This window comes from Hylobates moloch, unplaced genomic scaffold (genome assembly GCF_009828535.3).
Source record: "Hylobates moloch isolate HMO894 unplaced genomic scaffold, HMol_V3 SCAFFOLD_1, whole genome shotgun sequence".
NCBI classification, from domain to species: domain Eukaryota; kingdom Metazoa; phylum Chordata; class Mammalia; order Primates; family Hylobatidae; genus Hylobates; species Hylobates moloch.
In genome coordinates, this window is record NW_026652276.1 from 127,300,596 (window position 1) to 127,416,984 (window position 116,389).

Here is a 116,389-nt window from a genome sequence, read left to right on the forward strand (position 1 = left end):
AAAATTACAAATTTTGCACACACCATTTCACCCTGCATTTACTTCTAGGAAATTATCCCACAGATAAAGTCATTCATTAATGGACTGACATATGCACAAGGCTATTCACTGAAGCACTGTTTGAGTAGCAAAAGATTGTATACAATGAAAATACTTATAAATAGGCCTTGTTAAAGAAACCTTTGGACATTCACACAGTGGAATCATATTATGCAGCTATAAAAGAGAATAAGGACATCTTTATGTAACAGTGTTTTTGTTCTTTTGGGCTGCTATAAAAAAGTACCATAGACTGGGTTGCTTATTAGCAACAGAAATTTATTTCTCACAGTTCTGAAGACTGGGAAGTCCAAGGTCAACTTGCCGGCAGATTCAGTGTCTTCCTGGTTCAAGAAGCCTTTTAGCTGTGTCTTCATATGGTAGAAGAGGGAAGGGTCTCTCTGGGGCCTCTTTTATAAAGGCATAATTCCAATTCATGAGGGCTTCTCCCCATGGCCTCCTCACCTCCCAAAGTCACTTACGCCAAATACCATTATCTTGGGGGTTAGGATTTCAATATATGAATTTTAGAGAGACACATTTGGACCACAGCAGTCAGTATAAAAATATCTTCAAGAAACATTCTTAAATGGAAACAGCACAGTGTAGAATTTGGTGTAAATATGCTACCATTTGTGAAATAAAAGGGGAACATATGTATAAGCATTTGCTTGTACGTGTCTCTTAAAGGATATGCAAAAACAATTAATGTTGGGTGTTTATGGGAAGGAAACTGGGTGTTTGGGCACAGAGACAGGAAACATTTATTGCATACTCATTCATCCATTTGGAATTTTGAACCATGTGAATTATCAACTCCAAAAGTTAAATACAAATACATTAAATATTCTTTAAAATGCACCTCCTCTTACTCCTCTCTCCAATAAAATAATATAAAATAAAATAGACCATTAGCTTGTTACCCTTCAAGATATTTTCAATGTAGCCTTGGGCTTCATTTTCACTCCCTGGTCATGTTTACACCCATTGCATCTTATTTCTCCAGTTCTTTTGCTAGGTCCTGAGAGGAGAGTCCATATTTCCCCTTCCTTCTCATTTCCCCAGAGTCAGAATTCAAGCCCTCACTGGGCCTTCTGGCCTTTTGGCCTCCTCCCCATTTGTTTTCCTTCATACACACACAGAAGGCTTTCTTCTTGCACTTGGGAAGGGGTAAGGACCAATGCTGTGAGCAGGCTGGGGCCAGAGGAGAATGAGAACAGCTTGCTTCCTGGCCATGCCTGGTCATTGTGGGGAGAGGGAAACTTAGAAGCTGATAGAGCTGCTTTCAAAGCACATTTTGTGAGGCTTTGGGAGTAAGCATCACCTCTCCGGACTAAGATGATAAAGAGAAGGCCACTCTCCCACTCTTGAACCCACCCCTGAGCTGTTGCCCCAGGAGCCAGCTGGAAGCTACTTCAGGCAGCCTGGAGTCTGCAGGGGCCAGGAGACCACTGCATGAAGCAGCAGCAGATGGCCTGGAGGGGGCACGTCAGAGGTGTCCCTCAGGGTCTCCAGGGGTAACAGGGGGCACTAGCCACAAGAGAAGCTTCCCACTGAGAGCCGGGCTGTGTGTTGTGGGTGGTGAGGCTGTTAGGACGGAGGAAGACTCTGAGCCATCCGAATTTGAACATGAATTTTGATCTGATCCACGTTTAAATCTAGTGACCAGGTGAACTTTGGGTTATTAGTTCACATTTGTTGAAATAATTTTTAACCAAAATATCTGTGAGAATTAGAGATATTTTGAAAGCAAAATTGTCCTGTTTGGAAAGACGCTGTTCTTAAATTAGAGAGGCCTGTCCGATCCAGCCGGCCTTCAGTGTGCAGTGGTCGCCCCCGCAATTATCTGCAGCCTCCCAACTCCTTCTCAGCTTTCTTGCCGCTGTGCGTATGCACACGGCTTCCCTCTTCCTGGAAACCCCACTCCGCCCACCCTCTGACCTGGAAAATTCCTATTCATATTTTAAGACTAAAACTAATTCCTTTTAAAAACACTTCTTGCCCTTTCCTGTACACAGATGGAGTTTTCATTTCTTCCCTGTGCGCCCAAAATATAGTGTCTACTTCTGGATAGCACTCATTGGGTAGCATTGTAAGTCCAAGCTCATGCGACACTCCACGGTGGGCTTTTAGAGGTAAGAGTCAGGTTTTCCTGGGTTGTACTCTTAGCCCTGAGCACAATGCGGAGTACCCAGGAGCACTGCACGAAGGGGGCATACATGATGGGTTCTTTCTACATAGGATGCAAGGGTAGTGGCACTGAGTGAATGAGATGAAGTTCTCATCTTATGTGTATGCATCTAACAGGAACTTTTTGGAAGTGAAAGGGAGGACAAAGTCAGAGCAAAGGGTGCAGAAGGGCAGCAAGACACACAAGGGTATGGGAGGTTCTGGAGCCTCTGCCACCTCCATCCCAGTTGAAAATGTCTAACAGACGACACATTATTGTATGTGCTGTTCACTAATAAAATGGCATTTGAAAAATTCTATACTTTGGATTTTCTTGCAGCTAGTCTCAATTTACGAGGTTTTGGTAATTTGAATCTGATAATTACTGAGCAGGTAATTTCTCAGCACTACTGAAACAAGCCTTAGTAAGAGAAAGGAAACAGGAAAGCAGATGCTCTCTTTCTTCTTCCATCTATTAGCACCCTTTCAGTAGCATGATAAAAACAGATCCACAGAAGCAGAAGAGGCTGGAGCCATCAGTGGCCATGGTCACAGAAACCCCATAGCTTTGAGCTGAGCCACGTGGACAGTGTGTACTGAAGCTGAAGGCGGCCTGCCCTTCCCTTGTCTAGGATTAACCACAAGAACAACAGCTCACAGTCAACTCGGCTTCATCCTTTCTAATGCATTTCATACTGGAGCTAATGCTATGGGTGTCCAGCCAAGATCCCCTGAACTGACCAGTGTGCCTGTGTCCCAGCTGCTGTAGCTCAGGCTGTCCCTGTCTCTGCAGCTGCTGGAAGCCTCCTGACCTGAAGCTGTTCCTCTCTCTTTCCTTCCCACCCTCAAGTGTGTCTGACCCGCAGGGATCCTCCCTCATGCTCCCATTCTTGTTACTTCAGTCTCATTTTTCCATTCACCCTCTTTTTTTTTTTTTTTTGTCCAACAATCATAAAACACAGAAAGGGCAGTGATTCCAGCTGTGTGTTAACGTTGCGTGGGAAGTTGTTTCCAGTACACATTCCCAGGCCCCACCCAGAACTCCTGGACCAGTGAATCCCCTGGTGGGCTCTGATGCAGACGGCCTTGCCTTGATCTGCGCATGTTCACCTGGCATCTGCTGTCCTGGGCATGAGTACCCATTCCTGCTGCTCCCCCTGGGTGACCTCGGTTGAGTTGCCTAATTTCCCTATGCTGCCATTTTCCCATCTATAAAATGGATGCCACCCACCTAACAATATGGTTGTGAGGATTAAGTCCAGTAACCATGAAAGCATGAGATCTGGTTAGAAAGTTTACTAGGTAGGAATGATAAGTCAGATTATGAGAGAGACCAGACAGCAGCCAATTAAATAAGAAGAAAGTTAATTTCCATCTCCGGACAGAGAAGGTAGACACATCAGATCTGGGATGTCATCCGTGACCTCAGCTCATTGTAACTCTCTGGTCTGATATTCCCAACATTACTTCATAGTCCCCAATAGCTTCTAGAACTCCAGCAATCACATTCAGGCTCCAAATAGGAAGAAGGAGAAGAAAAAGAAGGGACACCACCTCCTTGTCAAGGAAATGTCCTGAAGTTCCCATATCACTCTGCCACTCATATGGCAGAGAGCAGAGCTTATTCATATAGACATATCCAGCTATCAAGGGGGCTGAGAAACGTCTTTTACTCTAAGAGGCAATATTCTGGAGGAAAATGGGTGTTCTATCACTAAGGAAGGAGAGAATAGTTATAGGGACAACTATCAGTGTCTACCACAGAAAAGGAGCTTTGATGCTAGCCTTCTTGGATTCAAATCCCAGCTCCACCAGCTACTAGCTTTGGGAAAGTTACTCAACAATCTTGCCTCAGTTTTCTTATCTGTAAGTAGTAAGAATAATGCTACAAGCCTCAGAAGGTTATTATAATGATTAGATACTCCAATATAAAGTGTTTGGTGTACAGTGGGTGCTCAATAAGTGTAAGCCATTGCTATCACCGTTTTGAATTTCCATCTCCATTGTGTGCCATATCCATTGCTAATATCTGAGAATCCAAAGAAAATAAGACAGTCTCAAGACAATTTCGCCCCCATTTGAATCTAGTGCCACAATCCTCCCTGTTGCACTTGAGGTTCCCTCCGTCTGAGTCACTTCAGTGCTTTTTGCCCAGATGATGGGACATGACCTTCAGAAGGCCGCTAGTCATTCCTGAGTCCCTTGAGGGCTTCAAGTGTTCTAGCTAATAAATACTTAAGTCACTCAATGTTTGCTGACTGAGTGCAGAGGAGCCTGGCTCCGGTGGAATCGGGAGATGGGAGTGGAAGGGTGTGAAGCCCAGCTGAAATGGGCTCAGTGGGACCATGTGATAATGAAGTGCGTCCCACGCCAGGGCAGAGGGGGACTGTGAGAGGAAGAGGCACTGAAACACAGGGCTTGGGGTGGCTTTCTTTGCTGGGTTTGCTCTCTTGCTTGTGGCAGCCCCTAGACGACTGATTAGAACAGGAAGGAGGTGTTGCTGGTTAGCTGATTGATAGATGGTTTTTTTTCTTCTGTAGGCCGATTGTGTGTGCTGACATGCATCAGGCATGAAGGGCCCTGTTCTAGCCAGGAGAGGGCCATGCTTTGCAGCTGTGATCCTCAACACCCCACCCATTCTGGGTTGGTGGTGTATGTCTGGTCTACAGGGAGCCCTCATGTCTTAGGGGGCAGACGATGGCCCATGCACACAAGTGGAACAGAGAGCTCATCATCCGGTTGCGTTCCACCTGGAAAAACACTTTCATTTTCTGTCTCTGTCTAAGAGTAAACTACTGAACACAGCAGGAGAAGTTTTTCATAAGGTAGCTTCTTGCATTTGGAGTCTAAACTTTCAGGTTTAGGAAGGAGAGCTGGAACTGCTCACTTGGCCCCTGTCTGGTCATGAGACATTTGGAGTGGCTTATGATTTTTGCTCAGTTTTTCATTTATGAAAAGAGAGTAACAACATATTCTGTTGGCTTTGCACTTTTTTTTTTAAGGGAAAAAAACCTGAAAAGTAGAAGAGAAACCTTAGGAGAGAGGATTAGTTACATTTCCAGAAGTTAGTGCTGTGGGTTTTCTTGGTTTAGCTACTTGTAAGGGCAAGCGAACAATAGTACTTGTATGTTTAATGACTTCCTACATCCTTGATATCAAATCAACCTTTCCCTGCCTCTCACAGATTTTCCCCTCCTTCGTCAATGCTCAGGGGAGTCACCCCATCCATCAGAAGCCCCAGTATTCAAAATGGGGATAGCTGAGAACTTGGCACGTCTATTCTATTCTGAGTATGAAATATGTGGCAAATTGTGTTTGTGTAGATAAATTTCTGGATATGGATGTTGTGGCACAGAGAAGATAATAAATGATGTGACCTTTACCCAAAAATAGTTTAGAAAATAGTCAGAGAGACAAGACACACATCCATAGAGAACCCTAACAGAAAGAAGGACCTGTCAAGAGAGTGGGGTATTTAACTATCAAGAAAGAGTAGTCAGGTCTTCCCACCTCTCTGGACTGATTGAGAGGATCACATGAAGATCAAGAAGTTGTGTATATGAGGCACTTTGTAAACTGTAAAGTCCTATGCCCATATTGTAATTTATTCTTGGTTAAGGAAGGCTTCACAAAGGAGGTTGGGGGTGGGTCCAAGCCTGACTTCGAAGCACAGGTTGATAAAACACCAGGAAGGGCATGGTCAGGAGAGATGTAGGCTCTGCTCACATTACATTTGGGAGTTTGGTATCTGTGGCTCCATTTTACAGATAAAGACACTGGGAATTCAAGTGTGAGCAGTTTGTCAAAAGATACAGTGAGAGACAGAGCAGGTCTACAGCGCTTTCCATGTAGTTTGTGAGAACCTAATGTGAGGTTCAAGCTCAAAATCACAGACCTAGGTCAACCAGCTCCAAGTCTAAAATTTATCTTCTGAAATTGCTTCCTTCAGTGCAGGGTTAGCAAAGGGAAAGTATAAAGAAATGAGGCCAGGAAGACTGATCTCAAAGGGCTCTACAGAAGGCTTTGGGGTAGGTGGGGAGCCTGGGGGCTAGCGGACTACACTGATTAACTGCGTGGCTGATTTCCAGCCTTGTTGCTAAAAAGATTTTAGAGAAGCACAAAGGACCCAAAGCAGCAAGATAAAATTAAGTTAAAAGAAGTGAAGAAATAAGGCAAAGAGAAGATAAAAATAGGAGTGAAAGATGAATCCAGAAGTGAGGCTATTGCATAAAATGCATAATGTAATTTCCTGTGCATTTGTTGGAGATGGACCACACATTTGGCTCTGCACAGCATGAACAGGGAAACAAAATCAGTCCTACGATCTGCGGCATCCATAAGGGGAAGAAAGAACCCTGGAGAAGATTCCCCTCTTAGAGTAGAGCTGGATTGAGAGCGTTTCTGTCTCTTGAAGTGAAAAAACCCCTGATAAAGACCTGGATTTGGCCACAGGAAGGGCAGGGGAAGGAGTCTATTATCCTGCTGTTATGACAGCATTTTCCAGGCTGCTTAATGGCGGGGATGGGTTGAGGGGTGAAACAGGAGCTGTGGCAGCACCTCAGAGACCGCAGGTGGCCTACAGAGTCAGTGAACCCAAGCAGAGGAGCCACCAGATAATTAACAAGCTGCCTAGTTCTCCAGGCTGGAGACAGACAGCTGGCCAGGGCTGCAGGAGAATCTCAGTGCCCCTGGAGGGGTCATTCCCGGCAGGGCCCGGCAGGGGCTAGTCCAGCTTGCAGCCCCATGTGGGAGCCTTCCGGGCTCTGCTCTCAGAAACTGCCCCATCCTGGAGGGCCCAGAGCCAAGGGGCCGCCTGCTCTGCAATACTCATTCCTGGGTAGTTAGTTGTTCATGGAGACACGTTGCATGAGAGGAGGCTTTGCCAAGGAGCCGGAGCCAGGGAAAATGGGGGCCCTACCCAGAAGCTAAGGCAAACAAATCAGGAGCAATTTAGGACCTGCACCTGCAAAATATGAACTGTTAAAGTGTTTTGTGATCAGAAAAACATGATTTTACTGCCTGCCTTTAATTCCATCTTGGAAGCTCTCTGAATGTAATGCTGAGATTTAATGTAGAAGACAAAGAGGAGGAAATAATTATTCTCTTCTCTCTACTGTTTTCCTACTTTCTATGTTGTATGCACAGACACACAGACACAGACACCACACACACACACACACACACACACACACATTTTAAGTGGTAATAGTGTCCTCTGGAAGCAGCCTAGGGTGCAAGGGTTCATAGAAAGCACCCCCGAGAAAATCCCCACTGCTGTGTTTGAGGGTCCCTGGGGAAGTTGAATGTGCGTCTTCCCAAGGAGCTGTAGCTTCTTCTCATTCTTCCCCTGTGTCGGCAGCTTCCCCTCAGCCATTGCCAAAAGCACTTAGCCCCTGACAGCGCCTGCCGGGGTTTCACACGATCTGAGTCATCCTTTACGAGCCTGCATGCACTCAGTGGTCTCAAAGCCCTGGTTAAATTTGATCCTGGGGATTCTGAAAGCATAATGCAGGTTTCAGGGCATGACGCTCCCTGTTCTGTGGTGGGCCAGGAGCCAGGAGGAAGCCACAGAGGCTGGGTTCTGGAATTCTCCTTCTTGTCATTGGAAGCTTGCAGTGCTGTGCTGGGGCCATTTGACCTATTCGTGCTGCAGGTGATGGGATTTTTATTCCAGATCTTCAGCCACACACTGGGAAGGACCTGGTTGTGCTCAGGGAGCCATTGTTGGTCAAAAGAAGGTAGCAGGATCTTGTATGTTTTAAAATATTTTTGCACAATATATATGTCTCCAGCTGAATAAATTCTCAGCAAAAGCAAAAGCTGAAGATTTGGGGCAAGAGTTAATTTCCATTTAGCAAGTGGAGATTTAGGGCCTGGTATGTCGTCATAGGCCTGATTATTCTCAGGCCAAAGGAGATTAGGTCGTCCAGCCTATCTCCAGTTTCCTGGAGCAGGAAGGAAAAGTGAGAAGAGAGAGATAAACAGGGATGAAGGAGGGACGTCTGGATGGCTCTCCCCTGCCATCACACAGAGATCCCTAACTCAACAAACGCAAAGTGCATTTACTATCTTTATCCCCCAAATTGCTTCTTCTTTATGACTCCTTCTTCCAGTCCCCAAGCCCATAAGCCAGTCATCTGTTCTGGCCAAACCCACCCACATCTGCAATTACTGCCACCTAGCAGGTGTTCTGGCCTCCATCTCCCTCCCCTTTCCCAACCTTCCCCTCACCCTCAGCCACAGTCATATTTGGCTGGGATCTTAGAGAAAGCCATAGTCGTCTTTGACTGTGATCCTTTCAGTGTTTTCTTCTCACCCCAAAGCCTTAACAGGCCCTCACAGGCTGCAGAAGGAGAGCTGGCACTGCTCACTCCCAGACCTGTCTCTGCCCTCAAGCTGGGACCCTCAAAGCCTCAGGTTTAGCAGGTTCCCTCCAGTTTCTCACTCTCTCTCACCTCTGAATCTTTGCACACACAATTCCTTCTGCCTGAATCATCTTCCTCTTTCTTATTTGGCTAACTCAAGTTCACTCTCCAGGTTTCAACTTAAATATCTACTAGTCCTCCCACTATCAATGAGTTGGCCCGCTTCCCTGCTTCTCCAGGAGCTTCTACTCTGGCTGCATCTTGGAAGTGCAAGTTTTCTTGGCAGTCATGCCTGAGCTCTGTGAGGGCAGCGGCCATGTTTATACTGTTCTGGTGGATTTCTAGAATTTAGTACAGAACCAAGGACAAAAGAGGTACTTTATAAATATTTCCAGAATGAATGAGGGAGTGGATTAAACATAGTGTTGTTAAGTCTCTGCCAATCATGGTAACATCCAGGTGTTAGGAAAAGAACATGAGCCCCGGAATCAGACCAAATTTTACTTGAATCCTGGGTCCAGTAGTGGCAGGGTGTGTTAGAATTCTCCAGAGAAACAGAACCAATAGGAGAGATAGACAGATAATAGAGAGATAGATGGATAGATAGATGGAAGATAGAAAAAAAGAAATAGGATATATACAGAGATCTGTTTATCTATTGATGATAGATAGATAGATAGATAGATAGATAGATGATAGATAGATAGATAGATAGATCAGTTGATTGACAGAGGCTGAGATTGACATTTATTTCAAGGAATTGGCTCACACATGATTGAGGGCTGGTAATTCCAAAATCCACAGGCCAGGCCCAGCATGTTGGAGACCCAGGGAAGGGCTGGGGTTGCAGCTGGAGGCCAAACATGATCTGCCACAGAATCCCCTCTTCCTCTGGGGCTTCTGTGTTTTGTTCTATTCAAGTTTTCCACTGATTGGATGAGGGCCAATCACATTACGGAGGGACACCTGCATTACTTGAAATCTATTCATTTCAGTGTTACTTGCATCTCAAAAGTACCTTCCCAGAAACGCCTAGACTAGTGTTTTACCAAGTCTGGGTACCGTGGCCTAGCCAACTTAATACATGGAATTAGCCCTCACGTGAAGTGATCTAGGTAAGTTATTTAAGGTCTCCTAGCCTCTGTTCATTTCACATTGATGCGATAATGCCCACCTCACGGGGCTGTGACAAGGATTAAAGCAGACATCATGTCTGATAAACAGCTGTGACATTTCTGGCTCATGGTAGACAGTCTCACTTTCTTACCTTGCTCTCATTCCAACCATGCTCCTCCCCAGAAGGAGGGCCACGTGGTAGCAGAGCTTCGGAGTGTGGGACATTTTCTGCTCCTTCTACACCCTTCTTAGTGGAGGGGATACTCCTGAAGGAGAAGGACCCTCTTTTCCCTGTTCCTAGAGGCTGGCTGCATGCAGCCCATTCATTCTATTTCCACAGTCATGGAAAAGAGGGTTCGAGGAATGAAAATCTGCTGAGGTCAACGCCACATATAGACTACTGGATAGAAGTAGGGGTAAAACCCAGACCGGAATTAAATTCTGTGTTCCTTGGAAATTTTATATCCCCTGCACCCTGCCCAGTCTCTGGGTTCCACAGGAGCTCTGGAATCAGAGAAAGTCAGCAAACAAGACTCTATTTCTACCAAGGATCCACTGAGCTCCTTCTCCCTGTCCACAGACATTGCAAGTGGATGTGCATACAGACCTCCCTGTTTGGCTTTCGTTCTAATTTCCCTGAAATAGTTAGAGATGATTTTGTGTGATTAACAAAGTTTATTTCTTTGGTAAAGGCAAGACCCATAGACCTCCTTCTATTTTAAGCAAAATTAGCTTTCTTTCTTTGTAAAAAAGAAAGATAAAATATTGCCTATCATGTGTGTGGCCTGAACACAACCTTCAAAGCATCTTAAAGGTTATCCATCAAGTTTCTTAAAAGGAAATATATTGGTCTTAATTATTCTTATCTTATTATATAATATGCTGTGGATTTATTTTTTAACCTATAATCTTATGCCAAAAGAGGCCATTTAGGCTTATTTTTATTTGTAGAGTGAAACAGTAACAAAATATACGGGACTATGTTTGCTATTTTAAATTCTACTCTCTATTACTTTTCCTTTCAACTTGGAAAGGAATTTTGCGCTACAGATCAACATTTGGCCCAGGGTCAGCGGTGCTCCCTGCAGGCCGGTGGGGATGGCCTGAGAGAATTCTGGGCCAGCAGGCGGCCATATATTTCTTCCATAATCCTGTGTGCGCGGGCGAAGTATCAGGCAAAGGTATAAATAAAACGTTCTGACTCCACATATGGTATTTTGGGTTTACAAATCCTTCATAAACTTTTTCCATTCCTATCAGCAGTTTTATTCATTATGGGACATCCAGCAACTCTCCTTTCAGGATTATTTGAGAAGCAGTAAAGGCTTCCTGTGAAAGGAGCACGTTAACTGTAAGATTTGTGCAAAGATTGAGTGCCTGGCGAGGAGTAATCCCTAGACTGCGGATCTCAAATGTTTGGTGGGGTTTCCCCTACTGCTGGCTTTCATGTCCTCAGGGCATCACTGCTGCAGTGGTGCAGCCATAATGATGGTAAAGTGCCTGCTTTCTCTTTTCCCCCAGGGTCCCAGAGTCAAGTCATGTCTATGGGCTGGCAGACATGTTTTCTCCTTTCTCTTTCCTGTCTGCATTCACCTTGTGATTTTACTGATTTGGGGGTTCAGAGTGGGAAATCAGGCCAAAAATATATACATTCGAGATTTAAAAACTGAGTTATACCCAGCTTCCCCTTGCAATTTGAAATTATGCTCCTCTTTCCATCTCTGTGTAAGTATGGATTTTGACCAGTTTATGGAAAAAGTATATATTGGATCAAAAAGAGGCAATAGTTGGGTGTGACCTGGGAGCCAAAATATCTAGACACATCTTAATGGGTGGCCTGATTCATAAGAACAAAGAGAAAGATCCCTTGCTGACTGAGTAGAGGAGAAACAGACATCCTCCAGGGCTGAGGCTGGCAGGGGATGCTACAGTGAGCCGGCCAGTATGAGTTCACAGCCCAGGTCACACACCCTCCCCTCTGCTTGGCAGCAAGCACTATGCCTGGCACAAGTTATTAAGTGTTGTTCAATGTTTTGGATAGATTAAGAGGGGCAAGTGCCAGACTAGATGGTGCCACATTTTTTACTCTGTCCTCTTCCAAACTATAATCATCCTGGTTCCACCTGCTAATTACCATTCGAATGTATCCCTTCCACTACAATGGCACTGCCTCGCCTCTGATCCTTGGCTTCTACAGCTATTTACTATTACTCCATATTGGGGTCCTCAGCTGCAGCCAGACCACCAGATAGATCTGTGAATCCTCAGAGAAAGATCTACCTGTTAGCTGATAAACTAATAAACTTCAGCTCAGGGCCTCACTTGCACGGTCCCTTCTAAGAGCTGGGGGGAGACCTTGCAATGTGTTCACATGGTCATATATTTTTGTAAAATGTATTAAAAGTGAGCTATATTTAGCCATAATTGGTTAAGACTGCTTCCCCTTTCTGTTTCAACTTCCCCTCCGTGCACCTACTGTTAGGGTGTCATCATCGTCACCAGCACTTTGGGGCACCAGCTAAAGGGAAGTTGAGTTGCGAATATATTTAGTTTGGGTTCAGTAGGGGATATTTTTGTGGTTGGTAGTTGTTTCTGAATGCAGTTAAGTTATTACTAGTCATCCCGGTGTAGGAACGGCTTCTAGGAATACTCCTACGGCCCCCTGCACTGACGCACCCAGCCTCGTGACAGGAAGTGGAGGGTCAAACGTCATCTGGTGATATGAATTTGTCCTGCAGCATCTGACACCAGACGTTTATGCAGAATCAAGGAGAAGCAAAGTTTGAAATATACAAAGCAGGAAGCTGGTCTCTGGAAAATTCTTCCAAAGTCAGATATGTAAAATCGTAAGCAGAAGACTTTGTTTTCAATGACAGCTAGTCAAAACAGAAGTTGTCTCCTTTCAGGAATATAGCACGCCATGCTGTGTATACAATTATACAGGCCTCATACATTTGTCTTTCCTCCTTGATGAGAATTCTGCAAAAGAGATTTATTGGAATTCTCATGTTTTAACCTATGGTTGTGGTATTTATCATCATTCTAAAGTTTCTATTTTTTTTTGAGGTTTATCTTCTCATTCTAAATAAGTGTTCAGTTTTATACCTAATTATATATTCTTGGTTTTGAATTTTTTTGCTTAAGAGCTTCTCAAATTGTATAATATCAGGATCCAGAAGATCTGTGTAAGCCACTGACTGTCCCTGGGGTTGTAGTCAGACTGGTCTTCTTTTTTTTTAAATTGAGATGGAGTTTCACTCTTGTTGCCCAGGCTAGAGTGCAGTGGCTCCATCTCGGCTCACTGTAACCTCTGCCTCCTGGGTTCAAGTGATTCTCCTGCCTCAGCCTTCCAGGTAGCTGGGATTACAGGGATCAACCATCACACCTGCTAATTTTTTGTATTTTTAGTAGAGACAGGGTTTCACCATGTTGGCCAGGCTGGTCTCAAACTCCTGACCTCAGGTGATCCACCTGCCTTGGCCTTCCAAAGTGCTGGGATTACAGGCATGAACCACCACACCCGGCTAGGCTGGTCTTCTTAAAGCAGAAGGCTAGTAGGAGACGGTCCCCTAACTGGAATCCTTTGACAACCTTCACCCTCATAAACTGACACCCACTGCCCTCCTCCTACATTTCTCATGCTATAGACCAGCCATGTGCACACTGATAGCTCCTGGGACACACAGCTTCATTGTTTGCCCCTCACCTCCTTTGACCATGTGGTTCCCTGTAATCCCAATGACTACTTCAGTATTTGTTCAATAATCTTCTGTTTGTCTTTCAAAATACAGCGAAGGCAGAAAATAATGCAGGTGAGGTGAAAACCTGCCAGCATTACAGTTGGCATAGGGTGGCCTGCAGGGCCATAAGTGTTCACAGCTTGCCTACTTGAACCAGCCTTTGTGGGCTTACAGGGCCTGGAGCTCAACCATCAGTGGGAAATCTGGCATATACCCCTGGTGCCTGGCCCCTTACTTGATACAGAGTGAGTGCCAAATCCGTGTTGTGAAAGGCATCCATGAGACATCCCACTGCGGGTCCACCACCTAAAGCTCTGCCGCAGGAAGGATGTTGGTCTGGACTCTGTCCAGGACTCTGGACTTGGCTTCTCCCTTCCCCCGACCTTCTGGTTTCTCCCCAGTCTATGTCACACGGTGCTCTGCAGTGGCTGTCTGGTCTGGTTATGGAATATCTCCAGCCACCTCCATTCTCATGCCTGCAATTCCTGACATTCCTGCTTTGCCCCATCTTTCAAGGCCAGAGCTCTGGGAATACCCTGGAGAGAACCATTTGTTTCTCCTTCATTCTTCGTTTATCAAAATTGTCTCATTATCTTTCTCATTCTTAATTAGTGTCTGAAAAAGGAAAGGTGTCTGTCAATAGACTTCATCTTATATTTGTGACTAACGAGTCCAAATCACATGTGGCAAAACAGAGCAGTAACTGGAGTTGTAGATATTCTTTGATTACATATCTGGTATTATTGGCAGGGACATTTACGACAATAAAGAAAAGGCCAGTTATTGTTGACAATATTTACTGAAAGCCGTTTCAAGCAAGCACTTTTTCATTATTTAATATGTGCGTTATTAAATCACGAGACTGTTATACTAAATTAAGTCAGAGTTTTATTAAAATTTATAGATGATTGTCCCCTCTTTATTTCCCTTCCCATCGTCTTCTCTGTGTGAGTGTATCATACAATCTTTCGTTTCAGTTAGGGATTTACATGTAAGGAAGATGGTACCAAGTTACAGTCCTCCCTTGCCTCCCTTAGAATGCACATTATGTATCAAGAAAAGATATAAGGAGACTGGGAAACGTCCAGGCCAAAGAAAGCAAACGTTAAATCTATCATTCTCGAAGCATGCCCTTGGCCAACTTCACAGAGCTCTCCTGTGATTAGCTTTTTGGGGAATCATGAAAACAGTTTCATTTGCATCCCCAAAGTTATGAACTTTATTTCTTCTTCCACATATCCAACTGGCCAGTGTGAAAGTCCACCAGTTTCTCTGGCTGGAGAGGGATACAAATGCGGCTCCACGCCTGAATCCCAGAAGCTGCAAATCTGCAGAGATAAATCAGCTCTTCACGTTTGCCATCTCTAGGGTGAGCAAGGGGAGGGGTCCTCAGGACAGAACGTGTATGTACCTGTTCTCAAAGCAGAAGCTCACCATTGTCCTGTTAACTTGACCACAAGGAGTGACTCAGGCAGGACAGCCCATCTCCCAGCCTTTCCTCTCCAGGCCCAGAGCTTTACAGATGAGATCAGCTTGAAAGGTCGTTTATCTGAAGTGTACTGTACTCAGTGGGGGCTGAAAGTCCCCAAGGACTCCAGAGCTTCCTTTAATTGCCTACCAGATGAAGGGGGCTTTGGTGCCACTTGAAGACTGGCATCAGATAGATGATAATTTCCCAGATGTAATTTCATCCAGCTGGACTTGATACCAAATGCCAAATACCAGAGAATCATAATAAACCAGACAGTCTGCATGAGTGAGACACATTCAAGGACGTTGACTGTTATTGCAACAAAACTACAGTCCAATTCCCAGCTCCACGAAATTCTGATCTTGCTTTCATCTTTTGCAAATATTAAGGGTTACAGTAGGATCAAGAGCGCGGGCTGGGAGTACAAGATAAATGACAACTCACCACGCCTTCTTGATAATACCAAAAGGAGACTATTTATTTTATGCAAAAATAGTTATAATTCTTATGTGTGCTCGGATCTATTTTACCCCAAAAGATAAGTAGCCTTTTTTTCTTTCTGGCAGATAATTAATAGTTTCTTATCTACATTTCCCTTGTCCAAACTAAGCTGCTAGGCAGGGTAGAAGAAAAACATGGGCATGTTCAATATGTTAATTATAAGGTTATGACATTATAAAACGTAACCTAAATACAGTGGCCTTAAAGATTCTGAAATCTGTGCCAAAAACGAATCACATAAGTACAGAGGCACCACAAAATGTTTGAGAAATGACCAATTACATTTGTTTCTTCCATCATTTCTTTGAATAGAGCTTATGTTACTTTGTAACTTTTATTTGTCCAATATTCCTGTTGAATATTTCAAGTGTGAAGTGAAAGGGATTGAGGACACAGCTGTGACATGATATTGTCAGGCTAAGATGTGTTCAGTGCTTTAAAAAGGAAAAAAAAAAACAAAAAACACTTTGGGAGGCCAAGGTGGGCGGATCACGAGGTCAGGAGATGGAGACCATCCTGGCTAACACAGTGAAACCCCCTCTCTACTAAAAATACAAAAAATTAGCCAGGCATGGTGGTGGGCACCTGTGGTCCCAGCTATTCGGGAGGCTGAGGCAGGAGAATGGCGTGAACCCGGGAGGCCGAGCTTGCGGTGAGCCGAGATCGCGCCATTGCACTCCAGCCTGGGCAACAGAGCGAGACTCTGTCTCAAAAAAAAAAAAAAAAAAAGGAAAAAAATATGTTAGACAAATAAAAGTGCTTCTTAGCCTATGGTTCTGCTAGGTCCCCAAACACCTGCATGGCTTATTTAGTCAATATCCTGGACTCGAGGGACTGAGGGCCTATAACAAACTTACAAGGAGGTTGCTCAAGAGATGGAGGCAGGCCGGCCTTAGCTGGAGAATTTCCTGCTAATGTAGCTGTGTGGGAAAGGAAGGCCTGACAAAGAGGCAAAGGGAAATGTTTCATATTTCCAAATTTTGCAGTAACCTAGCTTGGACTTTAAGCCACATCCTCCTAGAGTTGGACTGGGCTCCTCCTCTTTTTCTTTCTCTGTAGCTAACTCCTTGGTGTCAACGTCTCCCAACAAATCTGACGGTTTCATCTGCCCAGCAAACCTCATTGCTTCCAACAAATGGCTTTATTTAACTTTGCAGAGAAGACTGAAAACAAAGCATTTTTCATAGTTTATATCTGATGTTCATGTTTTATATTCTTCTCTTTCGAATTGTATTCTTCTGCCTGCTTTCCAGGGGAGAAGTTTGCGTGTAATCCATTGCCCTATTCAAATCCCCTCTCATACTCAGTCACTGAACTTAAGCACATCTGGATGCTCAGCCCCACCTCTAGGTGCCAGTGCCCTTTTCAAAGAACAAGCTGACTCTTTCACATGCCTGGCAGGTGGAGGTGGGAGGAGCTAGGGTAGGAGTGAGGGAAGAGGGGGCTTCTACTCTCCAAATTCTTCCACAAAGTCAGCTGCCTGTGTTCCACGTCTATCTTTCTCCTCTGATACCCGCTCCGGTGCGTTTCCCTGCCCTACCTCACCTGCTCCGCCTCTTTTGTCCTTAGTCTTCCTTTTCATCTGGCAGCTTCATTCCAGAATCTCCACCACAGGCCCGGGCCTCACCTGTGGCTGCCACTCAACACTGGACTTCCACAGAGCATCCTCCTAGCTGACCTGGCTACACTTCAGGTGTGGCACATACTAGATATGATTATTCCACGTGGCTGGCTTTTGCCAAGCCCCAAATTGTATTTTGCCAATCATTATTTTTTTCTTTTATTTTTCAATCCCTTATGTATTTCAATAGGAAATGTAATCCATCTGTTTCTGGTTCATTTGCAATTACAATAACTCATTAGAACCTTGTGTTGTAAGACTCATTTAATGTTCAAGAAGCCTCCTGAACTTTTTCACAGGACTTTAGAAACACTCTTCCTAAAGGTAATCTTTGGCCAGTTATAAAGCAACTTCAACATGACACTGTGATTTCGGTTCAAGAAGTAGATTAGCTAAAAGGTGTTTTCTCATCCCTATTAAGAGATTGTTCAGACTATATCTTGGTCATTGCATTCCCACAGGACGATATTTAATTAAGAAAATTGCTTGTGCCTGGAGGGCAAAGCCTCACACAGTGCCCTTCATTACAGAGTGAGGGGGGTGTCCAAAGCCTCCAGAGGATGGAATCTTCCATTCCCTGGAGTTTAAACCCTTTACAGTAATTTCTCAACAGTTATGAACAGGAAGTACTAAAGATCCAACCATTGGCCGGGCACGGTGCCTCACACCTGTAATCCCAGCACTTTGGGAGGCTGAGGCAGGTGGATCACTTGAGGTCAGGAGTCCGAGACCAGCCCAGCCAACATGGCAAAACCCCGTCTCTACTAAAAATAAAAAAATTAGCCAGGTGTGGTTGTGCATGCTCATAATCTTAGCTACTTGGAAGCCTGAAGCAGGAAAATGGCTTGAACCCAGGAGGCAGAGGTTGCAGTGAGCTGAGATCGTGCCATTGCACTCCATCCTGGGTAACAGAGCAAGACTATGTCTAAAAAAAAAAAAAGATCTAACAGTCCCAATTCCTTCTGGGAAATGTTTAGATGCATGCATACACACCAGTGAAGACATCAGATAGAACAGATAGAATTGAATGGTGGCAAAAGTGGGGAATGTGCACAGAAGTAGGTCTCTGGGGATGGAAGTCACTGTAAGTGGAGCTACCTGTGGAAATGATGTGTAGACAACTGAAATGGGGGCTGGAGTTTCCATTCCGGGAAAGTGAGAAAGAGAGAAATGAGGAGAATAATTTTAACAGCTCTTGCTTTGCCGGGTAGGGGAAACTACATACAGAGTGAAGTAAACAGTGGATGTCAAGATATTTAGACTATCTCCAGGGCTGTGGGCAAGGCATGAGCTACAGGAGGGAGAGCTGGGGCAGCTTGTGTTCTTCTGCATGCTCTCTGGGGAAATCAGTCTCTAATGGTGCTGATTGGCAGAACATGGCCTCCCAGAAAAACAATACTAAATGCTCAGTCTTTGCAGAATCTGAGTGAAAAGTTGGTCTGGGCCGTGTCTGCCCTGACAGGTCGGACAGGTAGCTCATGTGTTTCAGTACTAGGTCCATGCTCACTGGTCATCACTCGGGTCGTGTCAGTGGCTAATTATTCTGTAGCCTTCTCTTTTGATTTACAGTTTGTAATCCCATCCCATGCACAAGCTAGTGAGAGCATAGTTGGGGCTCCCAAGGAGTCACATGCAGGGGGTGCTTTTGATGGGCTCCAGTAAAAACGTGTGTCCTCCACCAGAACAGTGTTATACAAAGTACATGGCAGACTCACACCAGGAGAGACAATGAGAGAAAAGCAGAGTCATAGAGAAGGGAGATCCAATTTTATCTGTTAGAAGCGCAGCTACAAGTCACCCTCAGACTTCCTCCATCCCTAATTCAACAAGTGTTGAGTTTTGCATCTTGTGTGGAGTCAGACATGAGCCTTCTCTTCAGGGAATGAAGGCTGCTTGATGTGGCCAACATGATAAAGAAAGGAGATGTTTGGAGAGTCGGGGGCTCCCTCCCAAAGGAACCAGTGATCAGCACAGCACCTGTCCTTGTCACTGGAATCCCTACTCCTTCCTCAACACACTTCCAAATCCTACGTGCCACTCCAAGTCCAGGTCAAGTCCCATTTTTCAATGAAGTCATCCTAGTCCCCTGTCTGGGTGGTGCCCTGTTCATCTCTGTGCCCTGTTTACTCACAATCCCTGAAGCTTTACTGATGTTCCCTTGCACTTGCATTCTCCTTTTTTCAGATGTGTGACTGGTCTCCTCCAATTACACGGTTATATCCTCCATGCTTAGGATTGCATCTGCGATGCTTGGTGTCTCCACAATGCCAGGTATAAAACCTTCATTAACTGACTTTTCAACAGGGCTCTGAGCCTCCTGAACCCTCATGTCACTCCATGTGGCCACACTGGATAGTTCTTGGGTGAATTTTTATCTGAGTAAGAAAATGTACTGCTGGGCTCTGGAGGCAGCAAAAAGGGGTAGATCAGGGATACAACAGAAAGGAGATCTTGAGAGGCATTCTTGAATTCTTGATGGGGAGAGGGGGTTGTTTGCGATGGTGGCTTCAGGGAAGGACTCTTATCTGTGTGCCCTGTGCATTCGGAGAACTCTAAGTCTGTAGCAGAACAAATCAAGCTGACCTTTTGGCTCTAGGTTCATTTGTCCAGACAACATGAGGCATCCTGGAATTTCCATCTTCCCTCCTGGGAGATTTCTTTTCCCCCATCTGCTGCATCTTACCCAAATGAGGCTGCAGATCAGCAACAGTTGATCATATCAGCATCAGTTGGTTTTAGACCACATCCTCCCTGCCCTCTTTCTCTCTCTTGTACAGACAAGAACCCAGGGTGTCCCAATGAGAGATGCTATTATTGAATATCACACCATAATTTAAATTAAACTCTACATAAAGTGTACATTTTTATGAAATGAGATTAGTCCATTGTCATGTCCTGGATCACTTTAGATCAGTGATCCCCATGATCTGTATACAATGTCACTGCATTTGAAATTTATTATTTTATGTAATTTTTATTGTACTTGTAACTCCACAGACTTTCAACATCAGGACTGTCCTGCCCAGCAATGTGTACCAAGAGGGAGTATGCTGTGAAAAGGAAGGGAGAGCAGAGAAGTCACGCAGGAAAGTGCAAGTAGCTGACTGTATTATTAACTGCCTTGAGTGCCACTGAGAGGTCAAATAAAATGGCCAAGAAAATAAATGTTGGATTTGGAGAATGGATGTAGTAGTCGGTCTGGACAAGGGCAGGATCAGAGATGTCTCTGGGGAGAAAACTAGACTGGAATTCTTTGAAGTGTGAATGAATTGGAGGGGAGAAAGTAGACATGTGCAGACGTCTCTCATGAAGTTGGCTCTGAAAGCTACATGGACTAGTAGGGATTTTGCCTTGCTTTGCACCCTTTTCTCCTAACCCAACTCTCCCACAATATTGCCAGACTTACTCACTTTCTTCTCCTCTCACTCAGGTCCTGGTCCATTTCTCCCCAGTATCTGGCTGTTCCTAATGCTGAGGATTTTTGTTCTTCAGATCACATCAGTCTCTGAGCTTCTCTATGTGTATTCTCTTCCAAACATGACCCCTATGCTCCATCCTGGCATTACACTCATCAGAGTGATCTGCTAAGCCAAAAAAGGCCCCATCCTTAAAAACAGGAAAATCCAGAGGAAGTTTCAAAATTAGCTATTTTTTCCTTTAAAATATTTCCAATCAAACGCAAACACTTTGTCAGGTCTACACCTCTATTTTTCTCCATAAGCAAGAGAAAAGAGCAGAGAATTTGATTCTCCTTCTATCTAGCAGATGCCCAAGGGCTGTATGTTTGTGTTTGTGAAGGAGAGAGGAAAAGAGAGAGAGAGAGAGAGAGAAAGAGAGAGACAGGAGGGAGAGGAGAAGAATGCAAATGCACAGGCTAGAAAGAGAGAAGAGAGAATCAGGCAAAGACACCTCCTCGTTACTCTGTCTGCATTTTCAACAGGCTTATGTGGAAGCATCTTGCATCTTCAAATTCCATTCTAGGCTTGAAAGATACTGGGCAGGATATAACAGCTATTGTGTGTTTTTTCTTACATGTTTGTTCTAATAGATTTTCCATGAATCTTAGGGTTTTCTGGATGTACAATCATAAATAATGGGATTTGTTTCTTCTTCCTTCCCAGAGTAATTACTGAACTTCCATTTATTGTATAATTTGCATAGCTAGGACTTCAGAACAATGTTAAATAAAATAAAAAAGAATGGACATCCTTCTCTTGATTCTGAATTCTCATATTTTAGCATGAATTATGACATTGGCTATTTAGTATCCATATTCTTTCTCATATTATAGAAACATTCACTTATTCTTAGTAGAGTTTTTGTTGCTTTTTTCAACGTGGAGAATGGGTGTTGCTTTTTCAGGACCTATTATAATGCTAATATACTTTTTTTCTTTGAACCTACTGTGATAAATTATGAATGGAATTTCTAACTCTAAATCAGTCTTGCATCCTCACAATAAATTGAACTTGCACACAAATATTTGCTTGTTGCTTGTTTGACTAATTGGGTTTTGTTTAAGAGCTTTAAAGCTTATGTAAGACATTTATTGTTCATGTTTACAAAAGACTGTTTATGTTTTCTTTCCTCTATTACATTGTCAAATTTTGATGTAACAGCTACACTAAAATGAAGTAGATTGCTTCTCATAATTTTCTAAGTACTGGATTATATTAGCTAGGTTAACACTACCTAGTTGCTATAACAAACAACCCCCAAATCTCGAAGGCTTAACCCAATATGTTTATTTTTAAATTATGACACAGTTATATGTGGGTTAGGGGCAGTGGTATGCTAGGGCTGGTTCATCCTGGATCATGAGAACTGATTATATGCATCCATTCCAAACTGTGTTCAGTGACATCACCTTGGTTGCCCAAAAGCAGCCATAGTGGGAGTATGCATTACAGAAATTAACAAATGTTACCAGTTAGAGCCTCCCCCCACACCTCAAATGGGTCACTAAATGTTTACCAGCACACCACCACTTTGGTGGCTCTTCTGCACATCTGTCCCCGAGGTGAGGACTCAGGGATCCTGGCTCATTCCATCACATGTCTCTGCCCTCTCAGGGTCCTTCACTGTGAGCTGTGAGGAAGAAGAGAGAGCATGAAAGATTCTACAGGACCTTTTATAGGTCAGCCTGAAAGCAGCATTCTTCATCCATTGGTGAGAACTTGTCACATGGGCTCCCTTAGATGCAAGAAACATGAAAAATGCCACCCTTCTTTGTATACATCTCTTTAGGATATTTTAATTCTGTCCCACTGCTCTATGTTGGCACCAGAACTAAATTTTCTCATTACAATACTTCATATTTTGCGGATCAATTTCTCCCTTCTTCATTCCCCCTCCAATATTTTATTTGCTATCTTTGCCTATTTGTTCTCCCAGATTGATTTTAGCATTCATTTGTCAAATTCAAGAAAAATATTCCATTTGTAGTTTATTTAAATTGCATTAAGTTTATAGATTTGGGAGATAAGATAGTCTAGCTGATCTATATATTACCCCAATAGGTTAATTCTAATATTAAATAACTCCTTAATTCCTGGAATTAAATATCTTAGATTATGTTGTATTATTCTTTTAATATACTGTTGAAATTGAATGGATATAATGTGATTTAGACTTTTTACATGTAATTGACAAATGCGTCTGGCTTCTAGTTTCAGTCTCTCTCTCTCTTCCCTTAACCCCTTTTATTTCATTGTCAGATTTTACTACTAGCTTAAGAAAATTAATTGAGAATTGACTCATCCTTTTCTATGCATTATAGGAACTCAGATGGCCTGAAAATTAAGTTCCTTTAAGCCATCTGACACTGTTTTCCAACTTTTAAAATGTATTGCATAGTTTTTGGCTTATTTCTTTTTCTTCTTTCTGAATCAATTCTTTTAGTAATCATAGTCTTAAAAATAATTTCTTCAATTGATATTTTCCAAATTATTAGCAGAAAATTGATGACAGAATTATGCCAGGGTAGAGGGTGGGAAATTGACTAGGAAGGGGACACTTTTAGTTTAAAAAAAAGTTTTTATTTTGATTGTGGTGGTGTTTATGTGGTGTATACATTTGTCAGAACTCACTGAAATTTGTACTTGAAATCAATGCATTTTATTGTAAACAAACTATCAATAAAGTTGATTTATTTAAAAAAGCCTTTTTAATATTTGGTTATTTTCAACGTGTTAGTCACATGTAAAATATAGTTGTGTGTTTTAGCCTTTTGTGGTCACAGTGAGAAGGCTTTCTTCTTTCATTTGATAAGAAATGGCTGTGACTAATTAGCTTTTCTCAACCACCAATTATATAATGTATATATGCAATTGATATATAGTCAACTAGGGTGACCAACTATCCTGGTTTACCAGGGATGGAGGGATTTCCCAGGATGGAGGACTTTCAGTGTTAAAACCAGAAAGGTCTTAGGCAAATGAGGAAAGTCCCAGACAATTCAGGATGAGTCGGTTACCCTAGGTATATAGCTGAACACACTTAGCATTTCTTGTAATATACAGTAAATGACGTATTATATAGCAAGAGGAAGTAAAGAGACCTAGCATGAACATAGTCTCCACAGCAGATAGAATTTACACATTAATTTTTAAATGGTGTAAGAAAGTTTTGATAAATGATCTAATTCTGGTACTAGTTATAGACCTTGAGAGCTAGGGTACCCACATTGCTAGTTTACCGTGGTAGTGACCCATCATCTCTCAGTGTCCTGAGACTATGTTGGAACCTGCAGAATCTTCCTGGCTCTGGTCTGCTGTTATCAGAAACTCCAAACACTTAACGAAAGTGCCAAGTCACTGGACCTACGGGGTTAGTTCCTTTTGAAAACGGAACTGGACTTTCTACCAAGAACCAGAAAAATGTTGAAAACATAAAACAACAAAAATCTGTGGTGTGTTTGTAAAAACCAAGCCTCTGACCCTGATCTAAACCAGACTGTTCTCCTCCTGGCTTCCTCCCTTCTTCCTTTAATTAAGCTAACTGGAAAGGCAAGGCTTTCATCAGACCAAGACGACAATCTTCCTACCCTAATCTCTAGGACAAAACAGAGAATCTGGTCTGGAATTGAATTTGAAATATTAAAGAAAAATGCCTACCAGCTTAATGTTGTCACTGTCCTGTGTTTATTTTTCTTCCTTTTATGTCTGATGTCAAGGAGAAAATAATGTCATCTGCTGGAAATTTCAGCATGTTTGCATTTTGAGATAATTAAAATTAATAATGGAGAGCCAAACTAGCACCAAACAATCCCTGTGATTCCCATGTGCGTAAAAACATTTTGTAATGACTTTCACTTAATCTGTGAGCCTGGCAGGCTGCCCCAAACCACCTAGATCCAAACTAGATTCAAGTAGCAAAGTTTGCTTTTCAAAAATAAAAATTTATATACTGGAAGTTAGAAATTAGGGCATCGGTAAAATAGTTAGGCTCTGCAAATTGCTTTATCCACTTGGGATTTCCCTCCATCTACGTTTCTTCCTTTTCCAGCTTGGATGGCAGGACTTCTAGTGCACATGGCAATAATGTTGCACCTCACAGCTATTGGAAAGGCAAGTCTTCCATAGGAAGGGGCAGAAATGAATTTTCCTTAAGGATCTGTAAACCCAGGAAACTCAGCTCTGAGAGATCATCTGTGAGATTCATTCAGTGAGGAAACTCAGACAAAATGGTCATTTGTTGTAGGGCAGGTAGTAGTTGACAGGATGTTCGACTTTTCAATAGACTGTTTTACCAACTGTATAACAGTCAATGTGATTCATCCATAAGAATCTCTTGCTTAATATCTTTTAGTAACCTCTCATCATCCACAGGGTAAACCCCAAACTCCTAAACCCCTTGGCATGAAGCCCAAGGCTTTTCTTAAACTGGGACATTTTTAGTTTTCTAGCTTCATTTTCCTACTGACCATCCCATATATCACAGGCCATAGCTATCAAACACCTTGTAGTTTTCTGAACATATGGTGCTGTTCTGGGTACATACTCTTCCCACTATTTAGGAAACTCCTAAATCACTTCATGAATAATCTAGCACTTTACATCTGGTAGATGCTCAGTATATTTGCTGAATAAATAAATTTTAGAGCTTAACTCAAAAAACGCTTTTTCTGACTCCCTACATGAAATAAGGACTCCATTTTCTGTCTTTCCAAAATTCCTTGGATGTGCTTTAGCATGGTGGTTCACAACCAGGTGAGATTTTGCCTCCCAGGAATATCTGACAACGTCCGGAGACATTTTTGGTTGTCACACTGAGAGGGTGCTACTGGCATTTAGTGGGTAGTGGCCAGGGATGCTGCTAAGCATCTTACAACGCACAGCATAGCCTCCACAAAAAGAAATATCCAGCCCTAAATATTAATAGTCCCAAGATTGAGAAACTCTGTTAGCAGAACTCATCTTTTTAGAATAGTCATCTTGGGGGACATCTGTCTCCTTTGTTAGACAGTAAACACCTTGATGTCAGGGTCTATATCCTAATTATCTTTCCATTCCCACTGCTTAGCATAATGGCTGACATGTGGAAGATGCTCAATGAGTGTTGAATTGAAGAAAAAATTAATGATGCACCATACAGCTGCTACATAGTGATAATTCTCTAAGAGATTATGAAACATAAAGATGGGGCTAGTTAACACATGTAACAATCTGAATTACAAACTCAAAGAATTTCCCAGTTTCAAGGAAATGGCATCTTTTCACTTTTTCCACTCCAAACGGATTTCTTTCCAATGGTTCCTCACTTTGCCAGCAGTACCATGTTGAGAGGTACCTTCCGCCTTGGGAGCAGTAGCTTCTACATCACTGCACTTTTTTCAGCCTTAAAAATCACACTAAAGGTTGACATTCTATTTTCATGCCAACTCTCAAAAGCATGGTCTCATTGTAATTGGTGTCAGCTACAGCATTTCAGAATGGCCCATAAATAGTCCCTATTTGGGAGCTTTTGGAAGTGCTATTTTGATACCTCCTTTATGTGTATTCACTTGGATTCCAGCCATTTGTCAGGGAAACCATTTGAAAAGGCAATTTGAAAGCCCACCCACATGATCCCAGCACCTCTTTCTTCTTGCTGATGGTATTAGACTAAAATTGGTCTGATTTTGACTTTACCCACCCCTCTGACTAAGTAACTAGATTATGTTTAGAGTAAGAACTCAAAGAAAAATGATCTAACAGAGAAGTTTGTGTTTCACAGGATCCTTAGCAAGAGCCTCCTCTTTTCGTTGCAATTCCCTCATAAAATTGTATTTTGCTTGGAAACACTGCAAGCAAATTATGGTCAGAGCTGATGTTTGTCATAATGAAAATGTGAGGGGTATGATTTTCATTTAAGGGTTGTACTTTCAGAAGTGTCCAGGACATTTAGGAAGAACCACCCTGCCTTGCTAAACATTTGAGGTGGGATTATTCTTACCAACCAAATAAAAGCATGCACAATTCTGTTTAGATTCCCATGAGAATTTCCACAAGGGTAAAATTTTGCCATCTTTCCCTGAGAGAATTTTGCCCAATAGTCTTCTTGAAATGTGAATTATTACATTGAAAATTACACATTTGACTTAATAACATAATTTACAAAGCTTAATGAATATGTTTCACAATAGCACTTTGCTTCATTAAAAAAATTAACAAACACAATTTGGGAGGCCGAGGCAGGCAGATCACAAGGTCAGGAGATCAAGACCATCCTGGCTACCACAGTGAAACCCTGTCTCTACCAAAAATACAAAAAATTAGCTGGATGTGGTGGCACATGCCTGTAATCCCAGCTACTTGGGAGGCTGAGGCAGGAGAATCGCTTGAAGCCCGGAGGTGGATGTTGCAGTGAGCTGAGGTCATGCCACTGCACTACAGCCTGACTGTCAGAGAGAGACTCCATCTCCAAAACAAAAAACAAAACAACAACAACAACAAATTAACAAACAATTTGCTGTGGTTTGAATGTTTATCTCCTCTAAAACATATATTGAGATTTAATTGATATGGGGTTTTTAAGAAGTGATTAGGTCATAAGGGCTCTGTCCTCATGAATGGATTAATGACATTATCAGAGAAGTGGGTTAGTTATTATAAAATTGAGTTTGTTATAAAAGTGAGTTTGGCCCTATTTCCTCTCTCTGTCTTGAGTGCTGGCTTCTTCTGCCTTTCACCCTTCTGCCACAAAATGACCCTCACTAGGTGCTCATACCATGCTATTGCACTTTCCAGACTTAAGAGCCATGAGAAACAAATTTCTTTATGAATTACCCAATGTGTGGTATTCTGTTACAGCAGCAAAATTAACTAAGGTATAAAATTGGTACCATTAAGTGGGGTTGTTGTTGTAACAAATACCTGAAAATGTGGAAGCAGGTTTGGAATTGGGTAATAGAGGCTAAAAGAGTCTGGAGGAACAGGCTAGAAAAAACTTGTTTTGCTGTAAGTGGAAAGTTAAAGATGATTCTGGCGAGGCTCTGAAGAAGCGAATACTAGGGAAAGTCAGAATTTTCTTAGAGATTACTTAAGGGTTGTGACGAAAATGTTGATAAAAATATGAACAGTAAAGGTGATTCTGAAGAGGTCTCAGGTGTAACTGAAGAAGAAGGTATTGGAAACTAGAGCCAAGACAATCTCTGTTATAAAACAGCAAAGAGATTGGATAAACTATATCCATGTCTAAGGATTTTATGGAAGATTGAGTTTAAGAGTGACAAACTAGGATATATGATAGAAGAACTATCTGACCAGCAAAGCCTTTAGGCTGCTGCCTGGCTACTTTTAACCACTTATAATAAGATGCTAGAGGAAATGAATAATGTAGAGGCATAATTTATAGTTGAAGGGGAAGTAGAAAAGAAAAATTTGAAAAATTTGCAGCCTGGCCATGTAAAGAACAAAAAAGCATTCAAGGGTGTGTCCACACAATCATTTGCTAAACAGATTTCCAAGAACAGAAGGAGGCAGGGTGCTATTCATCATGACCATTGGAGAAAGACTCTGAAGGTATTTCAGAATTCTTTGAGGCTGCCCCTCCCATCCCAGGCTCAGAGCTCTAAGAAGGCAGAGGTTTTAGGAGACAGGCTCAGGGTGCCCTCCATGCATTTACTGCCCAGAAGCACCTCAAGTCTCTGCTTTCTGTATCCCAATGTAGTGCTCCTTGGCTGCCCCAGATAGTGGCAAGAAGCAGTCAAATGCCTAGGCAGATAGGGTCAGTTGCCTGGTGAAACCCAACCTTCAAGCTGAAGACAGTTTAAAGCCTGAAAACCAAACTACAAGTCTTGGATAAATCCACAGACTGGATTGAGAACCTCTCATCCTATTTGGCATGCTTTCCTCTGATTGATCCCCACCCTTCACCTGTGTTACATATACCTACCCTTCCCTAATTGGATTTTTGCACTGTCATGTCCATCTTTGAGGAGTGCCTTTTTTTAGCCCTTTTTCCATACTCACAAACCAATCAGCACACACTTCCCCATTCTGAGCCCGTAAAAGACTGGTACTCAGCCATACTTGGGGACTACCTGCCTTCAGGTTGAGGGGACTACCAAACTCCAGGAAAGGTGCTGCCATCTTTGGGTTTCCTCTCCACAGAGAGCTGTCACTCAATGAAACTATCCACCCTGCTTGCCCTCTGGTTGTCAGCATAACCTCATTCTTCTTGGATGTGGGACAAGAACTTGGGACCCTCTGTACATGGGCGTGAGAAAGGCTATAACACTGTAGCCCTCTGCCCTCCCCTGGGTGGCCACTCCAAGTGACAGGAAGTAGTGGTGGGGCTGGGCATGCCCAGGAGCCACGGGCCTGAGTGAAGTGATGGGACTGAAAGAGCTGTTAACACGCCTCTATCCACTGAGCTATAGACAGGGGGAATAACATGCCCTTTGGGGCTCTGGGATCACTGATATCTGTGAATTTTTTGGGCACCACCACATTCCCCTAATCCAGATGCCAGCACTCAAAGCAGAAGCAGGTCATGGCATGCCCAGCTCAGCCGCATGCCTGGCCCATGCCTGGCCTCACCAGACCATGCCAATCCAGGCCAAAGCGCAAGCCAAGAGCAGCCTGCTGGGCCCAGTGGGCGGGCTACCTCCTGCAACAAGCCTGGAGCCTAGTGAGGCCCTGGGCAGGGGTGTCGCTAGCTCCAGAGGTCTTCACCTGGTGAAGCAGCACCAAAAAAATCCTGCATCACTGTCATTCCAGAAAATGCAAGTGGTAAGCCTTGGTGGCACCTAATTCTGTAGGGACACAGAATACAAGAGCTGTGGGGGCATGGCTTTCTCTAGCTAGGTTTCAAAGAATGTTGCAAATAGCTTAGGTATCTAGGCCAAAACTTTCCACAGGCACAGAGTAAAGCCATCACAGAGAGTTTCCACTAAGGCAGTGCCTAGTGGAGCCATAGACACAGCACCACCCCTGAGGCCACAGAACTGTAGAGCTGCCAGCATGCAATGCCACCCTGGGAGAGATAAAGGCACAAGACTCCAATTCTAGAAAGCTGAAGTGTGAGCTGAGCCCAGCAAAGCCATGGGAACAGGGCTGCCCAAGACCTTGGGGGCCCAGTGTATTCACGATTTGGAACATGCAGTCAGTGAAGATTATTCTCCAGCCTTGAGACTTAATGTTGTTTTCTCTGTTGGGTTTTGGACTTCCTTGGGATCATTTACTCCTTTTTTCTCGTCTATTTCTTTTATTTTTGGAATGGGAATGTCTATCCTATGCCTATACCACCATTTTATTTTGGAAGCACAGAACTTGTTTTGATTTCATAGGCTCACAACTGGAGGAAATTTGCCTTAGGGTAAATCATGTCTTCAATCTCACCCGTATTGGATTTAGAGGAAACTTTGGACTTTGAACTTTTGAGTTAGTGATGAAACAAGTTAAGATTTTGGAGGCTATTGGGATGGAATGAATGTATCTTGTATGTGGGAAAAACATGAGTTTTGGACGGCCAAGGGTGGAATGCTATGGTTTGAATGTTTGTTGTCTCCAAAACTCATATGGTGATTTAACTGATGTGGAGCTTTTTAAGAGGTGATGAAGTAATGAAGGATCTGCCCTCATAAATGGATTAATGCCATTATTTCAGGAGTGAGTTAGTTATCATAAGACCAGGTTTGTTAAAAAAGTGAATTCAGCCTGATTCTCTCTCTCTGTCTTGTATGCTGGCTTCTGCCTTTCGGCCTTCCACCATGGTGGAACAACTGACCCTTGCCAGTTGTTAGTGCCATTCTCTCGGACTTTCCAGACTCCCGAACCATGAGAAATGCATTTCTTTTCTTTATAAATTATAAATTACCCAGTCTGTGGTATTCTGTTATAGCAGCAGAAAACAGACTAAGACACAATTATTACATTGTGTTAGAGTTTGCAAACAATAGAAGAGGATTCAAAGAAGCATAATACTTGAAATTTATATTACACCAAGAAGCTTTGATAGGGACCAGAATGTATAGATGCAAAAGACTTACAAAGGGAGCATGACTGCACAATTGGCTATGTTATTTAAATGGTAGTAAAATAAAGAGTTCAAAAAATGAGGACAATATATGTGTGGATGAAAGTTCTAAAAGAAGCTTTATCAAAGATATAGAATAGACAAATTTACTTTCATATCCTTTTCTGGACTCCCATGGTGTTTGTTTGTTTGTTTTTTATTCTGGAACTCTCAGAACAGTCATATATTGAATTTGATTGTTGTGTGTCTTCTCGATTCTCTGACATCATCAGCTTCAGGAGAACAGAAGCTAGGAAGATCCATCTGTGTATCTCCAAACAAATAGTGCAGTGTCAGCTACAGAGAAAATTTCTACAGAGGTTAGTTGGGGAGAAAGTGGCAATTACTCATGGTGTCACTTTCTTATGGACACCGGGCAAAAGTGCCCACTATAATGATATAAAAGGAAAACCAGGCCGAGTACAGTGGCTCACACCTGTAATTCCAGCACTTGGGGAGGCCAAGGTGGGCGGATCATTTGAGGTCAGGAGTTTGAGACCAGCCTGACGAACATGGTGAACTCCCCATCTCTACTAAAATACAAGAAAAAATTAGCAGTGTGTGGTGGTGCACCCCTGTAGTCCCAGCTACTCGGGAGGCTGAGACAGGAGAATCACTTGAACTTGGGAGGCAGAGGTTGCAGTGAGTTGAGATTGTGCCACTGCACTCCAGCCTGGGTGACAGAGGGAGACTCCATCTCAAAATAAATAAATAAAATAAAAATTAAAGGAAAACAAGACACCAAAGAATTTATTGTATTGGATAGTGCCAACAGATAAGGAACAATCAGTTGTAGATCCACACATGTGACTCAACATCATCTGAATTTTTTTGCACTATACCAAAATCCAATTGCTTTTGTCCCCTTCTAGAATTAGGATAAGAATTTGACCTGGGTGCCCACTTAAAATCATTATTTAGTTTTATTCTCCCATCCACATTCTTAAAATGACTAAATTCAAAAGAATTCAAAAGCCACATTAAAAACTAAATCAAAATCTGCAAGTCAATACCTGCATCTCTTTCTTCATGGCCTAATTCACAACCTCTTTTGAGTCTGGAATTTACTCCAGGGCAATTCTGCAAAGATTCTGTACTTAATGGTAGTTTGAGATCATTATTCATGCTCATGAATTGCATTGAATTTACACATAAATTGTACTTGTCTAATTTTCTAATTATTGAGAAGAGGTAATCTGGTGGCATCTTAATCTAGGAAAAACATCTCAAACGCTTTTGCACACGTTTTACATTTGGCATAACCTAAAACACATTTCCCCACAAAACTTCTTTCCTTAACTCTTAAGCCCCTGAGTATTTCAATGGAAACACAATACTTTTTATCTGGATTCATTTACACTCTCATTTACTCATCAGCATGGTGTTTTGTAAGAGATATTTAATATTCTCCAAGAGCCCTTTTTTCTCTTGCACATTTCAAAGTTTTTCCTGTAGGAAACACTACGTTCCAAGCCATAAATTGAGACTGAATCCAGAAAACAGGAGTTGGGGGAAGCCAAAAATTCCAAATGAGTTTCAAGTGGCAGTGATTTTAACTGCCCATTATACGTATAATGTGGTTGCCGAAATGAGAACTTAGTGCACAGGGTGAAGAAGACCTTTTACATTCGGTGGCATTAACTTTGCACTAGTGCAGATGCTTAGGAAAGAGGAACGCTTATCTTCCCTCTCACTGTGTTGACTGAGAACAGCTTATTTTTCAGGAAACAGGTGTCACAACAGACAAATTCTCTCTGGGAGTAATCAACTTTCCACAGAGTGACTTTCTCCTACTGGAAGGCAAGGGCCAGCACCATGAGTGAGCTGCCTGTCGCAGTGGCTGAGGGGTGTTCCCACTCAGAAGGCACTAGGCAATACTGTAGCAGTCCTAACCCTTCCTGCAACTCATTCAAGATGAGTGAATTTCTTTTCATTGCAGGTATTGAAAACCAGCCTCAGTGAGCTATTTTTTAAATATTTTTTTTGGAAGGATACCAGAGCCTTCCTTAGAATTCAAAGAAAAATGGAAAATCCAGCTTCTTAGGACAGACGGCCAAGGGGACAGTGTCAGGGAGGGTGGGCAGGCACTCAGACAATGTCTAACAGTACTAACCAGTGCATACTAATAATTCACCAACTGACCACCCTCCCAACACTTTCCTCACTACCTAGCTCCTGGCCTGCTCTTTATATTCTTCTTCTCTTTAAGAAGGAGTTTGTGGTCACCCTATTTTCTTTGGTTTTAAAAATTACCTTAATTCCTGTAACTGGTTATTTGTCTGTAGAGACTTGACCATATTATTATTACTTACAGATTTTACATTAAAAACTTACTCATACATAATTGTTCATGGTGGTCATGGTGTCTTGTGAGACACCAGGGATTTTTTAAGTCATCAGTTTCTATAACTGACTCATTCTGGTCACGAAAGATGGGTCTTTGTGTACTACAGTATGAGTCCAAATATTCCAACCTGAATGGTTATAATTGTTGGAGCTGTGTGTGTGTGTGTGTGTGTGTGTGTGTGTGACAAGCACATCCCAACACCTGAGAAACCTGGCTCAAAACAGATAAGATAGTTTCTTTCTTTTAAATATGTATTTATTTACAGACAGGGTCTCCCTCTGTCACCTAGGATGGACTGCAGTGGTGGGATCATAGGTCACTGCAGCCTTGGACTCCTGGGCTCAAACGATCCACCCTGCTCCCAACTCAGCCTCCCTAGTAGCTAGGACTACAGGCACCTGCCACCATGTTTTTTTATTTTTTTATTTTTATCTTATTTATTTATTTATTTTTGTAGAGATTGGGTCTCATTATGTTGCCCAGGCTGGCTTCTTTTAAATAATTTAATTTCTAAACAAAAAACAGTTTTAAAAGTAATTGTCTGGTCAGTAAATATCCCCAAATACATGCATGTAAAACTAACATAATTATTACATAATATATAAAGTCATAAATTTACCTTTTAAAAAATTAATGGGATATTTTCAAAAATTATGGATGGAAAGTCAGTCTATTTTGAACTATTTAAATCCATGCATTTTAAATCTGATAAATTTCTGCTGGAATTCCTAGGTGGTCAAATGATGCTGAAGGCAAGGTAAAACTTACTCTTTGCAACCCAGACCTTGTAAAAATCTTATCCTACTTCTAAGAAGCAGATCTATTCAAGAACTGCAAATAAAATGCAGCCTTATTAAAGGCAGATCCTTCAGCCATGCTATTTATTGGCCCGCTCGCCAACATGAATCCAAAGTGCTCCTTTTCAGGAGTCATGATGTCCACATTCTTAAAGTTGAATAGTCCTCGTAGAGAGGAAAGTCACTAGTGTGTTCTTTCTCTTTTCTCTGATTTTCTGAGTCAAAAGAAAAACCTCTAAACAGAGCTTGCTTTAATCATCTGCCAAACACATGGGTCCAAGGTTTTCCTCCATGGGGAGGAGGTCTCACAGCCAGTCCAAGGGAATAACATTATCCACAAGGAGCAAACAATACACTTCAGCAAGCGCCTTCTTCTCAGGTATACACAAGCTCAAAAATTTTAACATCTAGAAAGACAATATTTGAGAAACAGAAGCATCAACAGTAAAGAAATGTGCAACTGGTAGAGGGCATTCAGGAATATAATATCTCATCTATTCTCAATATGGTGCCACACTTTCCCACAAATTAACATGGGTCGGAAAGAAATCAGGTTGTGGTCAAATAAGAATTTGAATTTAAAGTGAATTAAAATATATTTCTTACCAATTATGGCTTTTTGCATAGAAGTTTTAAAAGGTAATGCAGTTTGAAAATGCTTACTATCATAAAACAATAAAGTGAAGGGGTCTTTAGAGATACATCAGCACTGCACCCGGGTTTAACAGATAAGGGATCTAGAGAATTGAGTTTCCCAAATGGCATGATTGTTATGTGGCAGATTTCAGGCTAGAATTGGATTTTATAATTTCCAGTGGTTTTCTCCAGCTTACTTGGAATTAAAGTGTGAATTCTGATTTGAGAATTTATAAAAACCAATGGGCAATTCCACCATTGATGCTTGCTGTCTGTGTACTCTTTGTGTATTGAGATTTCATGGAGGTCATGAAGAAGTGGAAGAGAATTTCTTCCCTAAATAATGTGTGAACTAAATCACAATAACAGGATCCATCACCCGCAGAAAGTGTGACTCTAGATAATGCTTCGCATTAAATGGTATGAATAAATTTCATTAGTGTTTTATATGTACTTTTATTTGAATACAAAGAATAGTTAAATATGTGTACAACTAACCTTGGAAAAAAGAAGTCATTTTCTCAGGCTCAGTTTCCTTACCTGTATTATTGGGAAAATAATTGCTACTTGTGATAAGAAAGTTTAAATGAGATAACTTGTGCACGGCATCTAGAACTGTGCCAGACACCTAGTATGTACTTCAAGAATGTTGATTTCCTTGAGGAATATTAAAATCCTTCTAACTTTTGTGACTTCAGGTCCATTTGAATGAGATAGGACATAAATTCACTTATACACAAATAGCCTAGAAATAAATTTGAGGACAGTGGTTGAGAACAGGCATTCAGTTCTTACTTTTCTTTGTCCTTCTCACATAACCACACAAATTCAGATCTCCAGCCCATTATGTGACAGCCTTTTATGAGGCTGGCTCTCAGCTTCATTGGATAAAAACATTCACCCCATGTTCTTCAGTTCTTCCTTCAAACATCCACTGCCCTGGATTGAATTGTATCTCCCCAAATTCATGCCCACCAACCTGTAAACGTGATCTTATTTGGAAATAGGGTCTTTGCAGAAGTCATCAAGTTAAGATGAGGTCATATTCGATTCACTTGGGCCCTAAATTCAATATGATTCTTGTCTTCCTAAGAAGAGAGAATAGAGATACAGAAGGCACAGGGGAAAGACAGCTATGGGAAGACAAAGACAGGTATTTGGATTTATGCTGCCACAAGCTACGAAGTGCCAAGGATTGGTGGCAACCACAAGAAGAGGCAAGGAAGGATTATCTTCTAGAAGTTCCAGAGAGGGCATGGCCCTACTCACTCCTGGATGTCAGACTTCCAGGCTTCAGAACCGTTGTTTTAGGCTACACCTAAATTTTGTGATGATGTATTGCAGTAACCCCTGCATACAAATACACCTACTCAGAGGAAGGTCACAGAGTTTGTCAATGACTATATAGCCCATCCTCTGCACCATACTAGTTAGACAGAAATTCCCTTAGTAACCTTCATTCCAGCCTAAATATAGCATCTGGATTTCTGTAATCTACACCATCCCTGGTATTTTCTTTAGAGAAAGAATGTTGAAAAGTGAAGTCACCTCCAGCATCCTTTCCAAGGGCCCAGGCTTATCCTCTCCTCTTGAACGTTACCACAACAGGCTCTCTCTGGGCTCAAACAAACAAGTTCCTGGTCCTAATGAAGCAGATAACTGCAAAATCCAGAAGGCCCTGGAGAAAAATCATTAGTGAGCAATTCATGGCAACTGGGAATTTCAGGCAGGACAATGGTTATGGTTAATTGACCTTGTGGATATTAAAGTGGGTTTTAGGATTTGGGACTTCCTTATTTGAACGTCGCCATTGACCCCATCCTACAGTGCATGTGCATAAGACACGCTGTGAGAAGTGGTTTCTATGCACTGGAGTGCATTTTACCCCCACAAGATTTTTCAGTTAATGTTGGACTAAGCATGGATGTTTGGACTTAGGTAAGTGTGACATATTTGGCTTCATTTGTAGTGTTAACTTTGGAATGCAAAGGGTAGTATATCAAAATATAAAATAAGCCTCTTCAAGGTGTTTTTGTGGATTCTTTCATACTGCAAAAGTAAAATGATTTGCCTTCTGGGGAATTGAACTAAATTGTAATCTAGTCTTTAAGACTAGAATGCTAAAAACAAAAATATGAAGGAAATTAAAACCCCTTATTATTACATTGATTCACATAAATGTTGTCACTGACAATTGATTGGGACTTGAGGCCTTCTTTCAGAAAAATAAAGGACTTGACTGTCAGGCCTATATTAGAGATAATGCCATGTATTTGTACTATTAAAAATTGTTTCAATGAAAAAAAAAAGAAAAAAATAAATTAAAAAAAAACAAGCCTCTTCAGAATTTACTGAAAATAAAAGGGGCATTCATACATACATATATAAATATTAATCAGTATATTTCATTGGGCTTTTCCATTTCACTGAAATTCCATTTCAGTGAAATTCCAAATTTCACTCCACTGATACACTGTTGCAATAATCTTCAAATGTAGTCTGTCTTTCCTTATCCAAACTGTTTTTTCAACAAACAAAGCTGTGTGTAGCTCTGAGCTATAATGGAAAATTCAAAATTGTAGAAAGCAAGACTTTGATGTTTGAAAACTCATATTTCTTTAAAGGACAAACATTCATATGCACAAACACACACACAGACAAACACACACAAATTTAGGATAACATGTAAAAGGACTGTGGGTATGAAGAAAAATGATCAATTAATCAATTAATTTTTCATGACAGGGTTAGATCAGTCTTCAAGGACAAATGAGGAGATATTTGGGCTGGTCTTAGAAAATGATCAGGAGAGAGAGAGAGACAGAGACAGACAGACAGAGAGAGAGAGAGAGAGAGAGAGAGAAACTAGGGGTCTTAAGCTCAAGTGCTATTTTGCAAGCACTGTTTTCAGACCACATGAATCTATCTGTAGCATGACTCTCTCCATGTCACTTGCCCTGTCACTGTCGGCCCTAGCTCCTTACTCATTGCTTCTACAGTGAAGTTTTGACATCTTAGCTAGAATTTCAGGCCTTCCATAATTATATTTCAACTTTATTTACGTGAGTTTCCTCTTCCATCCTCTGCTCCACTGCAGAGTATTTCCCAGGACGTTGCCTCCACGGCCGCAGGCTTTCCCAGTCCTCCTTCTTCCACCTTTCTCATCCCCACTGCCACTGCCAACATTTCAAAGCCCAGGTTGGCATCACCTCCTTCAGAAAGTCTCCTCCTTTTTTTTCTTTTTTCAGCTAGAGGTATTCTTCATGTTTCAAAATCCCCAAAGCACTTCATTTATACCTCTGTCATGCAGTGTGAGGGATTGCACTATATTTCCGAATATTTGCTTCTCCCCTTGTGCCAATTCTGGAAGCTCCTCTCTGGTGCCCCACTGATATCAGGCATGGCCAGTGACCTCCTGTGGCTGCAGAATGGGATGTGAGAAGAAGTGATGTGGGCCACTTGTGTGCAGGAGCTTTCTGTGCTGCTCCATGCAGTGCTGCTGCCTCGAGGACAACGTGTCTCAGAAAGGGCTGTTTCTTCTGTCTGAGTCCAGAAATGATGGCAACCGGGAGCTCACCCATGATGGACTATTACTGCAGAAGAATTGTTGAAAGTCACTGAGAACTTGTGGTTGTGTTATCAAAGCATAGTCTATTGTAAGAGGATGTATACAGCAGGTCTCATACTCTACCTTAAATGATCAACCTTTGCATATGTGTCTTTTCTCCCAATTAGGGTATTAACTTCCTATAGAATCTATGTGGGTTTCATCACTGAATTTATCACTCCCTTCACAGGGTCTGGCACTCAGTAGCTGCTTACCAAATACTTATTGATTCATATAATAAATGAGTGTGTTGTTTCAGGAAGTGTGTTTGGGCATGCACGGGTATGAGCATGCAAGGTGGGAGCAGGCAGGGATGAAGGGTGAACCACTCATTTCTAGCCTTAGCTAGGTCCGACTCTTTTTTCTTAATGGTTCTCTACTCTGCTGGGGTACATTACAAATTAGCTAGTTGGAGATTTACTTTTAATTTAAAGATTAGTTTTATAGTCTTCAAGATAAAGAGCAGAGGATATTATTTCAAGATGACAGGCTATGGAAGGGTATAAATAAAAGAATAACAAAGTGGCATATTATTATATTATCATATTCTGATATAATAAAGTAATAGTTGTGGCGAGGATTCCAAGGAATAGTTAATCTCCACCTCCTTTCAAGGACACCTGGGAAGACACCAGGAGATAGATGTGCAAGAAGATTCTTTAGGTTTCCTAGGAGCAATAGTGTAGAGTGCTGCTTCTTTAATCTTCATGTCCTTACTGAAATGCAGATTCCCTTCGGGCATATTGGTGGGGAGGCACTGACATAACACATTTCTAAGAAGCTGTCAGGTGCTGCTGCTGGCCTTTGGACCACCTTTTTAGTAGCAAAGTACTGAAGAACTTTGGGACTGAGTCAGCCATAGGACACTACGGTTGATACTTGCTAGCAAAGAGAAAAGCAGGCAGTCAGTGCCTGATGGGCATGTGGGATGCAGCTTGCCCTGAGAACAGTGGGGAAAGTTTATGCTACTGAGCTTTTCTCCAAGTCAAAAGGCAGTACTTGGTGCCCAGTGGCCATCAGAGCTAAGAGGTTAAGAGCACCTATATTAGAGTCCAGAAGTCTTGGATATCAAATTATAGCTCCTCAATCTAATGAATGTTGAGCAATTTCTTAACCTCTCTGAGCCTTCATTTTCTAATTTGTAAAGAGAGATAATATCAGAAAGTAGCCCAGATACCAGAGGGGAGTGAGTCCTTCGAAATCTCAACAGCAGGATCAAGATGTTAAAAGAGGCTCTTCCTACCACAGTTGTGACTGGGTGTGAACACAAGAGATATTAGATGCCGAAGTGAATGTCAGGTAGATCCCCACTTGAAAAATTTACAAACAGATATTTTGTAAAGTGGTTGCTGATTTTTAACTCCTCTCATTGGCTTCAAATAAAACAAAAATTGAGAACAGAGAAGGGAGGATTTGAAAACAGATTTCCTTGGGAAGAGCTAGTGCAGTGCCATGAGCGTCTCCTGCCAGAAGGCATGAGGGGTAGGGATAGGTGTTACCCCATTCATCATAAGCCCAGTAAGTGGCTGGAGAGCTTGAAACATGTCCCCTACATTTGAAAGACATGGAGGAGTTGTGCTTAATGATGAGAAAGTTGATGATGGTGACAAGTTGTAGATTGCTGTGATGGATCCTGCCTGTGATTCCAACACTTGTTGGGCCAAGGGGTGCTTGTTCATTTCCCATGGAGCATGGTTCATTCCCTACAGAGATAAACAGACACACAGAAATAGAGAGAGAGTAAGGTCAGGCATGTGGCCATCTTGGGTGCCTCCCATAAGAAAGTAAAGAAACCCAACAGTAAGAAGCTGAGGCTTATCATGAGATTTCTAGAGTTTTCCACTTGGAATAGGATATACCTTTCAGGCTCAAGGCAACAGCACAAGTGGTCTTTGGTGATAGAAACTCCAGAGAACAAAGAAAGTACCTACAAGAGAAGGAGTGAGCCTTATTCATCTGCCAGGCACAGGGTGCAAAGTCAGCCCTGATCAGTACATGTCCATGAAGCCTTTCATTTTCTCTTTCTATGCCATTCTCTGACTTGATCACAAAACACCTGGCAGGCACAGGCGCAGTGGGGAGGGAAGTGTCAGTAGGAGAAAGAAGAACCTACCACTGTCCTTAGGGCTGCAGCTCCTAAGATGAGGGAAGGGAGACCTGACATTGCATAAAGTTTAGTATGTAGATTAAATCTTGGTATAGACATTTTGACTTCAGAATAAAGACTTCTAAAGTTATTACTTAATATCTACTGCCTGTCTATTACGTAGGGTTGAGCAGAAAATTATTGGGGCTACTGAAGTTTTTATACAGCAACAATGGAGGGTAACCTCCTATAATAATTGCAATTGGAGTGAGAGATAAATAATAATGATAAGTTGGCTTCTGAGTATATAGCAGTTGTCCCTGTTCAAAACACAGGTAAATCTCAGTGCCAAAACCAAAGATCCATTCATGACAACAGCAGAGTCTGCCACAAACAGAAGGTGCCTATGGAAGGTGGTGGGAAGATGCTAAAGAGGGGCTTGAGCCACCTCAGTTGTCCCAGAAAAGCAGGGATCTTGAGATACTGGGGAGTCTCTGGATTGATGGAGAAAGAGCTCAGGAAGCAATAGCAAATTGTTTTCACCCAAAGAGAGAGGCTGAGGGAGCACCTGTGGTATTCTCATTACCATTGCAAACATTAGCGAAGCCTTGACCTTCTTCCTGCTGCCCTTCCCCAACCCCAGGATGGGGAGAACCGATGAAGGAATTTTTCCAAAACCTTAGAGTAAAAGCATTGTCTGAATTCCACATTGATGATGCACTTTCAAGAGTAGTTATAAACCAGGCTCAGGTTAACACACAGCAAGTCAATGAGGTAATGATTAAGATACAAATGCACTGTTCCCAAGTTCTGTGAAAAATCACCCGGATTCTTTCCTCCCTCACTCTTGCTTACAGTGGCAGCAGTTATGCCAGCCATTCCCCCCACCTCCCTTCTCACTCCTCACCTCCCACTCTCTCAAGAGAGTTGCTCTGTTCTGATACCTTTCTCAGAATGATCTTATTTCCTGGCCCTGCTCTCCCAAGACACTCTTTTCTTCTTTCTTAGATTAGGGAGAAAGAAGGAGTAAGAGTTTTGTGGAGCCAAAAAATGAAGGAGATTCTGTTACATACATAGTGGTTGACCTGATACAGGGCAAAGAGGAAATCAGCCTGATAAGCTGCTAGGAGTAAGGCATTTCAGATAAGAATCCACTCTTCCTGACTATGGAAACGGGAAGTGTCATGCATCAAAATGTGTGATGACTGCATGCCCATTGTGTTGGTACAATAAAGCCTGCCTGTCAAAGCAACGGAGTCATGGTGCAGGGCTCTCTCTCGGAGAGCACACTGTGATGAGAAGAGCACAGGCTTTGGAAATGGACACACTCATGTCAGAAATCCAGCTGTGACAGCTGTTAGATATTGTATATTCATGCACTCAGCCATTTATTACCACAAGACACTTTCCTAAAGCACCGGCTGTGTGTGGATTCCTTGGGGCTCATTGATCCAGGAGACTACTGCTGCCCTCAAGCAACTCTTAGCATGGCGGGGGAGATGGACATTGTGGCAAATAACTCGACTGCAGTGTGACTAGCACAAGGATAGACACATGTGGAGGTCTTCCTGTGACCATGTGCTGAAGGAACGTCCTTCACTGAGGCAGAAATAGAGGATGAATGTGGGCTCATTGACTGCACATCGGGCTGAGTGGAGGACTTGACAGGTGTGTGTTAATCCATGGAGGATGGGATGGCAGGGTGCATCTGAAGAAGTGTGAATTGTTCCACGTGAGCTTAGCATGGGGCGGTGGTGGGAAAAAGTGGGAGGTGAAGATGAAAAGGCAGACAGAGGTAAGAGCATGAGATCATGGAGGGCCTTATAAGCTTTGCTAAGGAGTTTATGTTTTATCCTACATACAATGAGACATGATCATATTTATGTTTTAGAAATATTTCTTTGAAGGAAGGATCTAAAGAAAGAGACTGAAGCTGAGAGAGGGAAGGTAGGATATTATTGCAACTGTTCAGGTGAAAGGAAACAAATTGTTGAACTAGAGTGGGAATGGAGAGATGTCCTAAGTGAGTTCCTCCAAAAGCAGAGTGGTAGATTTGAGTGTAAGTAGTTTATGTGGCAGAGTACAGCAATAGGATAGTAAGTCAAGGAAGTGGCAGAAGGAAGGAAGCCAAGAGAGCATGTAAAAATGATCAGGATACCACTGTGGCATTGAGGCTGAGTCCTGCTGGGACCCTGTATAGAAGATACTAACAGTTGTCCCATTCAAACAGGGGAATCAGGGGACATTTATTCATCAACTCCCATCCTCCATTGGTTGGGAACCTCTCTTATGAGCATTAGCTCCCCAACAGTTTAGGCTCACTATTTACATATGCAGAGTAGGCTTCTGAAGAAAATCGAAGCCCTCAGACAGAGAACTGTTAGTGCTTGAAGTCAGAAACCATTGACATACTCAGAATGATGAGTGCCAAGAGGGGATACAGGCAGGGCACCGACAGTGTCTGCTGTAGGAGGAAGTTTAGGAGGCAGAGTGAATAAAAGGTTGGTTGTAGGAGATACAGGAGAGGGAATAGCCTAGAATAATTTCCAACTTTCTGATAGGTGTGATCAAATAAATATTAATACATTCTGATTGAGAGTAAGGAGAAAGAAGACTGAGGATTTAAAACAAATGAATTTGGAAAGTTTCGAGTTCCCATTTCACTTTTTGAAATATAAGAACACCTTATGTTAAAGTGTAGGTATAAGGATTAAATAAGCCAATATTTGTAAAAAAATCTTTTTCAGTATCTAGCTTGAAATTAATGTTTAATAATACGTAATACTTCTTGAGTGCTTTGTATGCAAAGGAAAAGAATTTTCAGTACTTTACATGTATTATCTCATTTATTCTGCAGAATTCAAGGAGTATAAGTACCATTATTATTCTCATTTAACAAACATGGAAGCCAAAACACAGAGGGATGAAGCAGTTAAGTATTATTTAAATTGTTCTTATGGCAACCCATTACATTTTGCATGGACAATGATTAATAGAAAGTTTTAAAATTATGTTAATTTTCTCATCCATCTATCAATCCATATATTCATTTACTAGCAGTCATTTACTAACTGCCAACTATGCACCAGGCATTTCTGGGTGCCTAAAATTTTGCCCACTGTTGAAGTTCTTCCCAATAGAACAAAATAGCCTGAATCTCCTTCCCCCATATAAAACCCTTTGAATATAGCTATCAAGTATCTGGTAGAGAAAGTTAGGGTTAGAAAAAAATGAGTGAAATGTGAGTGTACATAGTTATTTCACACTGTGCTCAGTAATTTCATAATTGTAATCTCATTTGGTCCTCTCAATATGAAGAAATGCAAAACATTCTCATTTTAAAGATTAACGAGCATTAGGTCAAGTTCCCTAGGAAACTGGTGATGAGACAGAAAATGCAGGTAATTTACTTGTGCTCTTAGGAAGGACATCTGTTCAGAAATGAGAGAGCAAGTCTGGCAGAAGGAGTAGCTGGACAGCAGTGTAGTTACAAAAGGCCTTAGCTAATGCGAAGAGGAGTTTCTAGAGCTGGGATGGTTTTTCAGAGATATTCTGAATTGAGGCAAGAGGGCCTGGCCTTTGTACTTCCAAGTATAGTCATTGTATATGAGCTACCCCTATGCAGAAGGGATAATCTGAACAAGGCATTTCCCTTTGATTGGGGGGCAATTCCACAGGAATGAGACCTGTAAGTATCAGCAGAAAACACTGCAGGAGCTGGCAGTGCCTTGGTCTTGAATGTGGGATCTTGGATCTTGGTAGCACATCACAGTATCCACTACACTCATGTTCAGAGAAACTTGTCCAAGTTCAACAGCAAGTGCCAGTCCTTCTTCCGGATTTTAAAGCCTGTACTCTCTCTATTAACATGTGTGAACAAAACTGAGATTTTCAAGTTCAGTGAGTAACCCTGTGTCATGTAGCTACAGAAAAGAATAGAAGTGGGCTTGGACTTAATTACTAGAATTAGAAAATTTAAAAATACTCTGAGGGACATGACCAAGATAGGATATCATTCATGGAGAGTGCTTGAAGAAACCTGTTTTGTTTAGACTAAATAATGAGAAGGTCAACACAAAAGCCACATTCAGATAGTTCGGTGATATCTATGTGAAGAAGTATAAGAATCATGGGATTATATATTTTCAGAGTTGGAAGAAACTTTAGAGACAATCTAATTTGTATATTTCCCCAGTCTTCTCTTGAAGAACCTGGTCAGTGAGAGTTCTGCTTCTTTTGAAAAGTTTCAGTGACAGGAAATCCATCCTCTCTTGAGATAGTAAACTTCCTGTTGCAGTAGCTCTAATCTTCAGAAAGACTTTCTTTACATTGAGCAAAAGCTGTTTCATTACAGATCCCACTCATTGAACTTGCTCTCCTTTTTAAACATAATACTTTTAATTCCTATGCTAAGTGGCAGCCCTTAAAATACTTAGAAACCATTATTCTGAACAAATTATTCTCTTCAGGCCTTCACTAATACCTGTATTACCAATGCAGTTTTGAGATTTTGGATGGATAGTAGGAAATGTGTATAAAATTAGTCTGCAACAAAACTCCATATTCCTTTTTTTACCTTTGAAATTTTTCTAGCCACAAAATGCCGTTTTCTTAAATAGAAAGTCTCCTAGAACAGTACAAAATGAGCCAAAGATAAAGCTCTTAGATTAAATCAGAATAAATCACCTTACAAACCATTTAAATTAGATTAAGAAAATCTAAGGGCTATTTGATGTCTCAACTGTATTATTTACATTGCTCTGCCATAAATAAAATCTAGGGAGTATTCCCTCCTTATTTTTTTTAATTTAGTTTATATTTATATGCTAGAATGAATTTTAGTTCTAAATGAAAGGTCCACATTCTCATAAAACAGAAAAATGTAAGTCCACTCTCTTGTATGAAGGGATTGTTTTTGGTTTTTAATATGATTTGGCTCTATGTCCCTACCCAAATCTCATATTGAACTATGATCTTCAGTGTTGGAGGAGAGGCTTGGTGGGAGGTGATTGGATTATGGGGGTGGATGTCCCCCTTGCTGTTCTTGGGATAATTAGTGAGTTTTCATGAGATCTGTCTGTTTTAAAGTGTGTAGCACTTCTCCCTTTGCTGTCTCTCTTCTGCCACCATGTGAAGATGTGCTTGCTTCCCCTTTGCCCTTCTACCATGATTATAAGTTTCCTGAGGCCTTCCTACTCATGCTTCCTGTACATCCTGTGGAACTGTGAATCAATTAAACCTCTTTTGTTTATAAATTACCCAGTCTCAGGTAGTTCTTTATAGCAATGTGAGAGTAGACTGCTACATTGGTTTTAATGTGTTTTTGTTAGGAGGGCCTTACTTATGGTTTAGGTCATAGACAGTCAGGCATATTCACTGAATTGTTCATGCACTGATTCCTATTTGTTGCTTGCATACATCCAGGCTGTATTCAAATTGCTGTGGAAGAAAAGATAATTGGAACATTGCTCTGAGATATGTGCTATTGTGTGATAGAATTCATGTAAAAATAAAGGGGAGAGTTGGGGGAGTTAAAGAAGTCTTTATGTAAAAACTATAAATTCTAAGCTAGGACTTGAATTGCTCTCTTTACATAGATAATTAAAGGAAAGGAGTATCCAGATATAATCACAACATCTAATAGTGGGAAAGATTTTAGAAACCATCTAATCTAATTTGTTTTGTTTAAATGAGGATACGAGGGCTCAGAGTGATTGAGGGATGTGTTTCAGGATGCTCAAATTGTGATAAAATGGAATGAGGGAAATAATAAGTTGTGTTTTTATATACTAACAATGAACAATCTAAAAAAATTAAGAAAGCAATTTCATTTACAATAGCATCTAAAAGAATACAGTACTTAAGAATAGACTTAACAAAGGAGGTATAACACTTGTGTAATGAAAACTACAAAATTTTGCTGAAGGAAATTAAAGAAAACACAAATAAATGGAGAGACAGCCTATGTTCATGGATTGGAAGAATTAATATTGTTAAGATGTCAATACTACTCAAAGTGATCTGCAGATGTAGTTCAATCCCTATTTAAATCCCAATGATTTTTTTTACAGAAATAAAAATATTCATCTTAGAGTTTATGTGGAATCTCAAGAATCCCAAGTAGCCAAAACGTTTTGAGAAAGAACAAGGTTGAAAGTCACATACTTCCTGATTTCAAAACTTACTACAGAGCTATGGTAATAAAAACAGTGCTCCCAGAATAAAAAGAGACATATAGACCAATGGAATAGAACGAAGAGCTCAGAAATAAGGCCTTGCATATATGGTTGAATGACTTTTGGCAAGGGTACCAAGACCATTCATGGGGAAAACATAGTCTTTAATAAATGGTGTTGGAGAAACAGAATATCTACAGGCATAAAAAAATGAAGTTGCCACAATGAGAAATCACCTCACACCTGTTAGGATGGCTGTTACGTAAAAAATACACAAAATAACAAATGTTGGCAAGGGTGTGGAAAAAAGGGAACTCTATATACTGTCAATAGAAATGTAAGTTAGTTCAGCTACTGTGGAAAACAGTATTGAAGTTCCCACTAAAATTAAATATAGAACTACAAGATGATCCAGAAATCTCACTTCTGGGTATATATCAAAAGGAATTAAAATCAGAATTTCAAAGAGACATCTGTACATGCATGTTCACTGCAGCACGATTCACAATATGTAAGACACAGAAGCAACTTAAATGTCCATCAATAGATGTATGGATAAAGAAAACGTGGTCTATGATGCAATGGAATAGTATTCACCCTCAAAAAAGAAGGAAATCCTGCCATTTGTGACCACATGGATAAACCTGGAAGACTTCATGCTAAGGGAAATAAGCCAGATACAGAAGGACAAATACTACATGATACCACTTATATGACAGATCTAAAATAATCATACTCATAGAAGAAGAGAGTGAAATGGTGGTTGCCAGGGCTGGCGGAAGAGGGAAAGGGGAGGTATTAGTCACAGGATATAAAGTTTCAGTTACACAAGATACATAAGTTTTAGAAATCTACTGTACAGTATAGTGCCTATGGTTAACAATACTGTTTCATAAACTTAAATATTTGCTAAGTGACTAGATCTTCTGTGTTCTTATCACACACAAAAAACCAATAACAATAAATAGGAGGGTGGAGGGAAACTTATGGAGGTGGTAGATATTAGGTTGGTGCAAAAAAGGAATTGCAGTTTTTGCCATTAAAAGTAATGGCAAAAGTAAATGGCAAAATTAATTAAAAGTAATGGCAAAAACCACAATTCCTTTTGCACTAAGCTAATATGTTTACGGTAGATTGTAATGTTGGCTTCATGGGTATATACTTATTTCCAAACTCACTGAGTTGTATACATTAAATGTGTATAACTTTTTAAATGACAATCACACCTCAATAAAGTGGTTTTAAAAAGAAATGAAGGTGAATTCTACCTTACACCACACACAAAAAATAACTCAAAATGGATCAAAGACCTAAACATAATAACAAAAACTGTAAATCTCTTAGAAGAAAACATAGGGGAAAACTTCATGACATTGGATTTAGCCATAATTTTTTGGGTATGACATCAAAAACACAAGCAACAAAAGAAAAAAAATAGGTAAGATGGCTCTTTACCTATCAAAATTAAAACTTCGGTATCAAACAGAATGAAAAGACAACTCACAGAATGGGAGAAAATTTATGCAAATTATATATCTGATAAAGGATTTATATTCAGAATATATTTTAAAAATTCCCACAACTCAACAACAACAGCAACAACAAACAACCCCATTTAAAATGGACAAAGAAGGACTTCTTCCTTTTGGTCCAGCATGTAAAGAATCTAGAAATCAATACTCCATTCTGATAACAAGTAAAAAGCTGAAAAAAGCAGAAAATAAATAATTCTTCTAGTTCTATCAGAAAAATGTGTCACTGCCTCTAGCCTCCCATGCTGGAGAAGGGAAATATTCAACTCAACTTCAGCCCCTTCAACTGTACTGCCTCGCCTAAGGCAGGAGAAAAAAACTGAGAGGGTCTCATGAAGTTCGCAGCCCAGAAGCACAGGACCATTGAAAGACTGAGAACTAATTATGGGACTATAGAACATTTTACCTCCCCCCACCCCTTACCACCACATTATTAATGACCCATTTACTACAGTTCTTTCATTCAGTATCTTATATCTGGCTTTCAGTAAAAACGTATTAGGTATACTAAAAGGTAAAAAATACAGTTTGAAGAGACAGAGCAAGCACCAAAACCAGATTAGGCTATGGTAGAGATGTTGGAATCATCAGACTGTAAATGTAAAAAACTATGATTGGCTGGGCGTGGTGGCTCACACCTATAATCTCAATATTTTGGGAGGCTGAGGCAGGAGGATTGATTGGGGTCAGAAGTTCAAGCCCAGCCTGGGCAACATAGTAAGGCCTGGTCTCAATAATAATAACAATAATTATAGTAATAAAGCTATAATTAATATGCTAAGGGATCTAATGGAAAAAGTAGACAACATACAGGAACAGAACAATGATGTAAGCAGAGATGAACGTTCTAAGAAGAAATAAAAAGAAGTACTAGAGATTAAAAACTGATTCCATTTTGATAGAAATGAGGAATGTCTGATAGGCTCATTAGCTGACTGAAAACAGCAGGGTAAAGAATCTCTGAGCTTGAGTATATATCAATGGAAACCTCTAAAATGAACAACAAAGAGAAAAAGACTGAAAATAAATAACAAAATATCTAAAAACTGTGGAACAGCTATAAAAGGTGTAGCATACGTGTAACAGGACTACCAAAAGGAGAAGAAAGAAAGGAATAGAAGCAATATTTGAAGTAATAACTCCTGAGAATTTTCCCAAATTGATGTGAGACACAGTTACAGATCAAACTGAGTCCCTCCTTGTAAATTCGTATGTTCAAGTCCTAACTCTCATTGTATCTGGAAATAGAAACTTCAAGTAGGTAAAACAAGTTAAATGAGGTTTCAAGGATGGGTCTGTAACCCAGTAGGATTGATGTTTTTATAAGGAGAGGAAGAGACACCAAAGATCTTACCATTTTCTTTTTCTTTCTGCAAATGCACAGAGAAGAGACCATGTGAGGACAGAGCGAGAAGGTGGTTGACTACAAGTCAGGAAGAGAGGCCTCATCAGAAACCAATTCTGACAGCACCTTGATCTTGGCATTCTAGCTTCCAAAACTGTGAGAAAATAAATTTTTATTGTTTCAGCCACCCAGTCTGTGGTACTTTGTTATGGCAGCCTGTGAACAGAATAATACAGACACCAAACCACAGATCTAGGAAACTCAGAGAACACCAGGCAGGATAAATGGGAACAAAAACAAAAACTACACTAGGCATGTTACATTCAAACTGCCAAAAATCAAAGGTAAAGAAAAAAACTTAAAAGAAGCCTGAGGGAAAAAACACCATGCTTCTCAGAAATCATGCCAGTAAGAAGAGACTGGAATGAAATCCTTAAAGTGTTGAGAGAGAAAAAGATTCCACCAACCTAGAATTCTATATCCTGCGGGCGGGGCACAGTGGCTCACGCCTGTAAGCCAGCACTTTGGCAGACCGAGGCTGGTGGGTCACGAGGTCAGGAGATCTGAGACCATCCTGGCTAACACAGTGAAATCCCGTCTCTACTAAAAATACAAAAAATCAGCCGGGCGTGGTGGCTGGTGCCTGTAGTCCCAGCTACTCGGAAGGCTGAGGCAGGAGAATGGCGTGAACCCGGGAGGCGGCGCTTGCCGAGACTGTGCCACTGCACTCCAGCCTGGGCGACAGAGCGAGACTCCGTCCCCAAAAAAAAAAAAAAAAAAAAGAATTCTATGTCCTGTGAAATTATCCTTTAAAAGTGAAAGGGAGGCCGGGCGTGGTGGCTCACGCCTGTAATCCTAGCACTTTGGAAGACCAGGGCGGGTGGATCACCTGAGGTCAGGAGTTAGAGACCATCCTGGCCAACATGGTGAAACCCTGTCTCTACTAAAAGTACAAAAATTAGCTGGGCAAGCGTCTGTAATCCCAGCTACTAGGGAGGCTGAGCCAGGAGAATTGCTTGAACCCGGGAGGCGGAGGTTGCAGTAAGCCGAGTTTGCGCCACTGCACTCCAGCCTGGGTGACAGAGCCAGAGTCAGTCTCAAAAAAAAAAAACAAAACAAGTGAAAGGGAAATGAAGACTTTCTCACACAAACCTTGAGAAAATTTTTGGCCTTGCCAGAAATGCTAAATGAAGTTCTTCAGAGAGAAAAAAAAGTGATATAGGTCAGAAACTTGACTCTATGTGGTTAAAGAAAGAGTATTAGAGAAGGAATAAATGAAAGCAATTACAAATTTTTATTTTCATTTTTAACTGATCTAATATAATGGCGGTTTGTTCAAAATAATAACAGGAGCTAGACATATATGTCTTATTAGCATTGTGGAATGCTGTGTATTAGCACTGTGAAACAAATGACAGCAAAGATACAAGGAAAGAGGGAGGAATTAGCATTATTTTGTTCTTATATTCACACTAGTCATGAAGTGCTATAGTGTTATTTCAAAGTGGACTTGGATTAGTTATAAACGTATGTTGCAAACTCCAGGGCAACAATTTAAAAAAAAGTAAGAAAATGAAATATAACTGCTAAGAAAAAGGAGAGAAAATGAAATTATATAAAATGTTTAATTAAAACTACAAATGGCGTAAAAATAGTAAGAGACAAAATAGAAACAAAGGAAGCTGGACAATGAATAAAATACAGTAACAAATATGATAGATACTAATGCAAATATACTAATAATTACTTTAAACATTAATGATCTAAATACTAGTTAAAAGACAAAGATTGTCAGGGTGGACCATAACACAAAACCCAACTACATGTTGTCCACAAGAAATCCACTTTAAATTTAGAGATACATATAGATTAAAATTAAAGGGATGGAGAAAGATATGCCAATATGCCATGCCAGCACTAACAAAAAGAAAATAGGAGTAACTGTATCAATTTCAGAAAGAGTAGATTCCTGAGTAAGGAAAATTATCTGAGACAAAAAAGGGCATTTCACAATGATAAAGCAGTCAGTTCTTCAAGAATACATAATAACCCTGTGCATGCCCCTAGTAGCAAGGCATCAAACTATGCGAGGCAACAACGGGTAGAACTGCAAGAAGTAATGGACGACTTCATTGTTATAGTTGGAGAGGTCAACATCTCTGTTAGGAACTGAGAAATGCAGCAGGCAAAAAACCAATAAGGATATAGCAGAACTCAATATCACCATCAACAAACAGGATATAATTGACATCTGTAGACTGCTGCATCCAATAACAGCAGAATACACATTCTTCTCAAGATCACATGAAATATTCACTACTGTGAATTGCATTCTGGGTCATAAAACACACCTTAACAAATTTAAAACAATGGAAATTATACAATATATGATCTCAGAGCTAAACTAGAAATCAATAAGTAAAAGATAGTTGAAAAATTCCCAAATACATGAAGATTAAACAACACACTTCTAAAAAACACATGAGTCAAGTGAGGAATCTAAAGAAAAATTTTAAAACATTTTGGTCTAAATGAAAAGGTATATACAACTTACCAAAATTTGTAGAACGCAGTGAAAGCAGTGCCTAGAGGCAACTTTATAGTATAGATTACATGCATTACAAAAGACAAAAGATCTGAAATCAATCATCTAAGCTTCCACTTTGGGAAACCAAAAAAAAGAAGAGTGAATTAAATCTAAAATACACAGAAAAAAGATAGGAAATCAATAGAGAGCATCAATGAAACGAAAAGCTGATTCTTTGAAAAGATCAATAAAATTGATAAGCCTGCCCCCGGGCTGACTTAAAAAAGAAGAGAAAAGATACAAATTACTAATATCAGAAATGAAAGAGGGGATGGATATCACTACAAATCCTATGAACACTAAAAGGATGATAAAGAAATATTACAAACAACTCTGCCTACGGATTTGATAATCTAGATGAAGTGAACCAATTCCCTGAAAGACATGGTCTGCCAAAACTCACACAAGAAGAAAACAATCTGGATAGGCCTAAAGATTCTGAATCAGGCCAGGTGTGATGGCTCATGCATGTAATCCTAGCACTTTGAGAGACTGAGGCGGGAGGATCATTTGAACCAGGAATTTGAGACCAGCTTGGGCAACATAAAGAGACTCCATCTCTACAAATGCTTTTTTTTTTTTTTTTGAGTGATTCTTTTTTTTTTTTTTTTTTTCTTTTTTATTATACTTTAGGGTTTTAGGGTACATGTGCACAATGTGACAATGTGCAGGTTTGTTACATATGTATCCATGTGCCATGTTGATTTCCTGCACCCATTAACTCGTCCTTTAGCATTAGGTGTATCTCCTAATGCTGTCCCTCCCCCCTCCCCCCACCCCACAACAGTCCCCGGAGTGTGATGTTCCCCTTCCTGTGTCCATGAGTTCTCATTGTTCAATTCCCACCTATGAGTGAGAACATGCGGTGTTTGGTTTTTTGTCCTTGCGATAGTTTACTGAGAATGATGTTTTCCAGTTTCATCCATGTCCCTACAAAGGACACGAACTCATCATTTTTTATGGCTGCATAGTATTCCATGGTGTATATGTGCCACATTTTCTTAATCCAGTCTATCGTTGTTGGACATTTGGGTTGGTTCCAACTCTTTGCTATTGTGAATAGTGCCGCAATAAACATACGTGTGCATGTGTCTTTATAGCAGCCATCCCATTACTGGGTATATACCCAAAGGACTATAAATCATGCTGCTACAAATGCTTTTTTTAAAATTAGCCCGACATGGTAGCTATAGTCCCAACTACTCAGGAGGCTGAGATGGGAGAATTGCTTGAGCCTGGGAGGTCAAGGCTGCAGTGAACCATGATTACGCTACTGCACTCCAGCTTGGGTGACAAAGTGAGACTCTGTCTCAATAAAAGAGAGAAGATATATGAATTAGTAATTAATAACTTTCTAATACCAATAATATGCTAGATGGGTTCACTGGTGAATTATGTCAAACATTTAAGAAAGAAATTATATCAATTCTCTACAATCTGTCTCGGAATTCAAAAGCGGAATTCTAACTCATTCTGAGGCCACCATTGCCTTGATGCCAAGACTGGACAAAAACATTATAAGAAAAGAAAACTAGAGACCAATATGTCTCATGAACATAAATGCAAAATCCTCAACAAAATATTAGCTAATCAAATCCAATAATGTATAGAAAACTACACATCAAAACAAGTGGGATACATACCAGGTATTCAAGGCTGATTCAACATTTTAAAATCAATTAACATAATTCACCACACCAACAGGTTAAAGGGGAAAAATGATATGATCATATCAATAGACACAGAAAAATTTTTGACAAAATTCAACACCAATTCATGCTAAAAATTCCAGCTAACCATAGTACTTAATGGTGAAAAACTCAACACTTTCTCACTAAGATTAGGAACTAGGCAAGGAGGTCCCCTTTTACCACTCCTTTTTAAGATCATATTGTAAATCCTAGCTAATGCAATAAAACAAGAAAAAGAAATAAAAGGTATACATATTTAAAACTGTCTTTATTTGGAAATGACATGATGTCTGTGTATAAAATCTCAAAGAATCAGAGAAAATACTCCTGGAATTATTAAGCAATTATAGCAAGGTTGTAAGATATAAGGTGAATATACAAAAGTCAATAACTTTCATATATGCCAGCCATAAACAACCAAAATACAAAATTAAAAATACAATACTATTTACACTAGCACCCCCAAAATAAAATACTTAGTACCACTCTAACAAAACATACACAAAAACTGTATGAGAGAACTACAAAACTGTGATGAATAAAATAAATGAACTAAATAAATGGGGGGACAGTACATGTTGATGGATAGGAAGATTCAATATTGTCAAGATATCAGTTTTCCCCCAACTTGATTTGTGGATTCAGCACAATTCCAATGAAAATCTCAACTAGTTATTTTGTGGATATTGACAAACTGATTCTATGGAGAGGCAAAAGGCCTAGAATAACAAAATCAGAGAATTGAAACTACCTGACTTTAAGACTTACTGTAAAGAAATAGTAATCAAGACAGCGTGGTATTGTTAAAAGAACAGACAAATAGGTAACTGGAATAAAAAGGAATAGAACAGAGAGCCCAGAAATAGACATAAATATAGCAAAGGTGTCTTTGATGAAGGAACTAAGGAAATACGGTGGAAAAATATTTTCTTTTCAACAAATAGTGTTGGAAAAACTGGAGATCCACGTGGAAAAAAATGAATTCAGACACAGGCTTTCCTTACACTTTTCACAAAAATTAGCTCAAAGTGAATCATATACCTATATGCGAAACACAAAATTATGAAATACCTAGAAATAACACAAAAGAAACTTTAGATGACCTTGGTTATGACCATGACTTTTTAGATATAGTAATGGCCCCTTTACCTGAGGTTTCACTTTCTGTGGTGTTAGTTACCTGCAGTCAACCATGGTCTGAAAATATTAAATGGAAGAGTCCAGAAATAAAAAACTCCTAAGTTTTAAATTGCCTGCTGTTCTGAGTGGCATGATGAAATTTTGTGGTGACTTGCTTGGGATATTAATCATCCCTTGGTTTAGTGTATCCACACTGTATACATTATCTGATCCTTGGTTGTCAACATTGTCTGCTCCTGACATCCAATCATCGAAATAATCATGGCTCAATAATCCAAGATCACCTGAAGCATATGATCCTCCTTCTGATGTATTGTCAGAAGGTCAGTGGTACCCTAATGCTCTGTCACAATGCCTACATCATTCACTTCACTTCCTTTCATAGGCACTGTATCACCTCACGTCATCACAAGAAAAAGAAGAAAAGAAGTAGAGTACAATAATATCCTTTGAAAGAGACAGAGAGCATTCATATAACTTTTATTAAGGTATATAGTTATAATTATTATCTTTTATTATTAGTTACTATTGTTAACTCATACTATACCTAATTTATAAATTAAACTTTATCATAGATACGAATGAATAGGAAAAATACATAGTGATATATGGGGTTCAGTACTATCAATGGTTTCAGGCATCCACTAGAGGTCTTGGAACACATCCTCCACAGATAAGGGTGAACTACTGTACTACGCTAAAAGCATGACTCATGAAAGACATAATTGACAAGGTGAACTTCACTAAAATTAAACATTTCTGCTCTATGAAAGGTACTGTGAAAGACACTGCCCAGAGAATGAGAAGATAAGCCATAGACTAAGAGAAAATACTTGCAAAAAACATGCCAGATGTAGGATCATTATCCAAAATGTAAAAAGAACTGATAAAACTCAGCAATAAGAAAACAAACACCCTGACTAAAAAAAATGGGTAACAGACCTGAATAGATACCTCACGAAGAAAGATATATAAATGGCAAATAAGCATATGAAAAGATACCCTACATCATATGTCATCAGGAAAATGCAAAGTAAAATAAGAGTGAGATACCAGCCTATGCCTACTAGAATGGCCAGACTTCAGAGCCATGACAGCACCAACTGCAGTGAGGATGTGGATCAACAGGAACCCTCACTCACTGTTGGTGGGAATACAAAGTGGTACAGTCACTTTGGAAGAAAGTTGGTCAGTTTCTTACAAAACTAAACATCCTCTAACCATATAATCCAGCAATCAGACTCTTGGGTATTTACCCAAAGGAGTAGAAAAATTATATCCACATAAAAACCTGCATATGCATGTTGACAGGTTTATTCATAATTGTCAAACGTGGCAACAACTGATATATTCTTCAGTAGGTGAATGGATAAACTGTGATGCACCCATACAATGGAATATTATTCAGTGCTTTCCAGTCTGAAAAAAAAGAAACGAGCTTTCCAGTAATTTACAAAATGGAGGAAATGCAAATGCTTATTAGTAAGTGAAGGAATGCAACCTAAAATAGATCTATACCATACAATTCCAACTAGATGATATTCCGGAAAAGGCAAAACTATGGAGACAATAAAAAGATCAGCGGCTTCCAAAGAGTAGGAGGAAAGAAGGGATGAACAGGTAGAGCACAAAGGATTTTTAGGACAACAAAGATATTCTATGTGATACTATAATGATACATACATGGCATTACACCTCTGTCAAAACCTATAGAATGTATAACAAACCAAGAGTGAACCGTAACGTAAACTATGGATGATAATGGTGGGTGATAATGGCGTGGTTATGTAGGTTTATGAATTGTAACAATATACTACTCTGGTGTGGGATGTTGATGGTAAGGAAGGCTCTGTGTGTGCACACGTGGGGGCAAGGGTATAATGGGACCTCTGTACTTTCTGCTCAGTTTTGCTGTGAAGCTAAAACAGCCCTATGAAAGGAAGTACACCACAGTGAAAAAAAAAATGGGCACAGTACTTCAATAGACATGTCCCCAGAGAAGATATACAAATAACCAATAAGCACATAAAAAGACCCTCAACATCCTTAATTGTTAGGGAAATGTAAAGCAAAATCACAAGATACTACTTCACACTTATTAGGATGGCTATTACTAAAAAAAAAAAAAAAAAAAAAAAACCCAGAAACTCAGAAGCGTTGGTGAGGGTGTGGAGAAATTGGAAGTCCTGTACGTTGCTGATGGGAATATAAAATGGTGCAGCCAATGTGGAAAACGGTATGGTGTTTCCTCAAAAAATTAAACACAGAATTACTGTACGATTCAGCACTTTCATTTCTGGGTATATACCCAAAAGAATTGAGAGCAGGAGATTGAAGAGCTATTGTACATCCATCCATGTTCGTAGCAGCACTATTCACAATAGCCAAAATGTGGAGGCAGCCCAAGTACCCGTGAACAGATGACCGGATAAACAAAATGTGGCACATACACAAAATGGAATATTATTCAGCCTTAAAAAGGAAGAAAATTCTGACACAGGCTACAACAGGAAAGAACTTTAAAAACATTATGCAAAGTGAAATGTCAGTATTTCCCTGAACAAATATTGTATAATCCCTCTTGTATGAGGTACCTAGAGTAATCAAATTCATAGGAACAGAAAATAGATTGGTGATTGGGAGGGGCTGGGGGAAGATGGAAATGGGGAGGTAGTGTTTAATGGATACAAAGTTTTAGTTTGGGAAGACAAGAACTGTTCTGGAGTTGGATATTGGTGACGGTTGCCTAACAATGTGAATGTACTTAAAGTTACAGAATCGTACACTTAAAAATGATTAAAATGGTAAATTTTATGTTATGTATATTTTACCACAATAAAAAACAAGCATTTTTGTCCAGAGATAAGGGATACAAGAAAAATATAAAATCAGACACACATACATACACATACAATATATGAAGCCAAGGCTTAAAAAAAGCTAGAAATGTTTATTTACAAATTGAAGATACAATCAATAACACTATAAAACTTTGCTGACAAACCAAAAAAAATATGATGAATAAGTGATGTCTATGTTCCAGGATTAAAAGAGAGGGCACTGTAAATGTCAGCTCTCTTCAATTTTTATGTGTTAACTTTTGTATTTAATGAAATTGTATTCAAAATGCCAGCAGAGTGAGCCAAACATTCATCTAGAAAGAAAAAAATTAGGAAATTAATAGTCAAGAAAATGTCAAAAAAAATGAGTTTTGATGAAATGAGTGTTGATTGACTCACCCTACCAATTCAAAGTACTTTAAAAAATTACAGTAATGAAAGTATTGCGGGCCTAATGCATAAAGTTATAGTTGGAAGAAGGAAATATAAATGTGGGAAATAACTAAAAGGTAAAACACTCTTAGTGTACAATTAAGCATGTTTAAAAATGTTTATGTGTCAGGAGCGGTGGCTCACGCCCGTAATCCCAGCATTTGGGGAAGCCGGGGAGTGTGGATCACCTGAGGTCAGGAGTTCAAAACCAGCCTGGACAACATGGTGAAATCCCGTTTCTACTAAAAATACAAAAAATTAGCCGGGCGTGGTGGCGCAGGCCTGTAATCACAGCTACTCAGGAGGCTGAGGCAGGAGAACTGTTTGAACCTGGAAGGTAGAGGTTGCAGTGAGCTGAGATTGTGCCATTGCACTCCAGCCTGGGCAATAAGAGTGAAATTCCATCTCAAAAAAAAAAGAATATATATATATATATATATATATATATATATATATATATACATGTAAAACAATGAAAGAAAACATAAGAAGTATCAATAATAATTATCTGCAGTTTGTGGATTGTCCATAATTTTTATATTCTTCTGCTTATTTGTATTTTGGAAGTTTTCAGCAATGATCAGTATAAATTTACAATCAAGAAAAGACGCCATTTTCAAAAAAGAAAAGAAAACACTGCTGCCAGCCCCAGAGTCCACTTGTCTGGAAGGCTTGATCACTAGCTTTGCCTGTAGTCCTACCCCCCGAAACAGCTTTGTGGTCTTTTCTGTATACTCCTGCTCCCACATTTAAGTCAATGTGTGGGCAGAAACAGAATAAAATGCTGATCTTGAGGAAACACTGCAAGATACTATCAGGATGAAATTAAGAAGTAATTTTAAATAAAGACTGTAGGATTTGTCAACAAATTGGACAAAATCCAGAGAAGAACCAAGGAATGACTGAAGACCTGAGGCTGCAGGCTGGATACGAGAGTAGAGATGAAAAGAAAATGTGTTTAACTTGGCTGGACTCTAAGTGGAGACTTAAAAACAGTATTGGAGCCCAATCAAACCACCATTAACAACTGCCAGGCAGATCCCCATCCTGAGTGACCCTGAAAGGTCAAAACAAACTCTTAAAATTTCCAGTGCTTTTTAGTTCAACCTGAGGTTAAAGACCATATCTTCTCCACAGTACAGATTGCTTTTGCATGTATGCCAAGAGCTTGTCTTCATTGCACATTAAAGATGCAAATATAGCATAGAGGATGGAAGTCTTTAAGGGCCTCTCAAAAGGTTCCTGGTGACAGAAGATGCCGACATGGCCAGACAGGACCAGATTTTTTTTTTTTCCAACTTTGCACAGCACAAATGCTCTAATTAAATGGTTTATTCTTCCTGTGGCTCACTTTACCTGCTTGTTTTGTATTTATCTGGGGATACAGACATTCAGAAAGAATGATGACAGAAAAAAGAGAGACAGAGTTACATAGAAAAAATGAGGCCAAGAGAGTTCCTGAGAGAGACCCAGGGCGGCACCCAGAGGGAGAGAACGGCTGATAACCAGCCAGAAACTTGGAAACTAGATTGAGAGAAAAGCCGGAGCAGAGAGAAAGGCACAGGCAGCCAGAAAGAAAGAGGAGAAAGGAGAAGGCCCCGTGATCTGTCCTGGGATGGGAGCAATAGGGAATCTTGACTCATTTGTACTTGTCAGACTATTTAAAGGAGAACAGAGCTCTGTGGCAAGGCAGCACTGTTTATTTTTAATATGCCAGTGTATTTTGGTAACAGAAAGGAAAAAAGAGCAAAAGGAAAGTGAGAATGAAGCTAGGGAGCCCTGCACTGACTCTTCAGAGGTTCTCAAAGAAAGACCGTGGCATCCACTGCATTCAGGTAGCTCCGTTAGTCTGACTTTGGCCTCCCGGACACCCTGGGCTCTGCCTAGAGAGGAGGGGGAGGGCTCCTGAGTCTTGCTCTCCCTTATTCCCATGGATGATGCTTCACAGTGGGGAAAGAGAGTGTCAGGAATTATCAAGTTTAATTTTGTTAATTCTTGCTCTGGCTGCTTCATGCTGAGGCACTTAAGTCCTGTCAGAAAGGCACAGACAGAGAGGCCTTTGTAAATTTAGATGAAATCTCTTTTTCCACCTGGTCTCATACTCAAAGATGCTGCAAGATTCCATATCTGATGGGCTGAGGATCTGGACTTCTCTGGCGTTCCACAGAGACATACATTCATAGTCTGTGTTCCTGCTTCATTCTCATCTTGCTTGATTAGCGACATGCCACTAAAGTCATAAAATATAATAAATATTTTCACTCTCTTGCCAACTGGGTAAATCTCAGTTGGATTACGATACAAAAATGTCTTGAGGAAGAAGGTTAAAAATTCCCAAACTCACTTTGGTTAATTTTTCATCTATAGAAATATTTTAACTCCATTGGAATTAATGTCTTGTCAAAGTGACGGAGACACATGGTACAAGACAACAATGTGTCATGTCATAGAAAAATACAGATCTATGATATTGACTCTAAGCATGATGTACCTATCCTCTTTATTAGAGATACCCACATAAGAAGATCCATTGAGATATGTGCTTGCTCTGGGAAGTAAATTTTTGTAGATTTAAATATAAATTATTTTGAAATATGATGCATTTATGCACAAATTTGCAGTTAAATAAATACACCTGTATTGGAGATGTGCTCTTAGTGATAGAAGTGAAAGACCCAGCTGGGCGCGGTGGCTCACATCTGTAATCCCAGCATTTTGGGAGGCCGAGGTGAGTGAATCATGAGGTCATGAGATCGAGACCATCCTGGTTAACACGGTGAAAACCAGTCTCTACTAAAAATACAAAAAATTAGCCGGGTGTGATGGTGGGTGCCTGTAGTCCCAGCTACTTGGGAGGCTGAGGCAAGAGAATGGCGTGAACCTGGGAGGTGGAGCTTGCAGTGAGCCGAGATCACGCCACTGCACTCCAGCCTGGGCAACAGAGCAAGACTCCGTCCTAAAAAAAAAAAAAAAAAAGAAAAAGTGAAAGACCCAAAACATTTGGGTACTGTGGTATACAACAAGAGTTCTTTGAGCATAGCACTTAAGAAGAAAGCCACAGAGTGGGGCAAGGCTGGACAAAACATGTCTGAACATCAGAATCACCTTGGTAACACTGAAAAAGTACATAGTCTTGGACTTCACCCCGGAACCATTGTATTTGAATTCCATAATGAGACCTAGAAATCTATACTTTAAAAAAATTTTTTTCCGTGTGCACTATCATTGTGAACATTTGGGCTGGAGAATGTTTTATTTTCCTGTCTCCGGTAGCTGAACATGTTCTAAAGTATGATTACCAATGTAACGTACTCAAACAGAGCGAATTATGTCTTGTAGTGGCAACTAAATTAATTTTTTTCATATGGACTTCAGTCATTTTTCCCAACACTTTGATTGCCATTTCTATCTGATAACTCTAGAATTACACAATCAGTTGTATGGTAGGTGCACTTTAGAGGTTTACTTTAACAAAGACATGACATTGAGTCTATTGCTGTTTTTTACTATGTCAGTTTTATTGGGGTGAGTTAATGTGAAAATATACCTCTTTTTGAAGGTGAATATTATTTCAAACATTTGTAACACATGGTATTTTGGAAACTTTCTTGAGGTCACAAGAGAGTTAAGTTTCATGGCAGTTGTTTTCGCATAAAAACATATTTGCTAACTCTTCCTTAATATATTTATTTTAGGATATTCTTGGGTATTTTGAGACAGAACAAGAATATGGAAGAAAGGAGGAGGAAAATGGAGGAGAGGTGGGGGAGGTGGTGGAATTCCAAATAATGCTCCCAGTCAGTGGGTCTCACTGTGGGTTCGTGCTCAGACTGCAGGCTGGAAAGCAGAGGAAACACGGTCATTGACTCATTGCCACCAACTCTGAGTAAGACTTTTGACCTTTCGATGTCTTAGCTAATGAATCCAAAAGGAAAGATGCAGTGGGGAAAAAGTAATTCGGTCAAATTGGCCATGAGGTCTCCTAGGGAAATACAGGATGATAACGGGACTAAGAGTTCCTGTGACCTTCTGTGGCTTCTTTAGTCTGGGAAGTCATTATCATCACAGCAGGCAACCCTGTTATTTTTGCTTTGTGGTAACAAGGAAAAAGCCTTTGATGTGTAAATGTGGGATCACTGTGTGAGCTAAGAAAAGAACAGTCATCTCATCCCCTACCCACCAGCTCCAGGTTTTTCCAGAACAAATGGCAGAGAGGTTTCCATACGGTCAGCTTTTTAAAAAATCAACTTTATTTTACGCATTTTAAGCTCCTAGCTTGAAGAATTTCAATCAATGTTTACACCTGTATAACTGCTGACACAATTAAAATATAGACCATATTCTTCACCCCCAAAAGTTTCCTTGGGTCCCTTACAAGAAAATCTCCCTCCATTCCCAGCCCCAGTCAACTACTAATCTTTTTATCACTATAGATTTGATTTGTCTCTTCTAGAGTTTTGTATACATACAGCCACACAACATCTATTCTTGATATCTGGTTTTCTTTAACTCAGCATACTGATTTTGCGATTCATCTATGTAGTTTCATGTATCAATAGTTTCTATCTTTTTATGGCTGAATAGTATTACATTGTATGATTGTATGACCATATGTTTATCCATTCACCTGTCAATGGACGTTTGAGCTATTTCTAGTTTGAGACTCTTATGAATAAAGCCATTACAAAAACTTATGTACCAATCTTTGTGTGGGCATACATTTTTATTTCTCTTGAGTAAATATCTCAGAAAGGAATTGCTGGTATTTGTGTTAGGTGTCTGGTCAACTTTAGAAGACTGCCAAATAGTTTTTTCTAAGTGGCAGCACCATTTTATATTTTCACTAGTAGTGTATGAGGATTACAATTTCTCCATATCTTCCCCAACACTTGCTATTATCTTTCTTTTTAATTTTACCCATCCTTAGGCATATGTAATGATATCTCATTGTGGTTTTACTTTGCATTTCCCTAATGATTAAGGATGTTTAACACTTTTTCAAGTGCTTATCAGGCATTTGATTACCTACGGTATCAGTTTTAGAAACAGAACCTTTTTATTAACAAGGGAAGAAATTGTCTACTGTGTGCTGTCTGTGGCCCTCTACCTTCTGGCAGAGGAAGAAGAGGCTCCACCACTCCACTTACTGGTGCTGAGAATGACCCAAGGTTTACCCCAAGGAAACAGTCCATATGTCACCACCATTTCCTCCCATGAGGGATGACAGCAAGGCCTCATCTCTGCTACATCCTTTCCTTACAACTCACTTTTCCTTCAAGGTCACTTGTGGCCTTTTTAGCAACCTTTTTTTTTTTTCTCCTTCAAGCTTCCCTTAGTATTTTACCTGGATTCACTTGTAAAAATATCTTTTTTTGTAAAAGCAACTCCCAATATCTGCTCTGGTGGATCCATTCACCACAGTCTCCATCTCTAAGATGGTTCTTCCTCTGATGACAGTCATCAAAGCCTCCAGTTGTGACTGAGGTGAAGTGCTACCCACATTCCCTGATTTGGATCCAACCTTCATTTCCCCAGCTGGTGGAGACATCGCCTGCTGACTGCTCACAATTTAGTCTCTACTCTGGAACTGCCATCAGGTGAAAGAAGCGACCTTGTCCTATGATGTGTTACCTCTCAGAGGGTTGCTACATGCAATACAGAGAATGAAGGATTCGTACAGAGATAAAAAGTTTCACCCTTCTTTCCACACTTCAGACATCTTTGAAGGGCTGTATTAGCTTCAGACTTCCTGTGGAATCAACTGAGCCCAAGGTTGTAAATGCATTGGAGTTCACCTTATCCCTCAGCCCAGTCCTGTTTCCATCTGCTTACAAATCTCTGTCTCAGAGAGGGTTTTTCCGGGTGTGAAAATTTCCAGGGGCGGCAATAACAAATTACTATAAACTGGGTGGCTTAAGACAACAGAAACATATTCATTCATAAATGCAAAAGGCCAGAAGTCTGGAATCAAGGTGTTGGCAGGGTCCAATCCTTTCGGAGACTCTGAGGCAGAATCCCTTGCTCACCTCTTTTCTGACTTCTGATGTTTATCAGCAATTATTGGCCTTCCCTGCTCGGTTTGTAGAAACATCACTCCAATCTCTGCTCCTGTCTTCACATCACCTCCTTATCTGTGTGTTTCTTAAAAGGACACTTGTCAATGAGTTTTGGGCCCACATGGGTAATCCAGGATTATCTCATCTCAAGACCTTTAACTTAATGACATTGGCAAGACCCTTTTTGCAAGTAAGGCCATGTTCACAAGTTCTGGGCAGACAGATCTGTTTTTTTTGTTTTTGTTTTTGTTTTTATTGTTGTTTGTTAGTTTTTTTGTTTGTTTGTTTGTGTGTTTTTGCAAAGAAGCCATTATTAAACTCACTATTCTAGGAAACTGAGCTAGTACAGTTGTTGGTCGGGGCCTAGGGAGTGTATTTCAAAATGGAGTTTGGGAGCTGAATCAACCATCAGCTGGCCGGCAATGAAGACCCCATCGCTAGTGGTGAATGGAGTACTGAATGCCCCTGGGGTGCGGTCAAGGGAGGCAATTTTTTAAACTTTCACTGTAGTGAACTGGGATGGGAAAGAAATACACTGGCAGGAACCTCAGAGGTTCAAGTAAAGTAGTAAGGACAAGGACTATGGGGCCCAGTAGATATTATCTTGGGAAAAGACAATGAAAGCCTGGGAGTGATTAATCACCAATTTAAAATGAAATGTGAAAACCAAAGGGCCTCACCTCACTGGCAGCATACAAAAGGCTCTCATTTCTGCAGATAGAGGGCAGAAACAGCCTAGAATCAGTCCCAGGACTTAGTTAAAAGAGTAGCAGACCTCCAGAGGAGACTGGCTCCTTAACCTTAGCAAGTCAGCTACATTCAAGGTAGAGCCCTCATGGGGAAGGAGTGGGACCCTAAAATTCAGGATGGCATTTTCAAGTTGATGCATTCAAAGTATGGAGTTCCTTCAGAGTCCTCTGACATTCTGGGCCTGCAGAAATAGCCACTCCTCCTGTAAAAGTCTGGACCTTCTCCTCTCACTTGAAGGTAATGTAGAGGACTCTGCCTGAAATATCATGCTTCCTTGTCTTTTGAGTCTGCTCCCTGCCCCTACCTCCCTTCCTGGCCACCAGACCAATCACTGGGCTCGCATCGCCATGTGGGGAAGTGCTGGATCTGCCAAAGGAGGAAGGGGTTAGAGCCCCAGGGAGCTGCAGGTCTAGCCCGCAGGTCCCAGCAGGAGGCTGGAGAACGTGTGTGAGCCAGATCTGAGGGTGCTGGCTTATAGGAGTACAGCATAAATCTGGGTATGATGGGAGTTTCTTAATACGGAAGCACTCTCCTGTGACATAGGAGCTCTGCCCTGGCAGGACCCTAGGAGGCAGTCCTAACTCATTACTGTGATGGCTTCTGAGGCTTGGAGAAAGCAATGGTCCACACCCAGTGAAGTAGAAATGCCACAATCCTTTTGATATACACATGTACAAAAGCATGAAAAAGCTCAGAGAAATGAATGTGCTAGATAGAATGGGGCCAGAAAACTCAGCCATCCACTCTTCTTCAGGACGACCTGGAGATCATTTCCCAAAACAGTAAGGAATGTGCTGGTGAGATTGGCAAAGCATCATTAAGAAGCACCGGTAGGAGGTGCTATTTCAGAACTGTTAACAATGGAAATGTCAGGACCCTGAAATAATAAAAGACATTGGTAAATTTTGATGGTCAAAAGCAATGTGGCTGCTTGAGCATCCTCATGACATGGAAGCTGGCTTCCCACAGAGAAGACAATTCAGGAGGAAGTGAGAGCACGCCAAGCGCTAGCTACCCTGTTAGCGACCTATCCTTGGCTGCACTTCCACAACAGCCTATTGTTAGAAGTGAGTCGTAAGTTTGGTCCACATGCAAAGGGAGGAAAAATTGAGACCACCTTTTGAAAGGAAACACGTCAAAGAATTTGTAAACATATTTTAAAACAGCCTAAGGGAAATTCCTAAGGGAAATTTGTGCTTCTTATCAGTGTAACTGATAAGAAGGTTTCTAAGTCATGGTTCCCAAACAGAAACGTATTCACCAGGGGACACTGGACTCTAAGCTTTAGCTGTTGTTCAATCACTGTGGGCCGCTGTGTCCAAGAGATCAGCAGGCAAAGGAGGGATTTGACATCCTAGCTGGGGGATGTCAGCCCAATTATTAAGTGGGGAAAGAGCTGCTGTTATCTAATGGAGGTAGAGCACATTTGGCACCAACACAACCCATTGGGGGCATTTCTTGATATCCTCCTGCCCTATTTTCTCAGTCAGTGAACATATGTAGCAATCATGGCCTGAGAGTCTGGGAAATATCCAGGTAAGCCACCTAGACTAGAAAAGGTGCTAACCATGAGCAAAGGGAATCTAGAACAGACACAGAGGAGGAAGATAATGAGCTTGCAGCCAGGTAGTAGTTCATTAATCCCACTAATCTTTCCCATTTGTCTGTCTTGTGCAATTTTCCCAAGAAAAGAGGGCATCAAGGATTCTGGAGTGGCTTTATCCAGTTGGGGTAAACTTGATGTCTGAAGAAATTGCACAGGGGTGGGCCATGTTGGATGCTGGGGCTCATCCCCAGACACATACTCTCTTCAGGATGGAGGCACTTCTTCTTCCAGCTGCTGGATGTTGCCTGCTGGTGGCTCATGGTTGAGTCCTTCTCCAGAGAAGGCCCTTAGTTGAGAGAACAGGCTCATCTAAGTCTATTATTTCCTTCCCTTGGAACAGCCTACTTTCAACTGACTGGATGTGAAGGTACAAAGCCCAGCCCCCTTACTTCAATTTGGGGCATTTATGAAGAGCCACTTGGCTCCAGAGCCTTCTGTGGAACCATCTGAGGCCTTGCTGCATTCCACTGCAGTTCACCTTCCTCTGCTCAGCCCTTCTGTTCTCACTGCCTTACAGCTGCTGCTCTTGAGTGCCTTCCCCCAATAAATCCCCTGCTCAGTAATACTGACCCTGGGAACCTATTTCCCAGAGAACCCATCAATGACACCACAACTTATTGTGCAAGCTTGTCTATCTAAGCTCTTTTTATATATGTCATCTCTATAAACCCACTCAATAATTCTATGAAGTTTCTACTATTCATATCCACATTGTACAGACGAGAAATCAGAAATCATTTACTGAAGTTCACAGAAATAGTAAACAGCAGTTAGCTTTCAACCCGGATCTGACTTGAGAGCCTGCAGTATTAACAGGTACCTTTGAACCTTTCTAATTTTGTGGTCCTAAGAGTGCCATATTTATTTAGCATAAATATTTTGTCACATTCCTGGATGCTTTCCTAAGTGATAGTATAGACGTAGCAGGTATACAGGTTAGCTTTGCTGCAGTAACAAACAACCTGAGTCTCAATGGCTGATAAAATCAAATACAGTCAGACCTCCGTTTCCATGGGTTCTGAATCCATGGATTCAACCAGCCACAGGTTGAAAATATTCAGGGAACAAAAATGGATGGTTTTGTCTGTACTTAACATGTACAGACATTTTTCTTGTCATTAGTCCCTAAATACTACAGTATAACAACTATTTATTTACATAGTATTTACATTGCATTAGGCATTATAGGTAATCTAGAAATGATTTGAAGTATACAGCAGTACATAGGTTATACACAAATACTACACCATATGGTAGATATGAGCACATTTGGCTCCAACATAACCCATTGGGGGCATTTCTTGATATTGATACATTTCTTAGTGTAGTGTGTGTGTATAACCAATGTATGTCTGTATACTTTAAATTATTTTATGTATATATCGACTTGAACATCCATAGATTTTGGTATTTGTTGGGGGTCCCTGAAACAAACCCCCACAGATACCGAGGAACAACAGTATGGATTTCTTGCTCACATTACATGTCAGCTGCTCTCAGTGGGCTGTTGTGGCTTTCCTCCACACATCTTTTCTTTCTAGAAGCAATGCTAAAGATTCAGCCCCTATTTGGGGTATATCCTTCTTATGTTAGAGGGAAAAGGCCAAAAGAGCTGATGGAAACTTGTGATGGGCTATGTTATAGCTGCTCACACAAGCATGTTACTCTGCAGGCGCAGAAGCACTGGTGGTGATATATAATCCTCATACCAGGAAAGTGGAAGTGAATGATTATGGACAATACTGCAGTTGACTGCAGCAGATATCCGTGTCAGGGCTGTAGCAACTTAGTAATTCACTTTTACCAGTTAAACAGTTTCAGTACATAAATTATTTATGCAACACATCTTAGGTGCTGGACAATGTTTATGTGGTGAGATTACCATGATTGTTACTCATCTCAGGAACCCATGGTCAAGCAGGTGTCTATTCTCTCGCCACTTCCCATGGATATTGTACACCTCAGGAACTCTCTTTCCCCTTTGCTGGGGTTCTCAGAAGGAATGGCAGTGAGCCACTTGTTGACAAAGGTTGATCTATAAGCGAACTTGAGAAGAGGCAGGGGAAGTCTAGTTGGCTTCATCGGTTTTGAAAGAAGGCAACACTTTTCATCTTTCTGTTGCCTAGAAGGTAGCATTATGTGGAAGAGATAGTGCTGTCAGTTTAATCCAAGTACAGAGAAGGAGTTGCAGGTGTATCCCTCAACTCAAAACCAAGCAGAGGCCCTGGGTGGAGAGGGAACACTGTGAATAGAGATGCCATGGAGCTTTACGGGACAAGCCACTGTGATTTTGCAGTAACTCTTGTCCTCCAGGTCAGGGATCCTTTTTGTGACCACATGAAAGATTTCTTCCCCAGTGTTTGGGAGGTGTAAGCGAAGGCAGGATGCCTGGATTTGCCATCACAGAGGAATGCAAAGAATGACAGTAAAGTTTTTCATTTCACAAGAGAGACTTTTGGTCTTCTATTTTTGATATGAAAATAGTGATTTGAAAATACCCTTTCCTTTGCTGTGCTTTCTGTCAAATTTGGTACCACCATGACCTGATGAACTTTACTTGGCAGGCTGCCAAACTAAATACATCTTGGCCAATCTCCTAATAATAATGGAGACTAACATGTGGTGGGAAAGTGTCCTAAGGATGTTTTGTGGAAACAAGCTCCTGAGGAAGCTGCAAAAACCATCATTTCTTCTTTGCTTCTTTAATTGAAATAAATTAGATTAAATTCATCAGCTTTCTTTTGTTGTATTTGGTGGAAATTTAAATTCCAAATGGTTTGCTTTGACCAGCATTATTTTAAGGAGTGAAAAAAATAGTTTGCATCTTTTAAGGGGAAGTTCCTATAAGAAAGTTCCAAAAGACAGGTTTAAGAATATATGTATATATATTTATAAATTTATATATATAAACTATATGTAAACATTTTTTCATGATATCACCTCCACAATTGGCTTCATCATATTTCTTTGCTACCCTCCCTCAGTTTCCATATAACAAGCTTCATATTTATTTAATTGGGTTTATAAGATATCTGGGTGCTGTTGGATAAAAATTATAAATAATTTAAATATTGTTAGTACACTTAAAGGATTAACCCACCCACTTTACTGCAACTACTGCAGGGATCTGGAATAAAGTTAGTGACATTGGCAAATTCTTTGTTCATTGAGTTATGTTATTCCTATTGGTCTACAGAAATAAATGTTCCCATTTCTATATACACACCCATATTCCTTTGCCCTGATGCATATACTTTGTTTCAAACAGATTTTCCTCACCTGGAAGATACATATTTGCAATTATTTATACAAATGTCAGCATTTAGGCTCCAGATAAGGCAAAGGTGTAGTGTCAGCATCATAGGGATGGCCCCTGCCAGCTGGCACCTTTTTCTCTCCGTAGATATCAATGTCTGTCTTTTTTAAAAAGTTGATTGTATATATTGTATTATAATGAAAGTATTATATTTTTAATATGAATGTCTGTTTTATAACCTGTGTGAACTGGCTAGATATGCCTTTATTTTGAAATTAATTAATTAAAGTCAAGGAAATACTTTCAGAAGCTTGTCATAGAGGCCAAATGTCTTAGCCTTTTGACTTAAAATACAAATAAATAGAAGTCAAAATTGACTTTAAAAAACATACTTTTTCTAGGCCAGGCATGGTGGCTCATGCCTGTAATTCCAGCACTTTGTAAGGTCAAGGTGGGCAGATCACTTGAGGCCAGGAGTTCAAGACCAGCCTGGCCAACATGATGAAACCTCATCTCTGATAAAAATACAAAAATTAGCCAGACGTGGTGCCATATGCCTGTAATCTCAGCTACTCAGGCTGAGGCAGGAGAATCGCTTGAACTTGGGAGGTGGAGGTTGCAGTGAGCTGAGATCACACCACTGAACTCCAATCTGGACAATGAGCAAGACTCTGTCTCAAAAAACAAACAAACAAAAACACACCATACTTTTTCTGAAGACTGTTCTTTAAAAGATAATGGTCAAAAGAAACAAATGTGCAAGGTTTCGTGAGCTTTAACTGGCAAGGAGAATTTTACTCTACTACACAGACTCTCATTTTCAGTTTTCTACTTTTGCTGAGACACCAGCTTCATTCAAATTAGGAGGAGGCCAGCAACCAGCACCACAGAGCCACATGGAGCCTTGATCCATGCACTATGATGTGCCCCAGGAGAGTGTTTATGATGCATGATTCATATTCATAATGACTTCGTTGCTCAGAGAGGCCTTCCTACGAGTTCATCAGACATTTGCTGCTGAAACTATTACTTAAGTCAATATCCACATGCAATGGTCATAGAAAAAAAATTCAACTCTAGGTGGTCATGCATCTGATTCATAATGAAGTAAATGATAATTTCGTGACTTTCTAAAGAAATATTTTAAAGTAAAAATAAATAGAAGTCAAAATGAAAAGTACCACAATGGTCTTGTTTTCTAGGGTATCATATAATGTTTTTTCTTAAATATTTCAAACTGCTTCGTGCTTAAATAATACCTTATAGTTTTTGGTTCTATTTCAGAAATTCAACTTACTCCTACTTTCTACACCAGCCTAGATGTATAAATTAATTCATTGTTTTCATTCCCCGTTTGTCATTTATTCATTCAAAAAAATTTGTTGATTTTCTACTCTTTATCAGGCAGTGGAAATACAGTAATAAATCATTCTGACTTAAGAATTACCTAAGTAAAACAATATTCAGTTGTAAGAAGTGCCAGTGAGGAAGTAAACAGTGATGTGAGAGGGTAAGTGGGTAAGAAGTGGTGGTGATTGGAGTACGGAAGGCCCATGTCACAGTGTCCTAAGGTGGCACAGGTTGCCACAGCTAAAGCACGAGAAAGAGTCAGCCATGCAGAGAGCTGAGGGGAAAGCATCCCAGAAGGAGAGAACCATGGCAGAAAGGCTCTGAAAAGGCAGAGCAGGGAATATTCTGGGAACAGAATGGAGCCAGTGTGGCTGCAGTCTCATGAGTGAGATGAGATTGGTAAGATGCTTAGATTCTCCTCCAAGTGAAAATCTTACAGAGTTTAAGTAGGAGCATGATGTGATCTGATTTAAATCCAAATCATCACAACATTTAGAGACAGCAGCCACTGGCTTTTTCTACACCACTGAAATCACTGGTTTTCTACTTCCTACAATTTTCTCTTTTGTGTCAGATATTTACTAATGTCTGGTTCCTTTTATGTGCTCCTAAGTTTCTAGTTCTTGGAGTCTGCTCTCCTCCAGTCTGTCATTTGCAACACACACAGAAACCTCCCTGATCATATTTTAGATTTATCATTTCTGACTCAAGGTGCTCTTGCCATTGGGTTGATGGTATATTGCCTGGAAGAAGCTATTACTCTGTTATTTTACCATGATATCACCTCTGCAATTGGCTTCACCAATGTGTCTTTGCTACCCTCCCTCAGTTTCCATAAACGAGATGAAGAACATACACTCCTTCCCCTTGTATTCAAGTGTATGGGGTGTGGGGACAGGTAGGGTTGGCTGGTGTGAGGACAAGTAGTTACTAGAGGCAACTTTTCCCAGAACAGAGGAGAGGTCTAACCCAAAAGCACTCATGTGCATTCTTGCAATTCTAAGACTGCTGGTGAGGATACTCTCAATCTAAGCCTTTGGTTTCTGAAATAAAAAAGCTGTATCTGAGAAGCAGCTTATGTGTTTGTGGTCCTGGAATAGACTGGAGGAGGGATTTTCAGGTGGTGCCTATAGATATGCTTACAGTTGTGACATGGGGTGAAGGCTTTCATTGATGTGACGTCATGGGTTCCCTCTGGGAGGATGGAAGCCCCAGGGAAATACATCGGTAGTATGAGATTGAAGTCCTGGGAGCCCATTGCATTTTGTCGGAAAGCAATCCTATGGCTCACCATTGTTCTCATCAGAGGGACTTTGTCCCCAGTGCCCACACACAACATGGATTGAGGCCAGGGAAGTTTGGGTTTGACTAGACTAGGACTGCCCTGCTCGACAGTCTTTTCCAGCCTTCTAAGGGAGGGCATCAGTGGCTCACTCTAGACTTGGAAAAACAGAATGAAAAGGGAATATTTTGATTAGAGTTGCTTAGGAAATATTATTATAGGGAATTCATGGAAAAACATTGCTTTCCAATTTCAGAACTACTCGAAATATCTGGTAGGCTAAATATAGAACACTATTCACAGCCTTGCAGGTCCTGAGGTCTGGCTAAATGAGAGCTCTGGGGTGGTGCCTTCCTCCCTCTCCTCCTCCCTCTCTCTCTCTCTTCCTCCTTTAGCTCTCTCTATGTCTCTCACTCTTTCTCATTTTCTTTATCTCTTTTTCCTTGCTAGCCCTGGATGCTTAACCATGAATGATTATCAAACAAGAACCTTAATTGTTGTCCCAGTACAAGCTGTTACTTAGTTTGAAAATAAGTAATGTTAATGAAATTTTGCTCTGAAAAATAACAGCTGAAACGAGAGGGAATGTTTCACAAACTAAAGGAGCTCACAAATGCATCTTTCAGAATATGTTTTATAAAGTTTATGATAATCTAAGAAACAATGTAATCACCCTGTAACTCTAGGAGTGAGTTACAGAGGAGGTAATTCAAAGGATTTTTCATGCTGGGCTGAAAGACCTTGCTCTTTGTGACCCCTAAAGGAGATCTATGTCAATGGAAGAGACAGAATTCAGATTAGTGTAGAGTAAAACTTCTCAACTGGAAGGGATGTGAGGCCTGAAATTCCCTTCTAAGTAGAATCATCGAAGTATATTTTTTGGTGATTTAACTTTCCCTTCCTTCCCTCCCTTCCTTCCCTCCCTCCCTTCCTTCCTTCCTTCCTTCCTTCCTTCCTTCCTTCCTTCCTTCCTTCCTTCCTTCCTTCCTTCTTTCCTTCCTTCTTTCCCCCCTTCCTTCCATCCTTTCTCCCCCTTTTCCTGAGGGAATTAAAAACAATAAAAATTCGAAGAAAAAAGTGTAGACACCTATAATCCTGCAATCATTCTATTTCCTCTTCCTTCTCTCATTTTGTATGAATGTACAGGTAAATACTATCATCTGCAGTGGTTATGTTCTATAAAGTCACTGCAAACACTGAATTAGCAAATATAGAGCCGTTGCTTCTGGGAGAAATACAGAGTTAGGGCTTGTGAACCTCAGGTCACAACATTTTCACCAACAGATCAATCCATAACTTTATTTTAAGTATGTTTCTGTTTAATGGCATCTCATCTAACATTTACTGTTGATGCATTAGCATTGAACTCATGACCTATAGCACTGTGACTCATTCCTGAATGAAGCTTATTTAGCACCTGTATTTTCTCCAGAAGGCACTTCACAGCTTTGTTGTGTTTAGGATCACCAAACAGCACTTGAGTCCTATGCTTAGGGGACATTTTAAACAGTGAAATCACGAGGAAAAAGCACAGAAATGCAAAAAATGTGTCATGAAATTGATAGCCAAAAGGACATGTGTTTAAAATATAAGAACTGAAATAAGAAGGTAAAGCATTGCCTTATCCAATCTCAGATGAAATCATGCCCATCCGGCTATTTGAATTTTTGCCACTCTGTGCACATCTGTAAATGACCATGAATGCACAGAGTATTGACTTGGGAGTTAGAAATACATTTCACAGAGTAGATGGATTTGAAAATATGGAATTCATTAAAAATGAGAATCAGTGGTACAAACACACACATATAGTCTGTTCCCTTTCACTTGTCTTTGTCAAATTACTTTTACATATATTTTGAGGAGATTATAGGAAACTATAATACATCCCATTTAGATAGAAACTAGTTGTTAGCAGACATACTTCCAAGAGACATAGACTTCAAGTTTAGTTGAGATGTGCTGATTTTTGCTGTGCCAAAACAATTTAAGAATTTGGAAAAACAGACCCAGCAGGCCCACCTACATGTGTTTTTAGTTGTTATCAAGGCAGGGACACACACAGGGCTTTTGAGGACTACTGGCAAAAAGGCCCTTCCCCCTACATAAACAGAGATGAGGAATAAAGTATATTCCACTCTAAAGAGTTAACATGCTTCCTGGTTGAAATGTGGAAGATAAATTTCTATACGACAGAGAAAGAGGCAAAGCAAACCTTTGGGCAGCCCAAGTTGGTGCTGAAGCAGCATCCAGGCCCTTGGGTCTCAAACACAAGGGACTGGTCAAGGACAGAAGCCAAGCCTCCACCCAAAGGTCAGAAGCTAGAATTTAGCTTCTCTGCACTGAGCCTCAAGACCTGCCACATCTATGAAAGGGGGTAAAAAAACTCCACCCACAAGACTTGAAAAACAACAAGAGTTGTCATTTTTAAGAAATAGAGACTGACTCTAAGTATGTGCTGAGGATAGTAGTCTATATTTATTCTTCCCATAGTGGGGAATTTATGTGAGAAATTAATAAATAAACTGATGAAATTCTTGAGGCCTAACTAAATCAGTCCTTTTATACAGACATTACCAAAGACAAATGGAATTCTCACATATAATCTCCACAAAAGTCAGGCTCTAATAAAATAGAAACCGTAAAGGAAAACACTATCATTAGGGAAACATGACACATAAAGCAAATGGGAGAATTAACATTCTAAGCTGATAATAAAAAAATTGAAGAGAATAGAAAATAATTTTAAATTAAAGACATAAAAAAGAAACTATAATGAAAGAACAGAGCAATATTAAGAAAGAATCAAATAAGAACAGGCTAATTTAAAAAAACAAAAACAAAAAACAAACAAAAAAAAACACCAGACATTCCAGGAAAGAAAATTCTGGTTGTTGAAAAGAAAAATCTAGTGGTTGATTTTAAACTCCAGATTAGACACTTTTGAAGAAAGAATTAGTAATCTGGAAAACAGATATATCAAAATAATCTAAAATGCAGTACAAAGAAACCAAACCAAAAATAGACAAGTGGAAATACATCAAACTAAAATCCTTCTGCACAGCAAAGGAAACAATCAAAAGAGCAAAGAGACAACCTATAGAATGGGAGAAAATATTTACAAACTTCATCTGACAAGTGACTAATATCCGGAATATACAAGAAATTCAAATAACTCAACAGCAAAAAGCAAATAATTTGATTTTAAAATGGACATAGGATCTGGGTAGACATCTCTTAAGAGAAAACATACAAATGGCCAAGTAGATGAAAAAATGCTGAACATCACTAATCATCAGGGAAATGTAAATGAAAACCACAATGAGATATCATCTCACTCTGGTTAGAAAGGCTATTATCAAAAAGGCAAATAAATAAATAACGAACGCTGGTGAGGATCTGGAGAAAAGGGACTCTTATAGAGTATTGATGGAAATGTAAACCAGCGCTGTCATTATGGAAAACAGGTTGGAGGTTTCTCACAAAACTAAAATCAGAACTACCATACAATAGAGCATTTATCCAAAGGAAAGAAAATCAGTATGTCAGAGAGATACCTGCATCCCCATGTTTATTGCAGCACTATTCAGAATAGCCAACATATGGAGTCAACCTAAATGCCTGTCAACAAATGAATGGATAAAGAAAATGTGGTACATATATACAATGGAATACCATTCAGTAATGAGGTACATCGAAATCCTGTTATTCACGACAACATGAATGAGCCTGGAGGATATTATGTTAAGTGAAATAAGTCAGGCAAAGAAAGACAAGTACTGCATGTTCTCATCCATATGTGGGAACTAAGAAAAATTGAGCTCATAGAAGTAGAGAGTAGAATTGTGGTTATTAGAGGCCTGGAAGAGGTAAGGGAGAAGAGGATAGGGAGAAGTTGGTTAATAATACAAAATTCCAGCTAGATAGAGGAATAAGTTCTAGTGTTCTGTATCATTGTAGGAGAAATAGGGTTAACAATAATTTATTGTATGTTTTTGAAAAGCTACAAGAGAAGATTTTGAATGTTCATGATACAAAGAAATGATAAATATTTGAGGTGATGGATATGCTGATTACCATGATTTGATCATTACATATTGTATACTTGTATTGAAACATCACTCTGTCTCCAATAAATATGTACTGTTATTATATGTCAACTAAAAATAAATAAAAGAAGAAATGAAAGTTTTAGAACTGATTATTTTGACTGTGGTGATGATTTCACAGAGACATACATGTCAAAACTTAAAAAATGTGCAGTTAAATATATCCAGTTTATTATATGTCAATTATACCTCAATAAGGCTGTTTAAATAAAGAGATGCTACCATAGAACAAAAGCTGTTTGTTTTCTCATACTTGAGAAGTTCATTAAAAATTTAAAATTCTGAGTGTCTAAAGTAGGTTGCCGAGTAATGTATATGATGCAATTCTATTTTAGGAGGAACAAAGGGAAACAAACACTATAGCAAAGAAAAAAATTCCAACCTAGGCCGGGCGCAGTGGCCCACTCCTGTAATCCCAGCACTTTGGGAGGCCGAAGCAGGCAGATCATGAGGTCAGCAGTTGCAGACAAGCCTGGCCAACAAGGTGAAACTCTGTCTCTACTAAAAATACAAAAAAATTAGCTGGGCGTGGTCGCGGGCACCTGTAATCCTAGCTACTCAGAAGGCTGAGGCAGGAGAACTTCTTGAACCCAGGAGGCAGAGGCTGCAGTGAGCTGAGATCACACCATTGCACTCCAGCCTGGGTGACAAAGTGAGACTTTGTCTCAAAAAAAAAAAAAGAAAAAATTCTAACCTAATTTTTTTTATGATAGTATATACATGGAATAAGGTGGAAAAGAAGACTTGTAAACAAAACCAAATGAAATTAAACTCATTTTCAATCAGAAAAAAAAATAATGGTGTATAATACAGAATTTTTCCCTGGTTCCTGCAAGGGAATCTCTAAACCCTCAGAATTTCCCCAGTGATAGAAGAGTCTTGGATATTTAGGGTGGACCTCTCAGACCACACCTGAGTTTATGCTCAGGAGGTGACTCATGGTGTGCCCCAAGATAGTTCAGGTTGATGAGATGACTCAGGATGGGGGCTGGCCACAGCAGAAGGACCAGCCATGTTAGAGCATTAGGGCTTTGAGCCACGTGGTATCAGTCCAGCTTCCAGAGAAGAAACGGAAGCTGGAGCTCATGCTTAATCACACAGCCAATGACTCAATCAGTCCTGCCTATGTAGTGATGCTCCACTGAAAACCACGGACACCAGAGCTGAGTTGAGCTTCGCTTGTGGGCAGTGCTCTGCCTATTGTCACACATGAATGTGCTGGGAGGACGATGTTTCCCTGAGGACACAGAAGCTTCACATTTGGGGCTCTTCCAGACCTCACCCTATGTTCTTTTCTTTTGGTTGATCTGGATGTGTATTCCCTTTTGTTTTTTATAATAAAACTCAGAAGTATGGTGCTTTCTGGTGTTTTGTGGGTCATTCTAGTGGATTACAGAATTTGAGTCGGTAAAAGAATGCTCCAAATTGCAGCAAGTTGGTTGGAAGTGTAGATGGCCTGGGAAACCCAAACTTGTGACTGGTGTCTAAAGGGAGGCCAGTCTTGCAAAGGACTGTGCCCTGAACCTGAGAAGTACAGCCCAACTCTGGGGATTTGGTGTCAGAAGTCACTGCACACAGTAACCACTAGAAGACTAAAAATGGAATGAACAAATTCCAAACTCACAGGTGGTCAAAGGAGAATAAAGTAAACTTGACTATTCCAATGGAAATTGCAAAAATAGAAAAAAAAAAAGAAAAAAATCATGATAAAAGGAAAACACAAAGTAAGATGATAGAAATAAAGCCAAATGTATCAACAGTGACAATAAATGCAAAAAAACTAAAGTTGCTTATTAACAGGTTTTGACATTTTAAAAGCACACTGACGCAGCCATAGAAAAAGATCAGAACTTGAATGTACTCCCTTATGCTTGTTTATATTTGAATTATATACAGTGGAGAATATACCCTAATCTTCTCAGGGTTTAGGGTTTGTAAAGGTCTTTATCTGCCTCAACATGAAATACTTTTATAGCCCTGAACTAGTTATTTCTATGGAGAGGACGTGGGCTCTGACTTTTGTAGTGGGAAGATGTGGATATTGAAACGTGGTTCAAGGTTCTGAGTAGTGGGGTTGCTGAGACCCAGATATGAAGGACTTGTTGCTGAGTTTGAGGCATCATGTCACAGACTGAGCAAATCCTCTCAGCCACCGCCCCCCTGCCTCGACCCCCAAGGAGAACACCAGCATTTAACATGACCTTCCATTATTAGCTTCCAGCAGCTTTCTCTGTGAGGAGCAGGGGCCACTTCAGTCCACTGCAGCAGGAAGCAGGTGGTCAGCAGTGTGGGGTGAGCACTCAGTAGCAGGAGAGTGGAAACCACTGGCACAGGATTTGTGGCAGGGGGGTGAAAAAGCAGTGGCAGGAATCACAACTGTAGAACTGATGATTTTAGAGTATAGTCTTAGCCTTTTAAATTAATAGGACTCACTTTTAAGATAAAAAGTCATGTCATACACAGAAGAAATATATGTTCAGTTGGCAAAATATATCATGATATAAAGTTACTATCAAACATTTAAACAATAATAACTATACTTTCTTGAATACTTTCTGTGATTCAGACACCATACTGAGTGTATTTTATATGATGGAAGTTTTATTCTTACAGTGGATGAGGAAATTGAGATTTGGAAGTTAAATGCCTTGTTTATGTTAATATAGCAAAGGGACGGTGGACGTAAGATTCAAATCAGCTCCACCTGACAGTGACACAGCCAATGCTGACCTTAGGGCTATGTGCATTTGTTGTCTGCAGCAGAAAACACAGATGAGATGCACTACTGTTGATGTGGCCTGTAAGCTTGTACGGTCCCTCCACCAGCCTGCTCCAATCCTGCTGGAGTTTCCAGCTGGTCATGCACAGGGTAGCTGGGCAGCGGAGGTGGACTTGAGAGCAGAATCTTGGCAGCAGTCAGTGGTGAGAGTAGTCATTGGAGAGAGTGATTCCCTCCAAAGGGATTGGGATGTACAGTGACGCCTGGCAGGACGCCACACTGGAAGAGCTCACAAGCAGATTTGAGGGAGGTGCTCAGGTACCAGCACTCCATATATAGAAGCAATTCAACCTCTTAGCTGGGCTCATGAGGGCATCAGGATCTGAGGCCACACTGCAGCCACACTGCATGCTGGTGACTCTTCCTCTAAGAGCTGCGCTCTCTCAAGCCCCATGCCTCTCCTCTGTGCTGTCCTCAGCCTGCTGCGCTCCCCATCCCATCTCTCTATCTGGCACATTGTCCTTGCTAACTTGCCCTCATCTTTCAAGCAAAACAAACGGCATTCCCACTTCAAGGTTTGCCCAGCTCTCCTTCCTGACTTGGGCACCCCTTCTTGGTGAAGTCTGGCATGCTCCTTTAGAGAGTTAATTATACTAGACTCCAGTGAAGCTCTGAAGATTGAGCTTTCACCAATATACCTTGCATCCTGCCACTTCACTGCTGAGCATCCTTCAAAGGCTTCAGTGCCTCCTGCATGACAATGACACCCTCTTGCTTCATTGCTCATCACTCCTGGCCTCACCCTCTGGTACTCTGTGCTGGTTCATACTGATCCTTGATGTCCCTAGAGTGGGCCTGTCTGTCACTCCTCCAGAGTTTAATCCGTGCTGCTCTTTCCCCCTGGGCTACCCTCCCTTCTAGGCTTTGTCTGGGCACCTTCCTTTCATCCTAAACAATTAGCACTTAGCTCAGCTAACACCTCTTCCAAGAAGCAGTCTCTGACACACCTGGGGACAATTAGGTGTCTGTCTTGTGAGCTTTCCTGCCAACCCTCCCACCACCTGCACCCACCCCGAGGGCTCCACCAGGCCAAAAGGGGCTGGCATCGTCAGCGCAGGGGGCTCTACTTTACAGGCTCACTGCAGAGTCAGCCTTTGCCCTGGACTGGCTGGCACAGGGATGCCAAACATTTATTTTTCTAATAGCAATTTATTTTATTTTATTTAGAACATTTTATTTAGAACATTTATTTTTCTAATAGCAATTTGTTTAGAACATTTATTTTTCTAATAGCAACTTGATTCGTTTTTTCTAATAGCAATTTGATTCGTTTTTAGTTACAGATCCTAAAAACTATTTCACGTTCATTAAAAGAAAAAAAAAACACAGACATCACAGAGGAAAAAAATAAAATCACCAAAATCACCACTTCTCAGAGATAAGTACTGTTACTTATAACCGTAGTAAGTAAGGAAGTATTTCCTTCCTGACTTCTCACATTTTGAATCATACTACACAAAGATGTGTGCAATATGTTCTCTTTTCTGTCCACTTAGAAATGTATTTGAGCCATGTTTATCAGGTTAGTAGAAGTAGTGATGGTCATGGTGGTAGGAGTAATCTTTACCGGTTGATAAATATAGATTTACACTCCACATTATCATTTTTCATTCTTGCACAGTATTCTCATGAAAATAATCATGAGAATTACAATAATTGCTAACATTTATCGAGTGACTACTCTGAGCTATGCACAGTCATAATAATACTTTACAATAATAATCAATAATACTTTGCAGTCATTATTGTATCTTTACAGCAACATTATGAGGCTGGTATCATGATTACCTCCATGCTTTGCTGATGAGAAAACTAAGCCTCAGAGACGGGTCTTGCCAGAGTCGGTCGGACTCTACAGCCTACATTCTTAACCACCATCAAAGGTGTACTGTCACATTAAGAATTCCCCTACTGGCAGATAATTAAGCTGTTTCCAGGGGTTTTTGTTGTTGTTGTTTCTTTGCAATAATATAGTAATCAAAATTATTTTTGGAAAAAGGAAAAACCCCAGGACCATTTTGTTATGCCTGTATCCCTCCCCTCCCTGACCTGTTCTCTCATTACTTCAATTTGCAAAAGACCACTTTAAAATCCCATCACATTGCTTTTATGAAATACGGTGGCACTTGTATAGGCAGATCCTCAAGACTCCCTGGATTCCAAGAAATCTGCAGCTCTTTGGAGGCTGGTCAGGTCTTCAAAAGATTCATTTAATACAAATTTCTTTACTTGGAAATTCTTCAGTGCTCAGTTACAGGTTGATTTGGCTCCTGCTTCCCGGGGCATATTTAGATTCAATTAGGCCAAGAGCTTAGACTATTGGCCCTTGAGAAAGATTAGAAAATGGGAGTTTCCCCTTTATAGGAAGATTGTCATAAAGAATCAAGCACTGCACTCTCAGTTTGAGAGGTGTTGATGTAGCTTTGCCAAACTTCCCAATTAACGCTTTGCGAAATGATCAAATTTCCATGAAGACACACGACATTTCCATTTCCTCATAATGTATATGGGTAGTTTAAGAAACTAGATATCTGGAGATGGGAAATTCAGATTAAAAAAAAAGAAAAAAAACCCTCTTCTCTACTTTTGACTAAACTTACTTCTTGATTTTTTCTCCCAATTATAATTTCCATGAACATTTTTCATCCTCTTAAGTCAAAAGAGAACGACACTTAATGTCTCCTTTTTGACAGTGACTCAAAATGAAATAAAATAAAAGTGCATAACTGCCTTTATGTAATCAAGCATAAGGTCTTGTTAGCTGAATGTATTTCACCTGAAATGAAAAATAAAAGATAAGCAAACCCGAAAGATGGAGGGTGGTCTGCGCGGTGTAAATTACTTGACATCTTGGTTCTGTTTCCTGGTGTGAAAGCGATGATAAATGTTGACTCTTCTCCTGATTTACCAGGAAGGCAGGACATTCACTCGTGCTATTGTGAAGATGCTGCAGAGCTGAGGGGAGCCCCATGCCTCCTTCACCTAGAGCGCATTGTTGCTGGCCTGTGTGCTGGGAGGACAGGTCTCACTGAATTGATCTCAACCAGAGTTTTCCTAGATCTCACTAGCTTGTTTGCAAATACTTTCCCATTAATTCCTAATTCAGTTTTCTGTGGTTTGCCCAATGCAGACTTGTTAGTCCCATTTCAAAGTTTTGCCTCGTTGTTTCGGGGAAGTGCTTGGAAATGTCTTCTGTGAACTAGCCAACAGTTTTCACACAGTTTTCCAATCTGGGCCCTTGTGTTGACTTCTCCTGCTTCTCTCTCTAGAGAGCTTCCTATTGACCCCTGACCACCAGAACACCTGCTGTGCCCATGCAGAAATCCAGGGCAGGCCCCTTTCTCCCTCTTCTTGGCTCCTGGGTTTTGGAGAGTCATTGCTTCTCAGATATATGCTTTCCCCATTCCCCTGAAGAATAGAAGCCCGAGGAAGATCGTTTCCTCCTCTGTCTCTGTAGGTGAACTTCCCGTAGTTCCTTTTCCTAGAACAGAGATTCCAAGGCTTATCAACCCTGAGAGTTGCCTGGACATGCGCGAATCTGTTTAGGTTTAAAATTAACTTTGGTGAGACAGAGAATTTCCCTCTCTACTCTGTAAGGCTGACCATGGAAGGGGACATCAGGAACTCTGTTTCTCATGTTTTGAGACATGAGAATCATGTCTCAAATAGGTATCAATGGGAAATTAGTATGAAGTGCCCAAGTGGCTTACCAGTAACTACAGAGCATTAGAAGCAGAGTTATTACAAATGATATTAGATACCACAACAACATTCCCCACCAAAAACAAAAACAGGAACATATCTGACTGTCATGCATACAGAGTTTACACATGTGATCCTTATGAGTTCATAACAGAATATTAACAAATGTGAAACCAAGACACTTGGAGAGATTTTGTGAAATAAAAGTAGTAAAATTTAAGCTTGATTACTATGTAATCAATATATCATTTGTGATTTCTGTAGACTTTCCTAAGTCAGAGAGTAAATGGCCGAGATGATCTGTTGCTTTATTTAAAAATTTTTTGGTATTTTGATGAAAAGAATAAATCCTTAGCTTCTCTCTCAGGCCCTGCCAGAACACTGATGTGATGACCTTGGTTAGGATGACAATTCTATCTACCCACAGCAAACAGAGTAGCAGCAACTATCGGTTTAATTAGTCAATACTTTCATCACTCCTTTCATCTCACCAGCTATGAGAGATAGACTAAATAAGCAGGAAAAATAAGTTGAAATTATGTAACTGTCCTTACTGCATCTGGCTAGATCTAACTTTCTAGGAGAGGATGTATACAAATGAAAAAAATAAAAGCAATCTTAGTAAAATTAAATATGATGTATGACCTCATTGTGTTCTAGACCAGCACTTTACACAATTTAATGTGCACCCACATCACCCGGGGAAGAATCTTGTGAAAATGCAGATTCTGATTCAGTAGATTTAGGGTGGGATCTCAGATCCTCCCTTTCAACAAGCTCCCAGGTGATGTTGATGCTACTGTCTGAGGACCACACTTAGAGTAGCCAGGAACTAAGAGATGTTTAACTTCTCTTTCACATTTTTTTTTTTTTGAGATGGAGTCTCAATCTATTGCCCAGGCTGGAGTGCAGTGGCACAGTCTGGGCTTACTGCAACCTCTGCCTCCTGGGTTCAAGCAATTCTCTTGCCTCAGCCTCCTGAGTACCTGGGATTACAGGCATGTGCCGCCACGCCCAGCTAATTTTTGTATTTTTAGTAGAGACGGGGTTTCACCATGTTGGCCAGGCTGGTCTCAAACTCTTGACCTCAAGTGATCCACCCACCTCGGCCTCCCAAAGTGCTGGGATTACAGGCTGGCTTCTTTTATCATTCTTTATATGGGTACACCGCCAACCATTAGGACCTCTGAGATTAAAAGATAAGAACAAATAGTAATTGGCACTTAGGTTTGCAAGTTATTAGCCCTTGTGATAAAGATTTAGTGAGAGAAGCTACTAGACCACTGCTTCTCCAATGTTACAGTGCATAGGAATCACCTGGGAACTTGTTAAAGTGCAGATTCTAATTGAGTAGGTAGGGGTGGAGTGTGAAAAGCCACCTTGTAACAAGCTCCTAGGTAGCATTGAAGTTGCTGGTCCAAGGATCAAACTTCAGAGTAGTCAGGGTCTCTAGACAACAGAGTTTACAAAAATTCACCCCACACCCCTTTTTTTTGTTAGCTTTTGTTGAATTTTCTGATGAAGATGAAGAAAAGACATGTAGTCAAAATCTTAATTTTTATTTAAATGGAATAATTGCTGAGATTCTGGAGAAGGGAAGATGTGATGGAGGGGGTGGGATGGAAGGTTTGGCATCAGGAGGGAGAGCACTGGGTTCCCGTGGGTTTACACTCTTCCTCACGTGGGTTCACATGCTCATTATTTCACTATGGGTGTGCCTGCCCTGTGGCCTTGCAGCCTGGAGGTGTCTAGACTGGTCGTCACTCTGCTGCATGTCCCAGGGCATGTAGAAGGCTGAGAACAAATAATTTTAGCTCAGGGAGTTCCCTGCATAACAAGAGCTACCTCTTTTTCTTCCCACTTTGAATAAATAGAAGTCAGTGGGACTTTGGTCACCTCTCACTTCTGCCCAATTCAAGTTTCTGTGTGCACGTGTGCACACATATCATCTGAAGGCAAACGGAAAGGCTGGGTTCGGTCAGACCCCAGTCCAGAGCAACTCTTCATTTCCTAGACTGGCAGTGGCAACTGAGTGCAGTTTTCCATATGTACCTAAGCACGGTTCCCCGTAAATTCATCAGGTGAATCCTCCCCCGACACCCCATCATCCCCCTCCAATGTCACTGGGTGACTTCCGGCTTCAGTCTGGACTCTGTTGGACACTGTTGAAGAAAAGCAATTCAGAAAAGGTCCAGGCCTGGCGCGGTGGCTCACGCTTGTAATCCCAGCACTTTGGGAGGCCGAGGCGGGCGGATCACGAGGTCAGGAGATCGAGACAACGATGAAACCCCGTCTCTACTAAAAATACAAAAAATTAGCCCAGCGTGGTGGTGGGCGCCTGTAGTCCCAGCTACTCGGAGAGGCTGAGGCAGGAGAATGGCGTGAACCCGGGAGGTGGAGCTTGCAGTGAGCCGAGATCGTGCCACTGCACTCCAGCCTGGGCGACAGAGCGAGACTCCGTCTCAAAAAAAAAAAAAAAAAAAGGCCCAATATCAAGGTGATCAGCAGGCTGTGATGTTTCATCCCTTTGCTCGCCTTCTCACTTCATACCCATATACTTCAGATGATCTATTGTTTCTGTGCTGAACACACAGACACACAGACACACACAGACACACACACACACACACCAGCTTTCTCTGTTTATTTCTTCTTAAATTATATTGCACAAATGTGAAAACCAAAAAACATCCCACTTCCTCACTAGGCAGTTGAAATTTTCCTGATGACAGTTCTAAGTAACCACAACAGGGAATGAGTTAACATTTCAGTTGGGAGGATTTCCCCACCTCTCCTCTCCTGTCAATGAGGCATGAAGTTCCCAGTTGATTTCTCCATCTGGCCCAACCATTCCTGGAAACCTGATTCCAAAGAACGCAATGAGAAGATGTGAAAGAGTTGCCTGGGCAAGGGAGGTGGAGGCAGAAGGTCAATGGGGACTGGTGGCTCTCTCATGAGTTCAGGGGTGAGGGCCTGCTGCCAATTTTTAAAACTTTGCCACTAGCTTGGAATACAAGCTGAATTAAAATAAAATAAAATAAATAAAATAAAATAAAATTGGGGAATGCAGAGGAGTTGCAGTTCCGCAATGGAAACATTTTCAGCATGAAAATTTCAAAGATTGGCCTCATACATGAAATCTCAAATGACTCCTGATAAAACGCAATCCACAATTTCAGCAGGAAGGACTTTTCTGAGCTTACTCATATACATACACAAGATAAGAAAACAGCCACAGCAAGATATAATTTCTTAAGTGTTGAAGGGCAGACATCTCTTACCACTACGTAATCTTTCTCAGGATTTATCCAAGAGGGTGGGCTGCATTGTCTCAGAGAGGAGAAGTCAATCAGTGTTTTCAGAAGTCACATACCAGTTTAGTTTTTCCCAACTGGGCGAGAAAAATTCTTGGAAGTGTAATTACTCGTGGGTCAGGTTACCATGTCATATTTAATAGAATTGTGCAAAGGAAACCCTAGCAATAAGAGGCAGGGAATTATTGTTAATAGTGATGTGGGAGATCTCCAGTGGTCTTTATGGGGCAGAAATTATTCACTACAGCAGAGCATCCCAGGAATTCAAGAGAACCCAGATTCTCAGATTGCCCACCCCTCACACAAACTTTGAATCAGAATAGATGCCCTCTTTGAGACTGTCCCAGTGGTGTTACTCCACATTGCTTCAGTAATTTCCATGACAATGGAAGAATAATTATTCCCTTTGCTTTGCGGCATTGATGAACACAGTGGCCCAGCCCCTTCTCATGTGGCTCAGGTGGAGATGCTATTGTTATTGTTATTTCAAGCCAGACTGGGAAGGATTCCTTCATGGATGGGCCAACCAGTATTAGCGCTGGGCCACTGACGTTCTGGTGTTTGTGGGATGCAGCAGTGGTGACACTTATTGTCCACGCAATGCTTGTCAGGCACAGAGCTAAGTAATTCACATGTTATCTTGTTCAGTCCTCAAAACATCCCTTTGAGGTACATACATTATCCCTATTTTACAAATGAATAAACTGAAGACGGTAAAGTCCCTTAGCTGAATTGGTGGGAAGGCTGGATCTCTAGAGGAAGGCACTTGACCTTCCCAGTAAAGATTAGTTACAGAGAGAAGATCTTGAGAAATCTGCAAAAGGCTGACTGTCATCTAAGTGGCACACAACATTAAGTCAGTCCTCATTTTTCTGTTTGAATCATGTTTAAAATTTTTGTGAAATTTACTTGAGCAAATTTTTAACAATAAACAAATGTTTACTGTAAACAAAAATCAACTCCAGATGAAGAGCCTAAATATCAAAAGCAAAATCTTAAATGTTTAAGAAATTATTTAAGTAAACATCTTTCAGACTTTAGGGTGGGTTTTTTCCTAAGCAATCACAAAAGCATTTAGTGCAAAAGAAAATATTGATAAATTTAACCATATATAAAATTGAGAACTTCTGTTCATCAGTACTATACACTTGAGAAACAGATATCTAACACATCAGCATATATATCAGAATATATAAAGGATGTCTATAAATAAATAAGGGAAAGAAAACATTGTCCAAAAGTCCATAAGTCTGATATTGAAATATTGGTATCAGACTTACAGACTTTTAGACAATGTTACCTTATTTCGTTTAGTATAGAATAATGTTCAACTCAATAAGAAAATAGATAAATACCTATGCTGATGTTTCACTTTTTAAAGAAAATACATACAGCCAACAAAAACATGTGTTAAATTTAGCCTAAAGCTGTCTCTTTACATATTTTAAGTTCAGCCTAGCAGTTTCTCCATACATAATGAACTGTAACCTAACTGGATGTGTAAACAAACTGTGCCGGACCCTTGTGCCAATCACTGAGTTTTTGCCAATCAAAGGCAGCCAGCTGTTCAAACTGTGTTCCAATAAGGCAGAAGCCAAGCTGTAACCAAACTGGCTGTTTCTGTACCCCACTTCTGTTTTCTGTATGTCACTTTCCTTTTTGTATCCATAAATCTTCTTCTAACATGTGGCTGTGCTGGAATCTCTCTGAGCCTAGCTTCCTGGTTCAGGAGGCAGCCAAATTTAAGAATCGTTCTTTGCGCAGTTAAACTTTGTTAACTTTCATTTAAATTTAACTTACATTTAACCTGTCTAAAGTTTTTCTTTTAACACATGTGACAAGGTGCTCACCTTCAGTAGTAATAAGGGAAATACCAAGTGTGGATAAGGATGTGGAGGGATGGGCACTTTGATAAACTGCTGATAGAAAAGTAAATTAGTACAGCCACTTTGGAAAACTGTTTGGTACTATTTAATTAAATCAAGGATAAAAATTCTTAGGATCCAGCAATTCTACTACTAGGTATGTATATGTACACAAGAGGCCTTGTTTATCTAATCCTGCGTTAACTGAAACTTCTGCATATTGGAAATGTGTCCTCATTTTGCACAGTTCCATGGCAACTAAGGTAGCAGTGATAAGTTACCACAGAATCTGCAAAGCGAGGACACAGTTCTGACATATACAATTTTATTTAACATGGCACTGTGCCAAATGAGGATTGTGTGCATGCAAGTGGGAGTATATGAGTGTATATATGCCTTCAAAAGAAACGTATGCATATGTGCACCAAAATAAAGGATAAGAAAACTAATTGCAATATTGCTTATAATACCCACAATTTGTGAAAAAAATTAAATATTAATCAAAAGTAGAATGGGTGAATAAATGTGTTATACAGAAAATGGAATATTATTCAGTAGTGAACAAGACTGAGCTACAGCTAAACAACAATATGGATGAATTTTATAAGCATAATTTGAAAAAAGATGCAAAACAAAAGAAATCATATAATATAAATCAGTTTATAGATTTTTTTTTTTTTTTGAAATGGAGTCTCACTCTGTTGCCCAGGCTGGAGTGCAGTGGCATGATCTTGGCTCACTGCAGCCTCCATCTCCTGGGTTCAAGCAATTCTCCTGCCTTAGCCTCCCAAGTAGCAGGGATTACAGGTGTGCACCACCACGCCTGGCTAATTTTTGTATTTTTAGTAGAGACGGGATTTCACTGTATCGGCCAGGCTGTCTCGAACTCCTGACCTCAAATGATCCACCTGCCCCCACCTCCCAAATTGCTGGGATTATAGGTGTGAGCCACTGCCCCCACCCTAGAATTATTATTTTTTTTTTTGAGACAGAGTCTCTCTCTGTTGCCCCGGCTAGCGTGCAGTCACATAATCAAAGCTTACTGCAGGCTTGACTTCCCAGGCTTAAGTGATCCTTCCATCTCAGTCTCTCAAAGTGCTAGGATTACAGATGTTAACTTCCATGTCTGGCTAGTTTATATAAAATTAAAAAATAAACTTTATTTAGGGATCATACATGGTGGTAAAACAATAAAGAAGAAGCCGAAAATGATATTCACAAGAGTTAGAATAACGGCTACTTCTGGGGAGGCAAGAATTGTCTTTGGAAATACACAAACATAGGAATTTCTATGTTTCTGGGTTGTTCTGTTTCTTGGCCTAGTTGTTATTTATACACTGTACTATAATGTGTGAATTATTTAATAATTTTTTTAAACCACAGAATCTTAAAATTTAAGATCTATTAAGTGCAACATAGGTCAGTCCTCCTATTCTGAGTCTAAATTAACAAAGGAACAGAAAACAGGGAATTCAGTGATTCTCAAACTTGAATGTTTACCCCAAACACTTGGGAGATATAAAAATACATTCTTGGTTCCACCGTGGAGATTTCAGTTCCATGGTTTTGTGGGTGGGATCCCGTAATCTAGGTTTTAAAAAAATTCCCTAGGTGACTTCTTTTTTTGTTATTGTTGTTTTTTGTTTGTTTGTTTGCTTGTGATGGAGTTTTGCTCTTGTTGCCCAGGCTGGAGTGCAATGGCACGATCTCGGCTCACTGCAACCTCCACCTCCTGGTTTCAAGCGATTCTCCTGTCTTGGTGTCCCGAGTAGCTGGGATTATAGGCATGTACCACCACGACCAGCTAATTTTTTGTATTTTTAGTAGAGACTGGGTTTCACCATGTTGGCCAGGCTGGTCTTGAGCTCCTGACCTCAGGTGATCCACCTGCCTCAACCTCCCAAAGTGCTAGGATTATAGGCATGAGCCACCTTGCCTGGCCCCTAGGTGACTTTGAAGTGGCTCATAGCCTTTGGCCCTTGAAATAAAGGCTCACGACTGTACTTATAAATTTAAAAGGGCAAATGAAATAAATGCAACTGTTAAAAACCTTCCAGAAAATATAATAACTTTTATTGTCATTTCAGGAAAAATTTTCAATATCAGACATGGATTTTTGGACAATGTTACCTTATTTCTCATGGCATAGGATAATACTTTGGACTTAAAGGGAGATGTTACTTTTTAAAATTTTGTAAATGCACACACACACAAATTTGCACACTTTGTTCATTTTCTACTGATTATTTCTTCTAATAAAGGGCCTATGCAGAAAATCGTAAATGTTACGTTTCTAAAGTTTTATTTAAAAGTAAGTTGAAAGGAAACCATTCCCTTTGAAATGAGGTTAGACAAGGTTGCTCCCTGTCACTATTCTAGTCAACATTGTATTTTAGATCCTAGCTTGGACAATGTCACAAGAAAATATATTGAAGGCATTAGGTTTGGAAAAGAGTGTATAAAATTGTCGTTATTATTGTCTACGTAGAAAACACAAATGCCTTTATAGATAAATTTCTTGGAAATAATAGGTGAATTCAGCAAGTTAACTAGATAGAATACTAATATAGAAAAGTCAATTGTACTAGTTAATAGTACTAGGATTCGATATGATGAAAATGTAATATTTAGCAGATTTAGGGAGAAATATGTCCTGGCACAACAGTATTCTATGAAAAGACATTCTGTTTTATGGGTGTGGTTTTACCACTTAACCAATTACTATAGAAGCCACAGTTCTCAAATCAACTGCCAGTCGAGATTAAAACTGGTTGGTGTTCATCTATGTCAGTAGACAAAGGGGATTTTTTAAAATATAGAACTTTATAAAGACAACAGAAAAATGGATTGAGGATTCCACACTATGGAAGAAGGCTATGTAAAAATTAGTCAATTATGTTCAAGAAAAGCCATTATTTGCATGTAACAAACCACAATTAACGGACAGCATTACTTTTACAACAACTTCTCGTTCCTTCTGATAGAGTTCATGAAACATACAGGAATGGGAGGGTGAGACATCTCTGTCTAAATCTCATTTATTTTGTTGATGTCTTCATCCAGGTTTTTGGCTCACTCCTGGTTTCTTTCTAGGTGTCTGGTACACATTTGCACAGGAATGGTCACCTCTTTACATCAAGCTAGATGAGAAGTATTATGTTTTTGTAAAAATTTTAGTTGCAATTTCTTAGCATTCAGACTTCAGTAGAAAGCCTGCATCATGCCCTTGCCCAGATTCATGCATTTGTGGATTTTAAGAAGGATTTCTATCCTTCACTTCTTCCTGGAAAATGTCCCCAGCTGCCCCTTATTATAAGAGAAATTGTTAGTTTATCTATTTGTGTAGGATTTCACCCTTCTCTTCTGACTCTTTGTTTACTCCTCTTCTCGTTCTTGGTGAGATAAAAGTTAACTTCTGGATTCCAGATAGTTCTGGTACCATGTGGAAAACTCCCCCAAACTGACAGTGGTCCTGTGAGTTCATAGGATCCTCTATCCCATTCAGTCAAACTTCTTAGTAATGACATCATCTCATCATTCCATATGCCCACTGTTGAGTGGGTTGCAAAACATTTGTTTTTAAAGTTGTTAGATTCTTTCTAAATGGCTTTGATTAAATTTACCTGGCATTTTAAAAAACAATAGAATAAAATATGTAGTGGCCACAAAAAAGATAAATGCCTAGGAAGAAGTTTAGAGTTGTGCAAAATGCATGTGGAGAAAACTTTAAATCACCGAGAGACAAAGGGAAAATTGAAAGCTTGAAAGAGTGTATCTTGTTCTTGAATAGGAAGACTCATCATCCTAATGAGGTCAATTTTCCCTCAATCGATCTATAAATTTATCATAAGCCTGGAGAGTTTTAAAACTAAATAAACTGATTTTCATATTCATACACAAAATAACTGAAAAAATAGAACGTAACAATCTGAAGGAAAAGAATAATTGAAGGATATTAGGCATATTAACCATATAAATCTACTGTAATTAAAACATGAAGGCATGAGACTATAAATAAACAAATAGATAATAGAATTGCCCAGAAACTGACACAGCAATCTACGTGGATTTAAGATGTGAAAGCTGTCACTGTGTATCAGTGAGAAAATACAATTTTTAAAATTAATAATGTGGGGCTTTTGCATAATTATCTGAGAAAAATATCACATTGGATTCTTATCCTTCTCCTTACATTAAAATAAATACAAAGTGGAAGCAAGATTAACGATAAATAGGGAGACAACAAAAATGCTAGAAAAGAATTTTCAACAAATCCTGGTAGGGGAAAGGCCTTTTTAAACATGACACAAAACCCAGAAAACATGGATACATTTATTTACAAAACAATAAAATATTTCTGTTAACAATTTCTTGTGCTTTGGTTGAAGAGTACAATTATGAGGTTTTTTTTTTTTTTTTTTGAGACAGAGTCTCGCTTTGTCACCCAGGCTGGAGTGCAGCATCGCAATCTCGGCTCACTGCAAGCTCCGCTTCCTGGTTCACGCCATTCTCCGACCTCAGTCTCCCGAGTAGCTGGGACTACAGGCACCTGCCACCATGCCCGGCTAATTTTGTTTTTGTTTTTGTTTTTTGTATTTTTAACAGAGACGGGGTTTCATCATGTTGCTAGGATGGTCTCGATCTCCTGACCTCGTGATCCACCCTTCTCAGCCTCCCAAAGTGCTGGGATTACAGGCATGAGCCACCACGCCCGGCCACAATGATTATTTTTAATGTTCAAAAAGATTATCTGAATAAACATTTCTATACTTGTTAAAATAAAAATACAGTTGCATAGAAAAGAGATTTTATTACTCTCTCAGGTACATACTGGCTATATGAACCCCAAGACTACTCTTTCAGTTTATATACTTAAGTTCTTGTTTAGTTTTTTTGTGTCTTTGTTTGTTTTAGACAAAGTGCCCAGAAAGAATAGGCTCTTAAGTGTTAGTATTGTAGACCCAAGCCCATTACTCAGGTCCTATAAGATCATAACATGCTGTTACCCTGAAGGGAAATAGCATCCCTGAGTTTCATCGGAATGATGTTTTACTAAGCCTTGCAGAGTTTCTATAGTTATTAAGGAGAGCGAGAGTGACAGTGAGAGAGAGCGAGAGTGACAGTGAGAGAGAGAGAGAGAGCGCGCTCCTTCCTGGATACTTTTAGTCTGATGTCCACTCATTCAGTCATTCTGTAAGGTCTTCAGCCGATATTTATTGCATAGCTATTTTGGGAATATTGTGTGTAGATGTTGCTGGGCATGGGGATGAGTGTCATGGTCCCTGCCCCCGTAGAACCTACAGAACCTACAGATTTTGAGAAAGAGTGGATTTCTCTTTGAGTCAAAGACAAACATATAACTTGATACTTAATATACTTGATATGATGTTTAAGATCAGGGTGGTCTTCCCAAAAGATGACTGAGACCAGGAGATTTTTGTCAGTTATTTTTTGAAGAATTGGCAGTTGAAAGTAGCCTATCAAGTCAGGTTTTGCTAAAATACATTCTTATTGACACGTTCCTAAATTCTGGACTTGATAACAGTTTTATGAGTTTGCTAAGGAAATTTTTAAATTCACTGCTTATTGTGGCAACAATAATGTGTTTGATTAAGTAAACAGAGTGGCAAATTTAATCTTGCGTGACATGTGATTCACCGCTTCATCTATTTCTCTGGTAGTATTACTAAATAAGGAGAAAAAAATGATTAAGCCCATTCCTTTTTGGGCTCTAGGGTCTCTTAGCATCATATATCCGTTGGCTGTTATTTCATTAAATAAGCTGTTGATTAGGGTTCATTAAGTGAGATACTCATAAATTAACATAATTGTGTACACCTGAGTTTTCTTTTTTAAATGAACTGCTATTTTTTTGCTTGTTGATAGATTGTCAACTGGCTTTGCAAGGACCCTTCAAATGTCTTTCTTAGTTCCTTGAAACCTATTTGCTTCCTCAGCAGCTTCTCCTTCCTGGAGCCTTGAAGTGCCCTAATAAGTGGTTCAAAGGTGAGCCAAGTACCGGGTAGCATTTTTTTTTTTTTTTTTTTCTGAGACAGAGTCTCACTCTGTCACCCAGGCTGGAGTGCAGTGGTGCGATCTCGGCTCACTGGAAGCTCCACCTCCTGGGTTCATGCCATTCTCCTGCCTCAGCCTCCCGAGTACCTGGGACTACAGGCACCCGCCACCACGCCCGGCTAATTTTTTGTATTTTTAGTAGAGACGGGGTTTCGTCGTGTTAACCAGGATGGTCTCAATCTGCTGACCTCATGATCTGCCCACCTCGGCCTCCCAAAGTGCTGGGATAAAAGGCGTGAGCCACTGCGCCCGGCCCCGGGTAGCATTTTTGAAGCAGAACGCTGGCCTGATATGTGTCCTTCTGGTTTCCATGCAAATACATCAACCCTAGATCATAAAACTCAACCTGTAATAACAATCACTAGTATTTAATAAATTGCCAACTGGTTTGAAAACCTGTTCAAATATTTTGTAGCACCCACAAAAGCAGTTGTAATAAACTGCTTGGTTATAAAAATCATGTAACACATAATTATTGGCATTATTATGTTCATTTGTTCTCTCATTCTCTCTTTTTGGAAACAAAATTCTTGGTTCGAAAAACAACTTTCCAGTGGCATTTCCTGTTCCGAATTGTGATGTGAATTTTAAGTAAAAAATAAACTTGGGTCATGATAGAAATGAAATTGGATCTTTTTAAAAATAAGAGATCCCAAAGTATAATTTTAAATGAGTCACTGCTGATTAATGTAATAATAATTTTCATAGGGAATTTATTGCAATGTGTATAGAAAAGCCACTATGGAAACTCACAAAAATGCTATGGTTTGTCAAGGTTTTAGATGAATCTTTTGCAAGAAAAATAACTTGGAAACTATAAACACGTGCCTGAGTTTGGCATAGGGAATTTTGGATTTTAAAAGAAGGCATTAAGGTCCTGGCTTATTGCTGCTGGCCGGGACTTTACTTTCTAATGCCCTAAAACATATTGAGTTCCCGTGCTTTGAATTCTATTAGAAATGGATATTTCAGCACCCTCCAAGACTCTTGCCCTTGTGCCTGTCCATGTAACGGGTATTTTGTTTTTAAATCCTGAGGTGAGTAGGGAATCTATGTTGGTTCATGAGCCAGGGTCAACAATTTCATCAGCCCAGCCAAGTATTAAAAATATGTAGGAAAAATAAAGAGCCTCCCAGTTTCAATGAAGCTTTAAACAAAGTTGGCTGGTTATCCATTCAATGGGAATTCTGTTGCATAAGAAGGGGCTATGCCTTTCTGACAGTCGCTGATCTCAGGAAGCCATGTACCACTGACAAGTCACTGCCAAGCATCCTCACCACACTACCTCAGCATGCCTCTGTTCAGTGTCTGGACATCTGGGAACAATAGGTAAGTTTTTTTCTTTTAACCCTTTCCTGTAAAAACTAGATTAAAATCTTAGACCATTTTGGATAGGACGAAGGTTAGGATCTGATCAGTGGCATTTTGTGTGCCCATGATGAAGAGGGAAATCTATATGAAGGCAAGCTCTACGTTTGCCTTGTAAAGTCCATCAATCAAAGACCAAAGGGAGATTTCACCAATGGGACCCAAGAGCTACCAGGTGCAGGGAAAAGTGTGAAAAACACCTAACACCTCTTAAAAGGTTTTCGAGTTAATTTCAGCTGTGAAACCATCTGAGCCCACATTATGTAATTTCTCTTGCTGTGGGGTTGCAACCATTATATATCTTAATTATGTAGGAGGAAGTTAAACCACAAAGGAAGAGTGATTTACAAAGATTTGGGAGAAAGTCTAATTGGATCTTTAGTTAGACATGGCTACTTTCTCTTTTTCCAGAAGTTATCTTTTGGCTTTTTCTGGAGTCACATGAACTGCTTGGGTAAGGAATTATGTTTTAACTGTGAACAAGAGCAGGTACCATCACCCCACAGTTTGCCAGAAGGAGCCTAATGTGTCAGATGAAGATCTGAGTGATAAATTCCTACAGACAACGGGGTGCAGAGAGAGGAAACGCATGTGAAAGGAGATAATAATATGGTGCTCCTATAGATACCTTATGTCGTGGGCTTCCCAATGCCCATACTCCCATTCATCCTTCTTTCAGATGATTAGTCTAAATTAGTAATTTATCCCCCTGGATAGTGATTGGTTCTGGAATTGTCAGGCCTAAGCTAGCCAGAGAAAATGAAATACAAAAAGAGTTCAGGATAGCTTTAAAAATCTAAGAGAGGGAAAGAAAAAATATACAAATATATATCTGTGTGCTGGTCACTCACCTCCCCAACATATCATATCTTATCTCTGCCCTTCTCTGTTCCCAGAAGCTTGACGACTTTGGACTGCATTGCCTGGGTTCCAGTGGGAAGCAGCAGTATAAAGCGGGGGACAGATAAAGAGTGTGAGGCATTTCTTCTCCATTCCTGCCAGCTTGGAGGCTGCCTTGCTGTTGGCAGCTGTGCCCTTGCATGACTACAGCTCCTACAGGGTGGCCCTTCCTCCTTGGTCCCAGGAACACCCTTTCCTGCACTTGTCCCTTCTGCCCAAGGGTTGCTAATGGCTTCTTTCTGTTGCCTGCCTTTGGCTGCTCCAACATCTCTTGTTCCTTCCTTTAACTTTGTCTATACTTCTGGAAGTGACTTTTTTATTAAAGTCTCTTCATGCAAACCATCTGTGGGGAATTCTATTTTCTTCCAGGACTTTGACTGATGCTGTCTGCCTTCTGCCTCACTTTCTGGCTTTCATTTGTTTAAAGTTATAAAATTCTCCAACCTTGAACTATAAGTAAAGCTACTCGGGGCAGATATTGGAATTTGGTGAAGATTTAAAGGCTTTTTCCTTTTGCATATTGATTGCCTTTGAAGGAGTGAGGGAATGGCAAGTTCTTTCTATAAATACGTTAGGCTTCCTGGGCCATGCGGTTTCTGTTGCAACTATCAACTCTGCCATCTTTAAATGAATGCGTGTGGATGCCTTCTAATGAAACTTTATTTACAAACAGGTAGTGTGCCAGACTTGGTGCCTGGGCCACAGTTTGCCGATGTCTGAGTTCGTTGATTTTGTTTATGACCCTGCAATGTGGAAACAAGATTTTAGCCTCCTAGACAGTTTCAGAAGAAAATGCATTGTGAGGCATGTTTTTTTATTACAAGGTAACTCTAGCATATAATAAAGGCATTCTGAGGAGATGTATTTTATGTTAGACGTAGCACAAAATAATAGTTTCCTGTGTCTACCAACAAGAGGCAAGCACAAATACAGCAGTCACCAGGATTGGGCCCCTCACTCTTGGCCAGGGCTTCCAAACTCCCCTCTAGAGCCTGAGGTAGATTCATAGGTCTGGGGACAGGCCCTGGATTTTAGAAGCCACTTTCTGCTGCCTACTGTTTATGTCAAGCAAGGACAGGAAATGAGGCATTCTCCCAGGGTGGCTCCTGAGTCTGGAGGAAAGTCTGGGTTGGTAAGCAGCACAGAGATCTGCTGAAATGCCATGTCTTCCCAGGAGCTTCCTGGATTTTTCAAGATCAAGCGTCCCTCTTCCTTTGTGTGTTTTTCCCTAGGGGTTTCTTCATAGCTACCTTGGAGTTGTTATTACACCTTGGTGTGGTAAGTTGGCAGTGCTCATGGTTGCCTTTGGCTACTAGTTAGTCAGGGCTTGTGGACAGACACAGACTTAACTCATCTTTGTGTGTGCCATGAAACTGAGCACCATGCCTTCCACATGGTGGGTACTCACCACTTAATTAATAGAGCTGAATTTAATTTCTAAATAATTTCTAGGCATACCTTTAACATTTTCAGGGCTGGGAGAAGAGCATCATTGAAGGCCTGTAGACTACATGCCAAAATATTTAAGTTACTCCGCCTTCCTTGCGTTCTTACCCATAGCCCTTTAGCCTACTCACTGGGAGCCATCCATGTGATATGGGGGCAATGCCTTCCCCTGGGCCAGCCCTGTTATCCTCAGCCTAGGGAGTTGCACAGCCTCCTGGGACACAGTAGAGTGGAAACTGTGTCCTAGCTCAGGATTTCTGGGCTGTCCTGGGTAACCTGGGATGACCAGTGATTCAGCTTCCTAGGGAGACAGATGGGGATGGAGACCTTTTCCTTATGCCTCACTTGTCTAACTCAGCATTTCTGGGTAGTTCTAAGGGCCTCCCAGAACCACATCACTTAAGTAGAAGGAAAGAATACAGATAACTGAGGAATTGGTTTGCTAGACATCTACTGTGGACAGTGGGGGATAGCCATCTTAAAGACAAGCAGGCACTCTTTCTCTGCTTTCCTAGGGCAGAGGTGGCAATCATCCCTCCCCCAAAGCTCCCCTCCCCCCAACTGTCAATCATTCTCACCTTTGCTTTCTCTGGCCTAGGGGTTCTGTTGTCTGCTTCTGTAATCTGGTTCATTCAAGTATTTTCTGAGATTTCTAAAATTTTTTGGCCCAGAGAAGAAAAATCAAGCATCTTTTGTGGCAGAGTTTGTGAGATCTGGGTCCCCTGGGCCGGGCCCCTCTAACCCGGATCCAAAGGCGGGACCAGAACCCAGAAACTGCACCTGGAAGATATTATGTGCGTCTTCCCAATGAATCTGCCCATGGAACCATTCATTCTTGTTGAAACTTTCTGCTATGGTTGGTGTCTACCAGCATTCAGATGTGCCTGCAGCGCTTGCTAAAATACTGCTGCTGGATTGCATCTCCAGAATTTCTCTCATTCTGTGGTCTGAGATGAAACCTGGAAATTCTCATGTCTGACAAGTTCCCAGGTGATGCTACTTCTCTGGGGTCCACATTTGAGAACCACTGGCATCTATGAACAGTCAGCGGAGCCCCCCAAAATAGCCATGATTCTCATAATTCTACAAACATGCAATGGGTTACCCTCGCTGGCACTGGCCCTAAGATATTGTTAGAAACTTGATCTTTAGTAGCTGGGAAAAGAAGGAAAACATTTAAAGCTGCAAGCAATTTCCAGTGTCTAAGGGTGGGGACATGAATTTACCTCAGAGGCAAATTGTTGTTCTTGGTCTGGGAAAACCACTTGAGTCTGCCATTTATTTACAGAAATGTAAATCAAATATTCACCCACTGTTCTAGAGGGAAATGTGAAGTCAGTATTAACCCGAACACAGATGTTTTAGACCAAGAAGTTAAGTGTTCTATTTGATAACATAAATTTTGGGGAAGGAATGAGCCAAACTTCTGTCTGGGAGACATAGTTGTCTGCGAGGGAGGGGGGTGCATGTTCCAGCATTTCTAGGCCTGTCTGACTTTCAGGGCCCTTTGCTGTTAGCTGTTGCCTATTCTTGTAGCTTTGTGTGTGCAACTCTATGTGTGGAGTTCTTTTCCAGAACTCCGGAGCTGAGGCCTGTGGACTGAGGAAGGAAGGAGATCCCCAGAACAGCACCTCAGCCAGGCACTTGGTATGTCCCCCACACGGTGATATCTGTCAGAATAACTCATCACGTAAGGAGGCTTAAATATTATTTTCTGATGTAGTTTTTCTTCTGCTGAATTTGCTTTAGTGGAAAGAAATTTTCTCACCGTCAGTCTAACTGGGAACAGGCTGATGTTCAGCTGTGAAAAATAAGGAGGGAAGAGAGGGTACTCCGAGTAAAAGAAGGAACTTTCCTTTCAGGGCCTGAGGGCAGCTGGGGACAGTGAGTCCCTTAGAGGTCCATGTGATGGAGGAGGTGAAGCAGCATGAACAGGGAGCCAGCTTGGGGGAATCACACAGTCTGAGCAACAGGGTCCTGAAAGACAGGCCGGGGACCCTGAAACTCACCACTTCCAGTCAAGGCTACACTCTCCTCTAATAAGTAAGTTTTTGGTGAACCGTTTAAAGTCGGAGTTTAGTCTCTGTTGTGACATGAGGATTTTAGGGAAGAATATGTTACCGGCTTAGAACTAAGTGGCCAAGGAGAGGACAGGGCTCATGTCCAAGGCCAGTTCTCAAGGAGAGTGCCCTTCCTGCAGTACAAAGGTCTCCCAAGGATTATGGCTGGTGTCAAGCAGAGAAACACAAGAGGTTGGGCCATGCATAGAACCACACCCCTGGAGGTGGCGAGGATGAGCAAATGCCCCTATGAGCAAGTTGGAGTTCAAGACAACCATGATTTTGAAGTCGTGATATGATGAAACTGGATGTTTGGGTCTCGAGTGGAGTATAGTTGGCTGGTTTGGTTAAACATGAGAGATGATGTGGCATTGTATGTGAACAGCCATCTTAAAGATATGATACAAGTGGAAAGAGTTCCTCTTCTTTATAGGATAAGGTAATTCATGTCTTCATGACAAGTGAATACATCCAAAGCTACATCTGCAAGATAACTCTTTATCTGTCAGTCTTAAATAAGAAATTAAGTTTGATTGTATGAGCTCTCCAAAACTCCCTCTAATTAGGCAACCTGATTTCCATCAGCTCTATTAATCTCCCATGGCACATATACAAAAATCCTAAACATAGAAGGAAATAAAACCAAGTTAGAGCAACATAAAAGGTTGAGTAGGTGCAGGAGGTCACTAAAGAAAGTCAATTCTCCTGCAATTTACTTGAAAGATCCAAAAATAACAATCAAATATTAATTTGGGAACAGATCCTTCCCTGCTCTATCATGGCTCCCAGGGACGAGTAGACTGACCAAGGCCATCCAGAAGGTGGGACATCTTGGCTTAGCCAAAGTAAGCATACTTGTGCAGAAAACCAAAGCAATTTGAGAAGAAGCAGCAAACATGTAACACATGCTGATTCAGTGAAAAAGCGAATTTATATCTAGCACATCAAAGAATTGGATCAAGGACAGCACAGTGCAGACACCAGAGCTTTGGTGGTGACCACCAACAATTGGGAGGAAAATGGCTTATGTGGAAAACAGTCATCTAATGCTTAACAAGAGGTGGAAGTCTATTTTCTCTCTCTCTCTCTCTCGCTCTCTTTCTCTGTCTCTCTGTCTTTGATTTCCTCCTTCCCTCCCTCCCTCCCTCTCTCCCTCCCTTCCTCCCTTCCTCCCTTCTTCTCTTCCTTCCTTTCACAGCATTTTGCTCTGTAGCCCAGGCTGGAGTGCAGTGGTGCAATCATGGCTCACTATAGCCTCAATCTCCTTGGTTCAAGTGGTCCTTCCCGCTTGGCCTCCTGAGTTGCTGGGACTGCAGGCATGCACCACTATGCCTGGCTAATTTTTAAAAATTTATTCTAGAGTTGGTGTCTCCCTATGTTGCCCAGGCTGGCCTCAAACTCCTGGCCTCAAGCAATCCTTCTGCGTAGGCCTCCCAAAGTGTTGGAATTATAGGCACGTACCACCATGCTTAGTCTATAATCTGTTTTCTATTCAAGGAGTTTTGTGTATCCACTGGCTTCTTCATCATAACAATCTTAAAACAAATGAGGGTAAATGACACCACTATTTTAAGGCGTATGGAAGCTATTATTTTCTGTAATAATTACTCTTCACTCTAGGAATTGTAGTAGCATTACATATGAAGGTTCATATGACTAAGTCCAGATCTCATGCACAGAACAGTTTACAAGGTTTATTGAGTTGCTCCTTATATTATACTAATGTCTTACTAATACTATAGTATTAGTAATTATACTAATACTATAGTATCCTTAATGTCTGCTTATGAAAAATATTCCTGGCTGGGTGCAGCAGGTCACATGTGTAATCCCAGCACCTTGGGAGGCCAATGTGGGAGGACCTTTTGAGGCCAGCAGTTTAAGACCAACCTGGGCAATGTAGCGAGATCCAATCTCTACAAAAACTTTAAAAAATTAGCTGAGTGTGTTGGTGCACGCCTGTCCCAGTGACTCAGGAGGCAGGGGTGAGGGGACCCCTTGAGCCCAGAAGTTTCAGGCTGCAGTGAGCTATACTCGCACCAGCCACTGCATGCCAGCCTGGGCAACAGAGTGAGACCTTGTCTCTAAAAAGTAATTAATTAACTAAAAACATTTTTTCAAAAGTTTTTTTAGACTGTGAAACAGTTTTTTAAAAAATTGCTTTAGCTCCTTAATGTGAAAAATAGAAAAACATTATATTATCTACTCAGGATATGTTAGGAACTAATTCGCATTGGACAGTATTTCTTGACTGAACAGTTTTTCTCTGCTTGCATAATTTCCTTGGGAAAATCTACTGGCGTGTAATTATCTTTCAACCACACTTTTCTAGCGGAGATTTCAGGGAGTTTTACCAATATTTTCTGATTCATCTCCTGGGCCTCCCTGTGCAGTAGGGATTATTCCTCTTCTTGAGCAATGGAGACAGTGAAGAACACACAAGTGAAGTGGTTGGCCCAGGCTCACGTGGTGAGTCAACCTGGAGTCAGGCACTTCTTGGGCTCAGGACTCCCAACCGAGGCTTATTGCCTATGCCAGCAAGACTGTTTCAGCTCTGGTGGCCATGGGCCCTTCATGGTGTTGAGCCATTGCAGGTGTCAATATTCTCTATAGGAAAGCTGCTGTTGCTATAACACCAAAGAGTGGCATGTTGTAGAAGTTCAGGAACACTTGGCTGGGCGCAGTGGCTCACACCTGTAATCCCAGTGCTTTGGGAGACTGAGGCAGGTGAATCACAAGGTCAGGATTTCGAGAGCAGCCTGGCCAACATGATGAAATCCCGCCTCTACTAAAAATACAAAAATTAGCTAGGCATGGTGGCGGGCACCTGTAATCCCAGCTAGTCGGGAGGCTGAGACAGGAGAATCACTGGAACCTGGGAGGCGGAGGTTGCAGTGAGCCAAGATTGCACCTCTGCACCCCAGCCTGGGCGACAGTGTGAGACTCTGTCTCAAAAAAAAAAAAAAAAAAAGAAGAAGAAAAAAGAAAAAGAAGAAGAAGTTCAGGAACACTCAATAATTGAGGACAATGGAGCCTGTAGGACATTAGGCTTCACTGGAACTTTTTGAACCAAGTTTTTGTCACACCCATTGTGCACTGCAAATGTGCTCTCCTTAGTTTGTAAGACCTTTGTATGCCAAAGACTATCAAATAGTTGATTAGCTCACCCTTCATGCATCAAAATAGTTGTTCTGCAAGGCCCATTTTGATGCCAAAGCATTTGGGGTGACTTTTTAAGGCACGTTTTGAAAGACTTTTCCTTTCAAACTGTGAAAGTGACTAAACTGTTTTTTTAGAAAATATGAATGCAATTTGAATTCTAAATCAAGTCGACACAGATAATTCATTAAGTTTATATAGACACCCATGTTGAATATGGTTGTCATGTGTTTGGCAATTTGATCTTCTATGGTATTAACCGAAACATTAGCTGTTTAATAATCTGAAAAGAACGTAGCCAAAAAGAGTGCCCAGGAACCTCAAAGTTGGATGGCCAATTTAATACCTTTCTAGAAGCGGCTACTGTGCACTTGCCTTTCAAGGTGCTGCACCCTGTGTTTGGAAGAATATCAAGCATGGTCTTTGCTTTCAAGGAGTTTACCTTTGAATGAGGGAGAAAGAAACTCACATAAAGGTAACAAAAGCTGTACTAGGTACAAAGTACTATAAAAGTATAGAGGCGGGAGAAATCATTGTATGGGAGAGAAGAAAGGCTTCCCGGTTCAGACTGCCTTTGAGCTGCCCCGTGGTTGGGAAGGCGGCACTGGGAGAAGAGGGCCGGGGACTTATTCAGGGGGGCTGCAGGAAACCAGAGCTAGTTCAGAAAACAGAGACTGGTCTGATGAGACCCAAGCCCTTGTTTTCCATCTTAGTAGCACTCCCCGAAAATGCTTATAAAGCATTAAGCAGAGATAATCAATCACAATGTACCAGCTATAAAGATCTGTGTGGTCTTTTTACTGCCCACACGTTACAATGAATGGATCAAAGAGCTTGCTACCTGGCATTACAAAGAACAAACGGGCTGGCTGAAATTTAGAGCATGATGACCCCTCGGGCCCCTGGACACCAGTTGGCATTTAGGCGACCCGTGGTATGCTCTTGATCTCTACACCATGCCCCTGGATCTGAGTTTGTTTGCAGGTCTAAGAATTTGCCTTTGCCCCTGTATCTGGGAGTATTTTGCTATTGTATAATGAAAGACTATCAGTTTGTCTGGAATATTTGCTATCCCTGATCAGTATGTTCTCTCTCCTGGTATGGATTTACTAATTGACTGTAGGGGATTTGTCGTTATGGTGAATGAAATGTTTGTTAGTCAAAGGCTGTGCCTCCCCATAGGTATACAACACTTAACATTGAGTGCTAGGAAAACAATACTGGAAATTTCTGTTTCCATTTTAATGTAGAAATAAGAAAGAAGTAAAGCTTCGCTAACATATAATGGACAATCTCAGGGGTGTACAAGTCAGCGATTCTCATGTCACCTCTCCCTGTTGGGTGGGAGGACAGAGATAGTCAAGGCATGACCCCAAGCTTTTGCTCTCATTAAGACTCGTTGCAGTTTACATAAGTGAATTTACATGTTATGTGTCTATAATGTTGTTACGTCACATTATTATATTATATTATATTATCAAGTTTAGGCTAAACAAAATGCAAGAACATCTTTTAAAAAATCCTGGAAAAAGCTAATGAACAGAGGGTACTTCTAATAATGCAAGCCAAGTGGAAAGTATGAAAAAGCGTGGAGCAATCACCTTTGCTCAAGTCCTTCTGCCACACAATGAAGTTAAAAACACAACAGTAGATTCTGATCTAAGAAATTAGCCACAAAAATATACACTACATATAATTATATACACTAGGCCGGGCATGGTGGCTCATGCCTGTAATCCCACGACTTTGGGAGGCTGAGGTGGGTGGATCACTTGAGGTCAGAAATTCAAAACCAGGCTGGCCAACATGGCAAAACACCATCTCTACTAAAAATACAAAAATTAGCCAGGCATGGTAGCACGTGCCTGTAATCCCAGCTACTTGGGAGGCTGAGGCAGGAGGATCATTGAACCCAGGAGATGGAGGTTACATGAGCCCAGATCATGCCTCTGCACTCCAGCCTGGACAACAGAGAGAGATCCTGTTTCAAAAAAAATTATTATTGTTATAATTGTGTACACTAAATATAATTACTAGAAAAACCTTTTAGATAGGGATTTACAAGACCCATTGTTAAGGATGATCTGGCTCTAAGAGTATGTTGTGCCCTAAGATATCAGCTAATAATAGTAAGTAAGCATAATTTATAAATAAATATGCACTTATAAGGACATAGGCTTAAATTTTGGGGATCATGGAGCAAAAGCATCTCCTTCTGTGTGTCAGGTATCTAATAAGATGGACTGTACCCTGGTGAGCATGATGTCATGGATACAGTGACACCTGTCTCTGTCTTTCTTCTCTAGCAAACCACCCCATGGGCCTCTTCCCTGGGTCAACACTGCCAGATTCTAGTAGTTTAGATTTTTCTAGAGTTCATGTTGAGCATCAGGATTCAGGGTTGCACTCTGTCTTTATTATCTTAGTCACACTCTGATTGTTCTACTTTAGATCTAAAAGACCTTTGGATTGTAAATAATACTTTGACAGATGCAGGTTTAATCCGTTATGTTTTGATTTTGCTGAGGTCTAAATAAGAGGGGACACTGTCACATGCCCCTCAAAGGGCACCTTCATTTATATTTAATGAAGAACACCTCCAATAAAGATATTGAACAAACTAGAATGGAGAAATGGCTTGCTTTCCAGATCGACTTTTCTCCAAACCACGGGATTCCATTTATATTGTAAGAACAAGTGATGTGAACATGAAAGATGACGCGTCGTAGTTTTACTAAAAGATGGTACAGGGTGATCTACCTCTAAAGTAAAGAAGATATAGATGTGTTTTCTTACTTCCTCAGTGGAATTGTTGGGGCAAGTGGTTACAGTTGAGTAACTTGTCCATAGCCGTGTCAGTCCTAATGGCTAAATTATACTATTGCAGAGTCTTCGTTTCTCTCTAGAATCCTTGGGAGGATTACAAACACTTAGCACTGCAAATGCAAATACTTATTTTACGTGTCATAAATACTTATGATATTTTATTTGCTTTAAATCTCTTCTCTCTTTTCAGCCAAGGGCACTACCAACTCCTGCAAAAAAGTCTTCTGATAACTTTAATGTGCTTTGTTATTTATTAACTTTGTAATGTAACCATCCAAGTAGCACCAGAAAATAATAAAACAGTCGGACTACAGGAATTAGCTCATTTTTCCCAGGTTAGAAATAAAAAGTCATACTACAAGGTCAAGCTATCAAATGAGATGGTGCAAACTAGAGAAGGTTAAGAGTGAATAGTTAACAGTAAATAGGGAAAGCAATTAATGAAATAATGAAATCAAACCACAAGTAAAATCAGTTTGTAAACCAATGCAAAGTGAGTTTTATTGTTTCCTGTGCTGGATCTGAATGAGTTAATCTAGTTTACCAAGCCCTCTAATCTTTAGGAAGTAATGGATACCCTAAGAGAACACGGCTCACTGTCCCTCTGCACTTTGTGTCACCCTATAAGAACGCTAACATTCTTTTTGGTGCCTTGCTTGTCCACATTATGTAATGTTGCCTTTTCCCCTTAAATGTATTTGGCATTTAAAGTCTCTAAAACTCTAGTTGGGAAGGTTAGCTAGTGGAGTCTCTCTCCACATACTTCTCAGGGCTTTAATCTAACTCTTGGCCTTCCGCAGGGTATAGCCAGTCCTAACTGCAGCCAGCCCAGCAACTCAGAAACCAATTTAGGGGCCAGAGCCCTGCCTCTGGCAAGACTTGGAGGCCTGAGCCCCTTAGCATAATAAATATTTCTTTTTAAGTACTGTAAGTATCATAACAACAAGGCCAAATAGGTCCCCACGGGTAGCCTGCTAGCTCTCCATCACAGAGCAATGGGGCCAGGAAAGTGTCTTACCACACATTGGAGGAGGTTTCCTCCCATGGACAAGTAAAGAAAAGTGCAGAAAGAAGACTGAGCGGAAGTGACTAGATATTTTGGCAGGATTGAGGAGTGGTTTTTGTTTTTATGGTTTTTTTTTTTTTTTTGGCTGTTAATGGAATTAGGATTGTTTTTCACATTATTGTTATAAGCAAGGTCAGCCATCAAAAGACAGAATGCAGCACCATAGAATTCAAAAGAATGATCAAGCACCTGCCACATGCCCATCCCAAATACAGGTGCCAGCAATCAAAGTGGGCACCAAGGGGCAGTTCTTAACGTTACCTGGCTAGAGGCCTCCACCTGCTTTAAACTGTATTGAAATGTTCGGAAAGATTCACTTTTCCTTTTTTTAAAATAAAAGAATCGAGGTGGGAGTGTTTGGGGGGTGTGTGCGTGTGCCGGGGCATATGCCTGTGCTCATGAATACACCCTCGCCTTTGCCAGTAGTGTGTTTGTCATCAAACTTGAAAGAAGTGCAAGTTTTAGCTGGAGGGAAAGCTTTTTATAGCAGAGTTACAAATCATTTCAAGGAGTGCTTTCCAGTTAAGAGCTGACAGCTCCTGCATGAAGTGACCACGCCAGGCATGCCATTCAAGGAAGCTTGGAGACCAGTTTCATTTGTCATCTAAAGTGGAAGTGACGTGATATGTTCTTGGGGAAGCCATGTGAGCAAGCAAGAGGTAGTGTTTCTGTAATTTTCACTGTCTTTGGATGAAACCAGAAGGAGGTGTTAATATGACATAATATATAATATTGAGGCTGAAGTGATTAAGCAGTTGTATGTGGAGCTACTGTTTAGGGCATAGCGGAAATGAAAATGATGTTTATTGTTGCACAGAAGGTGTCTGGCCACCAAGTTGCTGTTCAATCAATGATCCATGTACCATTAGGACCCCCAGCCATAAGCTGTTGCCTCTGTGTGGCATACTTTATAACTTTTTCCCATCGTATAATGAGAACTCCTAGCCCAGAGAGAGAAATCAGGCACAGATCTCTTAAGCTGGAGAAGGAAATCTATGGTACAGCAGAGTTAAAGCTAAAATTGAGAAAGTATAATAGAGGTCAACAAAGACACTCCTGAAAGTCCATTGAGAAAGATTCCTGTTTAAGTAAGAGATTAAGTCATCTAGTCTCTGAAGCAAGTAGGGAGCTCCCAGTACACCAGACCCAAGGGTCATGAATAATAGAGGACACACCATGTCTAGACCAGATAAGAACTCATCTTGAATCCCCACTTTTAGCACCAGTTCCTGAGTGCAAATGAGCTGGAGGCTGATACCAGAAACCACCGTGTTTCCATTCAAGTTTATTGGCTGTAACTATGTAAGCCTTGACCGTATGGAAGTCAGAATCCTGAAAAAATAGTTGTTTCTTATTTTTTAAAAAACACTTAAAATAATTGCTAAAATAACAAAAATATAGTGGTTGCCAAAAACATGTTGTCTTTATTGTTATATCAATAACTTTTTATGCAAAATTGAATATTCAAAGGAGCTTAATTTTAGGAAAAACAAGTCATAAACAGCATTGGTTATAGGCAGAGACAGTTCCAGCAAAAGGATTTGGATGTTGTTCTCCATCCCTTACTACAAATTCTTGCTGAAGAAGCCTCTATTATATTCAGGGATAGCCCAGGCTTGTTTCCATGGGCCTTCGCCCTCATATCCTGCTCTTCCTCGTCTTTCTCTAGGGTGAAGCACAGGGCCAAGGTCAGTTGTGCGTTTGTTTTCAGTGTAGCTGAGAACCTTCACTCTAATTCGACCTGTGATTTTCTCTTGCTTCTTTTCAACTGCAGCAATGTTAACTGGTGCTTTCCTTGCTTAATTTCACTTACGTGTTAAAAAGCAAAAAAAAAAAACAAAACAAAACAAAAACACTGGGAATATATATGCATTTAGACAGTAAAAATCTCAGAAATATTGTATTCATATTTTTGAAAAACATTAGTTTCTTCCTTGCTTTATTCTGTTATATATGAATTTTAACATGCAATATATATATCTATTTAATTTGCACATAGCTTTTATGTATCCATATACATCTTGAATAAATTAAGGAATGGCTATGATCCTCATGACAGAGTTCAGGGTCTATGTCCTAAGTTTTATCATATGCAAATACCTGAATCAGTAGACTTTCACTGATGATCCCAGCCAAAATCTTATTGTTCAAAACAGGCAAAACCAAATAAGCAGCATCCTGTGTAGCCCTCTGCCTTAGTGAGGCTTATTTCTGTCTGGGAATGCAACATGCTATAATGGCTTCACCAGATGGGACACTTCACACTGTCAGCACCCCCTTCCACCCCAATATGCCACTGTGTAGGAGAGAAAGCCTTTCAGTGGATGAGGATAAAAATGAGGACAGTGTCCTTTTTGAATTAAAAATATAGCACTCATGAAAACCACAGGAAGAAAGTTTAGTTCAATAATTTGAAAGTGAGGGTGAATTTAGGTGCCTCATTAATTACCAGAAGCAGAATCTGGGACACCCTGGTTATTTCCCTTCCTCATCCTAAAGCAAAGTGGCTTATACTCTCACCACACTGCTCTCTTTCTACCACCTGCTCTGTTAATTTCACTGACTTACACTTTTGGAAAATTAAAATCCAAATCAAAGCTCTTGTTATTAAAGTCTCACGATTCGCCATGCAAGCCTGTCATGGCAATGCCCACGAATGGCCCACACAGCGCCAAAGCCGCTCATTTCCTTCTCATGTTCCTCTTTCTCTGACAAAGAATGCTAACTCTGTAAATAAATGAAGGCAGGAAGCATTTAGGCCCAGGACTGCTGTCCTTTTTTAACATTTAGCAACATGGAATTTAAAATACTTGTTGATGGCAAAGATTGAGACAGAGCCACCTTTTTCCTACTGCACAGCCCCTTTCCACCACCCAATGTCGCTGCCTCAATAATTGTTTTTTTTTTTCTTTTTGTTAAATCTGTTTTTAACCTCCATCCCCTTACTATATTCTTTTTTGTCTGTGCTTTTCGTGGTATTTAGATACAATCACTGCTGAGTTCATCTTCCCCTAAGCAATCCTTCTTCTTAGCTATTGGCCAAAATGAGGGCTGGGACTACCTGGGGGTACTGCTCAGATGTTCAACACATGTAGGGGCTGCAAAAAGCATTTCCTCAATGCATTTCCTTTATGTTAATGCACTTCAAACTCTAATAATAACATTTCATTTGGGGGAAAAGTAAATTGTTCTCTGTCAATGAGGCAGATCATTACTTTTCCATTTGCTGTCGTGGATATGTGTGCCGTCTCTTCATAACTTACATGCTACGAACACACCAATCAATGAGAGGCAATGTGAGTTATTTTTCTAATAAACAGCACACAACACACAATATTGCGCTGATCCAGGGACGGTACGTCACCCAGACCCCCAATGACCAATAACACGAATTTGTAAAGTTCCCTGCTGCTTTAGAAATATGGTTTATAATCTCTCTTTTCCTCTGTGAAACTAAATTATTTATTTCAGTTGAACTCCTAGGCATTTCATGTTTAGACTCTTTGTGAAGAAGCAGCAAAACATTGTGGTTAAGAATTTGGGCTTTGGAGTCAGAAAGGTCTAGATGAGCATCCAGGCTCTGTTGTGACCAGCCAAGTGGCCTTCTGCACCCTGTATGTTCTCTTGGAGTCTCAGTGTCCCCTTCTGAAAGTGAAGATTAGCAATCAAACCTGCCTGACAGAAGTTGTCTTTTAGAATATTGAATTAGGTAACAAAGACTATATAAGTTGTGTAGTACTTGGCACCTAATCAGGACTCTTCAAAAGATAACTTCTTACTATAGTTGGTGTGATTTAATCTTAGGGCATGGTGGGCAGGATCCATCCACAGAGGATGTAGGATGTAGTCACCCACTTAACATTATGATAACCTCCTGCGAATATTTCATCTCCACTCCTGGGCTTCTGTGACACCACGCCGTTGGCTATTCCCCTACTTCTCTGGACTCAGTGCCACATCTTCCTCTCCCAGCTGTTAAATGACATCCTTGACACCATCTTCTACCTTTTCCACTAAACCAACCCACCGTCGAACCCTCTGGACCTGTCCTCTGAAATCTACTGTCTTCTCTCCACATCTACAACTGCTGTTGCAGCCCAGGCCACCAGTATCTGTCACCCAGGCCACTGCACTTGCCTCCCTACAGACTTTCTTGTATTCATTCTCTGTCTTCAGCTCCTTTGCTGCAGAACACAGTAATTTATTAAAACGGAAATTTGAATGCGTTATTCCCAGCCAAATTTCTGCTTCACACCCTTCTTTAGCCTTTTTCTTAGACCAAGGTTGCCACCATGATCTGTGCTGTGAAGCCTGGCCCTTCCTGCTGTCCGTTTCACATTGAATCCTCCCTTTTGCATTTCAGCCATGCTGGCCTCCAGCTCCTAGCAACCAGGGAGACTTGATGAAGCAAGCGTTTATTTTTCTTTCTGCATATACTTTAATATTTATAACTGGGAGAGAAGAATTCAAAACTTCCTTTTCCTTCCTAAGGGCATGAAGAGGTTTAGTGGGTTCTTATTTTCCATGGGCTTTTGGAGAGTTTCACATAAAATGTCAAAAACAAGGCCCAATATATTATTATGACTTGAACTAGGCCCAGAGAACTTTGGTATTTCCAGCAGGACTGAAATTATTAAACCAATAGCCATTCCCTTAGCATGTGTGAACTTCCATTTCTAGGCCAAAGTCTAGCTAGAAAAGTGCTGACATTTTGAAATGTTATATAGCAGAAGAGGGCAGTGGAATGTTTTGTAACCTCAAAAGATGTTTAGTTTGGGATTCAATCCCAGGTATCATGGTAAGTTAGACAGGTGACAGTGAGGTATCCAAGGAGGATACTTAACTCACCGGGTGACAAGGAGCTCAAAAGCAGCATTGGAAGTGAGGTCCCAGGCTCTTGAGAATAAACCTGTTTTATGGTAATTTCTGGGTGACAGCCCAGCAAAGCCCTCCTCCTCTGTCTCCACTATTATTCTGATAGCTCCACTCTAGTCATTGCTGGGGAGTGCTCAGAGATAAGCCAAGAGGAGGACAAGGGACTGTAATTGTAATAGAGGGATGCTGAGAACACCTGTCGGAGGGCACCCAGCTACACACAAAAACCTCTATACTCTGATAGCTGCCCAGGATGAGAAGTCCTGGTTCTTATGGTGCATATAGGTGTCTTCTGGAATATATAACCAATACTGCAATTTTCCCAACTCTGCCACTTCCTGAGTGGCAAGTTGGTGGGGACATGGCAGGGTGGTTGGCATTTGTGATGCTGCGTAGCTGGGCTCTCAGTAATTCCTTCTCTGTCTTCATCTAAACTTCACAGACATAAGTGAACAAGCTGTTGGACTTGTTACTGTTTTCTATTTTGGTCAATTTATTTCAACCATCGAAGCCTTAAAGCTTGGAGCGTTCCTGCTAATACCAATATCCCTTGGCCATATATTGTCATGGGAATTTTATGGAGATTTTTGGAGGTTAAGGGAGGTCTTCTAAGACCCTCTGGATCAGGTTAGTCCCCTCTGCTATGCCCTTCACGGCACTTGCTTTTTCTCCATTTACAAAAGTTATCCCACCTATAATAATTGGCTTACTACCTTCACCCCTGCCAGACTGGACGTGCCTTGTGGATGCAGGAATCTTGCTTATTTTATTCACTGTGGTTTCCCCTATGTTGGACCCATAGTAAGTGCTAAGTAAGTTTTTTTTTTTTTTCTTAAAGAATGGATGAATGAAAGTAATCCAAAACCAGAGAATATGTCATAAAATGAAACTCCCAAAATATTAGTGTGGGATCTAAAAAGATAAAAAGTTTACTGCTGCATTTTAACTAGGGCAAGTTTTAGTACCTTCTGACACTAATCTAATAATAAGAATGTAGAATAATTTAAAAATAATTGATAAGCTGAACTTCACTAAGTTTAAAAACCTCTGCTCTGTGGAAGACACTGTCAAGAGAATGAAAAGACAAGCCAAAGACCGGGAGGAAATATTTGCAAAAGACTTATCTGATAAGGGATTGTTATCCAAAACATACCAAAAACTCCGAAAACTCAACAGTAAGAAAACAACCAACCAGATTTAAAAATATGCTGAACGCTTTAACAAAGAAGATGTGCAGATGGCAAATAAACATATGAAAAGATTTTCCACACTATATGTAATACAAATTAAAATAACAATGAGATTCCACTACATGTCTGTTCAAATGGCCAAAATTCAGAACGTTGACAATACCAAATGCTGACAAGGCGGTAAAACAACAGGAACTCTCTTTCATTGCTGACGGGATTTTGAAATGGTATGGCCACTTTGGAAGACGGTTTGGCAGTTTCTTATAAAACTAAAGCTACTCTTACTATATGATCCAGCAATCCTTGGAATTAACCCAAAGGGGTTTAAAACTCATGATCATGTACAAACTCGCATATGGGTGCAGGTTTGGATTTATTAGTAATTGTCAAAATGTGGAAGCAATCAAGATGTCTGTTGGGGTGAATGGATAAATAAAACTGTGGTACATCCAGACAACAGAACATTATTCATCACAAAAGGAAAAGCTACCCAGCCATGAGAGGACATAGAGGAAACTTAAACCCATATTATTAAGTGAAAGAAGCCAATTGGAAAGGGCTACATACTGTACGATTCCAACTGTATGACATTCTGGCAAAGGAAAAACAGTGGTTGTCAGGGGTTTGAGGGGAAGGAGGAAAAAATAGGAGGTACACAGAAAATTTTTAGGGCAGTGAGACTACTGTATGTGACACTATAATGGTGGATACGTGTCCTTATATACTTGTCCAAACTCATAGAATGTGTGACATCAAGAGTGAACCCTGATGTAAACTATGGTCTCTGGGCGAGAATGATGTGTCAATGCAGCAGGTAGATCAATTGTAACAAGTGTACCATTCTGGTAGGGCAGCTGTCCCCAACTTTTTTGGCACCAGGGACCAGTTTGGGGGGAGACAATTTTTCCACAGACAGGTGGTTTGGGGGATGGTTTTGGGGTGAAACTGTTCCATCTCAGATCATTAGACATTAGATTCTGATAAGGAGCATGCAACCTAGATCCCTCACATGTACAATTCACAATAGGGTTCACTCCTATGAGAATCTAATGCCACCACTGATCTGGCAGGAAGTGGAGCTCAGGCAGTAATGCTGGCTGGCCCACTGCTCACCGCCTGCTGTGCAGTCCAGTTCCTAACAGGCCACAGACTGGTACCGGTCTTCTGTGGCCTGAGGGTTGGGGACCCCTGTGATAGGGGATGTTGATAATAGTGGAGTCTATGCATATGTAGGGGCAGCAGCCACATGAGAAACTCTTTACTTTCCTTTGAATTTTGCTGTGAATGTACAACTGCTTTTAAAAAGTTAAGTCTTAAAAAACAAAACAAAACAAAAAACAAGCAAACAAAAAAGCCAGCTAAGGTGTAGAGAATGCTAACTGTGTTTAGGGTGATGTTCTAGGATTTTTATATACCCTAAATTATATCATCCTCACCATAGCCTTAGGAAGTAGGGACTAATATTGCCAACTTACAGTTGAGGAAACTGAAGTTCAGAGAAGTTGGAGACTTGTGCAATTCATAAAACTGGCAAGGAGCTGGTTCACACCCAGTTGTTTTCTTAACTCTATTGTTTTAGAGAACTGAAAGTAGATGCTAAGATAAAGGAAGCAATGGGAGACATATGTTCTGGGGCCTGCTCTATCCAAGGCCCTGAGAGGGACCCAGAAGCCATTGTATGAAATTCTATCCCAACCTTGAAGGAGTTACCAGGAGTTGAGTGGCATTTAAAAAGCACAATAAAAACACAGAGCAATAACACAGTGTCAATGCAGTAGGTAGATCAACTGGTCTGGAGACCAGGCATGACTAATTGTGATATGAATTGTCCTCATGCAGAATATCAGGGTGCAGAGGATGGAGGGAGAGTCAGCTGAGACCTGGGACAGCCCAGCAAGTTTTCATGGAAAGCAACTGAACTGAACTTAGCCCAGAAAAGTGGGCACAGGGGATGTGAGTGGATGGCTGGAGGGGATGTGAGAATTATGAGGGATGATGTGAGCAAATAAGTCATGTTGAAATGTTTCTTAAGTGGATTCAAAATAACGAACAAAATATTGTCCTTAAGCCCAGATTTTTATCCACCTCTGAAAAAAATGTGAGATTTTTGGTCGTTTAGTAACTTTTTCCCCCACATTTGTTTCTCCAGCTATAAAATGAAGATATCACTTTCCATATTCCTCCCCCATAGAGATGTTGAAAGGGTTAAAGTATTCTGTAAAACTTTGAGGGCCTCCTTAAAGCAGTTATGCAAAACCAAATTATAATCATCGTTGTTTTTGTTGTTGGTTTTTATTATCTTTATTGTAAAACTGCCCCAGGGGAAGCATCACTTTTAGTGTGGTCACAGTCTGCTCAAACACTTAACCGTCTCATTGTGACCCACATGACTGAAAGGCGCAGCAGATCCTTGGCATCCACACACCCTTCTTTCAGCAATCCCTACTGTTCCAGAGGCTTTCCAGGGGCCAGGGCCGGAGCCCGGGGCTGGGACTAACTCATAAATAGGTTTATTTTTCATTTGGTACATACAATGTAATAAAAAATGAATTCCTTACTGCTATTTAAATATTGGTAAATTTCAGAGAAAAATCTAGAATTCTGGCTTCCCTTCTGTAGAAGATCTGACATCCATGAGCCTGCAGGTTGCACCTGCCACAGCAGGAATCAGCCAGTTCACTGGATGTGCGCTCACCAATTGACTATACCCCATGTGGCCTTCATCCTCATGGTGGGTAACTGCCAGTCCTGAGAAAGATCCATCAGCTTCTTTCGGCTACATCTGTCTATTTTCCAGCCAAAACACTCACTGATCTACATTGAGCTGCCTGTAATGGCCACACCAGTGAGTAGGGTGTTAGGGCTGGGTCAAGCAGAAAAGCAGGACTAGTTGAGTCGATGGAGACTGAGCCAGAAGGAGAAGGAAAGGATTTGACTTCAGAGTCTGAAGCCAAAGGCCCGGTTCAAGGAGTCAGGTATTAGGCTTCTCCCAGTGGGGAATGGGAGCCAACAGCAAAAGTTCTGGAGCCAATTCCACCAGCCCTGAGCATCTGCTAGGGCATGCCCTTTAGTGACACTGTTTATTTCGATTAGATAATTCATATTTGTACATTATAAACACTGGAGAAATTACATACATATGTGTCCTTGCATACATATGCACCTACACCCAGATCTAAGCCCACCACCAGCAATTCCAACATAATAGTTGCGGTTCGGGATGGGGGGCAGTATTTTCTGAAAGCTCTGGGCATTTCTAATGCGCAATGTATAGCCAGGGTTGAGAACTACTGCTCTCAGTGAGCTGATCTTCCTCGTGACACCTTATCTCCATTCATTCATCTCGGTCTGACCTCATAAAATGAACATTCTTTAAATTATTCAGTTCCTTCTACGCAAAAACCCAATCTTTGGAGGCTCCTCTCTTCCTCTTTCAGTTTCCTAACGTATGTCTGGGTGGATGAAGGAGGCTTACTGTGTCTCAGATCTGGGTGGTTGGATCCTCTGGATGATATCATTTGTCCTATTGGTCATTTGAAACTCAAGATGGTCCCTTGGCCATCCTTGATGTGATTGGGGCCTGACAGCCTGCCTGGCTGACTTAGCCCCAGTCTGGC

At 40.7% G+C, this 116,389-nt stretch overlaps 1 long non-coding RNA gene across 1 annotated transcript; it reads left to right on the forward strand.

Annotated features, from left to right (window-relative positions):
• Window positions 1-30,812: 30,812 nt before the first annotated feature.
• On the forward strand, window positions 30,813-96,252 carry LOC131384428 (uncharacterized). Its single transcript, XR_009215266.1, has 4 exons — window positions 30,813-30,842; window positions 42,853-42,926; window positions 95,105-95,211; window positions 96,147-96,252. It is a non-coding gene; the product is annotated as an uncharacterized LOC131384428 (long non-coding RNA).
• The last annotated feature ends 20,137 nt before the right edge of the window (window positions 96,253-116,389 follow it).